The 144,179-nt window shown below is 46.5% G+C and overlaps 1 protein-coding gene across 1 annotated transcript; it reads left to right on the top strand.

Moving 5' to 3' along the window:
* Window positions 1–53,725: 53,725 nt before the first annotated feature.
* On the top strand, window positions 53,726–128,781 carry LOC138279093 (C-type lectin domain family 2 member L-like). The gene is made up of 5 exons (XM_069219372.1): window positions 53,726–53,810; window positions 67,497–67,583; window positions 100,953–101,143; window positions 119,226–119,329; window positions 128,654–128,781. The coding sequence occupies exons 1-5, from the start codon at window positions 53,726–53,728 to the stop codon at window positions 128,763–128,765; spliced, it is 579 nt and encodes a 192-aa protein (XP_069075473.1). The 3' UTR covers window positions 128,766–128,781.
* The last annotated feature ends 15,398 nt before the right edge of the window (window positions 128,782–144,179 follow it).

Genomic DNA, 144,179 nt, shown 5'->3' with positions numbered 1-144,179 from the left:
TGTTAAGTAACTTATTTATTATAGGGTTAATGACATCTGTGTGTGGCATTTCTGAGGGTAGGCTAGCCCTCCACCGCAGGTCCTGTTGAGTCCAGGAGAGATCTCAGGGGCTGGTACCACCAGCTCCTGTGAAGTTGAGCCATTTGAGTACAGAAAGTTTGCACCTGCTGGTGTAGTTTCTGGAGGTGGGCGAGACGCTCTGCATCTCTGGGAAGCTTGCACCCATGTAGGAGGCTGGCCTGGTTTGTAGTGGGTACCTTAGGTACTTACACCTTATACCAGGTGCAGTTATCCCATATTAGTGAAATGTAGAGGTGTTCTAGCAGCTTAGGCTGATAGAGGTAGCTATAGCAGAGCAGCTTAGGCTGAACATGGAGACATGCAAAGCTCCTGCAATACCACTATAGTTACACAGTACTTATACACAATAAAAGACAATACTCAGTGTTACCAAAAATAAAGGTACTTAATTTTAGTGACACAAGGCCAAAAATATCTTAGAGGCAATACTCTTTCTGGAGGTAAGTATTATACACAATATATACACTAGAGACCAAAAGCAGGTAAGTAAATAGTCACCGGATAGTGCAAACAATAGAAAATACCATAGAATGCAATAGGAAGAAATAGGCCTAGAGGCAACACAAACCATATACTAAGAAAGTGGAATGCGAATCACCAATTCCCCCCTAGGCAAGTGTAGTGTGCAGAGGGTTGCTGGGAGTGTAAGAAAACTACAAATGTGAGTAAAATACCTCACCCCAGAGCCCAGGAAAGTAGGAGTAAAGTACTGCAAGTTTCCTCGGGACACACTACAAGTCGTGATTAGAGTTATTGGAAGAACCAAGGAAGAATGCAAGCAACAAATGGTGGATTCCTGGACCTGAAGGCCTGTGAAGAGAGGAGACCAAGTCCAGAAGTCAAAGGAGATTCCAGGAAGGACAGGAGCCCCTGCCAACCTAGAAGATGGTGCAAGTCCAGTTGGAAGAAGTCTGCAGAAGAGCACCAAAGAAGATGGCTGCGGGTTCTGCACTATGCAAAGGATGTCCCACATGAAGATGTTGGATGCAGGTGAGATGCAGCGCTCGATTCGTCCAACAAGCCTTAGTTCAAGCAATGACGCGGATTGCGTCAAAATGGCACTGCCTAGACCCAGGAGGGACCTGGGGCATCAGCTCAGACCGAGGAGGCAGAGGGGGCTCCGAACACTGGAGGGAACCCACAGATAACCAGGCAGCACCCACGGAGGTCCCAGGATATGGGGACAAAGAAGGTGCAGATTGCGGTTGCTGCAGCACTACAAAAGAAGGTCCCACACCGCCGGAGAACAATTCAGTGAGTTGTGCGTCACAGGAGAGAGTGCTGGGCCAAGCTGTGGACGAAAGATTCTTGCAATAGTGCACAGAGGCCTCAGGAGGTGAAGATGACGCAGTGCACAGGGATACTGTCGCAAATGGGGAAGGCAAGCTCTTACCTCCTCCAAATTTGGACAGCTCGACCTTAGGACAATCTGTGTCGAAGGGGTCCACCACCTGTGTTCCAGGGAGCACACTCTTCACCAGGAGAGGAGTCCCAGAGAACAGGTTGTCATCTTAGAAGGTGCATGCTGGAGCAGGGAAGTGCCTCCGTCACTCCACAGGAGATTTCTTTGGTCCTTCTGGTGCAGGGTGAAGACAGGGAGTTCCCAGATGGTGCACACCTTGGAAACTGTTGCAGTTGCTGGCTGGAGCTGAGGTTGCAGAGTGACAGTAGCCTTTCTAGATACTTTGTTGCAATTACAGCAGTTCCTGGAGCAGTCTGCGGTTGATCCAATGGTCAGAGGATGAAGCAGGAGTTGCAGAGGATTCTTGGCGGAAACTTGCAAGCTAAATCTGAAGAGGAACCCACAGTAGAGATCCGAAATAGCCCTGAGAGGGGGGATTGGATACCTAACCAGGTAAGGAGCTATCAGGAGGGGTCTCTAATGTCACCTCATGGCACTGGCCACTCAGAGGCCTCCAGAGTGTCCCCACACCTTGGAAAACAAGATGGCTAACACCAGGGACACACTGGAGGAGCTCTGGGCACCTCCCCTGGGGTGGAGATGGACAGGGGAGTGGTCACTCCCCTTTCCCTTGTCTAGTTTTGCGCCAGTGTAAGGACTGGGGGTTCCTGAACTGGTGTAGACTGGTTTATGCAAGGAGGGCATCATCTGTGCTCATCAAAGCATTTCAGGAGGCTCTGGGAGGCTACCCCTTCCCAGCGTGTAACACCTATTTCCAAAGGGAGAGGGTGTAACACCCTGCTCACAGAGGAAATGCTTTGTTCTGCCTTCTTGGGACTAAGCTGCTCAGACCTCAGGAGGGCAGAACCCTGTCTGTGAGGTGGCAGCAGCTGTAGCTGGAGTGCAAGCCTCAGAGAGCTGGTTTAGCAGTACTAGGGGTCCAGGGTTGAAACCCGCAGGACGCATGGGATTGGCCCCCGAATACCAGATTTGGAATGGGGGACAATTACATGATCTTAGACGTGTTACATGGTCATATTTGAACTTAGCATTGTAAAGCTACATATAGGTATTGACCTATATGTAGAGCACATGTGTAATGATCTCCACGCACTCATGAAGTCCAGGGATTTGGCCCTGGACAGCATGGGGGCACCTTTGTTAGTGCAAGGGTGCCCTCACACTTAGTAACTTTGCATCTAACATTCAGTAAATGCAGGTTAGACATATAAGTGGCATAAGTTACTTAAGTGCAGTAAAAATGGCTGTGAAATAAAAGACTGCAGAGCCAGTCCTGTGAAAGGGTTTGTCTGAGCTCCCTATGGGTGGCAAAAGAAATGCTGCAGCCCATATGGATCCCCTGGAACCCCAATGCCTAGGTACCTATGTACGATATACTAGGGACTTATAAGAAGGGAGGGTCCAGTGTGCCAATTGTAAATGAAGTCACTAAATAGTGACTAATTTGGAAGTAGAGCCTCAGTGATACAGTTAGGCACCACACAGGGAACACATTTAGGCCAGAAACTTTGAGCACTGGGGTCCTGGCTAGCAGGATCCCAGTGAGACAGTAAAAACACCCTGACATATACTCACAAACAGGCCAAAAGTGGGGGTAACAAGGCTAGAAAGAGGCTACTTTCTCACAACCCATTAACAGATTTTTCAGTGGAGTGTGAGCCCCTCCACCAAGGCACCACTTCCATCTAAGAAGCTTGAACCCAGCCGCAGAGTTTCAAGTAGGGGCAAAGCATCCCAAACTGGCAGATTGAGACAGGGAAGCTTGCAGCTGTGTGCATAGCATCGGGAGATGGGCACTCCCAATCCCTCTGCAGGTGTCACTTGTGAGTAGGAATATTGCACCTATCCGTACATGTGTCGATACAGGTGAGCCACTCCACACCCGAGTCCAGGAAGGTGGCATCTGTGTGGGGACCTCCTGAGTGCAGGCAAGCCCGTCCAGCACTGACCCCATTGAGTCCAGGGGCTGGCAAGCCCTTCAGGAGCAGGGATGGGAAGTCTTGAGAGCAAGCCCTTCAGGAGCAGGGATGGGAAGTCTTGAAAGCAAGCCCTTCAGGGGCAGGGATGGGAAGTCTTGAGAGCTTGTACCCAGGGGTGAAGTTTCCGGGGCAGGCGAGGCCTTGCACTCACATTTGGCCCCTTGAGTCGGGAAACTTGCAGAACTTGATGGAGTTTCCAGGGTCTGCGAACCCCTCTGCAGCCGGAACATGAGTCTGAAAGTGTAAGTCCCTTCAGTATGGGAAACTTAGAATCATGGGTAGAATTTCTGGGGGAAGGTGAACAGCTGAGCCCCTTGAGTAAGAGAAGTTTGTACTCGTCTGCAATGTTTCTGGGGTAGGTAGGCCCCTCCACAGTAGGGGCCCTGGAGTCCAGGATTATTGCAACTGGCAGCAGACTGGCCCTTTCAATCCAGGAAGCTTGCATTATCATCAAGGTGACTGGGTGGTAATCGCTCTGCACTTAGACCCGTCGACAAGGAAACTTTGCATATCTGAGTGGAGCGGACGGGGGAGTAGTTTACTGATTATCATGTACCTCTCCCGGATGAGTGTGCAAGTCCGGTGATGACGGGTGCAGGTGAGCTCCTTACACATACCTGGGGGGTGTCGTTTACTGGTTCTCGTGCACACACCTCCGGGAGAGGTACAACTCCGGTGATGACGGGTGCAGGTGAGCGCCTCCTCCTACCTGAGGGGGCGGGTGTAGTTTACTGCTTCTCGTGCTCTCACCTCCGCTGGGGACAGAGATCAGCAGCTGCACTTGTACCAGAGACTCTGGGCTGAGGATGGAGGGTCCGGGGTGTCCGGAGGGCGCTGTGATGGGGCGCGTGAGAGAGCCAGACCTGGAGAGGGCCCCCCCAGACCCCAGGACTGTCGGAGAGAAGCCGCAGGATCAGGGGGGTGGGTTCATCCATCCCGTGTGTGATACTGACCGGGAGACAGGGTCCCCCCTCTACGGAGAGGACAGAGTCATAAGAGAGGAGCCGTGTGACAGCACAGACTCGGGGTACTCCGAAGGTGGGAGCAGCCGCTCCGGTACATATTCTGTAATCTCCGACGCCCCCCTAGATGGGTCTGGGAGAGAGGGTCAGATGGGCGGGGGGCTCCTGTCAGTTCAGAGAGACAGGTGGGAGAGGAGGGACTCAGGGGGGCTTCACCAAGACCCAGAGAGAGGAGAAGATGCGGAGTCAGGAGGTGAGGTGCTGGAGGGGAGGGAGAGCCCTGGCAGGAGAGAGGCGCCGAAGGAGGGGTCTGGGACAGAGGGTCAGAGGGGGGAGAGAGACAGGGGGGAGAGGAGGGACTCAGGGGGACTTCACCAAGACACACAGAGAAGGGGAGATGCGGAGTCAGGTAGTGAGATGCTGGAGGGGCTGGGGAGCCCTGGCAGGAGAGAGGCGCTGAAGGGAGGGTCTGGGACAGAGGGTCAGTGGTGGGAGGGAGACAGGAGGGAGAGGAGGGACTCAGGGGGGCTTCACCAAGACACACAGAGAGGGGGAGATGTGGAGTCAGAAGGTGAGATGCTGGAGGGGGGCCCTGGCAGGAGAGAGGCGATGAAGGGGGGGTCTGGGACAGAGCAGCAGAGCCTGATACCGAGGGCAGGACCCGACGGGTCCACACAGACATCACCCGGAGAGAAGAGCCGGAGGAGGAAGCGCCTGACCCCTACAGGTAAGAAGGTGGAAAGACACCCGGAGAGCGCGGTGGTGAAAGGCGGAGCATCGGTTTCAAACCTTCAGTGCTGGGGCCTGTGGGGGTCTTTCGGGAGGAGGTGGAAGCCACGTAAAAACAAACAGTGGAGAAGCCAATAGTTCTTGCTTGTTTTAAATAAGCATTGCCAAAGCCAAGAGATCGGACTTGTAATTGAAAACGTGTGTCGGACCTCTCAGTTTAGGCAATGCTAGTACACATTGTACACTCCTCCTCGTCTTTGCTCTGACTTGCCTTTTGTAACGCATTATTGTTTTTTATGTTATGTGTTTCAATATTATTCCAGGACGTGCTATGCTCTTCCCTACTAATAACACAGGTACAACAGCTTCTTATTTACCGATGCTTTCCCCCTATCTGCCATCTCTACTGGTTCTTCAGTTACTTATACAAACTGCACTACTTTACACCTTCACTAATACACCACGCCGTGTCACTGCACACTAGTCTACACACCAACAACTGCACTACTTTACACCTCCACTAATACACCACGCCGTGTCACTCCACACTAGCCTACGCCACTTCACTTCTCTCCACTCCACACTAGTAAACACCACTGCACACTAGTCTACACCACTCCACACTAGTCTACACCACGCCGTGTCACTTCACATTAGTCTACGCAACTTCACTTCACCCCACACCACTTCACTCCACTCCACACTTGTCTATGCCACTCTGTGTCATTCAACTCTACAAGAGTCTACACCACGCCACTTCACTCCACCCTACTCCACTCCACAAGAGTCTACACCACTGCACTATATCCCACTTCACTTCACTGTACTCCACCACTCTGTCACTACACTCAAATCTTTGCCACTCCATACAGTGGCACTGTAAACCACTCCACTATTCCCCTCTTCACTTCACTTCACTCTAGTCGACACCACTCAACTATAACCCACTTTACTCCACTCAACTCCACTCCACTATACCCCTCTTCACTTCACTCCACTCTAGTCAACACCACTCTACTATACCCCACTTCACTCCACTCAACTCTACATCACTCCATACAATGGCACTCTACACCACTCCACTATAGGCCACTTCACTTCACTCTACTACACACCACTCTATGTCATTCAACTCCACAATACTCCATACAATGGCACTTTACACCACTCCTCTATCCGCCACAGCACTTCACTCCACACTAGTCTACACCACTCTACTATATGCTACTCCACTGTACCCCACTCCACACCTCTGTCACTCCACTCCAACTAGTCTACACCACTCTACTATACGCCACTTCATTCCACTCTGCTCCACACCACTCTGTCACTTCAGTCTACTCTACACCACTCCATACAATGTCACTCTACACCACTCCACTATACGCTACTTCACTTCACTTTACTACCTCAGATTACTCCTGCAGGGGTTACCACTGCTGAGGTTCCCACTACTGTGATTACAACCGCCGAGATCACCAGTGCAGGGATTAACTCTGCTGAGATTACCACTACTGGGATTACTATCTCTGAGATTACCACTGCAGGGATTACCACTTCTGAGATGACCACTAATGTGAATACTACCACTGCGATTACCACTGCTGAAGCTACCACTACTGTGATTACTACATCTGAGAGTACCACTGCAGCAATTACCACTGCTGAGATCACCACTACTGTGCTTACTATTTCTGAGATTACCACTGCAGGGAGTACCACTGCTGAGGTTACCAGTATTGTGATTACTACCTATGAGAGTACCACTGCAGGGATTACCACTGCTGAGATTACAACTACATAATAAAACTACCCTACAAAAAACACTACACTCCTCATGGCTCTCTCAGCCACCAAGTCCACCACCCACACACACAGACCCAACAAAATACCTCCTTAACCTGCTGGAAGAGGAACACTATGTTGAAAAGCAAGACTATTGTGACCCTCAAACAGTTATCACAACTAGCAACACTCCTGCTTCAAGCTCACATTATACCACTTACCCTTCTACTAAACAAAACCACACTACCACTAACACACCTTATCTAAACTGCCAGCTCATAAATGCTCGATCACTCTCAAAAAACAAGCACCACATCTACGACCTGCTCACAGACACACAACCTGACTTACTATTCATTACGGAATCCTGGTTGGGAGTTGACATGGCACCACTGTTGCACGGAGCCCTTCCTCCGGGCTATCAAACCATCACACAAAACCGTATAGGCAAGAGAGGAGGTGGACTAGCTATTATATTCAAACACGCAATAAACCTCTGTGAAACAGACATCTCCATACAAGGTTGTGAAGCCCTCCTTACCAGATGCCACCCTACTCCAACTTCCTCCTGTAACTTTCTCCTCCTTTACAGACCTCCACCTAACAACTCCACATTCCCAGATGCTTTTCTAGACACAGTCTCAAACCTTATTACACTATACTCCAACCTATGCATTCTTGGGGATCTAAACATTTGGTTTGACAAACCCAATATGCCCCATCCAAAAGCTATCACCACTGGCCTACTCGCATTGAACCTACATCAGATTGTACACAATCCCACACACATCGCTGGTCACATCCTAGATGTCATTTTTGCTAAGCCTGAACTCGTTACTATTCATAGAATCACACCAACCACCTGGTCAGACCACCATCTGATAACTTTCCGACAGACAACTCCACAAATCAACACACCCCACAACTACTTACATACATACACCTATCGACCATGGAGCAAACTCAATTTGGATCACTTAGAAACACAACTAACAGCAAACACAGATCTAGATACAATCAATTCTGTACCAAAACTTTATGAGTGGCTACAGGAAGCTTTTGATGTCCTAATACCACTCAGAAAAACTAAACATGACAAAAGAAAACCAACACCTTGGAGGAACACAGAACTTAAAAAGATAAAGCAACAAATCAGAAAGTTGCAGCGGACCTGGCTCAAAACAAACAACAGTCAAGACAAACTGCAGCTACACAAACTTAACAGGATATACAAATCATCAATCAAAAAGCTAAAAAAAGATACTACTCCGACAGAATTCAAAATGCTCAATCTACAACCAAGGATTTTTATAAAATTCTCAATGAATTTCGAAAACCTACATGCATGGAAGGAAGTCATCCCACCACTCAAGATTTCACAAACAAATTGGCAACTCACTACACAACCAAGGCAGACACATTGGACTCCTATTTAAAACAGAAGAAAACCATCAGCACCAACCCCTTTCCTAAAATACCCTTTAAGAATAAACCATCTACAGTCCTTCAAACAAATATCCCAGGATGAATTTATGGATTTGGTCAACTCAAGCAGACCTTCTGGTTGCCCTTCTGACCCTTGCCCACCACAAATCTTCAAGAACATTCTTCTATCTACTTCTGCTGCCACACCTGTAAGGAGAATCATCAACAACTCTTTAACTTCAGGAACTTTTCTTGTAGACCTGAAAAAGGCATACATATGACCTTTATTAAAGAAAACAAACCTAGACCCGCAAGACCCCAACAACTACAGACCAATCACAAATGGACCTTTCCTGGGCAAGTTGATAGAAAGAGCAGCATTCAGCCAGATGTCACAATTCATTGAAGACAATTCTATACTTTCAGACTTCCAAACTGGATTCTGCCCAAGAAGAGGCACTGAATCAGCACTCATGGCAGTCTGGGACGATCTTAAAAACACAGTCGACCAAAATGGAGTTGCTGCACTACTTCTCTTGGACCTCTCAGCTGCCTTTGATACGGTTGACCATGACACCCTAACTCAAAGACTCCACGAAGCCGGCATACAAGGGATTGCTCTCGACTGGATTACTTCCTATCTCCAAAAAAGAGCGAATATCATCCACTCGCCCCCCTTCTCGTCCGAACCCTACCTCACAAAAGCAGGGGTCCCCCAAGGGTCAATCATCTCACCTTTGCTTTTCAACATCTACATGATATCTTTACCAGAACTGATCAATGATTTCCATCTCACATGCTACAACTATGCAGATGACACACAAATACTACTTCATTTAGAAGACCCCAAAAACATTGAAAACTCACAAATCTTCAGTTGCCTCAGAGCCGTTGATCAGTGGATGACCTGGAGCCATCTCAAAATAAATACCTCCAAAACAGAAATACTCATATGTGGTGACTGGAAAAATGATGACTCTCTGTGCGTCTGGCCTGACGATCTCGGACCACCTCCTCAATTATCCAAGGAAGTTAAAAACCTAGGAATCACCATGGATTCCAAGCTAACTATGAATGTCCAAGTGGACAAATTAGCACGCACAAGCTTCATCACCTTAAAGACTTTACGACGCATCTTCCCCCACCTCGGATTTCCACACAAGGTGCAAGCTACTATCTCGCTTGTACTATCCAAACTGGATTATACCAATAGCCTCTACCATGGATCATCTCTATCTGTTATGAAAAAACTACAACGTATCCAAAATTCCGCAGCCAGGCTACTACTACATATAAAGCCGCAAGCCCACATCTCCCCTGCCTTGAGAGCACTACACTGGTTACCCGTTGCCAGAAGATGCACTTTCAAGCTGCTTTGTATCACCCACAAAGCTATACATGGAACAGGACCACTTTTTATCACAAACAAAATAACCAAATACATCCAACAAAGAACCCTCCGCTCAAGACTGGCACCCCGCCTTAGAACACCACCATACAAGAAAAAGACTGTAGGTGGTACATCCTTCTCCGTCCAAGCAGCCAAACTATGGAATTCATTACCCCCAACTATAAGAGCCACAGATAACTTTCTTGTTTTCAGAAAACTACTCAAGAGTTGGCTCTTTCCTTCATAACCACCTTTTTCAAACAACTATGAACTGCATATGCCTATGTGGATAAATATTTTTTTTCTGATTATATGTATATTTCTATTTATAGTTTCTTTGGAAAATATGTATTGCTACGGTCATAACAATAAAATACACAAACACTTTGAAACCTGTCTGACTAAGTATTTTTTACCCATGATTCTAATTATGTATTGTATGTGCATATGTGTGTGTATTCGTGTGTGTGTGTGTGTGTGTATATATATATATGTGTATGTATGTGTATATGTTGTTTCTGTGCTTGCCATGTTCGTGGATCATTGCATGGCTCCTGGTTTTGGGTTGTTATACTAGATATCTATGAATTCCTGCTCTCGTCTTATCACACTTATCTACTCATCACTCTTATGTCATGTCTCTATCAAACTATCCTCCATTCTCACTCTGACTCATCCCAAATCCCTTCGACCACTTTCATCTCCTAGATATCTCTGCCTAAGCTCTTCCCTCCACCTCCACATCTAACTCACCAAACCTCACTCTACCTCTGTGACCTCCCACACAACCCTACTAAATTCTCCTGCATTCATCTCACCCTGCTACTATGCTCTCCCTAACCCTTCCACATACTCTTCCCTCCTCCATCCCCTTTTACTCATCCCAAACCTTTGGGCTGAGTAAATGAAGGATATACTCCCAATTAACACTTCTGGATTTCTTTCCTCCTCCACCCCTCCATTACTCCAGTCAATCTAACTAACAAACTCTCATATCCGCGGCTCAAATTAACTCATAATAATACTAAAACTCTACTCATTATTAAATGATACTAATCCATCACTAATTCTTGTTGGATTCCGGAGTAGCGTGCTACTCATCGAAAAGCGCTTCGACGCCTCGTCAGGGGTAGTAAGCGCTATATAAATACGATTACAATACAATACAATACAATACTGTCATTACTACCTCTAAGAGTACTACTTCAGGTATTACCACTGCAGGGATAACCACTGATGTGATTTCTACCACTGAGATTACCACTATTGATATTACCACTACTGTGATTACTATCTTTGAGGTTACCACTGCAGGGATTACCACTGCTGCATTACCACTCTTGTGATTACTACCTCTGAAAGTACAACTGCAGGGATTACCACTGCTGAGTTTATCATTGCTGTGATTACTACCTCTAAAATTACCCCAGCAGGTAATACCACTGCTGAGATTAACACTATTGTCGTTTCTACCTCTGAGATTACCACTGCAGGGATTGCCACTGCAGGGGTTACCACTGACGGGATTACTACCACTGAGATTAAAACTGCTGATATTACCACTACTGTGATTACTGCCTGAGATTACCACTGGAGGGATTACCACTGCTGAACTACCACCATTGTGATTACTACCTCTCAGAGTACTAATGCATGGATTACCACTGCTGAGATTACCACTACTGATATTACCACTACTGGGATTACTGACTATGGGATTACCACTGCAGGGATTACCACTGATGTGATTACTATCACTAAGATTACCACTGCTGATATTACCACTACTGTGATTAATACCTCTGAGATTACCACTGCAGGGATTACCACTGATGTGATTACTACCACTATTGCTATTACCACTACTGGGATTACTGCCTCTGAGATTAGCACAACAGGGGTTACCACAGCTGAGATTATCACTATTGTGATTACTACCTTTGAGAGTACCACTGCAGAGATTTCCACTGCTGAGATCAGCACTGCTGTGATCACTATCTCTGATTACCCCTGCAGGGATTACCGCTGCTGAATTAGCACTACTGTGATTACTACCTTAGAGACTATCATTGGGAGGATTACCACTGTTAAGATTACTACTACTGTGATTACTACCTCTGAGAATACCACTAAAGGGATCACCACGGCTGAGATTAACACTGCTGTGATTACTACTATTGAGATTACCACTGCAGGGATTACCACTGCTGAGATTACCTGTACTGTGATTACTACCTCAGATTACCACTGCAGGGATTGTGACTGCGGGGATTACCACTGATGTCATTACTACCACTTAGATTACCACCACTGATACTACCACTACTGGGATTACTACCTCTGAGATTACCACTGATGTGATTATTACCACTGCTGAGATTACCTCTACTGTGATTACTTCCTATTGGGATTACCACTGCAGGGATTACCACTAGTGAGGTTACCACTAGTGTAATTACTAACTCTGAGATTACCACTGCTGATATTACCACTACTATGATTACTAAATCTGAGATTACCCCTGCATGGGTTACCATTGCTGAGGTTCCCACCACTGTGATTACTACCTCTGGGTTTAACATTGCAGGGATTACCTCTGCTGAGATTACCACAATTGTCATTATCACTGCAGGGTTTATCACTACTGAGATTACTACCTCTGACATTACCACTGCTGAGATTACCACTGATGTGATTATTACCAATTCTGAGAGTACCAGTGCATGGATTACCACGACTGAGGTTACCACTACTGTGATTACTAACTATGAGATTACCACTGCTGATATTACCACTACTATGATTACTACGTCTGAGATTTCCCCTGCAGGGGCTACCACTGCTGATGTTGCCACTACTGTGATTGCTACCTCCGAGATTACCAGTGCAGGGATTACCTCTGCTGAGATTACCACAGTTTACATTATCACTCCAGGGATTATCACTACTGAGGTTACTTCCTCTGAGATTACCACTTCTGAGATTACCACTGATGTGATTTCTACCACTGAGATTACCACTAGTGATATTACCTCTACTGTGATTACTACCTTTGAGATTACCACTGCAGGGATTACCACAGTTGAGGTTACCACTACTGGGATTACTACCTCTGAGATTACAACTACAGGGATTACCACTGCTGAGATTACCACTGAGGTGATTACTTCCACAGATTACCACTACTGAAATTACCACTACTGTGATTTCTACGTCTGAGATTACCTCTACAAGGATTTCCACTGCTAATATTACTAATACAGTCATTACCACTGCTTTAATGACTACCTTTGACATTACCCCTGCAGGGATTACCACTGCCAAGATTAACACTACTGTGATTACTTCCTTTGAGATTCCCAGTGCAAAGATTACCTCTGCTGAGAATACCACCATTGAAATTACCACTGCTGAGATTGCCACTACTGTGATTTCTATCTCTGAGATTACCACTGCAGGGATTACCACTGCTGTGTTTACTACCTCTGAGATTACCAGTACAACAATTACCTCTGCTGAATTACGACTACTGTGATTACTGCCTCTGAGGGTACCACTGCAGGGATTACCACTTCTGAGATAACCAGTGCTATGATTACAACCTCTGAGATTACCCCTGCAGGGATTACCACTGCTGAGATTACCTCTACTGTGATTACTACCTCTGAGATTACCACTGCAGGGATTACCACTGATGAATTACAACTACTGTGATTACTACCTCTTAGAGTACCACTGCAGGGATTACCACTGCCCAGATTACCACTACTGTGATTATTTACTGAGATAACCACTGCTGATATTACCACTACTGTGATTACTACCTCTGAGATTATCCCTGCAGGGGTTACCACTGCTGAGGTTGCCACTACTGGAATTACTACCTCAGAGATTACCACTGCAAGGATTACCACTGCTGAGATTACTACCACTGAGATTACCACTACTGATTCTACCACTATTGTGGTTACTACCTCTCAGAGTACCACTGCAGGGATTATCATTGCAGGGATTACTAGTATTGTGATTACTGATTCTGAGATTATCTCTGCAGGGATTACCACTGCTGAGATTACTGCTACTGTGATTACTACCTCAGAGTTTACCATTGCAAGGATTGCCACTGCTGAATTACCACCACCACCCCCCACAATGCCCCCTCCTATGGCAGTGTCTGTCAGTCATCATCCCCCATGACACTCCCTCCTACAGCAGTGTCTGGCAGTCACAGCATCCCCCATAACACACCCTGCCATGGCAGTGTCAATCAGTCATCACACCCCCTCCATGACACCCCCTCCTATGGGAATGTCTGTCAGTTATGACACCCCATGAAACACCCCTCCTATGGCAGTGTTTGTCAGTCATCATATCCCCCCATTAGATCCCCTCTTATGGCAGTGACTGCCAGTTACAATCCACATGACACCCCCTCCTGTGGCAGTGTCTGTCAGTCACTGCATCCCCAATGACACCTCCTTCTATGGCAGTGTCTGTGTGAGCACGTCTGACCTTATTTGGTCTTTTATTAATTTATTTATAAGGGGATGCGTTAGAGGTTCGATGGACCTTTTGACTGCACTTAGAGTGATTACACCATGTACACAATATTTACTCATAATCTGACCAATAACAACATTACATAATCAACAATTGAATTTTCATGAATTTGAGTCCGTTATCTCTACGCCCCAGGACCCACGTAGCCATGAATAACCACACCTTTTAGTAAAGTTTAGAATGTTTCTTTCCCTATATTAACAATGCTAATATCACATGAATTAGTTCCAACACCAAATCAAATACGTATAAAAATGACACTGGCTGACCTTAATGACAAAAGAATCTCAATTTAGCTAGAACATTTATTATTCAGTATTCAAGAGTTATGGTGCAAATTAGTAAAATCGATAACTGAACAATAGAAATAGCATACATCTAGATTTCAACAGGTGAGCAAAATCAATTATTTGTTAATTACATTGGACAACACATTTGGGCAAACTAACTAACCTTCCAGTTAGAATAGCATGTTTGCACTTCATGCAAAACAATTAAGTCAAAAGTTAATTTGGAAAACATCTAACTAGGGCTCTATCAAAACAGCGGTTGGTACCTACAAGAAAGAACAAAAAACCTACAGCAGAGACAATAGCATTTCATTATACCTCTCCTCAATGAATCAGCAAGCTGCGATTTCTCTTCGTCAGATGGACATCGTCAGGTCAGCATCAGCAACGGGTCAATGAAGGGGGTGGTTCAGCCACGATTGGGCTCTAAGTTAACTGAACCTCTTAGAGCATCAAGCTAAAGAAACTGCATTAACACAGTTACTCTATGAGGATGGTTATGAGGAAAAAGGAACATCGGGAACTACTCCGGTCCTCGAACGGGACCACTACAGAGGTAAATAATGGAATAGAATGTGCCCCAGCTCCTAGGAGCAGTCAGGCTACGTTTAAAGTCCCTACAGAATCTTCTCACTCCATCATTGGTCAGAAAATCGTACGTTTACAGTAGGACCAATTAAAGCTAAAGTCTAAATCTAAAATATAACTAGCCAGTCTTCCACATATTGATGACTGGCTCCTCTTCTCCTGTTTTCATCATCAGGTTCGTCAGGTAATTGTTTTGTTGCAATCCTAGCTCCATTCAGTGCGGCTATTGTCTAAGCATGGGAACATCTCTGTCTCATGCATCAACTCTACACAGTAATAATTTCCAGTACAGAACATCTCCACAAACAGTTCTCATGAGAAAGTTTAAGACATTTGCAAATCGCTTAGTCAGCGCAGTGTGAACAATATTACTTCTCTGCTCTCCCAAGACATTTGCAAACATTTATTAGGCCATCAAACTTAACACAAGCCTTTGTTGACTAGGCCCAAACATCGTAATTAATCAAAAGCTCAACATTATTTAAGCAATCTGTAACATTAACATATTAGTATAACCCATTAATACATTTTATTCTGCATGTGCACATTATTTAATCATATAATGGTGAATTCATTATTAATTATTACACGTGCTATGATGGCCAATCAAGTGGGCACATTTTTCAAGATGCATTTTATTTTCTGTTAGCATAATTCATGTAAAATACTTAACCATTAATCAACACAAATTTATTAGCAATTAATTCAGCTTTCACAATTCGTCCTCTGATGACTAAATATTTCATCATACCTTACATCCTTTTGACACAAATTTTTGTTGACCTAAAATGTTGCCTTATTATAGCCCTTTGCCTTTCCTTTCTTTCTCTAATTTTCTCTAAAGTATTTCCCAATTTAATTTCTTTCCTCCTCTTCCCCTTTTTAATCACATTATACAATTTACGAATTCTCCATAATCCAATTATACAAATCACAATAATCAATATTATCTGTATTATTTTTAAAATTATACCTTTCCTTATGGTTGCTCAGCCAATTTTCCACAGAAGCAAAACCTTTGTCAACTTTTTTCCCAAACTCCAGGTTCTTCCAAAACTTTTAAGTCAGAGTTAATAATAGTCAGATTGCTAATAAAGTTTCTAATTTCTTTACTATTGTTAGTGGTAAATGTTCAACAATGTTGCGATTTCAGCATTTTACAAACTCTGCCCTCCTTCGCTGAAAGGTTGTCTCACGCAAGACGGTTCTGAAGAGTCATAGATCTTACCGCAGCCGTTTTGGTGTTCATTAGGACAATGGCTCCTGAAAAACTAGTCAGCATGTTATCCACAATAGTAGACAACGTTTGAATTTTCAAAGAATTTAGGATAACTCCCACTGAAGGATTTATTGCTTCAACTATACTTCCAATTATGCCAGAGTAAGATTCTCTCTTTAGTCTAGCAAGGTGAAATTCATTCAGTTTAGGTGTCTCATTCAAGTTCTCAAGTTGATAAATCTTAGGGAAAACTATCTCCAAGTAACATGTGCCATACCATCCTGTTGGAAGACAGTAATAAGCATTTGGTCCACAGATGTGATAAACCCCTGGAATTGCTGGGTCTTGTGCATTTAACATGAAAGTCCATTTACTCTGGAAAAGAAACACATATCTGCATTCACTCTTTACCACAAATAATGTATCAGTTCTAGATTTAGGCCTATACATACAAAGCTTCTCTATGTGTTGTGCATCTATCGCTAATTTCCCTTGTGTTTTGATTTCACTTAATGCATAGTCATTTCTAAATGTCCTTGTCACTAAGCCCTTATTTAATTTCTCCTTTAATGCCTTTCTACTTCATCAGTGTGATCTAAGAAGCTCTTTTCTATAGGTGTAAGCAAACATGTGAAGTTGTTCCTGTGAGCGTAAGGTGTACTAAATGTCAATGTGGGTTCAAGGAAACCTCACTAGTTCTATATTATTTTTCTTAGCCATTCTCGTCAGGTATTTAATAATAGGGACAAACAAAAACACTACATCATGATTTAAGTAGAAATACTGAAGATATTCTTGGTTATAGAAACTTGTTAGTAAAAAACTGCAACTAATTACATACATTAGTGTTAAGCTATGATAGGTTATCCCTTCCTCTACTGATGAAGGGATTTGTGTGCAAACATAACACTCTCTTGCAAACATTGTCTCATGCAATAAGCGATAGAGGACATTAGAAGAAAGTTCTCCTTGTGGTTTACATGTAAATATTTTCCATCCCTTCTAAACTTATCTAACTCTAAGTGTAGTAGTTTCTAAAACAGAAGTATGATTAGCCCATTTTTATGAATCAGACTCACAATCAATAGCAAACATACTATTGTGCACACAATTGCTAAGCCAATGCTTGTGCACTTACAACACCTATTCTTTCGAACTTGCTCGTTAGGTTTACTCATGATCTGTAAAGGATCAGGCAGAATAAAAAAAAGATAAAAATGATCTATGCAGCAAAACAAAAATATTCTTTTTAATTATTTACAGTGTTCAGTCTGTCTTCCAGAACTTTTGCCAAAAAACAGCTTAGCAGCATGTCAAAATCAGTTCATTCCAAAAAGTATTTTCAGGTTACTTTCAATCACTTTCAATGTCTCTTTCTTTCTTTCAGTTGCACAGAATTTTCTCAAAGTTCCATTTATTGACCTACTTCACGTGCCAAAGTATTGACCTGGAATTTCACGATCAAAACAAATGGACAAAAAATTACTCTGCCAATCACTAGTCATTGCATACACCCATTTAGAACCTGCGTATCTTCTATTTGCAACTCTTTGTCTTTTCAGCCTTTGATCTCCATTTAATTCTCCATCACTCAAATCTTCCTTTCCTGTGGTGTCTACTTCTTCTTCGATTGTTGATACTGTAACTGATTCCTTTCTCTTGGTTTGTGATTTCAGCCACTTATCAGCTGTCAGTGGACCCTTGATTAATGCTCTTTTCAACGTTGGACTTGCAGCTTTTTCAAGTTCTGCTGGATTTTGACTTGATGTACATGCGATTTCACTTGGAGGAGTCAGATCGTTTTGACTTTGATCCAACTCTACTCCCTCCACCGGGTCTGTAGTTTGCTCTGTTTGTCTTTCAGTATCATCTGCTTCTGGGAGAGCACTCCTCTGACTAGACTCTCCTATTACCTCAGTCAAGGTTGGTTCACTGTCACTCTCCTGTAGGTCCTACTTTTCGTCTCTCACAGGAGTGTCTGGATTGTCATCGATCTGCACAGGGTCTGTCTCTGATTCTCCAGCTTCCTTCTCTGTTTCTGGAATTTGTCTGGAAGTTGTTGGTACTCTCAACAACTCTTCTTCGTTGTCTAATGGGCAGTGTACTTTCCAAGTATGGCTGGAATTAATCCAGTTCAGAACTCCTGCACTCTTCACAGCACTAGTAGTAACCATTACTACTTGTTGGGGACCCTTCCACTGAGGCTTCAAACAAATCTTTCTCAAGTGTTTTCTGATCACAACATAGTCACCCAATAGCTCTCAGGTTGTGGTTTTGATCGTGGGATGGCTGCACAGTTGTGGCCTCCACCTGATGAGGAAAAGAGAGAACCACATCAGCCAGACCCTTGCAGTAGTCCAACACCATATCATCTGTTATGTTCACAAGAGCATTTGCAGAAACCGCTGGCAACCTCATTGCTCTGCCCATGAGGATTTAATGCAGCAGGAGCCCAGTCTTCCTGTCGGTGTGTTTCTCATACTCATCATAACTAGTGACAGTGCATCTGGCCATTTCAGATTCGTGGACACACACATTTTTGCAAGCCTTGACTTCAAAGTACCATTCATTTGCTCAACAAGTCCTGATGCTTCAGGGCGGTAACTACAATGCAACTTCTGTTCAATGATTGAAGCTGAGCATAGCTATTTTATTACTTCATTGTTGAAGTGACTTCCTCTACCTGATTCTAAAGAGACCAGAAAACCAAATCGAGGTATCAGTTCCTTAATGAATAGCTTCGCTACTGTATGGCTAACATTTCTTTATGTGGGATAAGCTTCAATCCAGTGACTAAAAATGCAAATAATCACCAGCACATATCTTAATCCTCCACACAGAGGCATCTCAATAAAATCCATCTGCATTCTGCTAAATGGACCTTCTGCTCTTCCAATGTGGCTCATGTTGACCACAGTCCTTTTATCCACGTTCATTTGCTGACAGATAATGCAACGGTGGCAAACTGCTTCAGCAACCTATCTAAACTTTGGATTGAACCAAAATTGTTTAAAAGTTTGAATCATAGCATCCCTCCCAACATGTGCTTGTCCGTGATAATGTGTAGCCAGTTGAGTCAGCAGGTTATTTGTCAGAACCACTTGTCCCTCCCTGACACCCAGACAACATCTTCTCGCTGGACACATTTCAATCCAACCCATGTTTTCTTTTCCTCTCTATCAACATTTTCCAGAAGAGCTTTCAGTTCTTGCCAAGTGTCAATTACAGTTAAAGCATAACATAACTCGTACACTTTTCTTCTTCAGGTAACCATTCCCATTTGTCTTTGAAAGATATACAATTCAATGCGCAAAACCTTGCAACTTGGTCTGCATATCCATTTCCCAGTGATACAAAATCTTGCAATCTGAGGTGTGAACTGCATTTCACCACAGCAATCTTTTGGAGCATTTGCAAAGCTTGTAACAAATCATGTATTCGTCAGCGGTCGATCCTTGGTATAAGTCAAAGAGGGAGATGCAGAGGAACTCTGGTGAGCTCTTGCATTCGTTATCTGAAGAATTCCTCAAAGCAGAGACCCTAAATAGCCAGAAAAGGAGGTTTGGCTACCAAGAAAGGAGGATTGGCTAACAGGAAAGGTAAGAGCCTATCAGAGGGGGTCTCTGACGTCACCTGCTGGCACTGGTCACTCAGAGAAGTCGAGTGTGCCCCCAACACCTCTGTTTCCAAGATGGCAGAAGTCTGGGACACACTGGAGGAGCTCTGGGCACCTCCCCTGGGAAGTACTGGTCAGGGGAGTGGTCACTCCCCTTTCCTTTGTCCAGTTTCGCACCAGAGCAGGGCTGGGGGATCCCTGAACCAGTGTAGACTGGCTTATGCAGAGATGGGCACCATCTGTGCCCATCAAAGCATTTCCAGAGGCTGGGGGAGGCTACTCCTCCCCAGCCTTCACACCTATTTCCAAAGGGAGAGGGTGTAACACCGTCTCTCAGAGGAAATCCTTTGTTCTGCCTTCCTGGGCCAGGGCTGCCTGGGCCCCAGGAGGGCAGAAACCTGACTGAGGGGTTGGCAGCAGCAGCAGCTGCAGTGGAGACCCCGGAAAGGCAGTTTGGCAGTACCCGGGTTCTGTGCTAGAGACCCAGGGGATCATGGAATTGTCCCCCCAGTGCCATGATCTTAGACATGTTACATGGCCATGTTTGGAGTTACTATTGTGAAGCTGTACATAGGTAGTGACCTATGTACAGTGCACACGTGTAATGGTGTCCCCGCACTCACAAAGTCCGGGGAATTTGCCCTGAACGATGTGGGGGCAGCTTGGCTAGTGCCAGGGTGCCCACACACTAAGTAACTTTGCACCTAACCTTTACTAAGTAAAGGTTAGACATATAGGTGACTTATAAGTTACTAAAGTGCAGTGAAAAATGGATGTGAAATAATGTGTGCATTATTTCACTCAGGCTGCAAGGGCAGGCCTGTGTAAGAATTGTCAGAGCTCCCTATGGGTGGCAAAAGAAATGCTGCAGCCCATAGGGATCTCCTGGAACCCCAATACCCTGGGTACCTCAGTACCATATACTAGGGAATTATAAGGGTGTTCCAGTATGCCAATGTGAATTGGTAAAATTGGTCACTAGCCTGTTAGTGACAATTTGGAAAGAAATGAGAGAGCATAACCACTGAGGTTCTGGATAGCAGAGCCTCAGTGAGACAGTTAGTCATAACACAGGTAACACATTCAGGCACACTTATGAGCACTGGGGCCCTGGCTGGCAGGGTCCCAGTGACACATACAACTAAAACAACATATATACAGTGAAAAAATGGGGGTAACATGCCAGGCAAGATGGTACTTTCCTACATACGTTGCATCTGCCAATGTAAATTTGTAAATTATAGCATAGCAATTAGTAGTGTGGGTGTAATAAATGTACTTCACCTTTTCTAAAGAATAAGCACTGACTGGCAGTCATTTATTGAGTATTGTTATTGTGTGCCAGTGATTGGTGGTTCCGAGCCCTCGCCACCTTCCTTGAGTAGGCCTTAGACTGCACCGCCTCTCTGTCCTGTGAGGACAATTGAAGAACTATTACTTGTTCTGGCCACACAACTAATAGCCCAATATCCACCACTCACACTCACTTTCATTTATTTATACTGTTAGAAATTGGGGGCCACATGTACTAAAGTTTGAAATTGCGAGTTCTTAATTGCGATTTCATGTGAATCATAGTTAGGAAATAACAATTTCAAATGTATGAATCTTTTTTTAGTTTCTTTTTGCGATTTCCAGTGGGTCACAATCGGACCTACTTAATGAATATTAATAAGGTAAATCGCAATTTGTGACCCATTAGGAATCAAAGCCATAAATGGGATGGCGGCCTGCTGGGCTCGGCAGACCTCCATGTCCGTGATTGCTCTTGAATGAAACAATTTTTTTTTTTTTTTTTGTTATACGCAGCCCATTTTCCTTAAAGGAAAATGGCATGACTTTAAAAAGAAAAAAATGAAATGTTTAAGTTTTATTTTTTAACAGTAGGCAGTGGTCTGTGAGACCACTGCCTCCTCTTAAAAAATATTTTCCCCACCATTCTCAAAAGGGAAGGAGTCCCTTAGGGACCCCTTCCCATTTGCGAATGGGTTACCACCAACTATTTATTGGTGGTAAAATGCGAATGTTTTGTGACCGCATCCTGGTTGCAAAACATTCGTACATACCTTTCCCATTCTGTATTAGGAAGGGACAACCTCAACACGCCCCGCCTAATACCGAACAGCAAATCTAAAATTCTGATTCGTAACAAGTTACTGATTCATGATTTTGGCTTTGAACATACCAAAAAGCATTTTTCTAGACGCAAACTGGCTGATTCTGCGAAACGATAAGTGAACAACAAATGGGATTCGCTGACATAAATAGAGTAGCTCAACCAGGGAATACAAACTCAGGAGTAAACCAAAATACAGAGCTTATTCATAATATTAACAAATGATATTCATCAACAACAATCATTAAATATATATCAATGTTACTGATTATGTATGTCTTAAAAAGTATTTATGTACATCAGAACAAGAGCATTTAAATTACTCTTCAGTCTAGGATGCACCAGTAGTCTCATCTAATAGGTCTGTAGAATAATTAATCATAAAATCAGTTATATCAACTATATATGATTTTATTAAGTAGAATAGCAAAGTATACAAAGACTAATATATTACAAAAAAGACTACAAAATAGACTCAATAACTCCACATTCTTACTGAAGAAAGCTACGCTTGAATATACATAGCAAAAAACCTAAACAAATACAACAAAGAACAAATCATGAACTAAAACTGACAGTTATTAAATGCATATATAGACACAGAAAAAATGTTTTATAAAAATTATTCTAGAATCTGATATTACAATAATTCTAATTAATAATACATAAGGAACCCAGAGCCTACGTGGGTTTCAGTAATCCTCTTATATAGAGGCTACCTTCATCAGGGCAGTTCTCAACGATCTAATCCAATATTGGTCTTGACCCAGAATTCGGGTGATCTGGCATCTCAATGTTTCGAATTCAAGATGTATATCACAATGATGGATGATATCTAATACAAACCGATATATACATAACCATATGAATAGTATCAATAATAATCTTGAATGTAGGGAGTCCAAGAGCCCATGACCTAGAGTGTATGAGCTGAGGTGCTGATACACCAAACACATAAGACCAATATATATATAGAAACCCACGTGGAGTTAGTATATTGGCTATTGCCTGTGGGTATAAAGATATAACACCCAAAAGTGATTGAAGTAGTAGATAAAGGTGAACAAGGGTGACTAACAAAAATAAAAAAGAATTAAAGAAAAATAAAAGTGAGAATAATAGGAAAAATAAATAGATAACAGAAAAGGAAGAATAAAGAAAAAAGAAAAAAAGAACACCTAATAAAAATACCTGCAGTGAGGTGATGATATAAAGTCTCTCCAAAGAGATGACCGTTACTCGGAAGGGAATAGAAAAAGTAACTTTCTCGGCTATTCACAATATTGAAGAGATAAAGATGTAGAAATATTATCTATCAAGGAATTCCAGGATACCGGTTAGAAAAAACGAAATAAAGAAATCCAATAACATTTATTTAAGACCTATATAGGTATTTAGAATTATTTCACCTTCGAGCTATTGAAGTGCCTCCTCTGCCCGAGTCTGTGTTTCACTCCAATGGGGAGAGTGCACCATACGCCTTGTATGTTTCACAAATCTTATGGGGAAAAGGCAGAAAAGAATAAAAGATTCTTAGAGCACAATGTCTCTATATTTGAAATTAAATGCCAGCCCAGATCAGTTTTCTTACCTGGAATAACGGCGAACGCTCACATAGTTAGTAGCACAAACGCCAATCAAAGACGCTCCATTTTATTGATGCGGTCACATGGCTACACGTCGTTTGACGCTAACCTAAATCAAAACAAGGGCTACCATGGGCGAGAAAGGCCGCCATATTAAGATGAAGTTACTCACCTTATAGACGGCTTGCCTATACCCAAATCAGTCATCTTATCTAAAATGCCGGCGAACGCTCACATTGTTAATTCCACAAAAACGCGGTGAGAAATGCTTCATGTTGTGAATGCAATCACAAGGCTATACGGAATTGAACACTAGTATGCATACAACGTAAGGACTACAACGGGCAAAGAGGGCCGCCATCTTAAGATGGACTTACTAACATAATTCATGATTTCTCTATACCCTTATTGTTGAAACATATATAAATAGTGTGTCTGCCATAAAAAATACGACTGTACCAGATAGGGTTTAGACTGCCTATAAACAAAGGAAAACAAAAATAAATGGACTATGACCAAAATATTTTTATCCATACAAGGCCCTGAGAGAGACCCTTAGGGGATAGAGGCCAAAAATAGAGATGTCTCCATTTAGTTTGCTATTAAGTAATGTTAGTGGAGAGAAAAGTTTGTGTATACCTAGATAGATATCAGCCATGATAGGTGGCTATGTCCAAATCACAAAAAGACGACACTTAGCAATTAATAGGAAAAGCCACCTTTTGCGTGATAATAGAGCATACACTGCTAGAATGTGCTCCAATACACAAATGCATATTGGATTTAACCAATAGCATTCTCCCAAGGGATACATTCATTCAAACCTTTGTTGTAAGTATCTAGGGTAAAAATCCAGTATACCTCTCGTTTTTTCCTAATCTTGTTCTCCTCTGTTCCTCCTGATTTTTTTATCTTTTCTAGAATAGTCCATGTTACTTCTATTTTATGTCCTTAATTTCTCCAATGTTGGACCAAGGGAGCTCCCTCCCTATTGTTGCGTATGTTGGACATATGTTCAAGTATTCTGAGTCTTATTTCTCGTCCAGTTTCTCCAACATAGCCCAAAGAACAAGGACAGCAAATCAAATAAACACAATTGGCTGTCCTGCAGTTTGTCATATCCTGGAGATTATATTCCTTTTGATTCCATAGTAATATATCTCCCACAATCGCTCCAGAGCAAGCCTTACGTGTACCACACTTGTGGTTGCCTTTTATTGGTTGTTCTCCCTAACATTGATCTCAGTAACATTGATATATATTTAATGATTGTTGTTGATGAATATCATTTGTTAATATTATGAAGTAGCTCTGTATTTTGGTTTACTCCTGAGTCTGTGAAACGGTCTGTTTGCGACTAGAAAAGTGCTTCGTACATGCGGTCCTGGGTCTCTGGTTGGCAGACGTTTGTACTCTATCCAAGTAGGTACCATAATCCTAGTCAGGGCAAGTAAGATACAGACTAGAAGTTTACCTGTGCCCAACCTCTGGTAGCTAGACACAGAGCAGTCAGGCTAAATTAAAGAGGCAATGTGTAAAGTATTTGTGCACACACACAGTAACAGAGTGAAAACATCACAAATGGACTCCACATCCATTTAGAAAAATGGTTAATATTCATCTGACTCAAACTACCCAAAATTACAAAAATCCAACATACACAAATCAAGTTAGGAATTCTTAAAGATTAAATCCAAATGCAGTCCTTAGAAAGTATTAGATCTGTCTGGGGCTATCTGGTCATGCTGGACAAGGGCAAATCCAAAGGTTCGGTACGACCGCAATGGAGCATGAGCCAGGTACAATAGTCACGCAGACCCTCTGACAGAGTATCTGTTGCGCCGATGCTTGGCGACGATGTGTTGATCCAGAGGAGGGGATGTGTCATGCTTGCAGACGAGGCGTTGTTTCCAGATTGGGCAACATCATTTGCGTGTTGATGCCCAGGAGGGATGAGTCCTGTTTCCAATGCAGCAGTGCTGCATTGGCCAAGTCGGGCTGTGTTGTAAGTTTGGGTTGTTGCATTGTGCAGGCAGCGAACGGTGTCCGTGGCTTTGGTGCAGGTGGCGGCAAAGCAGTGTTTCTGCAGTGGGATGCTTCGGTTCCAAGTAACGCACAGGTGTTGTTGCAACAGTTCTTGTGCTGCAGCACCACACTCACCTCCAAGGGCCTAGGACTGCATTTGGCACCATTTGGCAGAGCAGGACCCACAGCAGAGAAGCCCAGGTGCTTGTAGCAAGATGCACGTGAAGCCTTTGATATCTCTCAGACTTCAGAAACAAGAGCCAAGCTCAGTCAGACCCTTGGAGAAACTTGAGATTGCAGGATGTAGAAAGTTAGATCCAGTCCTCTCATTCCCAAGAAAGAAGTAGCAGGCAGCAGGCTAACATAGTAGAGCAAAGAGAAAAGTGGCAGTCCCTCCTGACAACACAGCAGCCCTTTTTCCTGATAGAATGTCTTCAGCCCAGAATTGTTCTGAGTATATGGTGTCAGAGGCCCAGTACTTGTACCTAAAATTGCATTTGATGTAGGGGTAACTTCAAAAGAATTATCTGAAGTGCACAAGGTTCCCTTTCAACCCAGTCCTGGCTTCAGACTACTGGTGGGGGTTAATCAGCCCTTTGTCTGAAGGCAGGACACAGCCTATTTAGATGTAAGTGTGAACTGCCTCTCCCTCTCCCTGCCCAGAATGACTATCAGTATGCAGATGTATCTCCACTCACACCCAGCCCTTCCTGTTTGTGACTGGAGAGAATGCACAAATGTAGTTGTCACGTAAACACAGACGTGTATTTAGATACAGGCTAAGGCACAGAATGGTAAAAGTAAGAAACTGCCATCTTTACCAAATAATTTATTTTTAAATTGTGAGTCAAGAGCCACCAAACTTAACTTTTCTGTCTTTTCCCAATAGGAAATTACACTTAGAAGGTTTTCCAAGGTAACCCCAACATTAGCCTATGAGAGAGATAGACCTTGCAATGGTGAAAAACAAAATTAAGGATTGTTTACTACCTGGATATGTTAATCTTAAAAGTACATGTCCAACTTTTTAAATGTTCCCTCCCTGCCCTTGGGGCTAACCAGGGCCTACCTTAGGGGTGACTTACATATAATAGCACACATTTGCAATGCAATAGGTCTCGAATTTACTTGAGTTGGAGCTATTGGTATTGTAAATGCATAACTGGACTTTTTTGCCACATTAACCCCTTCTGTGCCCAGGACGTAATGGTTACGTCCTGAGGCACAGTGCTGCTGTGCCCAGGACGTAACCATTACGTCCTGTGCACAGAGCCCAGAGGGAGCACTAGCGCTCCCTCTGTGGGGTTTCCCCCCACCCCCCCAAGTCAGGGATGGAAGTGGAAGCCCTTCCCCTCCCACCCCGACCCCCCCAACCCCCCCTGTGACGTCAGTGCGCGAGGGGGGGGAATTATTTTAGGCCATTTCTGCCCCCCTGGGGGGTAGATCAGCCTATTTTGATTAGGCTGATCTGGCACCAGGGATTTTTTGTTTTTTTTGTTTTACAGATGGGGAGTGACCCCTTGGACGAGGATCGCTCCCCTGGGGGGCAAATTGTATTTAGACCATTTCTGCCCCCCTCGGGGGCGATTGGTCGATTTTAGGTCAATCTGCCCCCAAGGGGGCAGAAACCACTAGGCACCGGGGATTTGTTTTTTGGTGCCAATGTCACCCAGGGGGAGCGACCCTGTAGGCAAGGGTCGCTCCCCGGGGGGAGGGGATCGGGTGGCAAATTAATTTTAGGCCATTTCTGCCCCCCCGGGGGCAGAAACCTGTAGGCGCCAGGGCAATTTTTTTTTAGTGTTTTTTTTTTTGTTTGTTTGGTTTTTTTTACAGATGGGGAGCGACCCATCAGGCAAGGGTCGCTCCCCTGGGGGGCAAATTGTATTTAGACCATTTCTGCCCCCCTTGGGGGCAGATTGGTCGATTTTAGGTCAATCTGCCCCCAAGGGGGCAGAAACCACTAGGCACCGGGGATTTGTTTTTTGGCGCCAATGTCACGCAGGGGGAGCGACCCCGTAGGCAAGGGTCGCTCCCTGGGGGGGGGTTGGGGGATAGGGGGGCAAATTTATTTTAGGCCATTTCTGTCCCCCCTGGGGGCAGATCGGCCTATTATTAGGCCGATCTGCCACCGGGGGGGGGGGCAGAAATCTCTAGGCGCCAGGGCAAATATTTTTTGTGTGTTTTTTTGTGTTTTTTTTTTTTTAGAGATGGGGAGCGACCCATCAGGCAATGGTCGCTCCCCTGGGGGGCAAATTGTATTTAGACCATTTCTGCCCCCCTTCGGGGCAGATTGGTTGATTTTAGGTCAATCTGCCCCCAAGGGGGCAGAAACCACTAGGCACCGGGGATTTCTTTTTTTGGCACCAATGTCACGCAGGGGGAGCGACCCCGTAGGCAAGGGTCGCTCCGGGGGGGGGGTGCGGGTTAGGGGGGCAAATTTATTTTAGGCCACAGATCGGCCTATTATTAGGCCAATCTGCCACCAGGGGCGGCAGAAACTTCTAGGCGCCAGGGCAAATTTTTTTTTGGGGTTTTTTCATGGTGTTTGTTTGTTTTTTTAGCGATGGGGAGCGACCCATCAGGCAAGGGTCGCTCCCCTGGGGGGTAAATTGTATGTAGACCATTTCTGCCCCCCTTGGGGGCAGATTGGTCGATTTTAGGTCAATCTGCCCCCAAGGGGGCAGAAACCACTAGGCACCGGGGATTTGTTTTTTGGCGCCAGTGTCACGCAGGGGGAGCGACCCCGTAGGCAAGGGTCGCTCCCGGGGGGGTGGGGGGGGGGGGTGCGGGTTGGTGGGGGCAAATTTAATTTAGGCCAGTTCTGTCCCCCCTGAGCCTATTATTAGGCTATTAGGCCGATCTGCCCCCGGGGGGGGCAGAAACCTCTAGGCGCCAGGGCAATTTTTTTTTTTGTGGGTTTTTTTTTGTTTGTTTGTTTTTTTAGAGATGGGGAGCGACCCATCAGGCAAGGTCGCTCCCCTGGGGGGCAAATTGTATTTAGACCATTTCTGCCCCCCTTTGGGGGCAGATTGGTCGATTTTAGGTCAATCTGCCCCCAAGGGGGCAGAAACCACTAGGCACCGGGGATTTGTTTTTTGGCGCCAATGTCACGCAGGGGGAGCGACCCCGTAGGCAAGGGTCGCTCCGGGGGGGGTATGGGGGTTGGAGTGGGCAAATTTATTTTAGGCCATTTCTGCCCCCCCTGGGGCCGGCTGAGCTAGAGGCCAAAATCCACAGGTAGGCACTTTGCAAAAAACACCTCTGTTTTCTGTGAAAAAATATGTTGTGTCCACATTCTGTTTTGGGCCATTTCCTTTCGTGGGCGCTAGGCCTACCCACACAAGTGAGCTACCATTTTTATCGAGAGACTTAGGGGAACGCTGGGTGGAAGGAAATGTGTGGCTCCTCTCAGATTCCAGAACTTTCTGCCACCGAAATGAGAGGAAAAAGTGTTTTTTGGCCAAATTTTGATGTTTGCAAAGGATTCTGGGTAACAGAACCTGGTCAGAGCCTCGCAAGTCACCCCATCTTGGATTCCCCTATGTCTCTAGTTTTCATAAATGCACAGGTTTGGTAGGTTTCCCTAGGTGGCGGCTGAGCTACGGGGCCAAAATCTACAGGTAGGCACTTTGCAAAAAACACCTCTGTTTTCCTTCAAAAATTTGGATGTGTCCACGTTGCGCTTTGGAGCGTTTCCTGTCACAGGCGCTAGGCCTACCCACACAAGTGAGGTATCATTTTTATCGGGAGACGTGGTGGAACGCTAGGTGGAAGGAAATTTGTGGCTCCTCTCAGATTTCAGAACTTTCTGCCACAGAAATGTGAGGAACATGTGTTTTTTTAGCCAAATTTTGAGGTTTGCAAAGAATTCTGGGTAACAGAACCTGGTCCGAGCCACACAAGTCACCCCATCTTGGATTCCCCTAGGTCTCTAGTTTTCAGAAATGCACAGGATTGGTAGGTTTCCCTAGGTGCCGGCTGAGCTAGAGGCCAAAATCTACAGGTAGGCACTTTGCTAAAAACAGCTCTGTTTTCTGTGATCTGTCCACGTTGTGTTTTGGGGCATATCCTGTCGCAGGCGCTAGGCCTACCCACACAAGTGAGGTATCATTTTTATCGGGAGACTTGGGGGAACATAGAATAGCAAAACAAGTGTTATTGCCCCTTGTCTTTCTCTACATTTTTCCCTTCCAAATGTAAGACAGTGTGTAAAAAAGACGTCTATTTGAGAAATGCCCTGTAATTCACATGCTAGTATGGGCACCCCGGAATTCAGAGATGTGCAAGTAACCACTGCTTCTCAACACCTTATCTTGTGCCCATTTTAGAAATACAATGGTTTTCTTGATAGCTATTTTTTACTCTTTATATTTCAGCAAATTAATTGCTGTATACCCGGCATAGAATCAAAACCCACTGCAGGGTGCAGGTCATTTATTGGCTGTGGGTACCTAGAGTTCTTGATGAACCTACAAGCCCTATATATCCCCGCAACCAGAAGAGTCCATCAGACGTAACGGTATATTGCTTCCGAATATCTGACATTGCAGGAAAAAGTTACAGAGTAAAACGTAGAGAAAAATTGATGTTTTTTTCACCTCAATTTCAATATATTTTTTTTTCAGTTGTTATTTTCTGTAGGAAACCCTTGTAGGATCTACACAAATTACCCCTTGCCGAATTCAAAATTATGTCTACTTTTCAGAAATGTTGCGGTTTCTGGGACCCAGCGTTGGTTTCATGCCCATTTCTGTCACTGACTGGAAGGAGGCTGAAAGCACAAATTTTTTTAAAAATGGGGTATGACCCAGTAAAATGCCAAAATTGTGTTGAAAAATTGGGTTTTCTGATTCAAGTCTGCCTGTTCCTGAAAGCTGGGAAGCTGGTGATTTTAGCACCGCAAACCCTTTGTTGATGCCCTTTTCAGGGAAAAAACCACAAGCCTTCTTCTGCAGCCCCTTTTTCCCATTTGTTTGAAAAAAACGAAATTTTCACTGTATTTTGGCTAATTTCTTGGCCTCCTTCTGGGGAACCCACAAAGTCTGGGTACCTCTAGAATCCCCTCCAAATAGCCAAAAAAAGGCTCTGCACAGGAGGGGGAAAAGGCCTGGCAGCGAAGGGGTTAATTGGTCAACCCTGCCTCATATTTTTGTCTTTTCTGCCACATAATTCCAGTAGCCCTGCATATAAATAAAGAGCTAGCAGGCTTACAGGAATATTTTTTCAAACAAGGACCTTTTAAACACAAACTACTCCCAGGTGCAAAACAAAAATTCCACCCACAAAAGAGCTTTTAAAATACTCTGAATGGTGGGATTGGTTATTATTTTGGAGTCTCCACTAACCTAGTGTGGGGACCCAGAGATGCTCTAGACAGAAAGAATACATTGTGGTGAATGTTTTGAAGGTGGTCCTATTGTCCCAGGACCACCACAGTCTGAGTTATGAGCAAAAATGTTTTCTAAAAAGAATGCCACACAAAGCATTATGGGGCGAGTTATGCAGTGAATATTATACTATGTTTATTGTAATGCTCAAAACAGCCTCCAGAGAACTCCACAATAAATTTCTAAGACACATGGGGGGTCATTACAACCCTGGCGGTCGGTGTTAAACCGGCGGTAAGACCGCCAACAGGCTGGCGGTCTTACTTTGGGGAATTATGACCATGTCGCTTACCGCCATGGTCATCCGCCGGTTTTCCGTTACGCCCGCTGGGCTGGAGACCTGGGTCTCCAGCCCGGTGGCCGTCACTATACCGCCGGCGGTATTTGGACCCGGCTTACCGCCGTGGATTTCCAGCGGTTTGAACCGCCATGAAATCCACGGCGGTAAGCACTATCAGTGCAGGGAATTCCTTCCCTGGCACTGATAGGGGTCTCCCCCACCTCCCACCCCAACCCTGACTCCCTCCTCTACACCCCCCGCCACCCCCCAAAGGTGGCAGGGCCCCCCTCCCCACCCCGAACCCCAACCACACATAACCCATACCCACACGACACGCATGCAGGCACCACCTACACCCTTACACGCACACACGCCGACATACATGCCAACATCCACACACACAGTCAGACACGCACACCCACATTCAAACATACACGCACACATCCATACAGACATACCCACAGACATACATGCACTCATTCCCATACACACAACACCCCAGTAAGCATACACGCACTCACACACCCCCTTCACATACACAGACGCACACCCCCATGCACCCACACAACACACAACACCCCCTCACCCCCCTCTTCTAACGGACGATCGACTTACCTGTTCCGTCGATCCTCCGGGAGGGGACGGGAGCCATCGGGGCAGCTTTGCCGACACCACACCGCCAACAGAACACCGCCACGGCGAATCACAGGACGTGATTCGCTGGGCGGTGTTCTGTTGGCGTGGCGGTGGAGGTGGAGCAACCTCCACTTCCCCGCCTCCCGCCTGTATGGCTGTTGGCGGCTCACCGTCGGTAAAAGGACGGAGAGCTGCCAACGGTCATAATAGGCCGAGCGGAAAACCGCCACCACTGGCGGTCTTCCACACGGCGGTACCTCGGCGGTCTTCAAAAAAGACCACAGAGGTTGTAATGACCCTCATGGTCATGTAGCCATATAGTTAGCCCCTAGAGGACATAACCATATGATAACAAATTGGCAGAAAGAAATGCAATGCAACCATATATTTAGTCCCTGGACAGCATAGTACATTACATATTTTGAGGCCTAGCAAGTCCACTTCAATGATATTACAAACAAGGCCCTTAAAACACATACTACTGCCAGCTGCAAAACAAAAGTTCCAACCATGAGAGAACTTAATCAGACATTAAATGGTGGGAGAGATTATTATTTTGGGATCCTATAGGAAAGTAGCCTCTTTCTAGCTTGGTTACCCCCACTTTGGCCTGTTTGTCAGTGTGTTTGACTGTATCTACTGGGATCCTGCTAATCTCCCTTAAATTTAGCTGTTGGTAACTGTTATCACAGTATTTCACCCCCAATTGGCACACTGGTGCCCCATTTTTTTAGCTAGGTACCCAGGGCATTGTGGTTCCAGGGAATCCCTATAGGCTGCAGCAGTTATTCTGCCACCCATAGTGAGCCCATGCAAAGGGTTCAGCAGGACTGCTGTTGCAGCCTGCTTGAAAAGATGAAAGCACCCTTTCACTGCCATTTTTCACTGCATCAGGTCACATATAAGTCACCCCTATGGCAGGCTTTCTAGCCCAGAGGGCAGGGTGCAAAGTACCTGTGTGTGAGGGCACCCCTGCCCTGGCAGAGGTGTCCCCACGAACTCCAGGTCCATTTGCCCTGATTTTGTGAGTGCGGGAATGATATTTTACGGGTGTGCTGGACATAGGTCAATACCTGTGTCCAGCTTCATAATGGTAACTCTGAACATAGGCATGTTTGGTATCAAACATGTAGGAATCATACCCCAATGCTTTTGCAAGCATTGGTTGTATGATCCCATGCACTCAGGGGGCTCCTTAGATGACCCCCAGTACTGCCATTACAGCCTTCTGAGGGTTTCCAGTCAGCCCAAGCTGCTTCCACTTCCTAGATAGGATTCCTGCACCTCAAGCAGTTCGAGCCCTGGAAGGCAGAACAAATGATTTTCTTCGGGAGAGGTGTGTTACACCCTCTCCCTTTGGAAATATGTGTAGCAGGCTTTCCCAAAGCCACTGGCTATGTTTTGAAGGGCACACTTGGTGCCCTCCTTGCATAAACTAGTCTACACCAGTTCAGGGAACCCCAGACCCTTCTTTGATGCATAACTGGACAAAGGAAAGGGGAGTGACTACTCCCCTGTCCATCACCACCCCAGGAGTGATGCTCAGAGCTCCTCCAGAGGGTCCCTGGGTTTTGCTATCTTGGATTTCAGTTTGGCAGGGAACTCTTGGGGCATCTGAGTGGCCAGTGCCAGCAGGTGATGTCAGAGCCCCTTCCTGATAGGTGGCAACCCAGCTGGGTGACCAATCCCCCTTCCAGAGCTATTTAGGGTCTCTCTCTCTTGGGTGGTTCCTCAGATTCGGATGGCAAGACTCCAGCAGGAACCCTCTGCATCATCCACTTCAACTTCTTACTGGAGAAAATGCGACTAGACTCTTCAAGACCCTACAAGCTGCAACAAAGAAGGAAGACGCCTTCTGCAACATTGTATCTCCGGCTACTTCCATCAACTGCAACATTTCCCCAGTTGTGCATCTTCTGAAGACAGTCCATCTTCAGCCTGCATCAGAAGGAAGAAGGAATCTCCCTTGGGGTGAAGGAGTCACTCCCCTGCTTCTGCAGGCACCAACTGCAACAATGACCGGCTGCATGGATCCCCTCTCCTGTTGAGCTCCGTGGCTCCTGCAACACGGGTTTTGGACTGAAGTGGTCCCAACGGACCTCTCTTCCAGCTGTCCATCTCGGGCGGAGGTAAGCGTTTGCCTGCCCACACAGGACAGTACCCCCGTGCACCGCATCCTTTCCAGCTGCCAAGGCTTGTTGGCATCCTTTCCACAATATCTTCAGGCATTCTGAAGGTCCAGCCCCCAGCACTCCTTACTGTAACACACAGCTCCCTGAGTGGTTCTCCAGCGGCATGCATGCCTTCTTTGTAGTGCTGTGTGGGACTCCTATGGGTGCTGCCTGGGCTTCTGTGGGCTCCCTGTGTCACTGAGGGCCCCCTCTGACTCCCACTCCTGGGTAGAGTCCACCTGGTCCTTCTTGGTCCCCAGCAGCTCCACTTTCCGCAAACCGCGAGGTTTGCGTGTGCCAAGGCTTGTTAACGGAACGCGAAGACGCAAACCCAACTGCAATTCTCCTTCCAGCGTGGGACATCACCTGCATCCACCAGGAACTCAACTTCATCTTCTTGGGTGCAGTGCTGTAGGAGGCTAGCCTGGTTTGTAGTAGATACCTAAGGTACTTACGCCTTATACTATGTCCAGTTATCCCTTATTAGTGAAATGTTGGACAGTGTCTAGAAGCCAGGCACTCTAGGGGTAGTGTGGATGTGCAGCCAAGGCCTACCTAGGAGACATAAAAAGCTCATGCAATACCACTGTAGTCACATAGTACTCACACACATGAAAGAAAATACTCAGTGTTAAAAAATAAAGGTACTTTATTTTGGTGAAGCAAATGCCAAAAACAGCATAGAGACTGTTCTCCCTAAGGAGGTAAGTAATACACAAATTATATACACTAGCATGCATAAATAGCTGTAAAAACAGTGCAAATAGTGAAAATCACGATAGTTAGAAATGGACCTAGGGGAAACACAAACCATATACTAAGAAAATAGAATGCGAAAGTTGGTTTCCCACCTAGGCAAGTATAGGTACCCACCACACACCAGGCTAGCCTTCTACAGATCCCAACTAACCTAGTGTGGGGACCCAGAGATGATCTAGACAAAAAGAGCACATTGTGGGGAATGGTTTGAATGGAGTCCCACTGTCCTAGTACCACCACTGGCTGAATTATGAGCAAAAGTGTTTTGTAAAAAGAATGCCCTGCAAAGCATTATGGGGTGAGTTTCCGAGTGCTGCAAATATTGTAGTATGCTGACTGTAATGCCCTAGAGGACACCTGAATAAAAATATCATTTGTAAAAAACATGGTCATGTAACCATATAGTTAGCCCCTACAGGGCATAACTACATGAAAACAGAATGGCAGAAAGTAATAAAGTGCAACGCTATATTTAGCTCCCAGAGAGCATAATTAATTACACATTTTCAGGACTATCAGGCCTACTGCAATAATATTATGAAGAAGGCCCTCAAAACACAAACTACCCTCAGTTGTAAAAGAAACATTCCAACCATGAGAGAGCTTAAGAAGACACTGAATGGTGGAAGGAGTTATTATTTTGGGGTCCCCACTAACCTAGTGTGGGGACCCAGACATTACCTAGACAGAAAGAGTGTGTCGTGCTGAACGTTTTGGTGGTGGTCCCATTGTCCTAGAATCACCACACGTGGAGTTATAGGAAAAATGTATTGAAAAAGAATGCTTGCAAAGCATTATGGAGCGAGTTTCCCGAGTGCAGTGAATATTGAAGTATCGGCTCTCCCTCTGTACCAAGAGCACCATTTTAATGATTTCTGTGCTTTTATTTAGGTAAAGCATTTACCAATTACAAGGACTTTTTGAAAGCCATGGAGCAGGAAGGGGAGAGGAAAAAGCAAAATTGAAATGACTCCGATTAGGTAACAGTGTGAACAATGTGATTAGCGCTCCTGTGCTGCCAATCGCGTTTGCATCCTTCACACTCAAAACACCATGGCCGCCATGGAGTGCGATGGGGAGAGACAAAAGAAAGAAGTAGTTTGCCCTCCCACAAGTTTATGCGCAATCGTGCAATAATCCATGTAATAGGCTCAGTCTGCAAGCTGTAAAAAGTGCCTCAATGTGGGATAAATGTAAAGCATTTACCAATGACATTGAGGGATTGTTAAAAGGCAAGCTGAGGAACAAATGAAAGTGATGGGCATGAGATGGGTGTGTTTAAAGCCCAAAGAATAGATTACAACATGTTGAAAAGCAGTGCTTGCACGCTGCTATGCTCAACGTAAAAGGGAGGTTTGGGCGTGGCAAGTGGGTACTCTTGCCAGGTCAAAATAGCAGGTTAAACTCCACTCATTTAAAATGCTACTGTAGTGGGTGCCACACTCTATGCTGCAGGCCCACTAGTAGCATTTGACTTATAGGCCCCGGGCACACATAGTGCACTTTATTAGGGACGTACTAGAAAATCAAGTATGCCAATCATGGAGAAGCCAATGTTGCCATGTTTTAGACACAGAGCACATGCACTTTAGCACTAGATAGCATGGTAAAGTGCGACAGAGTCCTAAAGCCAGAAAAAATAAAGTTCAGCACACAGTCAAAACAAGAGGCCAGAAAGCAAAAGTCAGGGCAACCATTCCAAAAGATGGCAGGTCTAACATATAGACTCTTTCATTCTCACTGATTCCCACTCAGTTTCTCTCTCATTAACACTCTCAAACATGCTCACGCACACTTCCAACTCCATTTCATTTATTCTCAATCACTGACAGTCTGTCAAGACTTCAGTCATGCGTGGGCGTAATTTGCGCAATGTACGCAAGATGTCCTATAAAACTGCCAATGTTTCTTTAGCATCATACATGTGGTGTGGTAAAAGCCATTTACACAAAAGATCAGGCCATTGGTGGTATCATTGCAATAAACATTCCTATAGCATAATATAAAAAAGAGTCTAAAAAGAATCAGGAAATCAGAAGAACTACAATTCCCAGCCTTCTCTAGAAACTAATTAGTCTTGGGTGTGGCCATAATTAGTCTTGGGTGTGGCCATACTATAAATACCTGCCACACCCTTGCTACAAACGCCTTCTATTCAGAGCATTTTGCATGGAGTTCGTTTCGGGGCTTGCTGTTGAGATTCCAAGACTTCTTCGTTTGGTCAAAAGCGAGTGGCCAGCTCACCGTGGTGAGCTTTTCATTTTATGTCAGTTTCATGAAACTCTGTTCTTGGAGTTTATTTGTAAATCAATTAAGTTGCTGTGAAACCTTGCATTCTTTGTTCATTGTGGAAACAATTTAAACCTTGCTGGTTTGAATTATTGATTTTCTGTCAGTTTCATGAAACTCCTCTCTTGGAGTTTATTTACAAAGCAATTATCTTGAGTGTTTCTGGTAAAACCTTGCATTCTTTTGTTTATAGTGGAATCCTATAAACCTTGTAGTCCTGAGTTATTGATTTTGTTTAAAGGAATTGCTAGTGGAAATAATTGAAGCTTTTGTCAATGAACAGCCAACTTGTTCTTTCCAGGAACTATGATAAATAGATGTTCTGTTTTCTGAGTGTTACTAGAGATTATATCTGCGTGTTTCTTTAAAAGGAAAGTGTTTTAAGATAAATCCTGTTTATTCATGAAAGATAATGATTCTTTTAATATTTAAGAAAAAGACTACTCCATTATATTTTATCTTTTAATAACAAAACAATTCAAAGGATTTATGTTGTTTTAGTGGTTCAGGATAATGAGACAATTTTCTTGTGAAATATTTTTTGTGTAGAATTTAACTGGAGAAATCAACCGTAAGAGAATCCCGTCATTCCAAAAAGGGAAAAGATATTAGTGAGATTGTTTTTTGAGTAATGTGTTATTTATGTAAAAGTTATTATTGGATTAGGTATTAACTTTTTCCTTTTCAGATCTCCTTCCTGGCAGTCCCTTTCCATAAACCCCTTCCCCCGGCTGGGCCCCTCCTTAGTTCAGCGCTATAACAGCATCTGACTTTGGTGTTGCCTGGAAGTGGGACCCTTACTCAGCATCGTGCAGATCCCGAGAATTTGGACCTCCTGACAGATCTGACACAGTCTTACAAACACCTGCTCACACATAGACAGAGAAACCACAATTTTTTACTTTCTTTGCTTCTTTTTCTGGCAACTCAGAGGGTCCCTTGTAGCAGCAGAGCAAAGACTGTGAACTGGACATTGAAAACAGCAAGCCATCATCCCAACTAAGACTCATCAAAGCAATAGGAACACATTTGAAAAGAGGAAGCCCCATCTATATTCTTCTCCAATCTTCCTGATAAGATTCAAAGCACAGCCTTATAAGAAGCTGTGACAGTGCTGAGATCCAGCAGATCTGTGTGGCTCCTCATCGGCATCAGGGATGCACTGTGTGCCCCCGATAGCCACATTTTTCCAGATATTCTGTGCTACCTCAAGCACAAACAGTATGGTGGTCATTATGACAATGTCAGTGACTTTTAAAGTGGCGGTAATACCGCCAACAGGCTGGCGGTAATTACCGCCAAATCAAGACCATGGCGGTGATAACGCCCATAGACAGCCAATATACCACACCATCCACCAGGGTGTTAACACCACTCACCATAGCGGTACCCAACGTCAGCCAGGCGGAACACAAGGTACCGCCCACCATATCATGACACGCCGGCATGGAAACGTAACTTCAAGTCATCCAGATGCTCCTCTACGATATGCTTCACCTGGAACACCAGTGCCGACGAAGGCTACGACGGTGAGTACAGCCACCTAGTACACAAGGGAGGGAGGGAGGAAAAGGAGAGTGACACACACATGCACAACACACACCATTCACACACACACACCATACACACACACACACACACACCATACACACAACCAGCTGCAGACATAAACCAATGCCACAGGACACACAGCATAATAATACAAGGATTACAGGTCGGCAGTACTGATATTGTAATTGCATGGCAACATCCACCATATGTACCAATTTGAGAACAAATATATATAAACAATTGTCCAAAAAGGGTCAATGCCTAGTCCAAAGTACAAAAGGCCAACACGGCCACAGGGCAGAGTCCAACCCCCAACTTGATCCTGACTAACTCCGCACAATCTGTGCTGGGGCAACATGTCGGAAGTGGGCAGGAACCTTAGGAGGATTGAGGGTGGGGGGCACCTCAGCTGAAGTTGGGAACTTTCCCACTGATCCTGGAGGGGGCTCCATGCTCATTACCCATTGCTGGGGAGTGCAAGGTCACAGTCGCTGAGTTGGGGAACTTGCCCACTGATCCATTTCCCAATGCTGGGGAGTGCAAGGTCACAGTCTCTGAGGTGGGAAACTTGCCCACTGATCCTGGAGGGGCTCCATGACCATTTCCCAATCATGGGGAGTGCAGGGTCATAGGGGGTCATTACGACCCTGTTGGTCGGAGACCGCCAGGGGTAATGTAGCATCCGTACCGCCAACAGGCTGGCGGTACGGAGGCCCTTACTACGACCACGGCGGTAGCGCTGCGGTCACACCGCCGGGCCGGCGGTTTCCCGCCGTTTTAGCCCCAGCGGTGATAATCCACCAGGGCAGCGCTGCAAGCAGCGCTGCCCTGGGGATTATGACACCCCTACCGCCAGCCGGTTTCTGGCAGTTTGCACCGCCAGGAAGAGGCTGGCGGTAAGGGGTGTCCTGGGGCCACTGGCATGGGCAGTGCAGGGGCCCCCTAACAGGCCCCGGCCAGCTTTTCACTGTCTGCATAGCAGACAGTGAAAAACGCGACGGGTGCAACTGCACCTGTCGTACGGCCGCAACACCGCCGGCTCCTATGTTGCGGCCTCATCCCCGCTGGGCCGGCGGGCACAAACTTGGTTTGCGCCCGCCGGCCCAGCGGGAATGTCGTAATGGGGCTGCGGGAGTGCGGCCGCATAGCGGTTACCACTTGGCGGGCGGCAGTAGCCGCCCGCCAATGTCGTAATGACCCCCAGTGTCTCAAAGGTGGGGAACTTGCCCACTGATCCTGGAGGGAGCTTCATGCCCTTTTCCCAATGCTGGGGAGTGCAAGGTCACAGTCTCTGAGGTGGGGAACTTGCCCATTGATCCTGGAGGGGGCTCCTTGTTCATCAGTCCCTGAATGGTGGCCTACATGTCCTCTGCAGGAGGTGAGAGCTGCATTGTCTCTGCTGGGGGAGGTGTCTCCTGGGCAGCCCCTGCAGGAGGTGTGGGCTGCTGTGTCTCAGCTGGGAAAGCTGTCTCCTGGGCAGCCTCTGAAGGATGTGAGGGCTGCATTGTCTCTGCTGGGGAAGGTGTCTTCTGGGTAACCCCTGCAGTAGGTGAGGGCTGCATTTTCTCTTCTGGCAAAGGTGCCTCCTGGGCAGCCTCTGCTGGAGGCAAGGGCTGCTGTGTCTCAGCAGGGGATGAAGGCCCTGTGCTCACTGGTGGTGGTGGTGGTACCCTCTGCAGGGCTGGTTCTTTTGGACCCTGCTCTTACTGGCAGGATGGGGGGAGGGGGAGGGAAGTGGTCAAGTTGGGCAAGAAAAAGCTTCTTAGGGACGCTGGGGTGGGATGTGGGAGGAGGGATGGGAGTGGAGGTTGAGAGAGTGGTAGTTGGAGGAGTACGTCTGCTGGACTTGGGTGCAGGTGCATGGGGAGTGTGCTGATGTGAGGTGGATGGCTGAGGGTGTCTGAGTGCCTGCGTTTGTGTCCCTTAGAAGGCAGTGACAGACAGGTTGGGAGAGGACACAGGAGACGCGTGGATGGTTGTTGTGGAGGTGTCTGCTAGTGAGGTGTGTGTGCTGCTTGGGGTGGTGATGGTGGTGCTGGCTGTTGAAGTAGTGCATGCAGGTGTGGGTGTGGAAGTGACTGCGGGGGAGATGGAGGAGGAGGAGGGGGAGACAGTGGATGCAGTGGATGTGGTTGTGTGTGCAACTGTCTGGTGTTTGTGTGAGTGCTTGTGGACTGAAGTGTGCTGTCTGTGTTTGACTGTGCCACTCTTGTGTGTTGTTTTGTGTGCATTTTCGTCTGTATGTGTGCATGGGATGGGTTGGAGTGGAGGAGATTGGGACTGGGAAGTGGTAGTTGGAGGGAGGACGGTAGGAACAGGGACAATGGCTGCCATCAGAGAGGAGGCCAGAGCCTGAATTGATCTCTGTTGGGCCGCCAATCCACCCTGGATACCCTCCAGGAATGCATTGCATTGCTGCATCTGGGATTCCAGCCCCTGGATGGCATTCACAATGATTGACTGCCCTACAGAGATGGATCTCAGGAGGTCAATAGCCTCCTCACTCAGGGCAGCAAGGCTCCCTGGGGCAGGGCCTAAGGTGCCAGTGGCGAAGGAGGTGCCCACCCTCCTGTGTGAGCGGGCATGGGCAACTCGGTGAGGGGCTATTGGGAGGGCGGTGCTGGTACAGGGCGTGCGGCTGTACCTGGAGCTGTGGTGCTCCCAGGGGTGTCTGCCACCACCAGGGAGCTACCATTGGAGGAGGAATCAGAGTCATTGTTGTCATCTCCTGTCTCTGCCACAGTGCTCCCCTCGCCCTCCGTCCCACTGGTTCCCTCGGGGTCGGTGGACTCTGCCTCCTGGGTCCTGTGGGATGCAGCTCCTTCTGTCGCCAGTGCCCCTGCTTGTCTGCCAGATGATGCTAATGCACACATCAACTGGATGACAGAAGAAGAAAGGGGGGAGAGAAAGGGAGCACTGGGTCAATTACAGCACCAACACCACAGTTGGCATACACAATACCATCACACTCAGGGATCAGGATTGAGCACTATGCATTGCACTGGCATTCAATTGGCTAGATGCCACAGCAAGATGAGGGCCAACCACCGCCAACTGCACCCCTCCTGGACCCACTAAGCCCTGTCTGACATGGAATGCAACCAAGCTAGGTTACCTGAATTTGCTGTACACCCATTACCCGTGAGCTGGATCACGCTGCAATGTCTGAGCTGGCATTAAGGGGCACCCACTAACTTACACCCACCACCCGGATCCCATGCCACCTACCAATTATTGTAGTAATGCCCACTGTACTCACCCCCTTGTGGCTTCTGTGATGCCCTCAACCGCACATCCAGCTCTGGGTAGGCCACCGCCAGTATGCAGGCCATCAGGGGGGTCAGGTTCCAACGGGCACCCCTTCCTCGTTGGGAGGCCATCCCCAACTGGGCCATTGCTGTCTTCTGTGCCCAGCGTCTCAGGTCCTCCCACCTTGACCTATAGTGGGTGCTCCGCCTGCTTTAGACCACCAGTGTCTGCACTTCCTTGGCGATGGCACGCCACAGTCCCTTCTTTGGATGGGTGCTGACCAGCAGAGGTAATACAGACAGGAGGACAGCATTGCACATACAATCCAGCCTGTCACACATATGGCCCACAAATCCCGTTTCCATCTCTATTGGCACACACATCGCCCGGCGCCAACCATGTACACTACCACCACACATCCCCCCCCAAATGACATGATGCTTGCACACACATCTCCATGCAACCTTCCCACATGCATTGTGCCCAAGGTGTACTCACCTGTTGGTCTGGAGGCCCATACAGCAATCCATACTGGGGTAGGACCCCATCCACCAAGCTCTCTAACTCCATCGAAGTGAAAGCAGGAGCCCTTTGCCTGGTCACACAGGCCATGGTAGGTTCCGGACACAGGTCACAGCAGCACTTGCAGTGTAGGTGTTGTCCTGTGGAGAGTCAGGAATCTAGTGAGGATTTAGATACAAAATGGTGGTCACGTTTGGGGGGGTGTACACCGTCACCGCCGCCGCTGATCCCCGTTGGCCACTGTACTCCACAGAGCCCCATATTAGCCAATGAGGAATTGCACGGCTGTGCAAGACCACCTTCAGCCATGACACCTAATGTCAGCTGAGTTACCTCACTTCCACCTGTCCCTAGATACATGAACAGGCAGTCACCATTTCATGGTGGTGGACAACAATCAGATTATCCATAACTGCGTCATTGTCAAAAATTGCACATCCATTTCCATTCCCACTGTCCCATCACATTTATACTGTATGTATAGTGAGGTGGTGGTTCCATTGTTCAAATTGTGACAGTCTATTCACTTTTGTGTCTCTTAGATTCCTACCACTGTGGATGAATAGGAGGAGGAGACAACCCCCCGTGTTCAGACCTCTGTGGACTTAGCTACACTGGAGGACAGGCACATTATACTCACCTGTAGACTGGACAGGGCCACAATCACAGAGCTGTGTGCCCAATTGGAGCCTGACCTGATATTAGCTATCCATCATCCCACTGGGATCCCCCCTCTTGTGCAAGTTCTATCCGTGCTTCATTTCCTGGCAACTGGTTATTTCCAAGTGACCGTGGGCTTGGCAGCAGGAATGTCACAGCCAATGTTCTCAATCGTGCTGGCAAGGGTTTTGTCTGCCTTGGTCAAACACATGTGCAGCTACATTGCTTCCCCCAGGTGGAAGATTTGCCCACTGTGAAGGCCGGATTCTATGCAATGGGACATATACCCAATAATATTGGGGCGATTGACTGTACACATATTGTGTTTCTACCCCCCCACCAGAATGGACAGGTGTTGAGGAATCGGAAGAGTTTTCACTCAATGAATGTGCAAATGGTGTGCCTGGCGGACTAGTACATCTCCCACTTCACTGCCAAGTATCCTGGGTCGGTGCATTACGCCTTTGTTATGAGGAATAGCAACATCCCAAATGTGATTGCATGACTACAGAGGCACAGGGTGTGGCTAATAGGTGAGCCTGAGTCCCCACCCAATGTATGTCAGTGTGTGCCTTCAGGAGTTAACCGCATACCATTGTCCAAGGTCAATGTTTGTCACTCAATACTTGCAGGTGACTCTGGCTACCCAAACCTATTGTGGCTCCTGACCCCTGTGAGGAATGCCAGGAGAGGGGCTGAGAACTGTTATACTGTTGCACATGGGTGAACCAGGAAAATAATCAGAAGGTCCTTCGGCCTCCTGAAGGCTTCCATCTGATAGGTGGATCCCTGTGCTACTCACCTGGGTAGGTCTGCCAGATAGTAGTGGCATGCTGCATCGTTCACAACCTGGCCTTCAGACGGCATGTGCCTTTTCTGCAGGAGGAGGAGACTGGAGATGCCCCTGTGGCAGCAGTGGACCCTGAGGACAGTGAGGACGAGGAGGCAGAGGATGAGGATGTGGACAGCAGAACATCAGTTATACGTCAATACTTCCAATGGCACACAGGTGAGAGACAGTGTAACTGACCATTTCTCTGTCTATTGATTTGATCTGTGTGACTGTAGCAGGATGGCATTCAGTTCCTTTGCATCTCAACTTACTGTCACCTATGGCTTGTCATTTTTCAGAAGTTGGTGATATGACAACAGTGTCCTGATTTGATTACTAAATACAGCTACAGGTCATTAATTGTAAGCTATCACAGTGTTCAGATCATTTGCACTAGATGTAAATGTTCCCATATATGCACAATTTCAGCACATAAAACACTGCCACTCAAGTTGTGTTCAAAGGTGTTTATTGTACTGCAAATAATTGACGAAAAAGTGTAATGAAATGGGGTGATGGTAGAGGTAAGTCCAGGGTATTGTTCCAGTCTGTTTGTAGCACAAGTCCAGTGTCCAAGGGACCATAGGAAGGGGAGCAAATGCAGTTCAAAATGGACAAGGGGACAGGGTGGGACACAAGGGGGACAATCAGGAGAGTCTCATTTCCTGGCGGTGGTCTTGGTCTTGGCAAGTGTCTCTGGCTTCTGTCTGGGTCGCAGAGAATGTTTGTGGGGTAGTTCACCTTCTGCAGGGGGAGGTGTGCTGGTGGCCTGTGGGTCCTGTGGCAGGGCCTCCTGCCCACTAGCTGCAGCAGAAGTGAAGGGCTGTTCAATAGACTGGCTAGTGGTAGGGGCCCACTGGTGTGCTGTCAATTCCCTCATGATGTTGGCCATGTCTGCCAGCACCTCTGCTATGCAGATCATGGTAGTGTTGAGGGCCTGGAAGTCCTTCCTGATCTCCTGATGGTGTTCCTCCTGCAGCCACTTGTTCTCCTGCATGTTGGTAAGGATCTGGGCCATCTTGTCCTGGGATAGTTGGTAGGCCCCCAGGATATTGGTGAGTGCCTCCTAGAGAGTCGGTTCCCTGGGCCTGTCTACCACCTGGCGCACAGCAGTCCTCCCAGTGTCCCTGTTCCCCTGGGCCTCTGACCCCTGAACGGTGTACCCACTGCCACTGACCCCGGGTCCCTGATTGTCTTGGGGGCGAGGTGTGGACTGGGCCCCTGTACAGGTGGGCACACTGCTGATTTACGTGTCCTGGGGACAGAGGTGTGGGGACGCTGGTTGGGTCCTGTGGTGTTGGATACTGATGGGGGAGGCTCTGTGGTGGACTGTGAGTGGGCTGGGGTGGCCGACTTACCATTGGTCTCTGATGGGCCAGGTAGTTCACCCAGATCCTGAAGTCCAGAGTTACTGGGATCACTGCATCTTCTGATGGCGGCCTTGATAGTTGTGGCACCTCCTCTCCGCTGACATTGGCTGGGGCACCTGTGGGGATGCAAGTGATATATTATGCTTCATGTCTGTGACATATTGTACATTGTTAGCTTCCCATCTATTGTTGCTGTTGCCCTGCCACCTTTGTTTGTGTTTGGGAATTATTGTGTGATTGTTAGTTCCCCTGTGCTGTGCATGTTTTTATGATGGGTATACATGCAGGGCTGGGATGGCTGTCCATGCATTGGGATAGCATGCAGGTCCTGGCATTAGGGTTAGTCAGATGTGTAGGTGCAGTGTGTGGGATGCACTGGAGTGATGGGAGTGAGGGTAAGGGGGTGAGATGTCATGCAGGTATGGGGGATGATAAGTAGTAAATCTTGACTCACCAGTGTCCAGTCCTCTGGCTACTCCAGTGACTCCCTCAGGATGCAGGATTGCCAAGACTTGCTCCTCCCATGCCCTGAGCTGTGGGGAGGAGGTGGGGGTCAACCGCCAGTCCTATGGATGGCGAGCTGGTGCCTCGCTGCCACGGAACACACCTTTCCCTCGTAGGTCGTTCTACCATGACCACAACTCCTCATCAGTGATACGGGGGTGCTTTAATGGGGACATGGGTGTTGTGTGGTGTGTGTTGGTGAGAGGGTGTTGAGTAATGTGGTGGGGTGTGTGATGTGGGGTGTGTGACGGGTGTATGGGTGCATGTGGTGTATGTGTTTATAGTTGTCTCGTTGGTCTTGGTGTCAGTCTTGTGGCAATAATTGGTGTTTGAAAAGGGTTGTGGGTAATGTGGGTGTGTGCTTTATAGTGCTATGGGTGGGTGGGTGTGGTGTGTGTATTAGTGTCTGGTGTGTGTTTTTGGTATTTGCCAATGTTGTGTAGTTTAATATTTGGGTGTCCATTCTGAGCGCCGGTGTGTACCGCCAATGGTTTAGCGCAATTGAATGTCCGCCATGGTGATTGATGGGTCATGATGTGGTGGTCATTGTTTTGTTGGCGTAATGGTATGGGTGTTGGTACCGACACTTACACAAATCCGCCAGCCCAAAGGTCAGTGTTTATGTGGCAGTATTCTGTCCAATTGGTGTGTATGTGTCATTATACGGAGAACGGATATTCGCCACCGCAGCGTTATGTTGGCGGTCATCACTGCGGCGGTAAGCAGTATTTACCGCCATTGGCGTAATGACCACATGTGTCTGTTACATACAATGGACTGTGCCTGTATAAGTGGATCATAGCTGACCCGTGCCCCTCATGTGCACATCTCTGGCATCCACCTACACAGTGCCTTTTTTAAACTAACTTCAGTAGCCAGAACATCGCTCAGTCCCCTCAGCCTCTCGTCCCATAACCAGGAAACTGGAGATGAGGCCAAGAGGGCTGACCCATGCACAGGCAGTGTTCATGTGCATTGTCTAGGCTGGACTATTGTGATGTTTGTTAACAAGGCATTCAACAGCATTCTCTAAGTAAATTCCAGCTCCTCAAAAAAATATGACAATATTAGTCAGTCCCTCAGGCCTTAGTGGAGCTTCACTGGCTCCCAGTAAAGTAATGAGTGGCCTTTTAAGTCCATCTGTACAGCACATAATTCACTTCACAGGATAGGCCCTGAATATCTGAGAGAAAAGTTCACCTGGGATATGCCAAGAAGAAATGTGAGTTCAGTTGTATTGAAAATAGTCTCTATATAAAGATGTAATAAAGCACCCTAGGATGGTAGGAGTTTTGTTTATTCCACATGTAACTTGTGAAATAAATTCCCTTGGGAGCTTAAGAACAAACAGTGTCTTACTCGTTTAAAAAATTGCTCAAGTCCTGACTTTTTTTGTTTCCTGCTTACATTTTTGGGTGCTTTATATCTGATACATGTCAGTGCCAAGAGGCCTTCAGGCATTTGTGTGCTAATAAATATTATCAGTATTAAAAGTTGTGTTCTTATGAATAATATTTAGTTAAATAATGTGCAGTTGTGGGAAGGGGCCTCACAGGAGGAAGGGCTGTGCCTAAAGCCCTTGATAAGAAGCCACCACTGCAGGAGCCATTCAAACCCACTAGCTCCTGCCAGGCTTAAATGTGGTGCCTCTAGGTGCTCACTTCAGAACACTGCTGAACCTGAGGACGAATGGAAGAGGACTGAGTTTGCTGTCCATGATCTGAGATGAGCCCGGAAGGGCTGGACCGGCTCCCTCTTGTACCCAGACATGGACTACAAGGGTCACAGGGCTGGTGTCTTGTTCATTCTACAAGGATACAACAAGCTACAAGAGGGCTTTACTGCAACTGTCCAGCAACCAGTGTCAACTAGACCTGAATGGGTCCAGCACTTGACCTCTGCCTGACACCCTGTGAGTCTTTAAGTGCCTCCCTTGTTGGGTGCTCCTGCGGTGGATTAGGATCTAAAAGACTAAAGTTAGAAGGTAAAATCTTTTTACCAGGACTAACTTGATTAGCATATCTGACCCATGCCCCATTGCAGTCAATGTCAAATTGCACCTATGTGCTAGTCTGCTGCGACCATTTACTATCATCGCTACTGTTTGGTTTTTGGCATTATTTCTACTAAAACATAGAAATATTCTTATCTAAATTTGCCCTTCTTAGATTTTGTCATTTTGGTGTCAAGTTGATTATTTTTAAAATTTGGTTTGGGATTCCTACTGTTTTGCATTTCTGCTTTATTACTGTTTTGGTGCAGCATAAATACTTTACGCATTGCCTCTTAGTTAATTGGGTCTGCTCTGCGCCATAGCTACCAGGGGGTTGAACTTGGGTTTATTTAGGGACTTTAGTGGTTCATCCTGACAGGATTGTGAATAGTACTTGATGTGGATACTCACTCCTCTCCCCTCTCTGCTAGCATCCCAATTTCTTACACAAAAAAGTACTTTTCCTTTCATTTTCATTCCAGATTTTAGTATTGTGAACTAATCATTGACCTTAAGAGAGCTGTTTTTGTTTTTCTGGTGTCACCATAGCGTTCTTTGGACTTTAGATGTTCCTGTGAAGACTTTAATATAAGCATGGCTTTGTCATTGGTGGACAAACATTTATGCCATCCAATTTCTTCTTGAGCCACTAAGGACAAACTTGTGACACTGATGTAACCTTGAGTGGCACAAACTGAGATTTTCCACTTATAGCGCAAGGTGTTATCTGATAATCCCAAAGCCTGTTCCTGATGGTTTTCACTAAACCTTGGCATTTGCTTAGACATAATTTCATCTTCATTTATCAGTTAAACTGTTCCACTTGTCATTACATTGGGGATTGTACAACGCTGTGGTGATGTGCTATTTTTTTCAAGAAATCTCATAACCTCTGGCATAAATTTTTAAACAAAACACATTTATCAGCACTCAGAACCAAACCATTTTATGTCAAAGCCTACCGGTCAGGTCAGCTGTCTGGCAGCTTTGACTGCTTGGGGGCATTCTGGAAGATTCCCTGGGAATGCATTTCACCAATTGCCTACTACTGAATTTGCGGTATGTAACTCCCAGTTGCTTGCTTTCTATTTGCTGACTTTATTTGTTTTAAACCTTCCAGGTTGAGTTTGTCCCTCCCGTGAGCATTCCATGTTTACTGTATCATTATGAGTAGTCGCTTTCTGTAAACAGGCATTTCAATCATGTTCTTATTTTTCCACATTTGCTGTGCATTTAAATGTCCGCCTCTGTCTTCCGAGGGAGCTTAGTGTTTATTTTTCTTTCTCTGACTTTAAAGTGAGAGGATTTATGTGGCAATCCTGCTGAGTACCCATGTGAGAGGAGACGGTATAGTAAGTTAATCCTTATAGCACACAGCATAAATGAACTGTTCTTGTTTTACACTAGATCAGTATTATTAAAGTAAAAATGAGGCACATTTTATTTTGTAATTCTAAAGTGTGGTGAAAACAAATATTTGAATGCGATCAAAATTAATCAATGCACTGGGTGATGACATTTCCGCCCATTATCTTTTGTGTGCAGTAAAATTGTAATGTGATGCAAATGTAATGGTCATTTCAATTGAAATTGTGTTATCTGTAATGACAGCGCGCTACCACACCACGCATACTCCACACTACGTCACTTCACCTTACACCACCCCACCCTACAATACTCTATGCCCTTCCACTCTATGCCACTCCACTCTGACACCCCACTCTATGACATGCCACTCCACTCTACACCCCTCCACTCTATGACATGCCACTCTGCTCTACTCCACTCACTCCATGACACAACACACCACTCTACTCCATATCTGCCCACTCTATGCCTCTCCACTCCACACCACTTGCCCCACTCCACTGCAGTCTACTCCAATACACTTCACTCTACTTCACTACAATCTGCCACACTCGTCTACAATCTACCCCACTCCACCAATCTACTCCACTGTAATCTACCCCACTCCACTCCAGTCTACCCCACGCAACTCACTCTACCCCACTCAATTTACCTCAGCCTACCCCACTCCATTCCAATCTAACCCACTCTCCTCCAGTCCAATCAAACCTAATCTACCTCATCCATCCCACTATAATCTACCCCACCCAATTACACCCCAACCCAGTCAGCCCCACTCCAATCTACCTCAAACCACACCGCTCCACCTCACACAATCTACCTCACTCGACTCCAATCTACCCCACTTCAATCAAATCTACCCCAAACAACCATATTTTACTCTACCCCAATCTACCACACTCCCCTCAACACCAGTCTATCCCACTCCACTCTACCATAATCCATTCCAATATGATTCATTCTACCCCATTCCACTCCACTACAATCTACCCCAATCCACTGCAATATACCCCAATCTATCCCGCCATAATCTATCCCATTCCACTACAGTCTACCCCTCTCCACTCCAATTTACTCATTTCTAATTTATCCCAAATAACTCCTTTGCAAGCTACCTCACTCTGCTCAGTCTAACCCAATCACCCCACCACACGCCACTCCAATCTACCCTACTCTACTCCAATGTACCCCACTCCACTCTACCCCAATCTACCACATTCCAATCTACCCCAGCCAACCCACTCCACCCAAATCTATATCTAACTCCACTCCAATCCACCTGAGTCCACTCCAATGTAGCCCACATCACCCAGTATACCCCAATCAACAGAAATCTACCCCAGTCTAATTTACCTCACTGCATTCCAATTTACACCCCTCCAATCTCCACTCCACTACAATCTAACCCACTTCATTCCAATCTACTTCAGTCTACCATAATCTACACTTCAGTCTACCCCACTCCAATTTTCACTCCACTCTACCCAAATATACCTCACACCAATCTACCAAAATCTCCCCCACTCAAATCTACCACAATTTACCCATCTCCAATCTACAGCAAACTACCCGAGTCTACTCAAAATCTACCACACCCCACTCCAATCTACCCCACTCTGTTTCAATCCAATCTACGCTCCACTTCAATCCAATCGAGCCCACTCCAGTCTACTCAATCTACATCACTTCATTTCAATCTACCCCACCTCATTCTACTCAAAATCTGCCACACCCCACTCCACTCCACCCCAATTCACTCCACATCCCCAGTCCAATCAACCACCTCCAATCTACGACACTCCACTCAAATCTATGTGACTTCACTACAATTTAATCCACTCCACCGTACTCCACCCCACCCCTCTCCATTCTGCCCCACTTCATCCCAATCTTCCTTGCTCCAATCTACCCCACTCCAATATGCCTCAATCTGCTTTAATCTACTCCACTCTAATCTACCCCACTCCATTCACTCCAATCAACACCACCCAATCTAACCCCTCCAAGCTTCCACAATCTATCCACTCCAGTCTACCACAACCTACCCCAATCTATCCTACCCGTATCCATCCACTCCACCCTAATCTGCCCTCCTCCAGTCCACCAAATCTACCCTGCCCTGCCCCACTCTACCACATTTCAATCCATTCAAACCCAATCTACCCCACTCCACTTTACTACAAGCTACCACACTGCACTCAAATCTACCCCACTCCAGTCCAATCCAACCCAACTCAATCCGACCCACTCCAACCTATCCCACCCCAATCTACCCTACTCCAATCTCCCCACTCCAGTCAACCCTAATCTACTCCACTACCATCTACACCACTAAAATCTACTCCACTCGGTCTACCCCACTCTATCTCACTCTTCTCTAATCTACCCCGCCCCACTTCAATCTGTTTCACCACTTTCCAATCTCTCCCACACCACACTACCCCGCTCCACTTTACCCTACTGCAATATACTCAACTGTGCTCCAATCTACTCCACTCCACTCCAACCATTCCACTCTACCCCACTCCATTCAAATTTAGCCTACTCTAATAAACCCAAGTTACCCCACTCCACTTCACCCTAATCCACCGCATTCCAATCCACTCCAATCTACACCACTCCACTAAAATCTATCACACTTCACTCCAATCTACCCCAACCCATCCCACTCCACTCTTCCCCATCTACCCACTTTACGCAATCTACTCCAATATACCCCACTCCAACCTACCCCACTTCACTCCAGTCTATCCACTTCCACCCCAGTCTACCGCAATCCACCCCCATCTACTCCAGTTCAATCTACCCCTCTCCAATCTATCCTACTAACCTACCCCACTCCAATCTACCCAATCCTATATACTCCATTCCAATGTACCTCAATCCACCTCACTCCTTTTCAATCTACCTTGTTTAACTCCAATCTACTAAACTTTAATCTGATCCAGTCCACTACACTCCAGCTCCACTACAATCTATCCCACTCCAGGCTACCTCACACTAACCCAATCTACCCTACTACAATATAACCATTGTACCCCAATCTACCCCATTCCACTCTACCCACATCTACCCCACTCCACTCTACCCCAATCTACCCTATTCCAGCCTACCCCAATCTGCCCCAGTCTACACCACTAACTTTTAGCCATGCCGAATAGCCACCACACTGTTATGAATCATGGCTACAAGTCATTGCCAAAGCCAATAGCTCTCTCATAGGTGTGACCTATTTGCTTTGCCAATGCAAGTAAATGTTTCTCTGATCACCTCCAAGTGATCTTCTTCATTCTACATGAAAAACAAAATATTGGCATGGAAAACATGTATGCAAAAGTGTAACTGCACCAAGAGATGATATATTGGTGTCTGCGAAATTGACATATATGGAATGTAAAATAAATGGAGTAATAAATGCAGGAATGAATTACAATTCATGGAGATTAGCTCATTTATGTTGTACAGAGAATAGGTTTTGATTACAATATTATTGGTCGATGCCCCAAGATCAACACAGAAGGAGAGCTTACCATCTTTTTTACTTTGTTACAGTGATTGGAGATGGCCATTCTGCAGCCTACACCTCTTCAGTAATGTTTTATTGATCTTATCTTCTAGAATGTCTTGTAATTATTTCCTTCTCCTATTGGAAACACCTCTAAGGTTATGTTTTACTGGAATGTTATTTTTGTTATAACCCAGACAATCTAATTAGGCAATACTTTGGGAAAAGTTTTAACAATGTGTTGACATAAATCTTCCCTGGATTTAGGAAGAACTTGCTCTCGTACACATCAATTTAAAATGATTCCAATCTTCACAGATCCTTCCTCCAAAGCACATCGGCATTTCTAGCTACAAGCACCTTCTACCAAGCAGAACTCCTTTGACAAAATACATTGGCCCTCATTACAACCTCTGCGGTCTTCCCAGAAGCCCGCCGAGGCTGCGGGCGCCAGAATACCGACATTGCTGGCGGGATGTCTGGCCTCCTATTTCGACTTTTCCGCTCGGCCATTGCAGCCGGCTCGTAATTGAGCCAGCGGCAATGCTGATGTGCAGCAGGTGCAGTAGCAATGCGCGATGGGTCTATGCCTGGGGGCCCCTGCACTGCCCATGCCACGTGCAGGGGCCCCCAGAGGCACCCGAGTCCCCTTACTGCCAAGGGAGTCGAAATCTCCAGGGCAGCACTGCCCTGGCGGATTACGGCTGCCGGGACCGCCATGGCGGTATACCGGCAACGCCACGGTCAAAATGTGGAGGCTATTACCGCCAGCCTGTTGGCGGTAAGAACGCCACTATAGCAGGGTTATAATGAGGGCCAATGTTCTATTTCATTGCAATCAAGTGAAACTTTTCTAATGTCTGTTGCTTGCATCCATGGCCGGACTGGCCAGTGGGGCAAGCGGGCAATCACCTGAGAGGCCGGAGACCAAGGAGGCTGGTTTTGTCACACTGAGGACAGGTACAGCCTCCAGGAGTGATGGTGCAAGTTACATGACCGTGGCAGCAACTTGAAAGAGTTGCTTGCTTTCTTTTGATTTTTCAGAGCTGGTTTTAGCCTGTATTAGCACATCTGCACATGTGCACTAATAACAGCTTTAAGTTTCCAAACCAGCCCTGCTTGCAACTATTTAATCAAATCACCAAGTACCTGGTCAAAATAAACTTTGGAAATGATGGTGTAAAGAGAACTACACACAAGCTAAATCTCCAAATTTTCAAAAATAACCATAACCTCCTATTAGGATTCAATTTGAAAACCGGGCCTGAATCCTGCCTGGGTAACAGCCAGCAAATAGTTTTTAACCATAATCCCCAAATCTTTGTTTATTGTGTGTATGATGCACAGGAATTAACCAAAATCATCATCATCCCACACACTGCTCATACTCCTCACACCTAACACCACATCCTTGAAGGGCATCTTTAGATGACACATTGCCAGTGCACTACATCATGTGTGACACAAGCTCTAGCTAGAGTAAGGCAGTTTTCAGGGGTGTTCTTGCATACATACTGGCTATCTTAATCAAGTATTGCTTTAACAATAAGGAACTAGAAGACAGTTGTGACAGATGTGTAAGGATCCCTGATTGTATTTTTTTTAATGTTTTATAGTAAAGCATCAGCAAAACACATAGAAATGTGCCCAGTTAGTCAGTGTCTGTGCACACTCACAGGCGGCCATCATGGTATGGTGTCAAATCTGTATAAAGATGGCCGCACGCTGATGGTGCAGAAGGCACATGAGGGGGGGATGGGTTCTATAGGGGGCAGCAGCCTCTAGGTGGGGGGTGGATTAAAGGGGACAATTAAGAATGAAGATTGGAGAGGCGGGGGAGCAAAAAGAGGGAGGAAGAGGAGAACAACCAGCCCCTCATAAGCTTTGCAGAGGTTCCCTTGGTCAATGCTTGTTGGCTGCCAGTATGGGTTTTGCCAATACTTTTTCACTGGAACAGATTGACTTTGCCAATGCTTGTTGGCTGCCAGTAATGGTGTTGTCAATGGTTGTTGACTGCAGTATTGACTTTGTCAGTGCTTGCAAGAGAGAGGCACGCACATTGGTAAGGACAATGCCTCTACACAGCTGTTCCCCTTCTGCATGTTTCCTAGGGTAGGACTAGGTCTCTGTAAAGTGTTCCACTGATTGTCAGAGCTGTGTCTGTGGTAAATCAGCAGCACTAAAACTTTGTGAATGTGGAATCTACCTTTAGCTTTGGCTAACAACAGTGTACTTACCTTAGTGACCTCAAAACAGAATGAAGCATGAGACAAAACCAGTAAAAAAAAAATGGATTTACTTACTTTTATCTGATCATCAACCTGAGCAGTGCTTAATTTGTGCTTGTTGTTTCCGGTGCAGAGCCCTGGTGTAGGAAAGTACCATCTTGCCTGGCATGTTACCCCCATTTTTCACTGTATATATGTTGTTTTAGTTGTATGTGTCACTGGGACCCTGGTAACCCAGGGCCCCAGTGCTCATAAGTGTGCCTGAATGTGTTACCTGGGTAGTGACTAACTGTCTCACTGAGGCTCTGCTAACCAGAACCTCAGTGGTTATGCTCTCTCATTTCTTTCCAAATTGTCACTGACAGGCTAGTGACCATTTTTACCAATTTACATTGGCTTACTGGAACACCCTTATAATTCCCTAGTATATGGTACTGAGGTACCCAGGGTATTGGGGTTCCAGGAGATCCCTATGGGCTGCAGCATTTCTTTTGCCACCCATAGGGAGCTCTGACAATTCTTACACAGGCCTGCCACTGCAGCCTGAGTGAAATAACGTCCACGTTATTTCACAGCCATTTTACACTGCACTTAAGTAACTTATAAGTCACCTATATGTCTAACCTTTACCTGGTAAAGGTTAGGTGCCAAGTTACTTAGTGTGAGGGCACCCTGGCACTAGCCCAGGTGCCCCCACATTGTTCAGAGCCAATTCACTGAACTTTGTGAGTGCGGGGACACCATTACACGCGTGCACTACATATAGGTCACTACCTATATGTAGCTTCACAATGGTAACTCCGAATATGGCCATGTAACATGTCTATGATCATGGAATTGCCCCCTCTATGCCATCCTGGCATAGTTGGCACAATCCCATGATCCCAGTGGTCTGTAGCACAGACCCTGGTACTGCCAAACTGCCCTTCCTGGGGTTTCACTGCAGCTGCTGCTGCTGCCAACCCCTCAGACAGGCATCTGCCCTCCTGGGGTCCAGCCAGGCCTGGCCCAGGATGGCAGAACAAAGAACTTCCTCTGAGAGAGGGTGTGACACCCTCTCCCTTTGGAAAATGGTGTGAAGGCAGGGGAGGAGTAGCCTCCCCCAGCCTCTGGAAATGCTTTCTTGGGCACAGATGTGCCCAATTCTGCATAAGCCAGTCTACACCGGTTCAGGGACCCCTTAGCCCCTGCTCTGGCGCGAAACTGGACAAAGGAAAGGGGAGTGACCACTCCCCTGACCTGCACCTCCCCTGGGAGGTGTCCAGAGCTCCTCCAGTGTGCTCCAGACCTCTGCCATCTTGGAAACAGAGGTGCTGCTGGCACACTGGACTGCTCTGAGTGGACAGTGCCACCAGGTGATGTCAGAGACTCCTGCTGATAGGCTCCTTCAGGTGTTAGTAGCCTATCCTCTCTCCTAAGTAGCCAAACCCTCTTTTCTGGCTATTCGTTATCTAAAGTTTCCCCAGAGACAGAGACCCTAAGTCTCTGTCTCTGGGGAAACTTTAGATAACGAATGCAAGAGCTCATCCGAGTTCCTCTGCATCTCTCTCTTCACCTTCTGATAAGGAATCGACTGCTGACCGCGCTGGAAGCCTGCAAACCTGCACCATAGTAGCAAAGACGACTACTGCAACTCTGTAACGCTGATCCTGCCGCCTTCTCGACTGTGGGGGTAGCCTGCCTCCTCTCTGCACCAGAAGCTCCGAAGAAATCTCCCGTGGGTCGACGGAATCTTCCCCCTGCAACCGCAGGCACCAAAAAGCTGCATTACCGGTCCCTTGGGTCTCCTCTCAGCACGACGAGCGAGGCCCCTCGAATCCAGCCACTCTGTCCAAGTGACCCCCACAGTCCAGTGACTATTCAGCCCAAGTTTGGTGGAGGTAAGTCCTTGCCTCACCTCGCTGGGCTGCATTGCTGGGAACCGCGACTTTGCAGCTACTCCAGCCCCTGTGCACTTCCGGCAGAAATCCTTTGTGCACAGCCAAGCCTGGGTCCACGGCACTCTAACCTGCATTGCACGACTTTCTAAGTTGGTCTCCGGCGACGTAGGACTCCTTTGTGCAACTTCGGCGAGCACTGTTTCACGCATCCTTGTAGTGCCTGTTTCTGGCACTTGTCTGGGTGCTACCTGCTTCAGTGAGGGCTCTTTCTCTTGCTCGATGTCCCCTCTCTGTTCAGGTCCAACTTGCGACCTTCTGGTCCCTCCTGGGCCCCAGCAGCATCCAAAAACGCCAAATGCACGATTTGCAGCTAGCAAAGCTTGTTGGCGTTCTTTCGGCGGGAAAACACTTCTGCACGACTCTCCACGACAAGAGGGATCCGTCCACCAAAGGGGAAGTCTCTAGCCCTTTTCGTTCCTGCAGAAACCTCAGCTTCTTCTGTCCAGTAGAAGCTTCTTTGCTCCCGCAGCTGGCATTTCCTGGGCATCTGCCCATCTCCGACTTGCTTGTGACTTTTGGACTTGGTCCCCTTGTTCCACAGGTACCCTAGATTGGAAATCCACAGTTGTTGCATTGCTGGTTTGTGTCTTTCCTGCATTATTCCTCTAACACGACTACTTTGTCCTTAGGGGAACTTTAGTGCACTTTGCACTCACTTTTCAGGGTCTTGGGGAGGGTTATTTTTCTAACTCTCACTATTTTCTAATAGTCCCAGCGACCCTCTACAAGGTCACATAGGTTTGGGGTCCATTCGTGGTTCGCATTCCACTTTTGGAGTATATGGTTTGTGTTGCCCCTATCCCTATGTTTCCCCATTGCATCCCATTGTAACTATACATTGTTTGCACTGTTTTCTAAGACTATACTGCATATTTTTGCTATTGTGTATATATATCTTGTGTATATTTCCTATCCTCTCACTGAGGGTACACTCTAAGATACTTTGGCATATTGTCATAAAAATAAAGTACCTTTATTTTTAGTATAACTGTGTATTGTGTTTTCTTATGATATTGTGCATATGACACTAAGTGGTACTGTAGTAGCTTCACACGTCTCCTAGTTCAGCCTAAGCTGCTCTGCTAAGCTACCATTATCTATCAGCCTAAGCTGCTAGACACCCTATACACTAATAAGGGATAACTGGGCCTGGTGCAAGGTGCAAGTAACCCTTGGTACTCACTACAAGCCAGTCCAGCCTCCTACATTGGTTGTGCAGTGGTGGGATAAGTGCTTGAGACTACTTACCACTCTTGTCATTGTACTTTTCATAAGAGAAAAATATACAAAACAAGGTCAGTGTATATAAACATAGCCAAAAAGTTTTGCATTTCCTCTTTTCACTCTTTTCTAAGTGCTGAAAAGTACCTCTAAACTTTCAAAAAGTTCTTCAAAGTTTTTAAAGTTTTTTCTGTCTTTCCCAAAAAAAGTTCTGAAAACTTTTTTCTCTTTTTCTATCACTTTAACTCTCTCTAAAAAATGTCTGGCACAGGCCAAAGTGTTGATCTGTCCAAACTTGCATATGACAACCTTAGCTGGAAAAGAGCAAGGAGTCTCTGTATAGAGAGAGGTTTGAGTGTAGGGAAGAATCCTTCCTTGGAACTGTTACTTAACATGCTTAGAGAACAGGATAAGGCCATAGGTGCCTCATCTGTTGAAAAAGTACCTAATAGTTCTCAATCTGATTCAGGGACTCCCCCAGGAAAAGATTCAGGAAAGAAACTTCCTAGCCTGCCCATTACTAGACAATCTAGCATAGATGGTAATGATGATGAGCCACACAATATAAATAGTGTTGTCTCACACCATAGCAAAAGCATTTATTCTCACCATACTGGTAGTAATGTTTCTGTAAACCAAGCTGTTAGGGTGGCTTCTGTAAGGGACAGGTCTCCTTCTGTTCATTCCCATCATAGCTCTGTTTCTAGAAATGTCCCTCCCACCAACCCTGATGACAGAATGTTAGAGAGGGAACTCAATAAGTTGAGGGTGGAACAAACCAGACTGAAGCTTAAAAAGCAACAGCTGGATTTGGATAGACAGTCTTTTGAATTAGAGAAGGAAAGACAGAAGTTGGGTTTGGATACCCATGGTGGCAGCAGCAGTATTCCCCATAGTCATCCTGTAAATGAGCATGATTCCACGAATCTGCACAAGATAGTTCCCCCTTATAAGGAGGGGGATGACATTAACAAGTGGTTTGCTGCACTTGAGAGGGCCTGTGTTGTACAGGATGTCCCTCAAAGGCAGTGGGCTGCTATCCTATGGCTATCATTTAGTGGAAAAGGTAGGGATAGGCTCCTTACTGTGAAAGAAAATGATGCTAATAATTTCCAAGTTCTTAAGAATGCACTCCTGGATGGTTATGGCTTAACCACTGAACAGTACAGGATAAAGTTCAGAGAGACCAAAAAGGAGTCTTCACAAGACTGGGTTGATTTCATTGACCATTCAGTGAAGGCCTTGGAGGGGTGGTTACATGGCAGTAAAGTTACTGATTATGACATCCTGTATAACTTAATCCTGAGAGAGCATATTCTTAATAATTGTGTGTCTGATTTGTTGCACCAGTACTTGGTGGACTCTGATCTGACCTCTCCCCAAGAATTGGGAAAGAAGGCAGACAAATGGGTCAGAACAAGAGTGAACAGAAAAGTTCATACAGGGGGTGACAAAGATGGCAACAAAAAGAAGGATGGTAAGTCTTCTGACAAGGGTGGGGACAAATCTAAAAATGAGTCTTCATCAGGCCCACAAAAACACTCTGGTGGGGGTGGTGGGTCCAAATCCTCCTTTAATCAGAACAAGGAAAAGAAACCATGGTGCTATTTATGTAAAATAAAAGGCCATTGGACAACAGATCCCAGTTGTCCAAAGAAAGGCACCACAGCTCCTACCACTACAACGCCTACTGCTACACCTAGTGTCCCTACTAATAGCAGTGGTGGTGGGAGCAAACCTACTAATAGCCAATCCAAGGGAGTAGCTGGGCTCACTTTTGGTAATTTAGTTGGGGTTGGTCTGATTAGGGAGACCACAGAGGCTACTTTAGTCTCTGAAGGGGCTATTGATTTAGCCACTTTGGTTGTTTGCCCCCATAACTTGGAGAAGTACAAGCAACTAACCCTAATAAATGGTGTTGAGGTCCAGGCCTACAGGGACACAGGTGCCAGTGTCACAATGGTGATTGAGAAACTGGTGCACCCTGAACAACACATACTTGGACACCAGTACCAAGTAACCGATGCTCACAACATAACACAAAGCCACCCCATGGCTGTTGTAAATCTCAACTGGGGGGGGGTAACTGGTCCAAAGAAAGTTGTGGTAGCTTCAGATTTACCTGTAGACTGTCTATTAGGGAATGATTTGGAGACATCAGCTTGGTCAGATGTGGAGTTGGAGGTCCATGCAGCAATGCTGGGCATCCCAGGGCATATTTTTGCTTTGACAAGGGCTCAGGCCAAAAAGCAAAAAGGACAGGGAAGCTTGGATCCTGGAACAATGGACCAAGTGCTCCCTAAAGCTAGGGCTAGTAGAAGCAAACCACTTCCTACTATCCCTCCCTCTACAGTGGATTCTACTTCTGAGGAAGAAGAATTCCCTCCCTGTGCAGAACCTACACCAGAGGAGCTGGAAGCAGACACTGCTGAGCTTTTGGGTGAAGGGGGGCCTGCCAGAGAGGAGCTGAGTGTGGCACAGCAAACCTGTCCCACATTAGAGGGTCTCAGACAGCAAGCTGTCAAACAGGCTAATGGGGATGTCAGTGACTCTCACAGAGTTTACTGGGAGGACAACCTCTTGTACACTGAGCATAGGGATCCTAAACCTGGAGCTGCCAGGAGATTAGTGATTCCTCAGGAGTACAGAAAGTTCCTCCTAACACTGGCACATGACATTCCCTTAGCTGGGCATCTAGGACAAATGAAAACTTGGGACAGGCTTGTTCCCCTGTTTCATTGGCCTAGGATGTCTGAGGACACAAAATAATTTTGTAAGTCCTGTGAAACCTGTCAAGCCAGTGGCAAGACAGGTGGCACCCCAAAGGCACCCCTTATCCCACTGCCTGTGGTTGGGGTTCCCTTTGAAAGGGTAGGGGTTGACATAGTTGGCCCCCTTGACCCTCCTACTGCTTCAGGCAATAGGTTTATCTTAGTGGTAGTGGACCATGCCACAAGATATCCTGAAGCTATTCCTTTAAGGACCACTACAGCACCTGCAGTGGCAAAGGCCCTCCTGGGAATATTTTCCAGGGTGGGCTTCCCAAAGGAAATAGTATCAGACAGAGGAAGCAATTTCATGTCTGCATACTTAAAGGCCATGTGGAAGGAGTGTGGTGTAACGTACAAGTTCACAACACCCTATCATCCACAAACAAATGGACTGGTGGAGAGATTTAATAAAACTCTCAAAGGCATGATTATGGGTCTCCCTGAAAAACTCCGCAGGAGATGGGATATCCTTCTACCATGCCTCCTTTTTGCCTACAGGGAGGTACCCCAGAAAGGAGTGGGCTTCAGCCCCTTTGAACTTCTTTTTGGACACCCTGTTAGGGGTCCACTCACACTTGTAAAGGAGGGTTGGGAACAACCTTTAAAAGCTCCTAAGCAGGATATTGTGGATTATGTACTTGGCCTCAGATCAAGGATGGCTGAGTACATGAAAAAGGCCAGTAAAAACCTTCAGGCCAGCCAAGAGCTCCAGAAGCAATGGCATGATCAGAAGGCTGTTTTGGTTCAGTACCAACCAGGGCAGAAAGTGTGGGTCTTGGAGCCTGTGGCCCCAAGGGCACTCCAAGATAAATGGAGTGGACCCCACACAATTGTTGAAAAGAAGGGTGAAGTCACCTACTTGGTTGACTTAGGCACTGCCAGGAGTCCCCTTAGGGTGCTCCATGTCAACCGCCTGAAACCCTACTATGACAGGGCTGATCTCACCCTGCTCATGGCAACTGATGAGGGACAGGAAGAAGACAGTGATCCTCTACCTGATCTCTTCTCTTCCACAGAACAAGATGCTCTTGTGGAAGGTGTAGTTTTGGCTGATTGTCTTACTGCTGAGCAGAAAGATAATTGCATAAATCTCCTAGGACAATTTTCAGAACTCTTCTCCACTGTGCCAGGCACCACTTCTTGGTGTGAGCACACTATAGATACTGGAGACAGTTTACCTGTCAAAAGTAAGATCTATAGGCAGCCTGACCATGTCAGGGACTGCATAAAGCAAGAAGTTCAGAAAATGTTGGAACTAGGAGTGGTTGAGCACTCTGACAGTCCATGGGCTTCTCCTGTGGTACTGGTACCAAAACCCAATTCTAAAGATGGAAAGAAGGAAATGCGGTTTTGTGTAGACTATAGAGGTCTCAACTTGGTAACCAAAACTGATGCTCACCCTATACCCAGGGCAGATGAGCTCATAGATACACTGGCATCTGCCAAGTATCTAAGCACTTTTGATTTGACTGCAGGGTATTGGCAGATCAAATTGTCAGAAGATGCTAAACCTAAGACTGCATTTTCTACCATTGGAGGACATTACCAGTTTACTGTAATGCCTTTTGGTTTGAAAAATGCACCTGCCACTTTTCAGAGGTTGGTGAACACAGTCCTGCAAGGGCTGGAAGCTTTCAGTGCAGCATATTTGGACGATATAGCTGTCTCTAGCTCCAGCTGGGAAGATCACCTGGTCCACCTATGGAAAGTTTTGGAGGCTCTGCAAAAGGCAGGCCTCACTATCAAGGCTTCAAAGTGCCAGATAGGGCAGGGTAAGGTGGTTTATCTGGGACACCTTGTTGGTGGGGAACAGATTGCACCACTTCAGGGGAAAATCCAAACTATCATTGATTGGGTTCCCCCTACCACTCAGACTCAGGTGAGAGCCTTCCTAGGCCTCACTGGGTATTACAGGAGGTTCATTAAGAACTATGGCTCAATTGCAGCCCCTCTTAATGACCTCACATCCAAGAAAATGCCTAAAAAGGTATTATGGACAGCAAGCTGTCAGAAAGCTTTTGAGGAGCTGAAGCAGGCCATGTGCTCTGCACCTGTCCTGAAAAGCCCTTGTTACTCTAAAAAATTATATGTCCAAACTGATGCATCTGAATTAGGAGTAGGGGCAGTCCTATCACAACTTAATTCTGAGGGCCAGGATCAACCTGTTGCTTTTATTAGTAGAAGGTTGACCCCTAGAGAAAAGCGTTGGTCTGCCATTGAGAGGGAGGCCTTTGCTGTGGTCTGGGCTCTGAAGAAGTTGAGGCCATACCTGTTTGGCACTCACTTCATTGTTCAGACAGACCACAAACCTCTACTTTGGCTAAAACAAATGAAAGGTGAAAATCCTAAATTGTTGAGGTGGTCCATATCCCTACAGGGAATGGACTATACAGTGGAACATAGACCTGGGAGTACCCACTCCAATGCAGATGGACTCTCCAGATATTTCCACTTAGACAATGAAGACTCATCAGGTCATGGCTAGTCTTATTGTCCTTCGTTTGGGGGGGGGGGTTGTGTAGGAAAGTACCATCTTGCCTGGCATGTTACCCCCATTTTTCACTGTATATATGTTGTTTTAGTTGTATGTGTCACTGGGACCCTGGTAACCCAGGGCCCCAGTGCTCATAAGTGTGCCTGAATGTGTTACCTGGGTAGTGACTAACTGTCTCACTGAGGCTCTGCTAACCAGAACCTCAGTGGTTATGCTCTCTCATTTCTTTCCAAATTGTCACTGACAGGCTAGTGACCATTTTTACCAATTTACATTGGCTTACTGGAACACCCTTATAATTCCCTAGTATATGGTACTGAGGTACCCAGGGTATTGGGGTTCCAGGAGATCCCTATGGGCTGCAGCATTTCTTCTGCCACCCATAGGGAGCTCTGACAATTCTTACACAGGCCTGCCACTGCAGCCTGAGTGAAATAACGTCCACGTTATTTCACAGCCATTTTACACTGCACTTAAGTAACTTATAAGTCACCTATATGTCTAACCTTTACCTGGTAAAGGTTAGGTGCCAAGTTACTTAGTGTGAGGGCACCCTGGCACTAGCCCAGGTGCCCCCACATTGTTCAGAGCCAATTCCCTGAACTTTGTGAGTGCGGGGACACCATTACACGCGTGCACTACATATAGGTCACTACCTATATGTAGCTTCACAATGGTAACTCCGAATATGGCCATGTAACATGTCTATGATCATGGAATTGCCCCCTCTATGCCATCCTGGCATAGTTGGAACAATCCCATGATCCCAGTGGTCTGTAGCACAGACCCTGGTACTGCCAAACTGCCCTTCCTGGGGTTTCACTGCAGCTGCTGCTGCTGCCAACCCCTCAGACAGGCATCTGCCCTCCTGGGGTCCAGCCAGGCCTGGCCCAGGATGGCAGAACAAAGAACTTCCTCTGAGAGAGGGTGTGACACCCTCTCCCTTTGGAAAATGGTGTGAAGGCAGGGGAGGAGTAGCCTCCCCCAGCCTCTGGAAATGCTTTCTTGGGCACAGATGTGCCCAATTCTGCATAAGCCAGTCTACACCGGTTCAGGGACCCCTTAGCCCCTGCTCTGGTGCGAAACTGGACAAAGGAAAGGGGAGTGACCACTCCCCTGACCTGCACCTCCCCTGGGAGGTGTCCAGAGCTCCTCCAGTGTGCTCCAGACCTCTGCCATCTTGGAAACAGAGGTGCTGCTGGCACACTGGACTGCTCTGAGTGGCCAGTGCCACCAGGTGACGTCAGAGACTCCTGCTGATAGGCTCCTTCAGGTGTTAGTAGCCTATCCTCTCTCCTAAGTAGCCAAACCCTCTTTTCTGGCTATTTAGGGTCTCTGTCTCTGGGGAAACTTTAGATAACGAATGCAAGAGCTCATCCGAGTTCCTCTGCATCTCTCTCTTCACCTTCTGATAAGGAATCGACTGCTGACCGCGCTGGAAGTCTGCAAACCTGCAACATAGTAGCAAAGACGACTACTGCAACTCTAAAACGCTGATCCTGCCGCCTTCTCGACTGTTTTCCTGCTTGTGCATGCTGTGGGAGTAGCCAGCCTCCTCTCTGCACCAGAAGCTCCGAAGAAATCTCCCGTGGGTCGACGGAATCTTCCCCCTGCAACCGCAGGCACCAAAAAGCTGCATTACCGGTCCCTTGGGTCTCCTCTCAGCACGACGAGCGAGGTCCCTCGAATCCAGCGACTCTGTCCAAGTGACCCCCACAGTCCAGTGACTCTTCAGCCCAAGTTTGGTGGAGGTAAGTCCTTGCCTCACCTCGCTGGGCTGCATTGCTGGGAACCGCGACTTTGCCACTACTCCGGCCCCTGTGCACTTTTGGCGGAAATCCTTTGTGCACATCCAAGCCTGGGTCCACGGCACTCTAACCTGCTTTGCACGACTTTCTAAGTTGGTCTCCGGCGACGTGGGACTCCTTTGTGCAACTTCGGCAAGCACCGTTTCACGCATCCTCGTAGTGCCTGTTTCTGGCACTTCTCCGGGTGCTACCTGCTTTAGTGAGGGCTCTTTGTCTTGCTCGACGTCCCCTCTCTCTTCAGGTCCAATTTGCGACCTCCTGGTCATTCCTGGGCCCCAGCAGCTTCCAAAAACGCCAAACAAACGATTTGCAGCTAGCAAGGCTTGTTGGCGTTCTTTCAGCAAGAAAACACTTCTTCACAACTCTCCACGGCGAGAGGGATCCGTCCACCAAAGGGGAAGTCTCTAGCCCTCTTTGTTCCTGCAGAAACCTCAGCTTCTTCTGTCCAGTAGAAGCTTCTTTGCATCCGCAGCTGGCATTTCCTGGGCATCTGCCCATCTCCGACTTGCTTGTGACTTTTGGACTTGGTCCCCTTGTTCCACAGGTACCCTAGATTGGAAATCCACAGTTGTTGCATTGCTGGTTTGTGTCTTTCCTGCATTATTCCTCTAACACGACTACTTTGTCCTTAGGGGAACTTTAGTGCACTTTGCACTCACTTTTCAGGGTCTTGGGGAGGGTTATTTTTCTAACTCTCACTATTTTCTAATAGTCCCAGCGACCCTCTACAAGGTCACATAGGTTTGGGGTCCATTCGTGGTTCGCATTCCACTTTTGGAGTATATGGTTTGTGTTGCCCCTATCCCTATGTTTCCCCATTGCATCCTATTGTAACTATACATTGTTTGCACTGTTTTCTAAGACTATACTGCATATTTTTGCTATTGTGTATATATATCTTGTGTATATTTCCTATCCTCTCACTGAGGGTACACTCTAAGATACTTTGGCATATTGTCATAAAAATAAAGTACCTTTATTTTTAGTATAACTGTGTATTGTGTTTTCTTATGAAATTTTGGATAATGCACTAAGTGGTACTGTAGTAGCTTCACACGTCTCCTAGTTCAGCCTAAGCTGCTCTGCTAAGCTACCATTATCTATCAGCCTAAGCTGCTAGACACCCTATACACTAATAAGGGATAACTGGGCCTGGTGCAAGGTACAAGTACCCCTTGGTACTCACTACAAGCCAGTCCAGCCTCCTACACCTGGTACTTATTTTGGAGGGCCGGGGCTTAGTTTTCTGCATCAGACATTTGCTGCGAGCAAAAGACACATATGGGACAGACGGAGGAAGAGAAAAACAAAAAAGTGTTGAAAGGGAGAGAGCAGAAAGCTGCAGGAGTGATCCGAAGAGGCAGGGAGTGGCTGTGAATGGATTAAAGAGGCCCGAGATGGCTTCAGGATTATGCTGCCTCAGTATTCCGCGTTCATCCATTTAATTGCAGCAGCCGTGTGTTTCATAGGAGAGTTTTGGGCACCGGCACGTTGTTGTGCACAAATTAAGTACTGAACCTGAGGAACAGAAGTGAGCACCTGCTGACAAGTCTGCATTAATGTCATACCAGCATGTGTGTTACTATTGAGGGGTCATTTTATGAGGAGAAACTACATCTAATTTGGAGCCTGGCTTTTAAATTCAGTGAAAATGTGTTTTTAAAAGAGTTCATTTTATGGCCTCTTCAGCAGAAAAGGTGCTAATTTCTTATGAACCTTTAGTGATTCCTACAATGATAAAGCCCCCAACATGCTTCAGGCAGAAAACCCTATGTCAGTATCCTTCTCCCTAGTGCCAAGAAGCCCCAGAGTTGAGTCCACCTGTGACGTCAGTTCTTAGAGGTTCCAGGATGACTCCCTCCCAGTCTCTCTGAGTAAGGGATAAAAACTCTAAATCTGGACCCTGCCCTATCCTGTAGAGTCCTATTCCGTATGCTACTGAAAGCCCATCTTCTGGGCATCTAGAAGTCTACAGGTTTCTGAGTTCACATATGATGTCAGACATTATATAGGTCAGTTTCTTAGGATGGATTCTTCCCAGGCCCTGCTAGTAAGAGATCCCCAGCTGACCCCCCTATCTGCCCCACCTATACAGATCCCCCCTCCCCATCCTGTACAGTACCTCTCCCTGCACCTTGTGAGCAGTCACTCCTCTGACCCCTTGTTCTGTCTCCTCTCTTACAGTGACGTTATCCTCCCGAGTGCTGCTCGTGCTCTGTGCTCTCTGTGCACTTTTACTCCTGCTGGTGGTGATCTTGGCTGCATTGACTGGTAAGTCTCCTACTCTGATAAAGTGCATGAGGTCAGGAATTGCTCTTAGAGCCAGTGACAGAGGTCTTGAGTGCTGTCACACACATGTAGAGCCAGTGCAGAGGAGTCTGGGGATGTCACACACATGTAGAGCCAGTGCCTGAGGTCAAAGGTTCCTCTTAAAGTCAGAACCAGATGTGTCAGGTGCTGTCACAAGTACACACACCTAGAACCAGTGCCAGAGGTGTCTAGTGTTGTCACATGCAAACACATGTTGAGAAACAGTGCCAGAGGTGTATGGTGCTGTCACTTGTACACACACCTAGAACTAGTGCCAGAGGTGTCTAGTGCTGTCACATGTACACATACCTGAACCAGTGCCAGAGGTGTCTAGTGCTGTCAAATGTACACATACCCCTAGAACCAGTGCGAGATGTGGCTTGTGCTGTCACATGTACACACGCCTAGAACCAGTGCCAGAAGTGTATGTTGCTGTCACATGTAAACACACCTAAAACTGGTGTCAAAGTTGTCTAGTGCTGTCACATGTACACACTCCTAGAACCAGTGCCAGAGGTGTATGGTGCTGTCTCATGTACACACACCTAGAACCAGTACCAGAAGTATATGTTGCTGTCACATGTACACACACCTAGAACCAGTACCAGAAGTATATGTTGCTGTCACATGCACCCATGCCTAAAACCAGTGTCAAAGGTGTCTAGTGCTGTCAAATGTACACCCACTCCTAGAACCAGTGCGAGATGTGGCTAGTGCTGTCACATGTACACACACCTAGACACACCTAGAGCTAGTGCCAGATGGGGCTGGTGTCGTCACACACATGTAAAGCCAGGGCTGTAGATGTCAGGTGCTGTCACACACACATGTAGAGGCAGTGCGAGTGGTGTCAGGTGCTGTCACACACACACACAAGTAGAGTCAGTGCAAAAGACGTCATGTGCTGTCACACACACACACACACACACGTAGAGACAGTGCTGGAGGTGTCAAGTGCTGTCATACACATATATGGCCAGTGTCAATCCGGTGCAATAAGCCACATACGTAAAATCAATGTCAGAGGGGCAGGTGTGGTCACACACCCACACATGTAGAGCCGGTGCCAAAGGTGTCAGATGTGTCACACACACACAACAGACCAGTGCTAGAAGTGTCAGGTGTTGTCTCACACAGAAACAGCCAGTGTGAGAGGTTTCAGGCACAGTCTCACACGCACACACACACACACACACACAGTCAGTGCCAAAGGTGTCATGTGCTGTCACACAGGCACGTATGCATGCAAGTGTAGAGTCAGTGTCAGAGGTGTAAGATGCAGTCACTCACAAAGAAGAAGAGCCAGTGCCAGAGGTGTCAGGTGCTATCACACACACACACACATGTGTAAAACCAATGCCTGAGGGTCTCTCTCTCTCTCACACATGTATAATCAGTGTGAGAGATGTAGGTGCTGTCATACAGACAAAGACACACATGCAATGCCAGTGTGAGAGGTGCAAGTGCTGTCACACACACACAGTTAGAGATGGTGTCAGGTGCTGTTGCACGTGTATGTTTAGCCAGTGTTAGGTGCTGTCACATATGTATCTGGAGCTAGTGCCAGGTGCTGTCACACAAGTTTGTAGAACCAGTGTTAGGTGCTGTCACATATGTATCTGTAGCTAGTGCCAGGTGCTGTCACACATGTATGTAGAGCCAGGGGGTGTATGTGAGGTTTTGGGTGCCTCAGGCACATCTCACTTCTTCCACTCCTTCAGCAGCAGTCCCTCCCTCCTCAGGTATCAGGTGAGGTACAAGCTCCTATGTGTACCTGGTGTCAGGTGAGGTGTGCTTGGAGTGTGGCACTCTCACCTTTTTCTCCCTCCTTTAGCAGAGGCTAGAGCCTCTCATTAGGAAAGACAGCCCCTGTGTGTGCACTGTCTGTAGGGGGCACCACCCCCACCGTCTCCCCCTCATGGTTCTGTCCCACCACTTTGTGCCCACTGTAGGAAAGTACCATCTTGCCTGGCATGTTACCCCCATTTTTCACTGTATATATGTTGTTTTAGTTGTATGTGTCACTGGGACCCTGGTAACCCAGGGCCCCAGTGCTCATAAGTGTGCCTGAATGTGTTACCTGTGTAGTGACTAACTGTCTCACTGAGGCTCTGCTAATCAGAACCTCAGTGGTTATGCTCTCTCATTTCTTTCCAAATTGTCACTGACAGGCTAGTGACCATTTTTACCAATTTACATTGGCTTACTGGAACACCCTTATAATTCCCTAGTATATGGTACTGAGGTACCCAGGGTATTGGGGTTCCAGGAGATCCCTATGGGCTGCAGCATTTCTTTTGCCACCCATAGGGAGCTCTGACAATTCTTACACAGGCCTGCCACTGCAGCCTGAGTGAAATAACGTCCACGTTATTTCACAGCCATTTTACACTGCACTTAAGTAACTTATAAGTCACCTATATGTCTAACCTTTACCTGGTAAAGGTTAGGTGCAAAGTTACTTAGTGTGAGGGCACCCTGGCACTAGCCAAGGTGCCCCCACATTGTTCAGAGCCAATTCACTGAACTTTGTGAGTGCGGGGACACCATTACACGCGTGCACTACATATAGGTCACTACCTATATGTAGCTTCACCATGGTAACTCCGAATATGGCCATGTAACATGTCTATGATCATGGAATTGCCCCCTCTATGCCATCCTGGCATTGTTGGTACAATTCCATGATCCCAGTGGTCTGTAGCACAGACCCTGGTACTGCCAGACTGCCCTTCCTGGGGTTTCTCTGCAGCTGCTGCTGCTGCCAACCCCTCAGACAGGCAGCTGCCCTCCTGGGGTCCAGCCAGGCCTGGCCCAGGATGGCAGAACAAAGAACTTCCTCTGAGAGAGGGTGTGACACCCTCTCCCTTTGGAAAATGGTGTGAAGGCAGGGGAGGAGTAGCCTCCCCCAGCCTCTGGAAATGCTTTGTTGGGCACAGATGTGCCCAATTCTGCATAAGCCAGTCTACACCGGTTCAGGGACCCCTTAGCCCCTGCTCTGGCGCGAAACTGGACAAAGGAAAGGGGAGTGACCACTCCCCTGACCTGCACCTCCCCTGGGAGGTGTCCAGAGCTCCTCCAGTGTGCTCCAGACCTCTGCCATCTTGGAAACAGAGGTGCTGCTGGCACACTGGACTGCTCTGAGTGGCCAGTGCCACCAGGTGACGTCAGAGACTCCTTGTGATAGGCTCCTTCAGGTGTTAGTAGCCTTTCCTCTCTCCTAGGTAGCCAAACCCTCTTTTCTGGCTATTTAGGGTCTCTGTCTCTGGGGAAACTTCAGATAACGAATGCATGAGCTCAGCCGAGTTCCTCTGCATCTCCCTCTTCACCTTCTGATAAGGAATCGACCGCTGACCGCGCTGGAAGCCTGCAAACCTGCAACATAGTAGCAAAGACGACTACTGCAACTCTGTAACGCTGATCCTGCCGCCTTCTCGACTGTTTTCCTGCTTGTGCATGCTGTGGGGGTAGTCTGCCTCCTCTCTGCACCAGAAGCTCCGAAGAAATCTCCCGTGGGTCGACGGAATCTTCCCCCTGCAACCGCAGGCACCAAAAAGCTGCATCTCCGGTCCCTTGGGTCTCCTCTCAGCACGACGAGCGAGGTCCCTCGAATCCAGCGACACCGTCCAAGTGACCCCCACAGTCCAGTGACTCTTCAGCCCAAGTTTGGTGGAGGTAAGTCCTTGCCTCACCTCGCTGGGCTGCATTGCTGGGAACCGCGACTTTGCAAGCTACTCCGGCCCCTGTGCACTTCCGGCGGAAATCCTTCGTGCACAGCCAAGCCTGGGTCCACGGCACTCTAACCTGCATTGCACGACTTTCTAAGTTGGTCTCCGGCGACGTGGGACTCCTTTGTGCAACTTCGGCGAGCACCATTTCACGCATCCTCGTAGTGCCTGTTTCTGGCACTTCTCCGGGAGCTACCTGCTTCAGTGAGGGCTCTTTGTCTTGCTCGACGTCCCCTCTCTCTGCAGGTCCAATTTGCGACCTCCTGGTCCCTCCTGGGCCCCAGCAGCGTCCAAAAACGCCAAACGCACGATTTGCGTGTAGCAAGGCTTGTTGGCGTCCATCCGGCGGGAAAACACTTCTGCACGACTCTCCAAGGCGTGGGGGATCCATCCTCCAAAGGTGAAGTCTCTACCCTTGTCGTTCCTGCAGTATTCACAGTTCTTCAGCCTAGTAAGAGCTTCTTTGCACCAACCGCTGGCATTTCTTGGGCATCTGCCCATCTCCGAGCTGCTTGTGACTTTTGGACTTGGTCCCCTTGTTCCACAGGTACCCTCAGACAGGAATCCATCGTTGTTGCATTGCTGATTTGTGTTTTCCTTGCATTCTCCCTCTAACACGACTATTTTGTCCTTAGGGGAACTTTAGTGCATTTTGCACTCACTTTTCAGGGTCTTGGGGAGGGTTATTTTTCTAACTCTCACTATTTTCTAATAGTCCCAGCGACCCTCTACAAGGTCACATAGGTTTGGGGTCCATTCGTGGTTCGCATTCCACTTCTGGAGTATATGGTTTGTGTTGCCCCTATCCCTATGTTTCCCCATTGCATCCTATTGTAACTATACATTATTTGCACTGTTTTCTAAGACTATACTGCATATTTTTGCTATTGTGTATATATATCTTGTGTATATTTCCTATCCTCTCACTGAGGGTACACTCTAAGATACTTTGGCATATTGTCATAAAAATAAAGTACCTTTATTTTTAGTATAACTGTGTATTGTGTTTTCTTATGATATTGTGCATATGACACTAAGTGGTACTGTAGTAGCTTCACACGTCTCCTAGTTCAGCCTGAGCTGCTTTGCTAAGCTACCATTATCTATCAGTGTAGGAAGTTGGCTCTGTATGTGCTATTTCAAAGTGAGGAATAGCATGCACAGAGTCCAAGGGTTCCCCTTAGAGGTAAAATAGTGGTAAAAATAGATAATACTAATGCTCTATTTTGTGGTAGTGTGGTCGAGCAGTAGGCTTATCCAAGGAGTAGTGTTAAGCACTTGTTGTACGTACACATAGACAATAAATGAGGTACACACACTCAGAGACAAATCCAGCCAATAGGTTTTTATATAGAAAAATATATTTTCTTAGTTTATTTTAAGAACCACAGGTTCAAATTCTACATGTAATATCTCACTCGAAAGGTATTGCAGGTAAGTACTTTAGGAACTTCAAATCATCAAAATTGCATGTATACTTTTCAAGTTATTCACAAATAGCTGTTTTAAAAGTGGACACAGTGCAATTTTCACAGTTCCTAGGGGAGGTAAGTATTTGTTAGGTTAACCAGGTAAGTAAGACACTTACAGGGCTTAGTTCTTGGTCCAAGGTAGCCCACCGTTGGGGGTTCAGAGCAACCCCAAAGTCACCACACCAGCAGCTCAGGGCCGGTCAGGTGCAGAGTTCAAAGTGGTGCCCAAAACACATAGGCTAGAATGGAGAGAAGGGGGTGCCCCGGTTCCGGTCTGCTTGCAGGTAAGTACCCGCGTCTTCGGAGGGCAGACCAGGGGGGTTTTGTAGGGCACCGGGGGGGACACAAGTCCACACAGAAATTTCACCCTCAGCGGCGCGGGGGCGGCCGGGTGCAGTGTAGAAACAAGCGTCGGGTTCGCAATGTTAGTCTATGAGGGATCTCGGGATCTCTTCAGCGCTGCAGGCAGGCAAGGGGGGGATTCCTCGGGGAAACCTCCACTTGGGCAAGGGAGAGGGACTCCTGGGGGTCACTTCTCCAGTGAAAGTCCGGTCCTTCAGGTCCTGGGGGCTGCGGGTGCAGGGTCTCTCCCGGGCGTCGGGACTTTAGGTTCAAAGAGTCGCGGTCAGGGGAAGCCTCGGGTTTCCCTCTGCAGGCGGCGCTGTGGGGGCTCAGGGGGGACAGGTTTTGGTACTCACAGTCGGAGAGTAGTCCGGGGGTCCCTCCTGAGGTGTTGGATCGCCACCAGCCGAGTCGGGGTCGCCGGGTGCAGTGTTGCAAGTCTCACGCTTCTTGCGGGGAGCTTGCAGGGATCTTTAAAGTTGCTGGAAACAAAGTTGCAGCTTTTCTTGGAGCAGGTCCGCTGTCCTCGGGAGTTTCTTGTCTTTTCGAAGCAGGGGCAGTCCTCAGAGGATGTCGAGGTCGCTGGTCCCTTCGGAAGGCGTCGCTGGAGCAGGATCTTTGGAAGGCAGGAGACAGGCCGGTGAGTTTCTGGAGCCAAGGCAGTTGTCGTCTTCTGGTCTTCCGCTGCAGGGGTTTTCAGCTGGGCAGTCCTTCTTCTTGTTGCAGGAATCTAACTTTCTAGGGTTCAGGGTAGCCCTTAAATACTAAATTTAAGGGCGTGTTTAGGTCTGGGGGGTTAGTAGCCAATGGCTACTAGCCCTGAGGGTGGGTACACCCTCTTTGTGCCTCCTCCCAAGGGGAGGGGGTCACAATCCTAACCCTATTGGGGGAATCCTCCATCTGCAAGATGGAGGATTTCTAAAAGTTAGAGTCACTTCAGCTCAGGACACCTTAGGGGCTGTCCTGACTGGCCAGTGACTCCTCCTTGTTGCTTTCTTTGTTCCCTCCAGCCTTGCCGCCAAAAGTGGGGGCCGTGGCCGGAGGGGGCGGGCAACTCCACTAAGCTGGAGTGCCCTGCTGGGCTGTGACAAAGGGGTGAGCCTTTGAGGCTCACCGCCAGGTGTTACAGTTCCTGCCTGGGGGAGGTGTTAGCATCTCCACCCAGTGCAGGCTTTGTTACTGGCCTCCGAGTGACAAAGGCACTCTCCCCATGGGGCCAGCAACATGTCTCTGGTGTGGCAGGCTGCTGGAACTAGTCAGCCTACACAGACAGTCGGTTAAGTTTCAGGGGGCACCTCTAAGGTGCCCTCTGTGGTGTATTTTACAATAAAATGTACACTGGCATCAGTGTGCATTTATTGTGCTGAGAAGTTTGATACCAAACTTCCCAGTTTTCAGTGTAGCCATTATGGTGCTGTGGAGTTCGTGTTTGACAGACTCCCAGACCATATACTCTTATGGCTACCCTGCACTTACAATGTCTAAGGTTTTGTTTAGACACTGTAGGGGTACCATGCTCATGCACTGGTACCCTCACCTATGGTATAGTGCACCCTGCCTTAGGGCTGTAAGGCCTGCTAGAGGGGTGTCTTACCTATACTGCATAGGCAGTGAGAGGCTGGCATGGCACCCTGAGGGGAGTGCCATGTCGACTTACTCATTTTGTTCTCACTAGCACACACAGGCTTGTAAGCAGTGGGTCTGTGCTGAGTGAGGGGTCTCTAGGGTGGCATAAGACATGCTGCAGCCCTTAGAGACCTTCCTTGGCATCAGGGCCCTTGGTACTAGAAGTACCAGTTACAAGGGACTTATCTGAATGCCAGGGTGTGCCAATTGTGGATACAATGGTACATTTTAGGTGAAGGAACACTGGTGCTGGGGCCTGGTTAGCAGGGTCCCAGCACTCTTCTCAGTCAAGTCAGCATCAGTATCAGGCAAAAAGTGGGGGGTAACTGCAACAGGGAGCCATTTCTTTACACAAGCCCCCCCCAGCCCACAGGCCAGGAGACTCAGCCCAAGCTGGGAGAGTCTTCCTAGTCTGTCAGGCGAGGAAGAGTAGGAGAAATAGGCTGGTTAGTTGCAGGGCCTACTCTGCCTTACATCCTTCTGTTCAGGTCATTCCCTTTGGGGAACTGACCTACTTCCACAGTGATAGGACCTAGTCTGAATTGCCTCTTGTCTGCCTCTTCAATGTCTCCACCCATTCTTTCTATTTTGGTCTTAGAGGTATCCACCTCTGCTAACCTTATCTTGGCCAGGGTTACCCCTAGCTTACCCAGAGAGGTTACCCAGAGCTGGAGTAACCCCACCATGACCAATAGGGTCAGGGGGCCTAACTTGCTATTTGGCATGGGGTCAGACCACCATGCTAAGGATAGTGCAGCCATAAAGGCTAACACCCAGCAGAGGCCACTGACAGTTGTCAGTGCCCAGAACCACACCTTTAGCTCTTCACCTAAAAGGGAAGGGGCTAAGTTACAGGCCTCTTTGGGTTCAGGTTGCCTGTCTGCTGTATTAGAGTGGGGGGTTACCACATCTTGTAGTAAACACCCTTCTTCCACTCTTTCTTCTGTTAGCTGAGGAGCCACCCACTCAGGTTTAACAGTTGCCTGACTAGCCAGGACTTCTTGTGGGTCAGGTTGGACTTTATCAGGGCCATTTTTGGAGTTCTCCCCTACTGGAGCAGAATCTCCTTGGCTTGCTGTAACCTTGGCTAAAGGTTGTCCACCCTTCCTACTCTGTTTTCTTTTCTTCTTCTTCTGGGGCCTGCTTGCATTTACTGCAGAGGCAGGACTTCCAGAATCCTTGGGAGAGGACTGGCACTGGACCAGTTTCTCTCTTGGGCTCTGACTAACCTCTGGGTAGCCATTTCCAAGGAGACAATCAAGGGGGAGGTCTGCACTGACTACTACCCTTCTCCAGCTAAGAGTGCCACCCACTTCTATGGGTACTAAAGCCACAGGCCTCTTAGTGACCCTGTCTAGGCTAACTCTTACCCTGGCAGTCTCACCTGGGATGTACTGGTTTGAGAGCACCAGCCTGTCATGCACAATAGTGTGACTGGCACAAGTGTCTCTCAGGGCAGTGGTTGGGATTCCATTCACCAGTAGGTGGTGGAAGTGTCTACTTCCCTCTGGAATCTCCAACTCACCTGTTGGGCCCTGTTTCCAGTTGAAGGCTATGAAGACCTCCTCATCTGAGGAGTCATCTCCCATGGCTACACTGGTTACCCCTGGAATTTTGTTCTGGGGTTTGTTTTTGGGACAAGAAGTGTCCTTGGTGTGGTGCCCAGACTGTTTACAGTTGTGGCACCATGCCTTAGTGGCATCCCAGTTCTTACCCTGGTACCCACCTTTGTTTTGGGTTGTGTCTTGGGGCCCACCCACCTGTTCTGGTTTTTGGGGGCCTACAGAGGACTCTTTTTCTTTGTTTCTAGTGTCACCCACTTTCTCCTGGGGAGTTTTTGTAACCCCTTTCTTTTGGTCACCCCCAGTGGAAGTTTTGGTTACCCTAGTCTTGACCCAGTGGTCTGCCTTCTTTCCCAATTCTTGGGGAGAAATTGGACCTAGGTCTACCAGATACTGATGCAACTTTTCATTGAAGCAGTTACTTAAAATGTGTTCTTTCATAAACAAATTATAAAGCCCAACATAGTCACACACTTCATTTCCAGTTAACCAACCATCTAGTGTTTTTACTGAGTAGTCTACAAAATCAACCCAGGTCTGGCTCGAGGATTTTTGAGCCCCCCTGAATCTAATTCTATACTCCTCAGTGGAGAATCCAAAGCCCTCAATCAGGGTACCCTTCATGAGGTCATAAGATTCTGCATCTTTTCCAGAGAGTGTGAGGAGTCTATCCCTACACTTTCCTGTGAACATTTCCCAAAGGAGAGCACCCCAGTGAGATTTGTTCACTTTTCTGGTTACACAAGCCCTCTCAAAAGCTGTGAACCATTTGGTGATGTCATCACCATCTTCATATTTAGTTACAATCCCTTTAGGGATTTTCAACATGTCAGGAGAATCTCTGACCCTATTTATGTTGCTGCCACCATTGATGGGTCCTAGGCCCATCTCTTGTCTTTCCCTTTCTATGGCTAGGATCTGTTTTTCCAAAGCCAATCTTTTGGCCATCCTGGCTAACTGGATGTCCTCTTCACTGGAGTTACCTTCAGTGATTTCAGAGAGGCTGGACCCTCCTGTGAGGGAGCCAGCATTTCTGACTACTATTTTTGGAGTCAGGGCTTGAGAAGCCCTGCTCTCCCTAAGTAGGACTGGAGGGGGGGAATTTCCCTCCAAGTCACTATCTTCATCCTCTGAGTTGCCATCCTCAGAGGGGTTGACCTTTGCAAACTCTGCCAACAGCTCCTGGAGCTGTAGTTTGGAAGGTCTGGGGCCCATTGTTATTTTCTTTATTTTACAGAGTGACCTTAGCTCCCTCATCTTAAGATGGAGGTAAGGTGTGGTGTCGAGTTCCACCACATTCACATCTGTACTAGACATTATGCTTCTAAAAGTTGGAATACTTTTTAAGAAACTAAAACTGGTTCTAGAATCTAATTCAAACTTTTAACAAACTTTTAAACTCTAAAAGAAATGCTAAACAGGATCTAACACAAGGCCCTAGCAGGTCTTTTAAGAATTTAGAAAACTTTCAAATTGCAAAAATCAATTTCTAATGACAATTTTGGAATTTGTCGTGTGATCAGGTATTGGCTGAGTAGTCCAGCAAATGCAAAGTCTTGTACCCCACCGCTGATCCACCAATGTAGGAAGTTGGCTCTGTATGTGCTATTTCAAAGTGAGGAATAGCATGCACAGAGTCCAAGGGTTCCCCTTAGAGGTAAAATAGTGGTAAAAATAGATAATACTAATGCTCTATTTTGTGGTAGTGTGGTCGAGCAGTAGGCTTATCCAAGGAGTAGTGTTAAGCACTTGTTGTACGTACACATAGACAATAAATGAGGTACACACACTCAGAGACAAATCCAGCCAATAGGTTTTTATATAGAAAAATATATTTTCTTAGTTTATTTTAAGAACCACAGGTTCAAATTCTACATGTAATATCTCACTCGAAAGGTATTGCAGGTAAGTACTTTAGGAACTTCAAATCATCAAAATTGCATGTATACTTTTCAAGTTATTCACAAATAGCTGTTTTAAAAGTGGACACAGTGCAATTTTCACAGTTCCTAGGGGAGGTAAGTATTTGTTAGGTTAACCAGGTAAGTAAGACACTTACAGGGCTTAGTTCTTGGTCCAAGGTAGCCCACCGTTGGGGGTTCAGAGCAACCCCAAAGTCACCACACCAGCAGCTCAGGGCCGGTCAGGTGCAGAGTTCAAAGTGGTGCCCAAAACACATAGGCTAGAATGGAGAGAAGGGGGTGCCCCGGTTCCGGTCTGCTTGCAGGTAAGTACCCGCGTCTTCGGAGGGCAGACCAGGGGGGTTTTGTAGGGCACCGGGGGGGACACAAGTCCACACAGAAATTTCACCCTCAGCGGCGCGGGGGCGGCCGGGTGCAGTGTAGAAACAAGCGTCGGGTTCGCAATGTTAGTCTATGAGGGATCTCGGGATCTCTTCAGCGCTGCAGGCAGGCAAGGGGGGGATTCCTCGGGGAAACCTCCACTTGGGCAAGGGAGAGGGACTCCTGGGGGTCACTTCTCCAGTGAAAGTCCGGTCCTTCAGGTCCTGGGGGCTGCGGGTGCAGGGTCTCTCCCGGGCGTCGGGACTTTAGGTTCAAAGAGTCGCGGTCAGGGGAAGCCTCGGGTTTCCCTCTGCAGGCGGCGCTGTGGGGGCTCAGGGGGGACAGGTTTTGGTACTCACAGTCGGAGAGTAGTCCGGGGGTCCCTCCTGAGGTGTTGGATCGCCACCAGCCGAGTCGGGGTCGCCGGGTGCAGTGTTGCAAGTCTCACGCTTCTTGCGGGGAGCTTGCAGGGATCTTTAAAGTTGCTGGAAACAAAGTTGCAGCTTTTCTTGGAGCAGGTCCGCTGTCCTCGGGAGTTTCTTGTCTTTTCGAAGCAGGGGCAGTCCTCAGAGGATGTCGAGGTCGCTGGTCCCTTCGGAAGGCGTCGCTGGAGCAGGATCTTTGGAAGGCAGGAGACAGGCCGGTGAGTTTCTGGAGCCAAGGCAGTTGTCGTCTTCTGGTCTTCCGCTGCAGGGGTTTTCAGCTGGGCAGTCCTTCTTCTTGTTGCAGGAATCTAACTTTCTAGGGTTCAGGGTAGCCCTTAAATACTAAATTTAAGGGCGTGTTTAGGTCTGGGGGGTTAGTAGCCAATGGCTACTAGCCCTGAGGGTGGGTACACCCTCTTTGTGCCTCCTCCCAAGGGGAGGGGGTCACAATCCTAACCCTATTGGGGGAATCCTCCATCTGCAAGATGGAGGATTTCTAAAAGTTAGAGTCACTTCAGCTCAGGACACCTTAGGGGCTGTCCTGACTGGCCAGTGACTCCTCCTTGTTGCTTTCTTTGTTCCCTCCAGCCTTGCCGCCAAAAGTGGGGGCCGTGGCCGGAGGGGGCGGGCAACTCCACTAAGCTGGAGTGCCCTGCTGGGCTGTGACAAAGGGGTGAGCCTTTGAGGCTCACCGCCAGGTGTTACAGTTCCTGCCTGGGGGAGGTGTTAGCATCTCCACCCAGTGCAGGCTTTGTTACTGGCCTCCGAGTGACAAAGGCACTCTCCCCATGGGGCCAGCAACATGTCTCTGGTGTGGCAGGCTGCTGGAACTAGTCAGCCTACACAGACAGTCGGTTAAGTTTCAGGGGGCACCTCTAAGGTGCCCTCTGTGGTGTATTTTACAATAAAATGTACACTGGCATCAGTGTGCATTTATTGTGCTGAGAAGTTTGATACCAAACTTCCCAGTTTTCAGTGTAGCCATTATGGTGCTGTGGAGTTCGTGTTTGACAGACTCCCAGACCATATACTCTTATGGCTACCCTGCACTTACAATGTCTAAGGTTTTGTTTAGACACTGTAGGGGTACCATGCTCATGCACTGGTACCCTCACCTATGGTATAGTGCACCCTGCCTTAGGGCTGTAAGGCCTGCTAGAGGGGTGTCTTACCTATACTGCATAGGCAGTGAGAGGCTGGCATGGCACCCTGAGGGGAGTGCCATGTCGACTTACTCATTTTGTTCTCACTAGCACACACAGGCTTGTAAGCAGTGGGTCTGTGCTGAGTGAGGGGTCTCTAGGGTGGCATAAGACATGCTGCAGCCCTTAGAGACCTTCCTTGGCATCAGGGCCCTTGGTACTAGAAGTACCAGTTACAAGGGACTTATCTGAATGCCAGGGTGTGCCAATTGTGGATACAATGGTACATTTTAGGTGAAGGAACACTGGTGCTGGGGCCTGGTTAGCAGGGTCCCAGCACTCTTCTCAGTCAAGTCAGCATCAGTATCAGGCAAAAAGTGGGGGGTAACTGCAACAGGGAGCCATTTCTTTACAATCAGCCTAAGCTGCTAGACACCCTATACACTAATAAGGGATAACTGGGCCTGGTGCAAGGTGCAAGTACCCCTTGGTACTCACTACAAGCCAGTCCAGCCTCCTACATTGGTTGTGCAGCGGTGGGATAAGTGCTTTGAGACTACTTACCACTCTTGTCATTGTACTTTTCATAAGAGAAAAATATACAAAACAAGGTCAGTGTATATACACATAGCCAAAAAGTTTTGCATTTCCTCTTTTCACTCTTTTCTAAGTGCTGAAAAGTACTTCTAAACTTTCAAAAAGTTCTTAAAAGTTTAAAAAGCTTTTTTTCTGTCTTTTTAAAAAGTTCTGAAAACTTTTTTCTCTTTGTCTATCACTTTAACTCTCTCTAAAAATGTCTGGCACAGGCCAAAAAGTTGAACTGTCCAAACTTGCATATGATCACCTTAGCTGGAAAGGAGTAAGGAGTCTCTGCATAGAGAGAGGTTTGAGTGTAGGGAAGAATCCTTCCTTAGAACTGTTAATTAATATGCTTAGAGTACAGGATAAGGCCATAAGTGCCCAATCTGTAGAAAAAGTAGCTAATGGTTCTCAATCTGATCCAGGGACTCCCCCAGGAAAAGGTTCAGGAAAGAAACTTCTCAGCCTGCCCATTACTAGACAGTCTAGCATAGTTGGTACAGAGGTTGAATCACATCATACTGATGATGTGCTCTCACATTATACTGGTAGCCAAGCTGTTAGGGTGCCCTCTGTAAGGGACAGGTCTCCTTCTGTTCATTCCCATCATACCTCTGTATCTAGAAATGTCCCTCCCACCCACCCTGATGACAGATTGTTAGAAAGGGAGCTCAATAGATTGAGAGTGGAACAAACCAGACTGAAGCTCAAGAAGCAACAGCTGGATTTGGATAGACAGTCCTTAGAAATAGAGAGGGAAAGACAGAAGATGGGTTTAGATACCCATGGTGGCAGCAGCAGTATTCCCCATAGTCATCCTGCAAAAGAGCATGATTCCAGGAATCTGCATAAGATAGTTCCCCCTTACAAGGAGGGGGATGACATTAACAAGTGGTTTGCTGCACTTGAGAGGGCCTGTGCTGTACAGGATGTCCCTCAAAAGCAGTGGGCTGCTATCCTATGGCTATCATTCACTGGAAAAGGTAGGGATAGGCTCCTTACTGTAAAAGAAAATGATGCTAACAATTTCCAAGTTCTTAAGAATGCACTCCTGGATGGTTATGGCTTAACCACTGAACAATACAGGATAAAGTTCAGAGATACCAAAAAGGAGTCTTCACAAGACTGGGTTGATTTCATTGACCAGGCAGTGAAGGCCTTGGAGGGGTGGTTACATGGCAGTAAAGTTACTGATTATGACAGCCTGTATAACTTGATCCTGAGAGAGCATATTCTTAATAATTGTGTGTCTGATTTGTTGCACCAGTACTTGGTGGACTCTGATCTGACCTCTCCCCAAGAATTGGGAAAGAAGGCAGACAAATGGGTCAGAACAAGAGTGAACAGAAAAGTTCATACAGGGGGTGACAAAGATGGCAACAAAAAGAAGGATGGTAAGTCTTCTGACAAGGGTGGGGACAAATCTAAAAATGAGTCTTCATCAGGCCCACAAAAACACTCTGGTGGGGGTGGTGGGCCCAAATCCTCCTTTAATCAGAACAAGGAAAAGAAACCATGGTGCTATTTATGTAAGATAAAAGGCCATTGGACAACAGATCCCAGTTGTCCAAAGAAAGGCACCACAGCTCCTACCACTACAACCCCTACTGCTACACCTAGTGTCCCTACTAATAGCAGTGGTGGTGGGAGCAAACCTACTAATAGCCAATCCAAGGGAGTAGCTGGGCTCACTTTTGGTAATTTAGTTGGGGTTGGTCTGATTAGGGAGACCACAGAGGCTACTTTAGTCTCTGAAGGGGCTATTGACTTAGCCACTTTGGTTGCTTGCCCCCATAACTTGGAGAAGTACAAGCAACTAACCCTAATAAATGGTGTTGAGGTCCAGGCCTACAGGGACACAGGTGCCAGTGTCACAATGGTGATTGAGAAACTGGTGCACCCTGAACAACACATACTTGGACACCAGTACCAAGTAACCGATGCTCACAACATAACACAAAGCCACCCCATGGCTGTTGTAAATCTCAACTGGGGGGGGGTATCTGGTCCAAAGAAAGTTGTGGTAGCTTCAGATTTACCTGTAGACTGTCTATTAGGGAATGATTTGGAGACATCAGCTTGGTCAGATGTGGAGTTGGAGGCCCATGCAGCAATGCTGGGCATCCCAGGGCATATTTTTGCTTTGACAAGGGCTCAGGCCAAAAAGCAAAAAGGACAGGGAAGCTTGGATCCTGGAACAATGGACCAAGTGCTCCCTAAAGCTAGGGCTAGTAGAAGCAAACCACTTCCTACTATCCCTCCCTCTACAGTGGATTCTACTTCTGAGGAAGAAGAATTCCCTCCCTGTGCAGAACCTACACCAGAGGAGCTGGAAGCAGACACTGCTGAGCTTTTGGGTGAAGGGGGGCCTGCCAGAGAGGAGCTGAGTGTGGCACAGCAAACCTGTCCCACATTAGAGGGTCTCAGACAGCAAGCTGTCAAACAGGCTAATGGGGATGTCAGTGACTCACACAGAGTTTACTGGGAGGACAACCTCTTGTACACTGAGCATAGGGATCCTAAACCTGGAGCTGCCAGGAGATTAGTGATTCCTCAGGAGTACAGAAAGTTCCTCCTAACACTGGCACATGACATTCCCTTAGCTGGGCACCTGGGTCAAATGAAAACTTGGGACAGATTGGTACCACTGTTTCATTGGCCTAGGATGTCTGAGGACACAAAAGAATTTTGTAAGTCCTGTGAAACCTGTCAAGCCAGTGGCAAGACAGGTGGCACTCCAAAGGCACCCCTTATCCCACTGCCTGTGGTTGGGGTTCCCTTTGAAAGGGTAGGGGTTGACATAGTTGGCCCCCTTGACCCTCCTACTGCTTCAGGCAATAGGTTTATCTTGGTGGTAGTGGACCATGCCACAAGATATCCTGAAGCTATTCCTTTAAGGACCACTACAGCTCCTGCAGTGGCAAAGGCCCTCCTGGGAATATTTTCCAGGGTGGGCTTCCCAAAGGAAGTAGTATCAGACAGAGGAAGCAATTTCATGTCTGCATACTTAAAGGCCATGTGGAAGGAGTGTGGTGTAACTTACAAGTTCACAACACCCTATCATCCACAAACAAATGGACTGGTGGAGAGATTTAATAAAACTCTCAAAGGCATGATTATGGGACTCCCTGAAAAACTCCGCAGGAGATGGGATATCCTTCTACCATGCCTCCTTTTTGCCTACAGGGAGGTACCCCAGAAAGGAGTGGGCTTCAGCCCCTTTGAACTTCTTTTTGGACACCCTGTTAGGGGTCCACTCACACTTGTAAAGGAGGGTTGGGAACAACCTTTAAAAGCTCCTAGCAGGATATTGTGGATTATGTACTTGGCCTCAGATCAAGGATGGCTGAGTACATGAAAAAGGCCAGTAAAAACCTTCAGGCCAGCCAAGAGCTCCAGAAGCAATGGCATGATCAGAAGGCTGTTTTGGTTCAGTACCAACCAGGGCAGAAAGTGTGGGTCTTGGAGCCTGTGGCCCCAAGAGCACTCCAAGATAAATGGAGTGGACCCCACACAATTGTTGAAAAGAAGGGTGAAGTCACCTACTTGGTTGACTTAGGCACTGCCAGGAGTCCCCTTAGGGTGCTCCATGTCAACCGCCTGAAACCCTACTATGACAGGGCTGATCTCACCCTGCTCATGGCAACAGATGAGGGACAGGAAGAAGACAGTGATCCTCTACCTGATCTCTTCTCTTCCACAGAACAAGATGCTCTTGTGGAAGGTGTAGTTTTGGCTGATTGTCTTACTGCTGAGCAGAAAGATAATTGCATAAATCTCCTAGGACAATTTTCAGAACTCTTCTCCATTGTGCCAGGCACCACTTCTTGGTGTGAGCACACTATAGATACTGGAGACAGTTTACCTGTCAAAAGTAAGATCTATAGGCAGCCTGACCATGTCAGGGACTGCATAAAGCAAGAAGTTCAGAAGATGTTGGAACTAGGAGTGGTTGAGCACTCTGACAGTCCATGGGCTTCTCCTGTGGTACTGGTACCAAAACCCAATTCTAAAGATTGAAAGAAGGAAATGAGGTTTTGTGTAGACTATAGAGGTCTCAACTTGGTAACCAAAACTGATGCTCACCCTATACCCAGGGCAGATGAGCTCATAGATACACTGGCATCTGCCAAGTATCTAAGCACTTTTGATTTGACTGCAGGGTATTGGCAGATCAAATTGTCAGAAGATGCTAAATCTAAGACTGCATTTTCTACCATTGGAGGACATTACCAGTTTACTGTAATGCCTTTTGGTTTGAAAAATGCACCTGCCACTTTTCAGAGGTTGGTGAACACAGTCCTGCAAGGGCTGGAAGCTTTCAGTGCAGCATATTTGGATGATATAGCTGTATTTAGCTCCAGCTGGGATGATCACCTGGTCCACCTATGGAAAGTTTTGGAGGCCCTGCAAAAGGCAGGCCTCACTATCAAGGCTTTAAAGTGCCAGATAGGGCAGGGTAAGGTGGTTTATCTGGGACACCTTGTTGGTGGGGAACAGATTGCACCACTTCAGGGGAAAATCCAAACTATTATTGATTGGGTTCCCCCTACCACTCAGACTCAGGTGAGAGCCTTCCTAGGCCTCACTGGGTATTACAGGAGGTTCATTAAGAACTATGGCTCCATTGCAGCCCCTCTTAATGACCTCACATCCAAGAAAATGCATAAAAAGGTATTATGGACAGCAAACTGTCAGAAAGCTTTTGAGGAGCTGAAGCAGGCCATGTGCTCTGCACCTGTCCTGAAAAGCCCTTGTTACTCTAAAAAATTCTATGTCCAAACTGATGCATCTGAATTAGGAGTAGGGGCAGTCCTATCACAACTTAATTCTGAGGGCCAGGATCAACCTGTTGCTTTTATTAGTAGAAGGTTGACCCCTAGAGAAAAGCGTTGGTCTGCCATTGAGAGGGAGGCCTTTGCTGTGGTCTGGGCTCTGAAGAAGTTGAGGCCATACCTGTTTGGCACTCACTTCATTGTTCAGACAGACCACAAACCTCTACTTTGGCTAAAACAAATGAAAGGTGAAAATCCTAAATTGTTGAGGTGGTCCATATCCCTACAGGGAATGGACTATACAGTGGAACATAGACCTGGGAGTAGCCACTCCAATGCAGATGGACTCTCCAGATATTTCCACTTAGACAATGAAGACTCATCAGGTAATGGCTAGTCTTATTGTCCTTCGTTTGGGGGGGGGTTGTGTAGGAAAGTACCATCTTGCCTGGCATGTTACCCCCATTTTTCACTGTATATATGTTGTTTTAGTTGTATGTGTCACTGGGACCCTGGTAACCCAGGGCCCCAGTGCTCATAAGTGTGCCTGAATGTGTTACCTGTGTAGTGACTAACTGTCTCACTGAGGCTCTGCTAATCAGAACCTCAGTGGTTATGCTCTCTCATTTCTTTCCAAATTGTCACTGACAGGCTAGTGACCATTTTTACCAATTTACATTGGCTTACTGGAACACCCTTATAATTCCCTAGTATATGGTACTGAGGTACCCAGGGTATTGGGGTTCCAGGAGATCCCTATGGGCTGCAGCATTTCTTTTGCCACCCATAGGGAGCTCTGACAATTCTTACACAGGCCTGCCACTGCAGCCTGAGTGAAATAACGTCCACGTTATTTCACAGCCATTTTACACTGCACTTAAGTAACTTATAAGTCACCTATATGTCTAACCTTTACCTGGTAAAGGTTAGGTGCAAAGTTACTTAGTTTGAGGGCACCCTGGCACTAGCCAAGGTGCCCCCACATTGTTCAGAGCCAATTCACTGAACTTTGTGAGTGCGGGGACACCATTACACGCGTGCACTACATATAGGTCACTACCTATATGTAGCTTCACCATGGTAACTCCGAATATGGCCATGTAACATGTCTATGATCATGGAATTGCCCCCTCTATGCCATCCTGGCATTGTTGGTACAATTCCATGATCCCAGTGGTCTGTAGCACAGACCCTGGTACTGCCAGACTGCCCTTCCTGGGGTTTCTCTGCAGCTGCTGCTGCTGCCAACCCCTCAGACAGGCAGCTGCCCTCCTGGGGTCCAGCCAGGCCTGGCCCAGGATGGCAGAACAAAGAACTTCCTCTGAGAGAGGGTGTGACACCCTCTCCCTTTGGAAAATGGTGTGAAGGCAGGGGAGGAGTAGCCTCCCCCAGCCTCTGGAAATGCTTTGTTGGGCACAGATGTGCCCAATTCTGCATAAGCCAGTCTACACCGGTTCAGGGACCCCTTAGCCCCTGCTCTGGCGCGAAACTGGACAAAGGAAAGGGGAGTGACCACTCCCCTGACCTGCACCTCCCCTGGGAGGTGTCCAGAGCTCCTCCAGTGTGCTCCAGACCTCTGCCATCTTGGAAACAGAGGTGCTGCTGGCACACTGGACTGCTCTGAGTGGCCAGTGCCACCAGGTGACGTCAGAGACTCCTTGTGATAGGCTCCTTCAGGTGTTAGTAGCCTTTCCTCTCTCCTAGGTAGCCAAACCCTCTTTTCTGGCTATTTAGGGTCTCTGTCTCTGGGGAAACTTCAGATAACGAATGCATGAGCTCAGCCGAGTTCCTCTGCATCTCCCTCTTCACCTTCTGATAAGGAATCGACCGCTGACCGCGCTGGAAGCCTGCAAACCTGCAACATAGTAGCAAAGACGACTACTGCAACTCTGTAACGCTGATCCTGCCGCCTTCTCGACTGTTTTCCTGCTTGTGCATGCTGTGGGGGTAGTCTGCCTCCTCTCTGCACCAGAAGCTCCGAAGAAATCTCCCGTGGGTCGACGGAATCTTCCCCCTGCAACCGCAGGCACCAAAAAGCTGTATCTCCGGTCCCTTGGGTCTCCTCTCAGCACGACGAGCGAAGTCCCTCGAATCCAGCGACACCGTCCAAGTGACCCGCACAGTCCAGTGACTCTTCAGCCCAAGTTTGGTGGAGGTAAGTCCTTGCCTCACCTCGCTGGGCTGCATTGCTGGGAACCGCGACTTTGCAAGCTACTCCGGCCCCTGTGCACTTCCGGCGGAAATCCTTCGTGCACAGCCAAGCCTGGGTCCACGGCACTCTAACCTGCATTGCACGACTTTCTAAGTTGGTCTCCGGCGACGTGGGACTCCTTTGTGCAACTTCGGCGAGCACCGTTTCACGCATCCTCGTAGTGCCTGTTTCTGGCACTTCTCCGGGGGCTACCTGCTTCAGTGAGGGCTCTTTGTCTTGCTCGACGTCCCCTCTCTCTGCAGGTCCAATTTGCGACCTCCTGGTCCCTCTTGGGCCCCAGCAGCGTCCAAAAACGCCAAACGCACGATTTGCGTGTAGCAAGGCTTGTTGGCGTCCATCCGGCGGGAAAACACTTCTGCACGACTCTCCAAGGCGTGGGGGATCCATCCTCCAAAGGGGAAGTCTCTAGCCCTTGTCTTTCCTGCAGTATTCACAGTTCTTCAGCCTAGTAAGAGCTTCTTTGCACCAACCGCTGGCATTTCTTGGGCATCTGCCCATCTCCGAGCTGCTTGTGACTTTTGGACTTGGTCCCCTTGTTCCACAGGTACCCTCAGACAGGAATCCATCGTTGTTGCATTGCTGATTTGTGTTTTCCTTGCATTCTCCCTCTAACACGACTATTTTGTCCTTAGGGGAACTTTAGTGCATTTTGCACTCACTTTTCAGGGTCTTGGGGAGGGTTATTTTTCTAACTCTCACTATTTTCTAATAGTCCCAGCGACCCTCTACAAGGTCACATAGGTTTGGGGTCCATTCGTGGTTCGCATTCCACTTCTGGAGTATATGGTTTGTGTTGCCCCTATCCCTATGTTTCCCCATTGCATCCTATTGTAACTATACATTGTTTGCACTGTTTTCTAAGACTATACTGCATATTTTTGCTATTGTGTATATATATCTTGTGTATATTTCCTATCCTCTCACTGAGGGTACACTCTAAGATACTTTGGCATATTGTCATAAAAATAAAGTACCTTTATTTTTAGTATAACTGTGTATTGTGTTTTCGTATGATATTGTGCATATGACACTAAGTGGTACTGTAGTAGCTTCACACGTCTCCTAGTTCAGCCTGAGCTGCTTTGCTAAGCTACCATTATCTATCAGCCTAAGCTGCTAGACACCCTATACACTAATAAGGGATAACTGGGCCTGGTGCAAGGTGCAAGTACCCCTTGGTACTCACTACAAGCCAGTCCAGCCTCCTACACCCACCCTGTGATGCAGTGAGGGCGGCCTGTCTCCAGGTGCAGGTTATCCACAGGTCTACCCGTCATAGCTCTGGAATGACAGATCTTTGTTTACCTTGATTACTGGCTACTATTATTGTGTACTATTATTATTATTATTATTTTAATACATTTAAACTGTGCCTTCTTTTTCATGGCGCTCATCACTTCAGATTGAGGGCACGTTCACTACTGATGTCATCGCAGAAGGGATGTCTCTAGATATGTTTATAGTCCACACTCCCCAAAGCCCAGTCCAATGAGTGCTTTATGTTAGAGGAGGACCCTATACCAGCATAAACACCTCTGTGCAGGGTGTGTGTCTGTCTGTAGGGAAGGGCAGACTTAAATCGATTAAGCAGAGCCACGTTGGTCCAGTGGTCCTCCGGGTAGTGCTGTAAGTGGGATTGAAATGATGGGGTGTGGTCTCTAAAAGGAGGGAGGACAAGGAAGCATAACCAGGAATCCTATCCAGGAGGTGAGGCCCAAGTTATTAATGGTGTGCCTTAAAACATGTAAACTACACTCCTGTGCTCCACTCAGTGTGCCACTGGACCAGTGCTTGGGTGCATGGCTGTGAGTTTTCTGTCACTGCTTCCAGGCATCTCACTCAGCAACCAACACACTTACTTAAAACAAGCCAGGCCTATTGGCTTTGCCAGTGCTTTCTAGCTGTATCAGCTAAATGAATAACAAGAAAGATTTTGTTATGAATATTTGGTATTGAAAATGTTCCAATTCTGAAAATACAAGCCTGTTAGTTAAACATTAATAAGTTCTGTCGAAGAGATGTAGCTTTGAAAGTGTCGCGAGCACTCCCATTCTGCCCTGAACACCACTTTCTCCAGGGTCCATCACTGTGTTAGACTTACAACCTTTGTGGTTTATCACTGTGTGGCACAATGGTTAGAGCACCAAACCCTGATGCAGTAGATCTGGCCTGGGACCAGGGTTCAATTCCCACCTTAGCAGGTCTTGGGCTCAATTCCCTTGGACCAGATAATTCTCACCTCAGTGCCTAATCTAATTAATGGGTCCCACTCTGTAACTCTGGGCAATAGCTTGCTTAATCTTCACAGTGCTTGGATGCCTGGCTTCACCCTGGGGCTGTCCAGGAGTGGGTGCCTCACAGGGAAAAGCCAGGAGGGGTTCCACAGCGGTATGTGTACAGCACCTTGAGACCCTAACGGGTGAGTAGTGCGCTATACAAGTGCAAAGTTTTTACAGTTTACTGTGGTAGACTTACTACCTTTATCTCCCCACGTCTTTCTGAATTCTTCTTTCTGCATATCTCACACTTTTCCACAATTACAACTGCCACATATGTGACCATTGCTCTGTACTCTCCGCAATAGGTGCAAAGGACTGGATGTGCACATACTTTTCACACCTGTATTGCTAACTGACAGAAAATGTGAGAAACTTGCACTGTCCTCAGTCTCAGCTTCAGATCTTTCATTCATGCGCTGTCACAAACACCCACCTGCGGCTTGAGTTTACTTAAACCCTGGAGGCCACCCAGGTTAAAATACGCAAGAGTCACATGTTTCATTAAAGAAACTATAGAAAGACAACGGGGCATCTTTAAGAGCCCCTGGCGCCTCCTTGTGCCACATCAGCGTCATATTTCATGCTAATGCACTCACATGGTGGTGGTGGGGGGGGAAGGGGCCACAAGAAGAGTCGCACTACATGTAGTGTGGCACCACTTTTTTTAAAATCTGGCCCAAGATCTTTAAAAACAAGCAATTATTTTTAGGGAATGCAAGATGAAGTAAACCATTTGAAATGTAAACACCTTGGGGCAAGTTTAAGAAAAGTGGAGCTGCACTCCGCACTGGCTCCCCATAGAGCAACGGATAAAATTAAAATCTTTGTTACATCCGTAAAGCCCTGTCTGACAAAGGACCGCCACTTCTGAGAACCCCAACCTCCTTCTACAAACCCACAAGATATCTTAGATCATCCTCCACGGCCCTTGCAGCCTCTCCCCCAATTAAAAAAGCTAAATGGGGAGGAAGATTGATATCTTACCTTGGAGCCAGATTGTTGAATTCACTACCACTGAATCTACGACAAACCAGCCACAAACTTTCATTTTGGAGGCTATTGAAAACCTGGTTGTTTTAGCTGTCTGTCCCCAAGGTTGTGTTTTTGAAGATTTGGTATAGCGCTGGGAGGCCTTCAGTTAGCTATGCGCTCTATACATTTTCATAACATAACATAACACCTAGTGCAGATCTACTTTCCTTGCACCCCTTAGCGCCCCACTTCCGCCACCATGTGTGCAAACCCTTATCATTAGCTCCATACACTGTTTATCTTTCAATCTAACACCCAGCATTTCTATCCATAGCAGTCCCCCAAAACTTTTCTCTCAACCTCCACTTGCTAGCAGATTTCCCCCAATGCCCTTCACGAGATAAGTGTACCAATCTACTCCTGACTTTGTGAGGTGAAATTAGCTTTGCGTTGCAAAATAACAGAATCTTGTGCAAAGAAATCTCACTCTAAACTTTACTGTGAGTTTGAAAGTGAATGGACAGCACACTTTCACGTGGCCTACTGTTCAACACCTACTGTATGACCTTGGTAGGTTCCCAAACTTTGGACAACTCATTTTTCCACTCACTCTCACTTATATGCCTATTTGACATCCAGGACGCACCTGCAACAAGCCATTCAATCTACTCATAATTTAACTCATGGAACACAAAGAATGTGCATTACTAGGAAGGCAGAAAAACGGTCTACCTTCTTGTTTATACCTCCAGGTAAATGTTCTACTTGAAAATTATTTTCCAAAAGTTTCTCACTTAATCACACCAATCTCACAGTAATCCTAGTTGAACCAACACTGCTTCTGTTTAGAATTGGCACTGAAGGCTTATGATGCATCTGCAGAAGGAATTCTGTTCCCAAATAAATGGTCCAACCTTTTCAGCATCCCATGTACAGGCAAAAATGTCTTTTTCAGTATTCTTTTTCATCTAACTCATGGAACACAAAGAATATTAATTACTAGGAAGGCGATAACAATAGTCTGCTTTCTTGTTTCCACCTCCAGGCAGATGTTCAATTTGAAAATGATTTTCCAAAAGTTTCTAACTTAATCGCACCAATCTCTCAGTAGCCTTAGTTGAACTAACATTGCTACTGTTCAGAATTGGCACTGAAGGCTTATGATGCATCTGCAGAAAGAATTCTGTTCCCAGATATATGGTCTAACCTTTTCAGCAGCCCATGTACAGGCCAGCATTTCTTTTGCAATTACAGAATACTGGTGTTCATGCAGTTTCAAGGTGCTAGATGCAAAAGCAATTGTTTAGTCATGGGTATCTCTCTCCTGTGACAGAGCACCCCCAAACCCCCCACATTACTGGCATCAACAGTGACAGAGACTCCCAGGAATGTAGGGGGCTCAGAAATGGGGCGAAAAGGATTTGATGAAAGCAAAAGCAAGTTGCTGCTCCTTGTTGCTCACAAACTGGACATTTCAATGTAACCTGTACTTGGACTAAGCAACAGCTGCAAAATTCTCAATGAACTTAGAGTAAAATTCACACATTCCCTGAATGCTGACAATTGCTAATGATCTGTGGGAACAGACACCTTCTCCGTTGCTTCCAAGAGACCAGGTCTTGGTTTAATCCCTCTCCACAGGAATCACATGAACAACAAACCCAATAACATTGACTACAAAAACACACTTATCCTTCCTGAGTCTAATGCCTCTAACTTTGAAATTATTCAGAACTTCACTTAATCTCTCCAAATGCTCTTGTTCATTCTTCCCAAGAATCAAAACATCATCTTGAAATGCTAACACCCCACTTATACGATGTAAAACTTGCCCCATCAATCACTGGGAAACAGCTGCAGCTGATACAAGGACAAATGGCATTCTGCAAAATTGAAACACACTACCCGGGGTAGAGCAAGCAGTCAAACAGCGAGAGTTTTCTGCGAGTTCTACCTGGTGATAAGTGAAGTGCAAATCCAGCTTGGAAAACCATTTTGCATCTCCCAAATTGGGGACCATGTCATTAATTTTGGGCAAAGAATGCTCATTCACACAAATAGCTTTATTGAGATTGTATAAGTCAAAGCACTTTCTGGAAACTTTGTTCTTTTTCCTCACAACTACGATAGATAGACAAAAGACACAAAACGATTCAGTGGGCTCTATTAGACCCCCCCGTGCATAACATCAGCAAAGGTCCTGACAGTTCACCCCGTACCCTAAAAGGAGCAGAACTCAGTTTATGTTTAACTGGCTCAAAACCTTCTTTCACACTGATGACATGCTTAAACCTTTTTTTCTCTCCTTTCCCCTCTTGAACAACTTCAGAAAAGGAGGCTGATAAATTGGAAAGCTTTTCTCAAATGTAACATTCTGAACACCCTCCAACCACAAAACGTGTCATGAACATTAGGGTTTCAGAATGATACACCAAAACCCTTGGTGATGCCATCCAAGAATGTCATGTTCAATGACTCATACACTTTCCCATACACAACCCAGCCTTTCAACTCAATCACAGTTTAAAAACAAAAACCTTCTAGGTCAATCCTAGCACCATGGTGTCCTCCAGGATTTATACCACGAGGGCTGAGACAAGTCACATCAATAGTAGCATGTCATTTCTTATGATTCTTAGATTTATTATTCATATACATAAATCGTATGGCTAACATACGTCTGTCATCGTGTTTTCGTTAGACCATAGTTGTTCAGGGCACAATTCATTTACAGCTTAGTCCAATACACAAACACCAATTATAGTTAAACATTGCATTAGAGTTACTCCATCAATATATGGAAACACCACATCCACGTAGTGCTGGGCTGCTGCACTAAAGTTTCTCTGGGAAGGCCGGAGGGGTGCTTCAAATTTACCAATACAGTGCAGTCATGCTTATCTGTTTTAGTGTTTTCACAGAGATTGACTTTTACCTCTGGGAGTTTAGCTGTGGATTTCCTTGGTACTGGTTCCACCCTAGGAGAGGTATCTCACATCACAGGAATAGTATCCCTAGTGGTAGGGTGGGGAAGGGATACTTTGATACCCTTTTTACCTGTGGGGCGAGGAGGATCCTGAGGCTTCAGGGCTCCTTCTCTTCTTTGCTTTTTCATTTCCTCAGGAATACCCAGCACGGATGCATGGGTCCTAAACTCTACCTCAGCCCAACCTGAAGACTCTAGGTCATTACCTAAGAGACAATCTGCAGGCACGCTAGGTGATACCACCACCTGCTTTGGGCCAGTAACTCCACCCGAACTAAGTTGCACCACAGCTAAGGGGAGAGACTGCGTGGAGTTGTTGACATCAGTAACCTGCACTTCTGTCCAAGGAGGTGCTGTGCAGGTGACACCAGGTTTTCAGTCACCAAGGTGATACTGGCACCTGTGTCCCTGTAGGCCTGGGCATCAACACCATTTATTTCAATTGTCTGCTTGTAGTTATCCATGTTAAGGGCACAAGCAGCCAAGGTGGCAAGGCCAATGCTACAAGGTGAGACAGAAACTGTCTTGGGAGTTTCTACACCTACCCCAATTTCTATGATGGACCCAAAAGTGAACCCAACTACACCGTTAGTTTGACTATTGCCAGTAGTCCCACCACTAATACCACTACTACTAGGGGCACTAGAAGTTGAAGTGAATTTATTAGTGGTGGTAGGCTCAGGGGCTTTACGTGGACAGGACTTATCCCCTGGACTATGGCCTTTACCACTGTTCACAAAGCACCAAGGCTTTTTATTGTGTGTAGAAGAGGAAGAAGAAGATGTTTTATCCCCACCCCCGGAAGAGTGTTGTGGACCTGGAGAGGAATCTTTATGTTTATTTGTGTCCCCATGCTTGTCCTGAGATTTTTCACCATCTTTCTTTTTTTATTTGTAACCCCTGTATGAGCTTTTCTGCTCACTCTTGTTCTGACCCATTTGTCTGCCTTCTTTCCCAATTCTTGGGGAGAGGTCCGATCTGAGTCTATCAAATACTGGTGTAACAAATCAGACACAGAACTATTAAAAATATACTCTCTGGAAATCAGATTATGTAGACCCTCATAGTCAAACACTTTGCTGCCATGTTACCAACCTTCTAAAGCATTGACAGAATAGTCCACAAAGCCAACCCAATCTTGTGAAGATTCTTTCTTGATTTCCCTGAACTTAATCCTGTATTGCTCTGTGCTGAGCCCACAGCCATCAATGAGTGTATTTTTCAGAATGCCAACATTTTCTGAGTTCTCCTCCCTAACAGTGAGGAGTCTGTCCCTCCCTTTATCAGAGAAGGACAACCAATCAATAGCAGCCCACTGCCTATGAGGGACCCTTTGAACTTTGCAGGCCCTGTCAAGTGCAGCAAACCACTTTTGGATATCATCTCCCACCTTGCAAGGGGGAACAATTTTGTGTGAGTTATTGAATCAATAGTGTCCTCTCTGACCCCATAACTTCTGAAACTACTGTTGCTGCTGCCACCATGGGGAACTAAACCGAACACCTGCCTTTCCCTTTCCACAGCTAAGGCTTCCCTATCTAGGGCCAACTGTTGCAGCCTCAGTCTAGCCTCCTCCAATCACCGCTTTCTGAGTTCCCTGTCTAGGGAGTTATCCTCAGGATTGGATGTGTGGGACACCTCAGAGACTGAAGTGACATGGGAATGAGCAGAGGCAGATCGTTCCCTAGCTTTTGTAACCCTAGTAACCTGGCCTCTAGGTGTGAAGGGAGCTCTACCTGTGTGTGAACTCCTCCCACTGCCAGCTACACTAGATGGTTTGCTAGGGGGGAGATTTTGTGAAGGACCCTCCCCTAAATCCTCAGGCTGCTCCCCTGATTCTAATGGGTTAGAATCCCCCTCTCTCTCCCCCTCCTGGTTACCAGACTGCCCCTGGTCACCCTGGAGAAGGAGATTTAAAAGGAATTCCTTGTTAGGGTTCTTCCCTACCTCTAGGCTTCTCTCTGAGCAAACCCCCTCAAAACTTCAAAGGCTAGGTTCTCGTAAGAGGTATTTATGACCATAGGGGTGGCCTCAGGGGAAGACATATTGATAGAAAGTTAGAGTAAAGTGAAAGGAAAGAGAAATACCTACTTTATCTAACTTTTAGACTTTTAGAAAGCAAGTGAAATGCCTAGGTATACTTTTGTATAGCTCTAGGTATGGAGTACACTGTCCTGTGGAAAGCACCGGTAACAGAGTGACAAGGCAATTGCAGGTACTTAGCTCACCTCTGCGCCACCAAAGTAGGAGGCTGGCCTGGTTTGCAGTGGGTACCAAAGATACGTACACCTTATGCTAGGTCCAGTTATCCCTTATTAGTGAAATGTAGTCAGTGTCTAGAAGCCAGGCTTTCTAGAGGTAGCTGTAGGTAGAGCAGCCAAGGCTGAACTAGGAGACATGCAAAGCTCTTGCAATACCACTGTAGTCACACAGTACTCACACACATGAAAGACATTACTCAGTGTTACAAAAATAAAGGTACTTTATTCTAGTGACACAAAGCCAAAAATACATTAGAGAATATACTCCCTTATGAGGCAGGTATTATACACAATATATACACTAGTAACCAGAAATAGGCAAGAAAATAGTAAGAAAACAGTGCAAACAATGACAATCACAATAGGTTGCAATGGGCCTAGGGGGAACACAAACCATATACTAAAATAGTGGAATTCGAAAGTCGGTTTCACACCTAGGCAGGTGTAGTGTGTAGAGGGGCACTGGGAGTGGAAGAAAACACCAAAGGTAAGTACTAGACCCCAACCTAGAGCCCAGGAAAACAAGAGTAAATCACAGTAAGTTTCCTAAAACACACAAGAAGTCATGATAGAAGATTATGAAAGAAGAACTAGAGACCAACTATGGAATCCAGGACCTGAAGACCTGAAGACCTGTGTAAGAAGGAGACCAAGTCCAGGAAGCACTGAATAGTCCAGGGAGAACAGGAGCCCCTTCTAATCTGGATGAAGGTGCAAAAGAAGAACCACTGGTGAGAAGACAAAGCCAGTATTGCACCAAAGAAGACAGATGCAGATTCCAGGTTGGTGCAGAAGATGTCCTGGGCCGGATGGATGAATGTAGTCTGGTTTGCATCGCTGGATTCCGCCAACAAGTCTTGGCACACCCTAAACTCACTGTTAGTGGAAAATGGTGCTGCCCGGGACCAGGATGGACCTATGGCCTCTACCCAGAAGGGGGAGAAATAGGGGGCTCTCAGCAACTTGGAGAGCCCTCAGAAAACCAGGCAGCATGCAGAGGAGTCTCAGCATGACGCAAAGGATTCCCACACCGCCAGAGGACCACTCAGGAAGCTGTGCATCACAGGATGGAGTGCTGGGGGCATAAGCTGTGCTGTGCATGAAGAACTTCTTCGAAGGGCGCACACAAGCCTTGGCAACTGCAAGTCCTGCGGAATATTGGGGTACTGTCTTGCGTGGGGACGCAAGCTCTTAGCTCCACCAAAGTTGGACAGCTGGACATTGGGACTGACGGAGTCACTTTAGTTCACCACCTGTGTTGCTGGATCCACGCCTGTTGTCTGGAGCAGGGACACCAGCCACCGGGTGTTGCTGCGGAGAGGTGCCTGCTGAAGCAGGGAAGTGACTCCATCACTCCACGAGAGATTCCTGCAGGCTGAAGACAGGCAGTCCTCAGAGGAAACATGACCTGGAAACTGTTGCAGTTGCTGGCCAGAGCTGAAGTTACAATGTTGCAGACGTCGTCTTTTCTTCTTTGTTGTAGTTTTGTAGAATTCCTGGAGCGGTCAGCGGTTGTTCTGTTGGTAGAAGATGAAGTAAAGGATGCAGAGGATTCCTGCTGTAGTCTTGCAATCTGAATCTGAAGAAACACCCAGAGGAGAGACCCTAAATAGCCCTGAAAGGGGGATTGGTCACCTAACCAGGTAAGCACCTATCAGGAGGGGTCTCTAACGTCACCTTCTGACCCTGGCCAGTAAGATGCTCCCAGAGAGCACCACCACCTTGAAATCCAAGATTGCAAAACCCAGCGACACTCTGGAGGAGCTCTGGGCACCACCCCTGTGGTGGGGATGGACAGGGAGTAGTCGCTCCCCTTTCCTTCTTCCAGTTTCACGTCAAATGAGGGACTGGGGTCCCTGAAGTGGTGTTGACTGGATTATACAAGGAGGGCACCATCTGTGTCCTTCCAATACTGGAATCAGTATTGGTGTACAATTCCCAGTTGTTGGACACCTTACAGGGCAATATTCGGAGTTACCATTGTGAAGCTGGACATAGGTATTGAACTATGTCCAGTGCACGCGTAAAATGGCGTCCTGCAATCTGGAAGTCTGGGGAAATTGGCCTGGACGACGTGGGGGCACCTCTGCTAGTGCAGGGGTGCCCTCACACACAGGTACTTTGCACCCAGCCTTCAGGGTTGGAAGACCTGATATATAGGTGACTTATAAGTGACCTGGTGCAGTGAAAATGGCTGTGAAATAGTGCATGCACTATTTCACACAGGCTGTAATGGCAGTCCAGTAGAAGCCTTTGCATGGGCTCCCTTTGGGAGGCAAAAGAAATGCTGCAGCCCATAGGGATCCCCTGGAGCCCCAATGCCCTGGGTACCTAGGTACCATACACTAGGGACTTATAAGGGGTGACCAGTATGCCAATTTGAAGTTCAATACTGGGTTACCAGTATGTAAGGAAAAATGTGGAACCAGAGAGAGCATGGGCACTGTGGTCCTAGTTAGCAGGACTCCAGTGACACAGTCAAGCACACTGACAAGTAGGCCACAAACTATAAGTACTGGGGTCCTGACTTGCAGGATCCCAGTGACACATTCAAAACACACTTACAAACAGGCCACAAACTGGGGGAACCCTGTTAGAAAGAGGCTACTTTCTCACAATTAGGAACTGGATAAGCATGTAAAAAAGCTACAATCCAATTGAAGTGAAACATAACAAAGTTCAACATCTGTATTACCCAAATAATAAATACATATCTCAAAGAAAAACATCCAATCCATACTAGAGAGCATTCAATACATAAAGTTCCAGTGTGGGCTATGACAATTTAAGCAAGTAACAAACACCACAAAAGTCATGACACCCACTGTGCATTGCTACCACACGAAAAGAAACATCCTAAATAACACCTGGTGAAAACATAAAATAAAATCATGCAAGTACCCTCATGCAGTTATCAGTACCTTTTCACGTAGAAGACTCTCAGATATTATATTCCTCAAACAACTTCAATTATTGCATCACATCCATGATAGGACTACACATAACTGTCAATGAAAAAACAAATCTATTCAAACATAAACAGCACACCAACCTCCTCAAATCAATCCTTCATACTAGAACCTCACTGTCTCACACTCTTGGCATCTCTGCACAACAAACACAGGAAAGGAAAGCAGAAACCCCTTCCCTTGGTTTAAATTAGCCAATTAACCAATTAGAATGGACATAACTTCCCTCCCATTCAGCACTACCCTCAACATCTAGACTGTCATCCCACTTCAGACCACAAAGAGCGAACATAACTGACATAAATATTTACAATTTACAACAGTAGGCCCACATCACTCCTTATGTTCCAAATAAAAATCTCTGATCAAAATGTATTGGCTAACGCTAAAACAAAAGCAGCACTATGCAAATAAATAAAAATATCACACTGTTCAATTCAGACCTAGGAATACTCACAAAGTGGAGACTCGAACCCCCTTGGCACGTCTCTAGTGTTCCATCACATTAGCATTTGTTGCTATAGGTCAGTTTATCTCTCAGTGCTATATCTCTCTTAACACAAAACTCTAATCACTCACCTCATTTAATATATCTCTTTCTTATCAGGCATGTAAAGGTGAACAAAACAATGACATAAATGACATAAACAGATAAATGAATAAACAATTTAAACATAAGAAAACAAAGAATAACATTGCTACTGCTTGCCTTTGCACCTGTGTCTATAACGCAGCACAGGCACAGAGGAGAACATTCCCTCACATTCATGGAGTCATTCCTCAATGCAAGTGAGAAACTGTCCATTTAGGTTTGAATCAGTTCTGCATGTGCACAGGTGCAATCTGTATTATAGAAAGAATCATACAAGTCTGAATACCAAAGTGCCACAGTGAGTCAAAAAGCAAGCTCATGCACTTGTTGCGCGGCTTGAGCACTTTGATAATGCCGTCTCTGATGTCTATCCATCCTGACCTACCTTCAGCAGGTATTTTCACCCCCTTTCCCAGCCCTTTCCTAGATATCAGATGTTCTATCCCCTCGGGTGTTCCTCATCTGGTCCCTTCTCTTCTCTCACCACACATTTAAACATATATGGCATCCCACCAGACCATCCCTGTCCATCATCAACATCCTGCAGACAGTTCTTGGAATCAGCTCTATCACCGCACAAGCTTTTCGATCATTGCAGAGATCTTATGCCTCATCAACGCTTGATCCAGGAATCCACTGCTTCCCTGGGTCAGTTCATGGCTCTCCTCCGGTTTGTGGAAACCCCTTGGATGCAGGAGGCAGGGACTGTGGGTATAGACTGACTACCATTCCTCTATCATCTGCTGTATCCTGCCCTGGGAGGCGGGCGGAGGCAGGGAGAGTGGGTACAGACTGACTACCATTCCTCTATCATCTGCTGTATCCTGCCCTGGGAGGCGGGAGGAGGCAGGGAGAGTGGGTGCTGTAGAGCTCAGCAGTGTTGTGGCATCACAAGAGTGAGTAACTATAACACATTTATCTGTTTATACTAATAGTTTACACACTGCAGGCATTGATTTGCACTGTCATTACTTGTCCATCATTTCATGGGTGTGTGTCTTACTGCTGCTGATTATTTAACATTTTCTGCTTTTAGGACACTATTCATCACAGGACGCCCCCGTTCCCCCTCCTTCATGGGTGTGTGTCTTACTGCTGCTGATTATTTCACATTTTCTGCTTTTAGGACACTATTCATCACAGGACGCCCCCGTTCCTCCTCGCTTGAGAACCTGCCCCATGGACTGGCTCTACAGTAGAAACAAATGTTATTACTTCTCAGTGATGTATCAAAAGGAAGGGGACTGGGACGAGAGCCAGAGGTTCTGCTCCTCACACAACGGGTCCCTCGCGCTCTTCGACACCCAGGAGGAACTGGTAAGAACATGAAACTAGCAAACAATACATTTAAGACCACTCACCTGCATTCAAAACCGTGTAGGATTTCTGGCCCTGTAGGCAGTAACAATTTGTTGCCCCAACCACTCTCACCTTGCTCATACATTCTCCCACTCTACCGGCAATTGGGTAAAATGCTTCTTTATTATGAACAAGTGGGTGTTCCTCCTGCTAGTGACCTCCTAGTCAGGGTTTTAAGCAGGTTTATAGAATGAAAAAACACCCTTTGAGCAATGCTATTCCCTAAAACATCATCTTAAAAGATATACTGCTTTGCTTTTTGCTTACACTTTCTACCAGTGGCCTTGTGATATATTTACTGCTTTACAAATAAAAATTTATGTTGCATATGAAGTTTAGTTTATTGACTTAGGAACTCCAGGTGTGAACTATGTGAGGAGAGAAGAACTTGCAGTATTGTCAGAATAGTCTTTACAAGTTAATTGTATGTATGTACCAACCCGGGTCATGTTAACTCCAAAAAAAAAAGATAGGAGCCACCCTTGGATTGGAAACACTTCAATAATATCTATAGGAAATCAAACCATGGGCACTATTTTCAGGCTAAGATGTTCTTTCCCATACCTCATGTCCTCTACCCTGTTCATGTTGTTGTGATTCTACTGGCTTTTGGACCCCATGTGTGATTCTTCAACCAGACACTACTGTGTCCAGGCACCTTGCCACAACCAATGATGTTTGAGGGACCCTTTAGAAGCACCCCTATACTGAACAATGGCTGCACGCTATAGGAGGGGGCAAACCCGAGGCACACGGTGAGTCTTGAGCGTATCTCTCAAGACACCTCTGGGTTTGGAAGGAACCAACTCTGGAAAAAGGGCACAAGGTGGAATGCATGCACACAAGAAGCGAATTTCCAGGAATGGCCAGTAGTTCCAGAGCCATTCTTTGCTGAAGGAATGAGTCAAGTATACGCTCCCCTCATACTCTGGCATCCCCCATAATCAGCGAAGAAAGAGGAGAATCACATAGTGAGGGATTTAGGAGAGAAACATGGAAAACCAGAGGCAAAACTGTGCAGGAAGAGCAAGATGTAGAGCTACAGAACTGAGCATCAGGAACCATCAAAGCCACCAGAACTCACCCTGCTTAATGAGGACACATCTATATGACGGGACTTGTTTTTACAAACAAATGTTGATAAAAGAGAGTCTATTTCCTTAAAATACTAAACAGGGATGTGAATGGGAATCATTGCAATAACATACTATATCAAAGGAGTTAGCATCATTTGAGTCAATTCTGCCCCACCAAAAATGAAAATGGGGGTGCCATCGGGAAATATTATTTTTTTGTGTTTTGCTACTGTAATCAAAATTCAGTTTGAAAGTCTCTTTAATTGTTTGTGAAAACCACAATCACAGATACTTGATTTTGATGGGTTTCCAAGCAAATCCTATGTGATCAAAAAGTTGTTTATTACATACAACATTTAAAGGTGATAACTTGCATCTTTCAGTGTTAGGCCAATTTTAATTTGGTGAGATCCAGCTTCAAATCCTGACATATGTATATTGTATTGAATTTTGGTTACATAGGGTTTAAGTGCAACAATAAACAACAGAGGTGATAAGGGACAACCTTGACATACCCCCACTAAACAAATTAAAATAGTCTGTGAGCATACCGTTAAAAAAAAGTGAGCCTTTAGGGCATGTGTATAGCAAGGAGATTAAAGCAATCAGTTTGGGTGGAAAACCAATCAATTTTAATGCCTGAAACATGCAATCCCAACCTTTCCTATCAAAAACCTTTTTTGGTATCCAAAGCAATGACCGATAATGGATGATCGAATGTAGAGGTCTGCTTAGGACATAGAAAAAAAAACTTGAGGATTCTCAGGGCCAATCTACCCTTAACAAAACCGGTCTGCTCTGGAACTACAAGATCAGATAAAATAGGATTAAAGCACAATGCCTAAATCTTCTTTTCAAATATTTTGTAGTTAATGTTAACTAAAGAAATGGAATGGTAATTATTGCACTGTGAGAGATCGTTATTTTCATTAGTAATTAAAAAAATCATAGTATCTTGGAAATAGCCCTGAGAATTGCCCTTATTGATAAATGAGTTAAATAAAGTAAAAAGTTAGTAAGGAAAGGTTTTGCAAAGTGACTATAAAATTCAATAGTACAGCCATCAGGCACAGGAGCTTTCCCTCTACATAATATTGAAACTGCATGAGTAATTTACTAAGAGTGAAGTATCTGCTCCTAGTGAGTGAAAATCAATATTATGTGAATAAGGGGAAAGAATGGTTTGAAAGTATTTGAATAAGTCTGATTGTGATGGTTGTGTCTCAGGAAATTATAAATTTGTAGAAAGGTTAAGGAATACAGTTAAGATATCCTTATCCTTAAAAAAAAAAATTATACCAGTACTTTTTTGTAGAGAATGTATCCTGGTTCTGTCTCTCCTGATCTTGCAAGCAATTTCCCCATTTTATTTTGGCCTCCATAATAGTGTGCACAAATAGGACGTTTTAGGGAAGAGTGGCTTTTCAAGTGATAATAGGTGTACTCCAATTTTATCATTTTATTTTATTGGTTTGATTGTGTTCCCACAGTTCATTGAAGTGTTAATATAAGAAATTCATTATCAAATCTTTCAAATTGGGAGGCACATTTAGTATCTAAAAGTAATGTGTTGTTGAAGAGCAATCTATCTGCTTTCGGTGAAAAGGTGATAAGTTCAAGGTCTGGGTGTACTGGTGCATGGTCTGAGACAACAGTAATCCTCCCCCAAAAGCAATGTGGCCAGATCGTAAACAGTTATTATAACCTCAGCAAAATTCTGCAGTGTCATAATGTCATAAGAACTGAGTGGTATGAGAGAGCATTTGTAGGGGCATGTGTAGGGTCTCCAGCTTTTGCCAGCTGCAGGGAGAACCAGGTAGTAGTAGGTGACAACGCTGACCATAGTAGGTGGCACAGGGCTGGGCCCAGCACTAATACCCATGATGAGAGTATACCCAAGGGATCATGTGTTTGCTCACCTGGTAGGAAAGATGGTGGGCACCCATACCAGTTCTGGAGCACCGTGCACATGTAGAACACAGCTAGGTGCAGCAGCGCAACAAAGAGAGGGTGGAGGTGTCAGAGAAGAAACACTAATCCTTAAACACTGGGGGCTGACATCGTATTGTAGAGACAGAGGGGATGATCATGCATGTGTGAGGGAAGGGAAGAAATAAAGAGAAGGGGAGGGTGTGCGTAAGTATGGAAGACAAGGAGAGGTATAGAGAGAAGGGGCATAGATCGAGAGAAGGGAAGGAGAAAAAGAGGAATGGAAGTAGGAAGGAAGAACCAGAAAGAAGGAGGAATAGAGAGAAATAGTATATGTATGAGGAGGTGTAGGAGGCTGGACTGGCTTGTAGTGAGTACCAAGGGGTACTTACACCTTGCACCAGGCCCAGGTATCCCTTATTAGTGTAGAGGGGTGTCTAGCAGCTTAGGCTGATAGAAAAGGTAGCTTAGCAGAGCAGCTTAGGCTGAACTAGGAGACGAGTGAAGCTCCTACAGTACCACTAGTGTCACTTGCACCATATCATAAGAAAACACAATACACAGATATACTAAAAATAAAGGTACTTTATTTTTATGACAATATGCCAAAGTATCTCAGTGAGTACCCTCAGTATGAGGATAGCAAATATACACAAGATATATGTACACAATACCAAAAATATGCAGTATAGTCTTAGAAAACAGTGCAAACAATGTATAGTTATAATGGGATGCAATGGGGACACATAGGGATAGGGGCAACACAAACCATATACTCCAAAAGTGGAATGTGAACCACGAATGGACCCCAAACCTATGTGACCTTGTAGAGGGTCGCTGGGACTATTAGAAAATAGTAAGGGTTAGAAAAATAGCCCACCCCAAGACCCTGAAAAGTGAGTGCAAAGTGCACTAAAGTTCCCCAAAGGACATAGAAGTCGTGATAGGGGAATTCTGCAGGAAAGACACAAACCAGCAATGCAACAACGATGGATTTCCAGTTGAGGGTACCTGTGGAACAAGGGGACCAAGTCCAAAAGTCACAAGCAAGTCGGAGATGGGCAGATGCCCAGGAAATGCCAGCTGTGGGTGCAAAGAAGCTGCTACTGGACAGTAGAAGCTGAAGGTTCTGCAGGAACGACAAGGGCTAGAGACTTCCCTTTTGGAGGATGGATCCCCCACGCCGTGGAGAGTCATGCAGAAGTGTTTTTCTGAAGAAAGACCGCCAACAAGCCTTGCTAGCTGCAAATCGTGTGGTAAGGGTTTTTGGATGCTGCTGTGGCCCAGGAGGGACCAGGATGTCGCCAATTGCGTCTGGGGACAGAGGGGGCATCGAGCAAGACAAGGAGCCCTCTCAGCAGCAGGCAGCACCCGCAGAAGTGCCTGAAACAGGCACTACAAAGATGCATGAAACAGTGCTCACCCGAAGTCGCACGAAGGAGTCCCACGTCGCCGGAGGACAACTTAGGAGGTCGTGCAATGCAGGTTAGAGTCCCGTGGATCCAGACTGGACTGTGCACAAAGGATTTCCACCGGAAGTGCACGGAGGCCGGATTAGCTGCAAAAGTCGCGGTTCCCAGCAATGCAGTCTGGCGTGGGGAGGCAAGGACTTACCTCCACCAAACTTGGACTGAAGAGTCACTGGACTGTGGGAGTCACTTGGACAGAGTTGCTGGATTCAAGGGACCTCGCTCGTCGTGCTGAGAGGAGACCCAGGGGACCGGTGATGCAGTTCTTTGGTGCCTGCAGTTGCAGGGGGACGATTCTGTCGACCCACGGGAGATTTCTTCGGAGCTTCTAGTGCAGAGAGGAGGCAGACTACCCCCACAGCATGCACCACCAGGAAAACAGTCGAGAAGGCGGCAGGATCAGCGTTACAGAGTTGCAGTAGTCGTCTTTGCTACTTTGTTGCAGTTTTGCAGGCTTCCAGCGCGGTCAGCAGTCGATTCCTTGGCAGAAGGTGAAGAGAGAGATGCAGAGGAACTCGGATGAGCTCTTGCATTCGTTATCTAAGGAATCCCCAGAGACAGAGACCCTAAATAGCCAGAAAAGAGGGTTTGGCTACTTACGAGAGAAGATAGGCTAGCAACACCTGAAGGAGCCTATCAGAAGGAGTCTCTGACGTCACCTGATGGCACTGGCCACTCAGAGCAGTCCAGTGTGCCAGCAGCACCTCTGTTTCCAAGATGGCAGAGGTCTGGAGCACACTGGAGGAGCTCTGGGCACCTCCCAGGGGAGGTACAGGTCAGGGGAGTGGTCACTCCCCTTTCCTTTGTCCAGTTTCGCGCCAGAGCAGGGCTAAGGGGTCCCTGAACCGGTGTAGACTGGCTTATGCAGAAATGGGCACCATGTGTGCCCATGAAAGCATTTCCAGAGGCTGGGGGAGGCTACTCCTCCCCTGCCTTCACACCATTTTCCAAAGGGAGAGGGTGTAACACCCTCTCTCAGAGGAAGTCCTTTGTTCTGCCATCCTGGGCCAAGCCTGGCTGGACCCCAGGAGGGCAGAAACCTGTCTGAGGGGTTGGCAGCAGCAGCAGCTGCAGTGAAACCCCGGGAAAGGCAGTTTGGCAGTACCAGGGTCTGTGCTACAGACCACTGGGATCATGGGATTGTGCCAACTATGCCAGGATGGCATAGAGGGGGCAATTCCATGATCATAGACATGTTACATGGCCATATTCGGAGTTACTATTGTGAAGCTACATATAGGTAGTGACCTATATGTAGTGCACACGTGTAATGGTGTCCCCGCACTCACAAAGTCCGGGCAATTGGCCCTGAACAATGTGGGGGCACCTTGGCTAGTGCCAGGGTGCCCACACACTAAGTAACTTAGCACCCAACCTTTACCAGGTAAAGGTTAGACATATAGGTGACTTATAAGTTACTTAAGTGCAGTGTAAAATGGCTGTGAAATAACGTGGACGTTATTTCACTCAGGCTGCAGTGGTGGGCCTGTGTAAGAATTGTCAGAGCTCCCTATGGGTGGCAAAAGAAATGCTGCAGCCCATAGGGATCTCCTGGAACCCCAATTCCCTGGGTACCCAGGTACCATATACTAGGAAATAGAATAGGAATAGAGAAGGAGGTGGGGAGAAGAAAAGACATAGAGGTCAGAATTTTGAGAAAAAACAACGCTAGAGACCTAGACTTAAAGCTAAATGTATCTTGACTATTTAGTAAATCCGAACTAGGATTTAAATGCATTGGGACTTGGATGCTGTAATTAACAAGTAACACAATGCAGCAAGGTACTCATCTGTCCGCTGATAATGGGGTGAGATTTCTGCAGCTCAATCAAGTCTTTCAGGCAGTAAATGCTCCGTGCCATCCCCATGATGTCAGGTGGGGACAGAAAACAGTTTCAAGGGGGAGTGAGATTTGTCCCTGTCTGACAACTGAGTATGGTGCGCCACCATCTGCCGTATTTGATCTCTCTCACCAGGGACCCTCACTAGTTTCTCTGGATCCCTGCCTCTGAGGTGAAGATCATTATTGTGACCGGGTTCTATTTCCAAGGTGGCTGGAGGAGGTGGCATGCCCTGAGCGCCAACAGTCTGTCCTGAAAGTCTGGTCATAAGAGTCATATCCATTACTTGTGGGGACAGGGTGTCCAGAAAGAGCCGTAAGTCCTCTGGTTCGTAGAAGTCCCTGGAAGTTCGGTCTTCGGTGATCCACATCCGCATCGGGTTGAACAGACCATATTTGACATCCAGTTGGCGTAGTCGGGATCTAAGTGACAGGAATCCTTTTCAACAGTTGTTGGTCTCCTTCAAGAAGTCCGCTGTGATGCGGACCTCGTAGTCTCCTGTTTGGAATGGTCCATGAGATCGGGCCATGAGGAGCATTTGACGGACCTGCCCGTGGTGCATGAGACAGGCAATGATTGGAGGGGTTCTGGATGCTTCATCCGGTATTTGTGGGCCCAGTCGGTGTGCCCTCTGAAACTCCAATGGAGGGTCAAAAGTTAAGCCCGTCAGTGTGGGGAGGGTTGTCTGCAAGAAGGTCTAGATATTACTCCCTTCTATTTGTTCGGGGAATCTGAAAAAATGGACGTTGTCTGTGCGGCTCCTATCCTCCAAATCAATGCACTTACTGTGGAGATACAAAAGCTCTTAGTCGCGGTCAGGAGTGGTGTTGAGATGGTCCTCCACTGTCACTACCCGCTGTTCCAGTCCTGACACTCTAGTCTGGAAACCTGCAATGTCCAATCGTATGGATTTCATCTCCGTGGCCAATGAGGATGTATCCGAGTCCTTGCCCTCAAGTCTGTGCCCACCGCTGTAATTAATGTAGTAAGTATGCAGTCCATTGTTGCTTCCTGCGCCGGATTGGCTGTGGCGTGGGGCAGGTCTGTTGGTTGCAGTCCCTTGGCAGAGGGCGTGGGGCATGTATGGTGGAGGGCTTCAGAGAAGGGGGGTTGTCTTGAGGGTTTGCCAGAGGATTTACCTGCCTCTTTGCCGCTGGGCATCTCTTTGACAGATTCCCCGTATTAGTACCGTAGAGTCGGGTCCCTAAGGGCTCGCCCTTGGCTTGCCTGCTTAGTCTGTAGTCCAAAGGAGATTTGTCAAGATGAAGGGATGGTGCAGAGGGCCACACTGATCACAGTGTGACTGCCGGCATTGTAGGGGAAGCAGAGTATAGATGAGATAGAGTGTGCAGGCATTGTGGGGTATCCGTAGACCCCATGTCACAGAGAGCCCCCACCTACGAGCTTCACCCCCTTCAGATCCCCTCTGTCAAGGTACCCTCACCCCATCTCCGAGCCTCGCTGATGTTGTTGTATGGGGAGGAAGATAGCCGGTGAACAGTGGTATCGCTGAGCGATCACGGAGCCCAGGGTTCTCGTGATAGTAATTTGGTGCAATAGCCCACATAGTGTAGGCAATGAGTGTGCACCCTCAAAAGGATGGGCAGAAGGAGGACACTGAAGGCTACTCTTAATGAGGCGGGGCGAGGCACTTCACAGTAGGGTACTTCACTGACCACTGCTCCAAGCTTGGTGGGGAGGGGGCTGATACCACTGAGGGGGGATGCCTAACGATCGCTCCCCGCCCACACCTTCCTAGTTGATGGCAATCCTGTGATTTCCATTTTCTTAAGTGGGGGCAGCCAGGGGGGGAGGGAGGAGGCAGTCCCCCGGGTATCCCTGGAACAGCACTAACAAGTCACCTTCACAGATGTGGGGGGGGCACAGCAGCATCACACCCCCATCGTTCCCCCATCTCCGGTCATATCTTCCCCATGTGGTTGCAGGCCAAAGCAGACTGCTGCAGATGGAGCACTGGCAGTGGGAGAGGAGTGTAGGTAGAAAGGGCCTCTGGATGAACGATGGAGGGAGGGACCCTCACTAGAGCTGCTTTGCTGGCAGTGGCAGCAGATTTCTTATACTGCCGCTCATCTGAAGTACTCCTGGAGCTCTGCTTCCTGGGTACGCGAGGCCACTGCTGCAGGCTGCCCTCTAGGCCACACCCACCCCGTCTGGTAGGGAGCTGCATATGGTGCCAAGAGTGTCCAGCTCGCGTCCTCAGTCAGGGCTTGGCACTCCAAGAGTCTCCTGAGGAACAACAGAGGAGCCATGTGGCCCTCCAGGCACCCCCATCCACATATAGTTCCTGCTGCCTCTTGGAGCTCTGGGATCAGGTGGGCATTTCTGCGGGTGGCCAGACCAATCCCCCCGTTTGTAACTTTTTAACCTCTAGTTCAGAAAGGTGCGATTCTTGGAGTAGGGCAATATTTGTTTCTTTAGTTTAACTATGTGGAATAATACCCTATGCTGTTTAATAGGTGTTGAGGGGGAGATGTATCAGTTCTGACCAACACATAGATGGCTATAAGTGGACTGTGCGTTTGAGCATTTTATTCCCACTCCCAAGGACCCAGGAGTGGAATGACTCCTCTTGGCACTCCAAGACTTGCAGCAAGTAAAGTCTAGGTGCTGTTGCAGGATGAAGTGAAGTCTTTGATTGTCTCTGAGTTTTCAGAACAGGAGGCAAGCCAGCAAACCCTTGTACTCACTTTGGTTCTGGAGATGTATAGATGCAGGTGCAGTCCCTTTCACTCCCAGGCAAGGAGGACAGCAGGCAGCAGGCCAGTTACAGCAGAGCAGGAGTACAGCAAAGTCCAGCAGACTCCAGCAGAGTGACAGTCCCTTCTGCAGCACAGCAGTCCACTTTCCTGGCAGAATGTCCTCAGGCCCAGACATGTACTGATTTTGTGGGGTCAGAAGTCTGGCTCTTATGGTGCCTTTGAAGTGGGGGAAACTTCAAAGAGAGGCCCTTGTAATGCACAGGGGCCCTTCCCTTCATGCACTGGCTCCAGACACACTACAGGGGGGTATGCAGCCCTTTGTATGGGACCAGGACCCAGCCCATACAGGTGTGTCAGCTCTTCCCTCCCATTCTGCCCAGGATGGTCCATCAGGATGGTGATGGTCCATCAGTCATACCTAATCTGCTTTTGTATGTGGCTGTCTGGAGGGAATGTACAAGAGACCAGCTGTTACCCACCAATACATGTATTCAGAGACAGGCATAAGCTACTAGATTTAAGGTAAGAACATTTTCAGAAATATAATATTAAATCTGACTTAACCATCAGATGCGATTTTAAATTGTGACTCCAGAGACACCAAACTTGGGGGTCCCATCCCTTCCCACATGGGAATGACACTTATAAAATGTAATATGGCAATCCCAATTTAAACTATTGGAGAGATAGGCCCTGCAGTAGTGAAAGGCAGATTTAAGAGTTTTTCACCACCTGGACATGTAAAACTTTAAAGGTCATGTACAACTTTTAAAATATACTGCACCCTGCCTGTGGGTCTGTCCAGTGCCTACCTTAGGGGTGACTTATATTTATTAAAAAGAGGGTTAACTTGCCAGTTCGACATGGCAGTTTAAAACTGCACACACAGGCTCTGCAGAAGCAAGCCTGAGCTATGTTTACTGAAATGGACGACACAATCAGTGTTGCAGGCCCACTAGTTGCATTTAATTCACATGCCCTGGGCACAGGTAGTGCACTGTACTAGGCATTAATAGGAAAATGAAATATGCCTATTGTGGTTAGCCAATGTTACCATGTTTTAAGCAGAGCGCACCTGCATTTTAGCATTGGTTAGCAGTGGTAAAGTACCCAGAGTCCTAAGGCCAGGAAAAACAAAGCTAGTAAAAAAGGAGGTCAGAAGGCAAAAAGTTAGGGGAAGTCATGTCTAGGATGCTAGGTCTCATAACTTTGATGACCAGTGACCTCATCACCGCCACAGGTGCTTGATGGAGGTCCCTGAGTCAGCAGACAGTGGTTGCATCGAGGCAGAACCTCCAAACCCACAATGTTCTGCCCAGTCCCAGGCCTCATTAGGATTAGTGAAAAAGTATGTTGTACAACCCGCCAGGACCTGGAGTCGTGCAAGAAAGAAGAAAGAATTTATAATGTTGGATTCCTGAAGTCCACGTTTCACAGCAAGAAAATAACTCCACTGATGCTGCATGGTTAGCATGCAGCTTGGAAAGATCATCACTCGCACATTGTCCACTACTTGGTTGTCAATCTTTCGACTTTCTCTCAGGATGAGGTTGCATTCCTTGTAGTATAGAAGACGGAATGCCAAGCAGCCCCCGCATGGCACTGAAGGGGGGGCCTCCTCCCTGGTAATCTGTGTACCCACTCAACAGAGAAGTAGGAGGGGACAAAGTTACTGAACATGTCTCTTAGTAGGTTACTGCATTCTGACCCTCTGCGTTCTCAGGTAGCCCCATGTTGTTTCGGTGGGAGTGGCCCTCATTATCTTTCGCCCTCTTTTCCTGTCTTGTAAATGGACCTTGGCATGCAGTGTTCCCAGCTGAGTTTGTACATCTTGAGTTTGTGAGTAGAGAGTAGCCAGTGATTCTTCAGCAGTAAGTAATGGTTGCAAGAAGGAAACACCATTATAACCATTTGTGGACCTTACTGACGTTGAAAGTGAGGTTCTCTTCTGCACCATCTGCTGTCCACTGGAATCTGCTTAATTTACAACATCTTTGAGGTCCTGTGACATGCTGGCTTTAGGGTCATCACAGACCGAGTTTGAGGTCATGTGACCTCTTTTGCAATAACGATTTGTTTTGTTTCTCCTTCAGGTGTTCAGCACCATTTTCAATCTTCTGAATTGTACCTGGTTTTCACTACCTTTAGCGTTCCTCTGTATCTGGCTATTTCTCTTCTTGCACGTGGTTGTCGCTGCCTTCAGTGTTTCACTGTACCTGATTGTCGTTTCCTTTAGCATTATTGTTCCATATGGCTTATGGCTCTGTGGTGCACTGTGGCACAGTATCTCTTTCATGGTCTCACTAGTGGGGTTTTGACTAATAAGACACACATTTCTCTGTAAGTCGTTTGTCTTCTTCGAAAGCTTTGCACTGGTTAGGTGGATGCTGTGACTCCACATATGTTGATCTTCGCTTTGACTATGGCCCATGTGGCACACACGAGCAGTTTGCTGGACCACCGCAAATCTCTGGAGAGCACTGTCAGTTCTTCTGTTTACATACCTCTATCTCGTCACCAGTTGGAGTGTCCTACCCAACCCCTGTACTTGTAAATGTTTTTGCTACACACAGAGATTTGTATAGCATGTCTTTATTCCTCAGAATTTAACCGCGAACCCAACAATATAAACCATGAATTCTGTTCACCACACCCGAACACATGTCACATTTCTGCGGAGTCGGGCAGGAACCAAAAGGGTCCCATCATCTCTTACTAATGAGACACTACATCTCCCAGCTCAGAGGCCCACAGTGATCCCCTCGCCTCCCCTGAGCAGTCATGCTCACCAGTCCCACAGGGTTTGAGCTGTTCCCACAGGATTCGGGGCTCCAGGGCCTGCTGAGGTGAAGCAAAAAGGAGCCGGTACTCCAGCTAAAACACCAGCTCCTGAAGGACACTTCCAGGGCTGCCAAAGCTTCTACCCAGCAAAGGGAGCAGTGTCCCCCATGCCTATTGAGTTCTGGGTCTCCCTCGTAACTAGGCACCAGGGCGACACATCGCGGGACAAGCAACGAAGTGGGTGAGAAAGCCCACTGCAGCTGCCCAAGATGCCATAATTTCTTCTCCAGGGCCACCATATCCCAGCTAGCAGTGTCTGGATGGGCAAGTGGGCTAATGGTAGCCAGATTCAAAGGGATTTAACTGGAGAATGGGGGTTCAATGCGGAGCAAAGCATGACTAACATTTCTTAAAGGAAGTGCCTGTCTCTGATGTTGAGCTGTGCTCACCTAAACTTTGAAGACCAGCTTGCTTCATTAGAATGGTTGCACTTTATTATTACTATTTGAAGAGTGTCTCACTTGTTCTCATAAGATCAGACTACACACTTGTATACATTAGTGCTTTGCCAGTGTTCGAGAAGTTTGCTCCATTTCCCATGTTAAGACAATGCCTGGTCGGTTGCTTCTGTGATTCATAGACTATTGATTTTTTATTAATAAACTCTTTCCAGCGTCCATTGTCTTTTATGAAAATCTCTGACACTAGATTCTTCAATGGATTTTCTCTGAAGACAGGATGCTTCAAGTTGAGAATCTGCTGTTGGTTTTGCTAGACCTCTTTAAGGTTCTTTATTTTAGTGACAATGTGCCAAAAATATCTCAAAGGATATACTCCCTTAGGAGGTAAGTAAAATACACAAAATATACACACAAACCAAAACCAGGTAAGTAAACAGTTAGAAAAGTAGTGCAAACACTTTAGAATACAATAGGATGCAATAGGCCTAGGGGCAAGACAAACCATATACTAAGAAAGTAGTCTGTGAACCAGTTCGGAACCCCAGGCCTAGTGTATTGTGTATAGGGTCGCTGGGAGTGTACGAAAACACTAAGGGTGTCCAAGATACCCCACCCCAAGACCCTGAAAAGTAGGAGTAAAGTCACCCTACTTCCCCAGAAAAAACACTAAAGTCGTGATAGGAGATACTGCAAAGACCACAACTGACTGCAAAGCACTGAAGACATATTCCTGGACCTGAGGACCTGTAAAGGAAGGGGACCAAGTCCAAGAGTCACGAAAGTGCCCGGGGGGTGGGGCAGGAGCCCACTAAACCCCGGATGAAGGTGCAAAATGGCTGCCTCCAGATGGAAGAAGCTTAAGATTCTGCAACAACGGAAGATGGCAAGAACTTCTCCTTTGCACAGAAGATGTCCCACGTTGTGCTGGAGGATGGAGAGCACTATATGACTTTTTACTTAATTTGTCAAAGAATGATTGTAGCACTTCCTAGTTCACAGGTGCCCCAGGGGGGGGGGTGAGAGGGGGAGTTTGCACATCTGTACGGGCCCTTCACATGTGTGCAGTGCGGTGGGGGAATCCCTGAGGAGCCCTCCATGCTTGGGAGGATAGAAGTCCCAAGGGTTATCTTCCCTTCAAGTATACAATAAATAAAACCAGAATATGATGAGAAAGTGATATCTTTGCAACCATGTTCTGTGCCTGTGGACAGCTGCAAACACACTACACAAAAACTAACTGCAATGGGAAAGTGGAGAGTAGCATTATGTTGAGACATTAAATCCTCACCAAAGCTCAAAATTCCCTAAATAGATGTTTATTTATCTGTGTGTGTATGTGTGTGTGTGTGTGTGTGTGTGAGGGTGGCAGTGCGTGTGTGTATTTCCTATGGGCGTGGTTCTAGAAAGAGAAGAGTTCAGTTCAGATAAATACTTCAGAGTCTATCTCAAGTGCTTCTAATCTGACACTGCCCCCAGCATACCCGACTGAGGTTACCTGGACCCAAGTACCTCACGGAAAGTGAATTTATTGAAGGATGTAATATGCTACACCCCATGCCCACTCCATCGTAACCACCACGTCATAGCCATGCTCCTGATTAAACGCAAGTGCAGAGCAAGAGAACCAAATGTGTCTAACTGATGGAAAGTTCTACCAGCATTGTTTTAGAATAATTCCACTGTTAAATGTGATTTTAAGAGTACATGCTAATGTTGTATAGCACTGGTTCCTAACCTGTGGTCCAGGGATCCCTGGGGGTCCACGAAGCCTCCTCAGGGAGTCTGCAACTGCTTCAAAAATTAAATAATATTGACAGATTAGCTCCCCAGCTTTCAGTAATGACTCAGTGGGGGGCCCCAGATTCCAATAATGAATCAATGGGGGGGGGGGGGGTCCTTGGTTTCCAGTAATGATAAAGTGGGGGTCCCCAGAAGTCAAAAGGTTGGGAACCACTGTTGTATAGTTTTAATGTGTTAAACGTATGTGTGTAGGTGGTATGACCCTTCTTTAAATAAATGTAAGCTAGTTTAAATAAACAAATATCTACCTAGTGTGATACATTTTGAGGTGACTTATCACAGAGGCCTCACTCATCCCTGACAGAATGTGTATGATCCATGACTACAACACTAGATGACTTCCCCCACTATTCACGATCATTCCCTTGTGGGTTTCTCCATTGCACATTCGCATATTTTCTCTTCCTGCACAGCGCCCCCTCCTGCTGCAATGCCACAGTAGTTTACTGTAGGAGGCTGGCCTGGCTCATAGTGGGTACCTGATGGTACTTACACCTTGTGTCAGGTCCAGTTATCCCTTATTAGTAGATTAGTAGTGTTCTAGCAGCTTAGGCTGATAGAGGTAGCTATAGCAGAGCAGCTTAGGCTGAACTAGGAGACATGCAAAGCTCCTACTCTACCACTTATATTACATAGCACTATATCATAAGAATCACAATGCTCAGAGTTACTAAAAATAAAGGTTCTTTATTTTAGTGACAATGTGCCAAAAATATCTCAGAGGATATACTCCCTTAGGAGGTAAGTAAAATACACAAAATATACACACAAACCAAAACCAGGTAAGTAAACAGTTAGAAAAGTAGTGCAAACACTTTAGAATACAATAGGATGCAATAGGCCTAGGGGCAAGACAAACCATATACTAAGAAAGTAGTCTGTGAACCAGTTAGGAACCCCAGGCCTAGTGTATTGTGTATAGGGTTGCTGGGAGTGTACGAAAACACTAAGGGTGTCCAAGATACCCCACCCCAAGACCCTGAAAAGTAGGAGTAAAGTCACCCTACTTCCCCAGAAAAAACACTAAAGTCGTGATAGGAGATACTGCAAAGACCACAACTGACTGCAAAGCACTGAAGACAGATTCCTGGACCTGAGGACCTGTAAAGGAAGGGGACCAAGTCCAAGAGTCACGAAAGTGCCCGGGGGGTGGGGCAGGAGCCCACTAAACCCCGGATGAAGGTGCAAAATGGCTGCCTCCAGATGGAAGAAGCTTAAGATTCTGCAACAACGGAAGATGGCAAGAACTTCTCCTTTGCACAGAAGATGTCCCACGTTGTGCTGGAGGATGGAGAGCTGTTTTCACGCAGAAAGAACGCAAACAAGTCTTGCTAGCTGCAAAGGTTGCAGTTGAAGAAAATGGGTGCTGCCCGGGCCCAGGAAGGACCAGGAGGTTGCCCCTTAGAGGAGGAGACAGAGGGGCACTCAGCAACACAGAGAGCCCACACAGAAGCAGGCAGCACCCGCAGAAGCACTTGAACAGGGGTTCAAGAAAACTGAGCACAGTGGTTGTCTCAACACTACAAAGGAGGGTGCGACAAAGCCAGTGGTCAACTCAGCAAGTTGAGCAATGCAGGACGGAGTGCTGGGCACCTGGGTTGTGCTGTGCACAAAGGATTTCTTGCAAAAGTCCACAGAAGCCCTAGCAGCTGCAGCTGCAGCTCACGCAGTACACAGGATTACTGTGTGGTGTGGGGAGGCAAGGACTTACCTCCACCAAATTTGGACAGATGGACCACTGGATTGTCGGGTCACTTGGATCCAGCTCCTGTTTCCAGGGACCACGCTCGTCAAGATGAGAGGGGACCCAGAGGACCGGTGAAGCAGAAGTTTGGTGCCTGCGGTAGCAGGGGGAAGATTCTGTCGACCTACAGAAGAATTCTTCTTGGCTTCCAGTGCAGGGTGAAGACAGACAGCCCCCAGAGCATGCACCACCAGAATGTGTATGATCCATGACTACAACACTAGATGTCTTCCCCCACTATTCACGACCATTCCCTTGTGGGTTTCTCCATTGCACATTCGCATATTTTCTCTTCCTGCACAGCGCCACCTCCTGCTGCAATGCCACAGTAGTTTACTGTAGGAGGATGGCCAGGCTCATAGTGGGTACCTGATGGTACTTACACCTTGTGTCAGGTCCAGTTATCCCTTATTAGTAGATTTGTAGTGACCAGGAAACCGTCAAGAAAGCTGGCAGGATTAGGCACTACAATGTTGCTGGTAGTCTTCTTGCTACTTTGTTGCAGTTTTGCAGGCGTCTTGGAGCAGTCAGCAGTCGGCGCTTGACAGAAGTTGAAGAGAGAGATGTAGAGGAACACTGGTGAGCTCTTGCATTTGTTATTTGAAGAGGAGCCCACAGGAGAGACCCTAAATAGCCCTCAGAGGAGGATTGGCCATCTAGTCAGGTAAGCACCTATCAGGAGGGGTCTCTGATGTCACCTTCTGGCACTGGCCACTCAGAGGCCTCCATTGTGCCCTCACACCTCTGCATTCAAGATGGCAGAGGTCCGGGACACACTGGAGGAGCTCTGGGCACCACCCCTTGGGTGGTGATGGACAGGGGAGTGGTCACTCCCCTTTCATTTGTCCAGTTTCGCGCCTGAGCAGGGGCTGGGGGATCCCTGAACCGATGTAGACTGGTGTATGCAAGGAGGGCACCATCTGTGCCTTCAAAGCATTTCCAGAGGCTGGGGGAGGCTACTCCTCCCCAGCCCTTAACACCTATTTCCAAAGGGAGAGGGTGTAACACCCTCTCTCTTCTTGAAGGAAATCCTTTGTTCTGCCTTCCTGGGACTCGTCTGCCCAGATCCCAGGAGGGCAGAAGCCTGTCTGTGGGTTGGCAGCAGCGGTAGCTGCAGTGAAAACCCCAGAGAGCTAGGCTGGCAATACCTGGGGTCCATGCTGGAGCCCCGGGGATGCATGGGATTGGCACCCCAATACCAGATTTGGTATGAGGGGAACAATTCCATTATCTTAGACATGTTACATGGCTATATTCGGAGTTACCATTGTGAAGCTACATATAGGTATTGACCTATATGTAGTGCACACATGTAACGGTGTCCCGCACTCAAAGTCTGGGGAAATTGCCCTGAACTATGTGGGGGCACCTTGGCTAGTGCCAGGGTGCCCTCACACTTAGTAACTTTGCACCTAACCTTCACTAAGTGAGGGTTAGACATATAGGTGACTTATAAGTGACTTAAGTGCAGTGTAAACTGGCTTTGAAATAACGTCCACGTTATTTCACTCAGGCTGCAGTGGCAGTCCTCTGTAAGACATTGTCTGAGCTCCCTATTGGTGGCAAAAGAGATGCTGCAGCCCATAGGGATCTCCTGGAGCCCCAATACCCTGGGTACCTAGGTACCATATACTAGGGAATTATAAGGGTGTTCCAGTGTGCCAATCAGAGTTGGTAAAAATGGTCACTAGCCTGCAGTGACAATTTTAAAGACTGAGAGAGCATAAGCACTGAGGTTCTGGTTAGCAGAGCCTCAGTGACAAAGTTAGGCACCACACGGGGAACACATTCAGGTCACACCCTATGAGCACCGGGGCCCTGGCTAGCAGGATCCCAGTGAGACTGTAAAAACACCCTGACATATACTCACAAACCGGCCAAAAGTGGGAGTAACAAGGCTAGCAAGAGGCTACCTTCCTACATTTACAGACTCTGCGACTTCCTGGTTGTTTGAGTCATCAAGTAGTTTAACCAAGCATTAGTAAAGCCAATAGTTCTCACATTTGAAACAACTTGTGGCACAAAAATGATAAGACTAAATTATAAACTAAATAATGCCCAACCCACTGACGACAAAACTAGGAATCAAGTATTGTTTTAAAATGTGTTTATGAGCGAGGACATATGGTTGATATAAATATGGATTGTTTAGTTCACTCCATCTAAACTTGTTGAAATCTATAAAAAATACATGGCTGAATTATTTTTCCTTTGTGCAGAATTTCTTGATGGACATTTCCCATGAGCACCAAGTGTGGGTCGGTCTACGGAAGAGAGAGGATGGAATCCACTGGGCGAACGGGACCGCCTGCAGCAGCAGCTTGTAAGAGTCTGTCACCTTTTTATAGGGACCATGTGTTTGTACCCAGGATGGCTGAAATCCATGATTTAGATATATGAGCGTGTAATGCACACCAGGATAGGGTCAGCCAGCTCCCTTTGGAAGCAGTGAGCACCGACCGTGGACAAGACACACTGGTCCATTTCACACAAAGTGAGCCCTGCAAGTGTTGTTTTAAGACCTGTCCTACAGCACACGTTTGGGCTGACAGGTGTCAGTGGGGGCTGGTGGATTTTAAAGTGGTAGTGGAAGTTCTAGGCCTGCATATAATACACGAGCGAGCCTGAACTGAAAGACTGAAAGAGGTGGGTGTTGGGGAGGGGGAGAGGTTCTCCTCAGCAAGAACATTTTGAAAAATATGTATTCAAATGGTTCTTTTTTTTACAACACACATTTACTACAATTTTTAAAAAAGTGTCTAAATTGGATATTTTACAGCACAAATATCAGAAACAAATCTACAGCAAGTTAAAAAATATCCCAGGCATTATACCTAGAAGGTCTGTTTGTAAAATGTCCTACAGCCCTCCAGCCAAGCGCACACACACTCATCAACCTAAAAAAATAAGCACCCTAAGAGTTTCCTACCTCATACACATTTCTACCTTTGCTGCGTCGGTTGATCAAAGCCATGAGAAGTATCTCCCGCTCCTGCCTAGAGGAGCTTTAGATCATAATTAATAGTGGTGACAGGTACCCAGTGGGACGATGCACACTTGATAAAGTTTACTATGTCACACCAAAACAATGTGCCCCCACAGACCTCTTCTCATTAGATGATCAGTGAAAATCTTGCTCTTCTCACATGGAAAGAAAAGAGCCAGCTGAGAGGTCTCACTAGTACATCATTGACAAGCAGTCAATCCATGGACCTAGAAACATACAGAAAAAGGGTCCTCACATCAGCAGCAGCCTCTTTCCCATAACCCAGGGCTCATCATCAATGGATGTGACCATGGAAAAAGAAAACAAAACAATTGGATAGCTCCTGGAAGCCTTCAGTGCCAAAGTCACTATGTTAAAGTATAGTGGACTGTTTCAGAGGATGTGCACTCCTGAAGTGCTGTATGTGACCAAACAAAATACCTACTTTGTAGAATGGAAGTAAAGTTTTTCTACAAGGGATATGAAGCACTAAACCACCTATAAAGCACTTTATGGCTCACAAGGGAAAGCATTGTTTATAAATACTAATACAATAGACAACAGAGAAGACTATGCAGTTTGTTTTTTGTGTCAGTGCCCTGGACAAAAACTTACTTTTTCTGTTTAAAGAGCACTGTTTTGTCTGTGCAGTGCACTATTTTTCAATGTGTTGTATAATTAATAAAAGTGTGCTTAGGAAACAAAAATGCACTGATGTCAAGTTGTGTAGTGCATTATCAGTGTAATAACAAGCCCTCTCCTCTATAAATGCAGTTCATACCTGCTGGATTAATAATGTCTTTCTGTTAGTGAGCTATGATGCTGTTGTGGTCTGCCAAGACTGGATCCGATCTGCGGTATTCTCAGGCTTAACACCTCTGCCCCTCTGGCTGGTATGTCTGACATGCTGGCACTGGTGGAGTGGGCACAGTGCTGTGTGAAGTGGCATAAGTTGTTGTGGTTAGTCAGCCAGGTTTGTTTCCTGGGGGCTGGTTCATGCCTCACACTGACACTTTACTGTTGTCGGACCATGATTAAGGCATTCTGCCCCCTGGGTCTCAAACACCCCCAGACATGATAGCTCTGACAGGCACCTCACACTATGGGCACTAGGGCCCTTATTAAGATGTGACCCTCTGGAGTGCAGTTTACATGCTTCCCCTGTGGTGTGGTCTTGGCCTGTGAATGGTCTGAAGGGTACGGGGCACTGGTGGCAAGGCTTGGCCACAGCACGTGGGCACCTGTGGGGCAGAGCAGCAGGCAGCGACTGCTCCTCACAGGGCTCCGGGAGAGCCCAGTCTCTGCAGTGCCAGTCCTTGTAATTGCTGCAGCCTGTGGTCACTTCTAACAAGGTCCTCTACTGTCCTGATATGTTGTCCTTCTGGGTGTGGTGACTGGCCTTGGGTAAGTCAGGGCTCCATGCAGAGTGGCCAGTCACATGGCTAACATCGCCCTGCCCACACAGAGGAACTCTAAGACGTCAATCATCCCACATTTTGGTTCCCCATCACGTTTAACTCTCAAATGTCAAGTAGCTCTCACTCTTTGAGCCCTGTGTGAGCTGTAGAGGAGGTAGTTGTAGGTGGCTTGAGGGAGGAGCTGCGGCACAGGTGGGGTCCTGCACCATGCAGGTTCAGGGGGAGGATTAACTTTAGAGCTGGAAACCTAGCCCACCTGCTGATAAACATCCCTGAATATGTAAATGACAACCCTGCTGGGGACCCGCCATGCATGCATTGTTACATGTCTTAGGGCTGTTCCCCAAGTCTACAGGTTTAGACCCCCTAACACAAGGAATGCGCTATGTATGAGAAAGGTGGATCTGGTTTACTGTAGACCTGCACTCTGCCCTGTTTCATGAGGGGAGAAGTTCACGCAGGTAAATGAAACCGTCCATCTCCCAGGGACGCAGTGGTATTCAGCAAGCACACCTTTCATGCTTAGAATGCCACACTCAAGCATCTGTACTAAGAATAACACAGTGTATTTTTAAAAACACTTATTGCAGTATTCTATGAATTAGTCCGTGAGCTATGGCCACGGAACATATGAAGCAGGTCACTGTTATAAGGGTGAACACAACAAATGTTTATATTGTGGTACTCGGCACCCAGGGTCTGATTTAGAGTTTGGTGAATGGGATACTCCGTCACAAATGTAACAGATATACCCCGCTGTACTAGAAGTGCCGTTAAATATAATGCACTTGTACTTAGGCACACGGCATAGCCCCCCAAATTCCATCAGCCAAACTCTAAATCAGGCCCTCAATTCCTTATTTCCTACACCCACTCTTATCACTCACTACTCTGAGAGCTTGAAAGATAGGTTAATATTAACTGCTACTGAATTGGTGGCGGGTTATGCCTTACCAATGCACCTGTCCCTGACTACCATGAAATTATGAGAGTCTATACGCTGTTTTATAGCCTAATATCTATGGCTAATGCCTGTGCACAAATCACAGCACCTGCCATCAAAAGGGCAAACCCAACGGGATTAAATACAAAAGATCTAGAGAGAGTGCACCACTGCGCAGAGTCAATAGATTCCAGTAACACAACGTTGTCTTGTAACCGTCTTCATTTTTTTATTATTGCTTTTTCTTGCATCAGCAAACAGTCAACCAACGTGTTTTGTCCTAACCAAAAGGACTTCATCAGGGCTGAAATGACAGAAAGGATATATATATATCACATGAAGAAAGATAAAATACAATAAATACATAAACAATGGACATATACAATATATACAAGGATATACATGAGCCATCTCTAATACACATACTTATAATCTTAAGAAGCTTGTAAACATAAAAGACAAGTGACAAAAAAAGTATTAAAAAAAATATTACACATCTTCTCAATAGAAACATATATATTGATGTACCATTCAACACATATTGTCAATATTTACAAAAACTATAGAGAAAAACTATACAGAAAAACTATACAGAAAAAATATACTGAAAAACTACACAGAAAAAATATACAGAAAAACTATACAGAAAAACCATACAGGAAAAGAGGGTACAGACATTGAATACAAACACAAATTTAAAAAGAAATATGGATGATATCTCCATAATTCTATACTTACTGAAAATGTGTATATTTCATACAGAAACATTAAAAGGTGTTTATAGTATTAAACAGATCATACCTTATATTTGTATAGTCTTTGAATTAATTGTCTTTTCATATTATTGAACTAGTAAATATCCAATACTAGCCCATTATAACTAAAAAGAAAATAAATAATGACACCATATAATAACCCACAAGTTGAAAAGTGATTATCAGCCATGATTATAACTTGCCCACGCGTATATTTGATATATTCAAGATATTTTTTGTTGTAAAGAATTTAAAAAGAAATTATCAAGCCACCTAAGAAATTGCCAAAATTGCCACAAAAACGAAACAATGACAACCACAGTGTAATTTCCAGTAAACACAAAAGTGTACTCTTTGAGAATGTTAACCAAAGCTGAAATAATTAAATGCATAAGTGTTGATGTTTTTGTTTTGAGAAGAAATACAACTCTTAAGCCATAAACACCTATGAATACAAGTGCTTAAACCGTAACATATGTGATGAATATAAAATTCAGCACATCACATATACTAATATTGCTAATCTTCACTGCAAGGCAGTCCAAGTGAAGAGAGACATTAACAAGCATATAATATAAGAAACGTTCCGCAGAATGGCATTTGTACAAGCGAAGCACTTATAATATATTTTAATGCTTAGCCCTCCATAGTGTTAACCAAAACATCCTTAAACAAGTAAGGCTAAATGCAAATAGTGACCGCTTACCCCATAACATATGAGCCATGTCCGTCCCAATCAAAAATCGAAGTAAACCGTGTCCGACCTCGCGTCCGCTTATAAAGCATAGAAATCTTGGTAAAACGCTTATTCGAAACAGGTGGCCTGCACGTTACTATGGCGACCGTTATATAACAAGAATGGTCGCCATGTTTAGTAAATACGTCAGCCATTTTTAAACAGTGTCATCCATTTCATAATGCAAATATATAAGAAAAAAGATCTATAGAGCATTGGCAAGGCTTCAAAAGGATTTCAATAAAGCCCTAAACTCAAAAGGGAATAATACCCTGTACTAAATTAAGCACCGAAGACATGTGCGTTGCTGTATCGACTGTTTTGTAATGGGAATGATCGTCATGCCAAGTAAATGCGTCGGCCATTTTAGAATGGTGTTGACTTAATCATAATACGAATATCTAAAAGCCATAGAACATTGATATGGATAAAAGGAGATTTGAATGAAACCCTACAGAATAAAAAGAGAGAATAATAACCTGTACTATGTTATAAATTGTAACATAGGAAGAGGAACCACATTATGGTAATTCAAAAAGAAGAGTATCATCTTGACAAGATGTAATCAATAAAGTTGGTGGTAACAAAGGAAAAATATATATATATGGAAACAAATCATTTTATGTGACTCCCAAGTTTATATAACCATTGTACCACACCACCAATTAAAGGTGAGTGTCCAATTCATAAACCTTAATGCTGTGGCATTATAGATTGAATATAGCCAAAAGGGGAAAAGAGAAAGACCTAAAAAGAGGTGCCTATCTAAAGAAAATAGTGGAATTCGTCATCAGTATTGTGGCCCATATTCACGGCGCGTAAGCAGCACATCCATGCTGCCTCTCTACGCCGCAGGGGCAGTTCTCTATCACCCTCTCTTTTGTTTGATGGTACCACATCAATCCCATGGAACTAGATCTTATTATCATCTGCATGTTGTTCCAACATATGAAGTGACAGAAGGTATCTCATGTCTTTGTTCTTAATTGCACGGACATGTTCTTGTATACGGAGTTTGCGAGGCCTTATCGTGCTACCAAAATAAATTTTGCCACATCCACATCCTATAATGTAAACAACATATCTCGTTTTACAGTTGATAAACTGTTTGATTTCATAGCTTTTAGAAGAATTATAACACTTTTTTTTATCTTAGCAATACCCAAACTGCAAATGTTACATTCATGGTATCTAAAAAAACCTAGTGGACCCATAGGTAACCATGTAGGTAATTTATTCGTGGTGATATAACTAGGCCACAAGTGATCCCTAAGTGTTCTACCCCTTCCATAAATTATCTTTTTTTTTTTTTTAAATACAACTACGAATATTAGGTATTTCCAATCATAAATGCCAATGTTTTCTAATGATCTTATATATATCGTTACTTAATGTTGAAAATTGAGTAACAAATCTTACAGTGGTCCGCTCCTTTCTTCTTTTGTCCAAATAAAAAATTAGAGATGCTGCAGACATCCCCGGACAAGATATCAATGTAAAAAGCTAAGCCATGGGATTTCATCGTTCAGTCCGAATAGATGGGTCTTTAACCTAAAGACCCATATCAGATGTAAAAGATCCGCTACAAAACTGACCAACCACTATATAGAAAAACAACACACCCCAGACGATATCGAGTGGGTCGTTTTGGAAACTCTCAGAGATAATAAAGATTGCACAAACAGACTCTTTGAAAAAGAACAATGATGGGTCTTTAGGTCTTTAGTCTTCTGTACCAACCAGTGAAACACCACAGCCATCTATGGATCACATACTTCAGGAGCACCAAAGAGGTCTTGCCAGTGGTATAACATAGGCCCCAGCAGCTCCCATGGTATGGGGGTCCCGAGCTCGAGCGGTCCCCCTCAGCACAGTACCCTAACCTAAAAGCTCCTGACTGTAGTTTGCAGGGAGTTTGAACACACTTTCGCGACAAACTAATGGTGAGACATTTTACACCGAGCCTCTTCTTGCAGTACGGCTTTCAAGCAAATGTTGCTTAAAATTGCATACTATTGGTATTATGCACTGTCCATAATTGCCTAATGGAAGAGGGGCAGTGACAGTTCTTGCTGGTGGCATTTTGGCCAGTTTGGTACTCTCACCCAACTCCTATTGCACTCCTATGGCCCACCCCGCTGTCCCGGAGACCACCACCCCCTGGGGCAACACTATATTTGGATTGGGGGGGCAGGACCCCCCCCACTGCCCAGAAGACCACCACCTCACCGGGGCAATCTCATAATTATTGTGTGGGGCTCTGTGGCTCCCCCCCTGCTGCCCCAGGGATCATTCCTCTCCGGGACAACATGTTATTTGGAGCAGGTTGTTGCTCAGCCCTCTCCGCTGCCCCAGGGACCACCACCACCGGGAACACAATATTTGTATTGGAAGGGCTATGTTCTCGTTGGGGGGGCCCCCTCGTGGAGCCACAGATGGAACTCGGGACCACCACCACCCAGGGCTGGCTCCCGCTATGTCTCAATGGTGCCCAACCCTGGGACAAAGCTGCTTGCTGTGGCAGCCAAGCCACAGCAAACACTTCGGGTTTTGACTGCAGGACCATAAAAGGAGGTCCCGCTGTCAAAATCCAAAGTTTAATTTCTGTCATGCGTGCAGGGGACAGAGATGAAATTATTCAGCTAGCACAGAGCTGCTGTCAAAGCATTGGCACTGCGGGGGAAGCCTTAATGCTTCCCCCACAGTGCCAGGTAGCCCCTAAGAGCATTTTAATAAAAAATTAAAAAATCATTTTAAAAAGTAGGGACTGTGGGAGGTAAGCCCTTGAGTTCTCCCTTGCGGTCCCACATAGCCCATAAAGGGTTTTGAAATAAAAATATAAATGTTTAAAAAAAACAGAAACAAAACAAAATTAGGGACTGTTGGGCAACCCATGAGGGCTCCCTCGCGGTCCAACATAGCCCACAAAGGGCTAAAAAAAAAAGTTACAAAAACCTCCATAGCTCAGTGTTAATGTTGCACCCTTCATACTGAGCTATGGGGGTTCCGGTCTAGCTGGACTCATTTCCTTTTTTGTTAAATCCAACAAAAATATCTCATTCTAATTATATGAGATATTAAAGCCTGAAAAACTCTTTTTGTCTCTCTTTCAACCAATTTCTCCCACTCCCACACCCACTTAGAAGCTTACACACCCACTCACAGACCCACTCAGACACTCACACACCCACTCACAGACCCACTCAGACACTCACACACCCACTCACACACCCACTCACACCCTTATGCAGCCACTCACAGACCCGCGCCCACACTGACACACCCACTAAAACACTGATGTATGCACTCTCACACCCTAAGTTAACTATAACTCACACCCTCACTATGCACTGCTAATTAACCCACAAATTATGGCACTCAAGACAGCTTTGATAACACCGTTGATAATATCAATGTAATATTTGCAGTAAAGCTTTTGGTGAAATAACTGTGCATGGTGGGTGTGTGAGTAATAGTTACCTTAGGTCACGAGTTATAGTTACTTGAGGTAGCTCTAACTATACCTGGTGAATTTCAATGGTTTTGTACATTTAAAATGTGAGCCTAATTATAACCTCCCGGTAACATTTGGGGGCATATTTATACTTCCTTTGCACTGAATTAACATAATTTGTTTTTACGTCAATTCAGCACAAACTTAACTCCGTTCTTTATTTTCATGCTAGACCTGTCTAACGCCAACATATTGGAGTTAAAGTCATTTTTGGATGTGTGAAACCACCTTGCGTCAATGAGATGCAAGTTAGGCGTCCCCATCAAAAAAATGACTTTAAGGCCCTAGTGCCTTATTGATCCTCCTGTGCAAAAAAAACGGTGCACGGGGGAGGCGGGCCTAAATAATGGCACTAAGCCTGCTTTGTGCCATTAGCTAACACCTGGGTCTGGGCAGGCGTAAGGGGACCTGTGGACCCATTTCCATAATAAAACACCATGGAAAGAGCCATCAGATGCCCACCCCAAGCCCCAGGAACACCCACACCCACACCCACACCAGAGGATGGGGGGGACCCCATCCCAGGTAAGTTGGGTAAGGAGAAGTATTTTAAATATTTATTTAAAGTGCCATAGGGGACCCTGAAAAGGGGCCCCCCTACATGGCACTGAGTGCAATGGCCATGCCCAGGTATGGATGGTTTAGCGTCAGGAAATTACACTAGGTTGGTTAGAGGCATTGTTTTTTTGCCTCTAACCAGCCTAACGTCATTTTTTGGTGCAAAATCCCCTTCCACCATACCGCCACCCCCACCCACTAATGTAATTTTCCCAGACGTTAGCCCACTTTTTGTGCCGGCTTGCGGGGTTCCATAAATTTGGCACCCGCCTCGCGCTCTGGAATGACGCAAGCCGGCGCTATACTTTTTGGCTCAAAACTGCGTTTGCGCAGGTTTGCATCAAAAAGTATAAATATGGGCCTTGGTTTTTTAAGGGAATGGGCCTGTAGAAGGTGTTATGCTGGAACGCGTTGGCCGTTACTAGGTTCAAGTTTAAGCCTAAATAAAAGATTTATTTTCTAAATTATTTTTGGATCCATGCCGTACAATGTGTCCATGGTGGTGCAGCTGATCGTTGGTAGCGAAGAAATATATATAAATATACATAATATATATTTTTTTTCAGACTGAATGCTGAGTTCTTCCCACTATATTGATTACGCCCTCGTCATGACCAGCACTGGTTGCTGTTCCATTGTGTCCACGTTCTATAGAGTCTCCATGTCTCACCCCAGCTGCATTGAATCCCCGCCTCCGCCTCTCACTGTCTAACTGTGGAAAATGTCTGTCTTTCCAGGTGTTCGATAACAGACTTCGGGGAGTGCATGTTTATTGGACTCCGAGCTCTGTGGCTGTCTGCATGTCACCTCCCCAGACCTTACATATGTTCTAAGGAGCCAAATGTGTGAACACCAAGGGGGTCGCAGAAGGCCTGTCTTTGACACTAGGTGGCGCTGCTGCATTTGTACTAAGAAGCCGTATGTGTGAACACACTGGAAGACACTGTGGACACTGAGCAGAACCTGTGTCTGTCACTGGGTGGCGCTGCTGCATCATATTCAATGACAGCAATATCCTCATTTAACCTCCCTCCAGTTCACACTCCTCATCTGATAGTAACGAGGGCGGGAACAGATCTCCTTGTGGACCCGGCGGTGGCAGAGTCCAGCTCAGTGAGGATGAGAGTAAGAGCTGCTGTTGGCCCTCCTGATGCTCCAGGGCTAATGACACAAAACTCAGCAGCCGCCCTCTGCAGAGCGTTGTCATTGCACCGCCTCACAGTACAGCACCCCGAGGTGTCAGCTGCTTTCATGTGAACCTATAGACAGATGGATGCTCGGCCTGTGGGGTGAGGTCACAGCTCTATCCCGCCTGTCTGCAAATCAGAAGTCCAAACCCTGGAAGGGCTCGCGGGGGGTCCATCCTTCTGAGTTCGGTAAATCAGTGCCATTATGTCAGGTAACAGTGAAATCCGTGATTCATTGAGAAACAGCAGAAGCGAAGAATGAAGTGTGATAAAAAGTGCAAGTGGATTAGACCAATTTATGAAGTTTCTGTCTCTGCATTTGCCGGGGGAAATGACGTCAAACACAAAACTCGTGGCCACAGTTGTAAAAAGCAATCCTGAAGATACTTTAAAGCCAAACCACGAGCCAAGCTGGAAAAACATATGCAAATCTTCTCCCATGTTCTTTCACTCCTCACTCTCTGTTTCTCCATACTTAAGTGCTCCTATTGCAACCTATTGTAATTCTACACTGTTTGCATTACTTTTCTTGCTATTACTTACCTAATTTTGGTTTGCGTACATATATATTGTGTATTTAACTTATCCTCATACTGAGGGTACTCACTGAGATACTTTTGGCATATTGTCTTAAAAATAAAGGACCTTTATTTTTAGTACTTCTGTGTATTGTGTTTTCTTATGATATTGTGCATATGACACCAGTGGTATAGTAGGAGCTTTACATGTCTCCTAGTTCAGCCTAAGCTGCTCTGCCATAGCTACCTTCTATCAGCCTAAGCTGCTAGAAACACCTCTTCTACACTAATAAGGGATAACTGGACCTGGCACAAGGTGTAAGTACCTCTGGTACCACTACAAGCCAGGCCAGCCTCCTACAAAATCCCTGTTTAATGACGCCTCTGGGTTGTCCATAATTAGATCCATAATAGTAAGGGGGTAACCTGATGCTGTCCTCAAGGTAAGGTAGGCCTAACTCACCATTGCAGATGTAGTGAGAGCTGGATGGAGGCAAATTCAGCAGTCGCATGTAAATGCGGTTCTCCTCTATCTGTAAGGATTTAAGGTTCACGAACCCCGATACTCCTGCACAACAATGGGTGACAGAGGCACATTGAGACCTGTAGATAAAAGTGAGTGGTGACCGGGCCTTGTGATTTGTTGGCCAAGTGCAACTCAGGAGCACTCCGGCCGCCAAGGAATGTTAGCAACACATGAGACAAGGTAGCCCCAGGCTCCTGACCCATCAAACCTTATACCCAGGTATGAGACGCTACCTACACACTCCCCATATACTACAGATGAGACCCTACACTTGTTGTGGACACAAGTCATAGTATGGGACTTACTAAAATTAGTATTCAGCTCCAGTGTACCCATAACATCTACAAATGATTCCACCAACCTAGGGAGAACCAAAACTGCATCTTCTGCGTACAATAGTGGCGCAAAAAGCCACATTGGCTATCTTGGGACATCCTCAGTGCTGCTCAATAAAGTGTACCAGGGTCACACCCAGGCCCAAACATAGCTGCATTCACCATAGTTTAGTGCTGTTCACACTGTCAAAAGCAGTGGACAGGTCCATGAAGGCTAGGTACAGCAGGAAGTGCTGGTATTCAGTCCTCAGGACCTGTCACTTAGTAATGTACACTCTGGCACTCAGTCTTCAGGACCGTTTAGTTGGAATACACACTCTGGTGTTCAGTCATCAGGGTCTGTTACTTGGTAATGTAAACTCAGCTATTCAATCCTCAGGGCCTATTACTGAGTGATGCACATTCCGGTATTTAGTCCTCAGAGTCTGTAACTTGGTGATGTATACTCTATTCAGTCTTCAAGGCCTGTTACTTAGTGAAGCAAACTCAGGTATTCAGTTCTCAGTGCCTGTTGCTTGGTAATGTACATTCTAGTGTTCAGTCCTTGGGGCCTAATGTGTATTATTGTATTCAGTCCTCACGGCCTGTTGCTTAGTAATGTGCACTATGGTATTCGCTCCTCAGAGCCTGTACTTGGTAATGTACACTCTGGTATTAAGTTCTCTGAGCTTGTTACGTAGAAATACACATTCTGGTACTCAGTCCTCAGAGCCTGTTACTCGGTAATGTACACTCTGGTACTCATGCCTCCAGGATTATTCCTTAGTAATGTACACTCTGGTACTCATTCCTTGGAGCCTGTTACTTAGTGATGCACACACTGGTATTCAGTCCTCAGGGCCTATTGCTTAGTGATGTACTCTGATATTCCCACCTCTGGGAATGTTCCTTGATACGGTACATTCCGGTATTCAGTTCTCAGGACCTGTTGCTTCATAAGGTACACTCTGGTATTCAGTCTACAGGGCCTAATGTGTATCATGGTATTCAGTCCTCAGGGCCTGTTGCTTAGTAATGTGCACTTTGTTATTCACACCTCAGTGCCTGTACTTAGTAATGCACACTCTGGCAGCTCTCTGGGCCGGTTACTTAGTAATGGATACTCTGGTATTCAGTCCTTGAGGCCTGTTACTTAGTAATGTGCACTCTGGTATTCAATCATCAAAACCTGTTATTTAGTAATGCACACTCTGGTATTCAGTCCTCAGGGTCTGTTACTTAGTAATGCACACTCTGGTATTCAGTCCTCAGGGTCTGTTACTTAGTAATGCACACTCTGGCAGCTCTCTGGGCCTGTTACTTAGTAATGGATACTCTGGTATTCAATCATCAAAACCTGTTATTTAGTAATGCACACTCTGGTAGTCCTAAGGTGTAGGAAAGTACCATCTTGTCTGGCATGTTACCCCCATATTTCACTGTATATATGTTGTTTTAGTTGTATGTGTCACTGGGACCCTGCCAGCCAAGGCCCCAGTGCTCAGAAGTGTGCCTGACTGTGTTACCTGTGTAGTGACTAACTGTCTCACTGAGGCTCTGCTATCCAGAACCTCAGTGGTTATGCTCTCTCATTTCTTTCAAATTGTCACTAACAGGCTAGTGACCAATTTTACCAATTTACATTGGCTTACTGGAACACCCTTATAATTCCCTAGTATATTGTACTGAGATACCCAGGGTATTGGGGTTCCAGGAGATCCCTATGGGCTGCAGCATTTCTTTTGCCACCCATAGGGAGCTCTGACAATTCTTACACAGGCCTGCCACTGCAGCCTGAGTGAAATAACGTCCACGTTATTTCACAGCCATTTACCACTGCACTTAAGTAACTTATAAGTCACCTATATGTCTAACCTTTACCTGGTAAAGGTTGGGTGCTAAGTTACTTAGTGTGTAGGCACCCTGGCACTAGCCAAGGTGCCCCCACATTGTTCAGGGCAAATTCCCCGGACTTTGTGAGTGCAGGGACACCATTACACGCGTGCACTATACATAGGTCACTACCTATGTATAGCTTCACAAAGGTAACTCCGAATATGGCCATGTAACATGTCTATGATCATGCAATTGCCCACTCTATGCCATCCTGGCATTGTTGGCACAATCCCATGATCCCACGGGTCTCTAGCACAGACCCGGGTACTGCCAAACTGCCTTTTCAGGGGTTTCACTGCAGCTGCTGCTGCTGCCAACCACTCAGACAGGTTTCTGCCCTCCTGGGGTCCAGCCAGGCTTGGCCCAGGAAGGCAGAACAAAGGACTTCCTCAGAGAGAGGGTGTTACACCCTCTCCCGTTGGAAAAAGGTGTTAAGGAAGGGGAGGAGTAGCCTCCCCCAGCCTCTGGAAATGCTTTCATGGGCACAGATGGTGCCCATTTCTGCATAAGCCAGTCTACACCGGTTCAGGGACCCCTCAGCCCAGCGACTCTTGTACTTGGTCCCCTTGTTTCACAGGTACCCAGGTCCGGAAATCCACTGTTGTTGCATTGCTGGTGTTGGTCTTCCTTGCAGAATTCCCCTATCACGACTTCTGTGCTCTCTGGGGAATATAGGTGCACTTTACACGTACTTTTCAGGGTCTTGGGGTGGGCTCTTTTTCTAACCCTCACTGTTTTCTTACAGTCCCAGCGACCCTCTACAAGCTCACATAGGTTTGGGGTCCATTCGTGGTTCGCATTCCACTTTTGGAGTACATGGTTTGTGTTGCCCCTATACCTATGTGCTCCTATTGGAATCTACTGTAACTTTACACTGCTTGCATTACTTCCTTTTGCTATTACTGCATATTTTTGGTATTGTGTACATATATCTTGTGTATATTTGGCATCCTCATACTGAGGGTACTCACTGAGACACTTTTGGCATATTGTCATAAAAATAAAGTACCTTTATTTTTAGTATATCTGTGTATTGTGTTTTCTTATGATATTGTGCATATGACACCAGTGGTATAGTAGGAGCTTTCCATGTCTCCTAGTTCAGCCTAAGCTGCTCTGCTACAGCTACCTTCTATAAGCCTAAGCTGCTAGAAACACCTCTTCTACATTAATAAGGGATAACTGGACCTGGTACAGAGTGTAAGTACCCCTTGGTACCCACTACAAGCCAGGCCAGCCTCCTACACTGGTGCAAGAAGGAGGCAGGCTGCCCCCAGAGCATGCACCACCTGGAAACAGTTGAGAAAGCCGGCAGGATGAAGCGATACAAGGTTGCTAGTAGTCATCTGGCTACTTTGTTGCGGTTTTGCTGGCGTCCTGAGCAGTCAGTGGTCGATCCTTTGGCAGAAGGTGAAGAGAGAGATGCAGAGGAACTCTGGTGAGCTCTTGCATTCGTTATCTCCAGAATTCCCCAAAGCAGAGACCCTAAATAGCCCGAAAAGGAGTTTTGGCTACCTAGGAAGGAGGATTGGCTACTAACAGAAGTAAGAGCCTATCAGAAGGAGTCTCTGACGTCACCTGCTGGCCCTGGCCACTCAGAGCAGTCCAGTGTACCAGCAACACCTCTGAATCCAAGATGGCAGAGGTCTGGGGCACACTGGAGGAGCTCTGGGCACCTCCCCTGGGAGGTGCAGGTCAGGGGAGTGGTCACTCCCCTTTCCTTTGTCCAGTTTCGAGCCAGAGCAGGGCTGGGGGATTCCTGAACCGGTGTAGGCTGGCTTATGCAGAGATGGGCACCATCTGTGCCCATCAAAGCATTTCCAGAAGCTGGGGGAGGCTACTCCTCCCCAGCCCTGACACCTATTTCCAAATAGAGAGGGTGTAACACCCTCTCTCAGAGGAAGTCCCAGGAGGGCAGAAACCTGTCTGAGGGGTTGGCAGCAGCAGCAGCTGCAGTGGAAACTCCGGAAAGGCAGTTTGGCAGTACCCGGGTTCTGTGCTAGAGACCCGGGGGATAATGGAATTGTCCCCCCAATACCAGAATGGTATTGGGGTGACAATTCCATGATCTTAGACATGTTACATGGCCATGTTCGGAGTTACCACTGTGACGCTGTAAATAGGTAGTGACCTATGTACAGTGCACGCGTGTAATGGTGTCCCCGCACTCACAAAGTCCGGGGAATTTGTCCTGAACAATGAGGGGGCACCTTGGCTAGTGCCAGGGTGCCCACACACTAAGTAATCTTGCACCCAACCTTCACCAGGTGAAGGTTAGACATATAGGTGACTTATAAGTTACTTAAGTGCAGTGGTAAATGGCTGTGAAACGTGGACGTTATTTAACTCAGGCTGCACTGGCAGGCCTGTGTAAGAATAGTCAGATCTCCCTATGGGTGGCAAAAGAAATGCTGTAGCCCATAGGGATCCCCTGGAATCCCAATATCCTGGGTACCTTAGTACCATATACTAGGGAATTATATGGGTGTACCAGTATGCCAGTGTGAATTGGTGACATTGGTCACTAGCCTGTTAGGGACAATTTGGAAAGCAGAGAGAGCATAACCACTGAGGTTCTGGTTAGCAGAGCCTCAGTGAGACAGTTAGTCACCACAGGGAACATATACAGGGCACACTTATGAGCACTGGTGCCCTGGCTGCCAGGGTCCCAGTGACACATACACTAAAACAACATATATACAGTGAAAAATGGGGGTAACATGCCAGGCAAGATGGTACTTTCCTACAGGCTGTAACAGGGAGAAGCTGTCTGTAACGCAGAAGGAACCTGTATATCGCGTCGAGGGTGTCACACCACCCCCCCACCCCCACTGGTTCACCTTCTTCTTCTCCTGCGCTGAATCTTTCCCTAACCGGAGATAGGGGGTACCCCGACTGCGGCAGCTCCTACAGGATTGTGACTGTTCAGTGACACCCCCAGAGCCCTCTCCCATGAAATCGCACATCACTGCAACACCAGACACGGAAGCGAGGGGTTATCAATGATTTCACCCACCCGAAGAAGAGATGACAGTCTCAGCGTCCTTCCTGTGTCTACAAAGGCTTCTGTCCTCAATTCTAAAGTTCTTAGAAAAAAAAAGTTGGTGGCTCTGATTGTGCTCTGGATACGGTTATGAAAATTTCCAAACTCGCTTGTGAGCAGCGATCTGGAAAAGGCCTTGTTCCGGGTGATGTAGGGGAAATCAATGGTGATGCAAGGCCAAGTTTGGGGAACACCCAGAAAGGGGTCACTTGTCAGGATTTCTCCCCGCAGGCTGGTAAACCACAAAGTAAGGAGCATATTATGAACGTTTCCCATATGGAGAGTCCCATGGAGTCTATAACACCTACCTTTAATACCTCTTACATCTGGAAGCATCTGGATGGAGACAGACAGGGGGGTGGTCACAGCCTGTTTCTGATATTTAAATCAGGGCCTAGATCGGTAGCAAGTATGGGTGAGTTGGTTGCTGTTGCAAAGTGCAATGTTGAATATCCAAATGCACGCTGAGAACAGAAGTTGTAGTCCAAGTCTCTACTTTTATTGAAGAATACTTAAGTTCCATGAGGGGAAAAGCATCCTAACCTCTGTCTCTCACCGCAACCGTCCTCTCAGTCCCCACATTCTCCTGGACTCCACCCAACAATCCATCCACCAGCATTCTTACACCACGTACTACCACTCTAAGAGAGACACATGGATATAACTGTTGCCCCACAGGTTGAGGAGGGGAACAGGAAGGAAAAGCAGGAGAAGAAGAGAGGGAAGGAGTAAACCCCTCCGTAGACTCACCACAGGGTTGTAGGAAGCTTCGCGTTAGAGCGGGTACGGTTGTTACTCAGACTGTAGATGGTGTAACACGATCTCTGCAAGCACCCCTTCCAGCGCTAGATTCCGCTCATGGGTCTGCTAACGGAGGGTGGAGGGCGGGGGAAGAACATGGGCACCTTTGTCTCTGGTGCCCTCCTCCTTGGAGCCTTTGGCTGTTCCCTTCACAGAGATGGGAATGAAAAGGGGCCTCACACCGCGTGAAGATCCCGACCCTGTATGGTGCTCTGTGGATTCTCCCAGGTTAGATTTCATCTCCCTGTTCAATGCAGATTTAACCCTGAATAGAAACTCCTTGCTCCAATGTTTATCTGAGATCGTAAATCTAAAACACATTCAAGGTAGTGACTTCGACTTGGTTCCACTAATATAATTTGAAGACGGTTTTAAATCAAGGGTTACTTTTCACTCCAAACTTACAGCAAACACTTTTTAAAGTTTAAAGGTTTTCTGAATGCTTGCAAAGGAGGGGATTGATGTAATACCGTATTAGAAGTGGATAGGTTGCAAGCTACAAACAATAGTTTTCACCAGGCACAGCCCGCGCTCCTGCCGGGAGGTGGGGGCACGATCTAAGGGGCCTGAACATCCATCTAGATAAGCGGGATAGATAGGTATCCATTATTGAACCGCCTGCATCCCCCACACATGGCAGGCTGAAAGAGGATCCCCCTAAATGGAATTGGTTGCCCGGCGCACTGTCCAATGTTACTCAGTGTAGCTTTTTGCAACGGCCTTCCTATTCACAATGAGTTAAGAATCATATCCTGGAATGCTGCTGGCATAAAGAATAGTTGGGAGAAGCTGCATTAATTCTGCTCTTTGGAGGCCGACGTAGTTTGTCTCCAAGATACATGGTGTACTGAGGATCTGGTCTGTGAGGACTTTATCGTTCTAGATTGCAAAGCATCCCTGTCAAGGAGGGGTTATGCGAAGGGAGGGGTGGCATGTCTTTTGTCCAATGAAATTCAGTGGAACTTTGAGACCCTGGTAATATTTTCATGGCAGTAACTTTGCTTAGATACGATGGTAATCTGACAATCCGGACATTACTGTTGATAAATGCTTACATAACACCGGAGACCCCTTATTATGTCCTTTTAGGGAAGGTATTCTCTTATATAAAGAAAGAGACAGATACAGTACTTTCCCCATATATAATTATGATGGGGAATTTGAATTGTAAGGTATCTAATTTTGTGTTTGACCAGTTGCAGGACCCTGATAAAGAAGATGCTTTGCAGATACTGCCAGGTACTTTGTCCCAAAAATAAAAACAAATAAGAGAGTTAAAAATCTGATGACCTTGTTAGAAGAGGTAGAGTGTTTGATAGTGAACGGGAGGCTCCCCTCTGATTCCCCCACCTCATATACCCATAAAGCACCCAGGGGAGGAGGGGCATCAATTTTGTACTACGCAGTGGTGGGCTGTGCCTCCTCTTTATTGAGTGACCTAAAGGTTCTCAAACCCTCTCTCAGTGACCACAATCCCCTCATTCTTTGTGTGAATGTTGCCTGTTGATTCTAGGAGGCTTGATGGGGAGACCGAGAGGTTCAGTAGGAAAACAGGAAGGACGTGTTGGGACCTCAAGGCAATTCCAGGCCTGGGGGACATCTTAGGGGCTACCCTTGACAAACTCCCTGATTGGGTAGGGAAAGAAATAAAGGGCCATATTTATACTTTTTGACGCCAAAAATTTTAACGCCGGCTAACGCCATTCCAATGCGCCATGCGGGCGCCTTATTTATGGAATGATGTTGGCCGGCGCAGCTGACTGGTGTGCGTAAAAAAAAAATGACTCACACCAGGCAGCGCCGGCATAGGGGAAAATGGAGCTTGGGCGTCAAAAAATGGGGCAAGTCAGGTCTGAGGCAAAATTTTGGCCTCAACCCGATTTGCGCCATTTTTTTAGACGCCCAACCCCCATTGAAATGACTCCTGTCTTAGCAAAGACAGGAGTCATGCCCCCTTGCCGAATGGCCATGCCCAGGGGACTTATGTCCCCTGGGCATGGTCATTGGGCATAGTGGCATGTAGGGGGGCACAAATCAGGCCCCCCTATGCCACAAAAAAAACCTAAAAAAAATACTTACCTGAACTTACCTTAAGTTCCCTGGGATGGGTCCCTCCATCCTTGGGTGTCCTCCTGGGGTGGGCAAGGGTGGCAGGGGGTGTCCCTGGGGGCATGGGAGGGCACATCTGGGCTCCTTCCGAGCCCACAGGTCCCTTAACGCCTTCCCTGACCAGGCGTTAAAAAATGACGCAAACGCGGCTGGACGTCATTTTTTAAGGCCCGCCTACTCCCGTGCGTCATTTTTGCACGGGAGTTTAAATAAGGCGCACATGCCTTAGAGTCATTTTTTAGAAGGGAACGCCTACCTTGCATATAATTAACGCAAGGTAGGTGTCCACGCTAAAAAATGACGCAAACTCCAAGATCTTTGGCGCTAGGCGGGTCTAACGTCAAAGTATAAATCTGGAGTTAGCTTTGCGTCAGATTTGCGTAAAAAAAAATGACGCTAATCCGGCGCAAACAGAGTATAAATATGCCCCAAAATGTTTTACTACTCTTATGCAGTTGTTAACTAAAACTGCTAAGCAAATTCTCCTCAGTTGTGAAACCGAAGGGGATCCCCAGATCCCTCTTCCATTTAAATCAGGAAATAAAAAGGAGGAGGAGCCGGTTGAACGCATGTCTAAAAAGTACTGAGAAGGATGGATTTTGGATAAAACCTAGAGAGGCAGTTTTTAAAGGCCAGACGAGGTCCTTTTGGTCACTTGTCATGGAGGGATGGGGTACAAGGGCTAGATCCGGTTGCCATTGATGGATTGATGGTTCATTCAGGGGCTCTATGCGGCAAATCAGAGTGTCGCTAAGAATGTTAGCATAGCGGAGGACATTTCTCTGTGGGGCCAGCCAACTCAAAAAGAGATAGAGCTAGACATTAAGGGAATGCGCCATCCGGCTGCTATGGGCCCTAATGAAATCCCAGCCACTGTTATAAAATCAAATGGTCCCCTCTGGAGTAAAATTCTTTGTCCTTTGATTAGAAAGTACTTTGAGACCAAAAATGTTCCTCCTTCCTGTAAGGGGGGGCGTTATAGTACCACTTTCCAAGAAGGTGATCAGAATCCACCAAAAAATTATCATCAGATCACTCTCCTGGACTTAGTGGGTAAAGTCTTTGAGAAATGTTTGCTTACTCAGATTAACCACTGGACGGAAGATCATAAAATTATTCCATTGCAGCAAATGGGTTTCAGTAGAAAGCATGGAAGGATGGACAATATGACTGCCCTCCAAATAATAAAAGAAAGTTTGGGGGGAATGGTATGCATGGTGTTCACAGACTTTTCCACAGCGTTTGATAAGGTAGATCAGATCACTCCATGGAATAAGCTTGCTAGGTGGGGTAAGTCAGCCCCCCTTTTAAGTTAGTTTGTGACCTCCAGACTGATACTTGGTGCAGAATCCTCTTGGGTGGGGACAAGGGTTTATCCCAAATAATACTGACCCCTAATGGGCTGAAACAAGGGTGTTTGCCTGCTCCCCTCATCTTCTCCCTGTATATTTCTGTCCTTCTGGATTTTTTGTCCTGGAACAAGGGTATTGCTCCTTTGGTCGGGGGAAAACAGGCCGTCTGCCTGTTGTATGCTGACAACATAGTTATTTTTGGACTTACGCCGAAAGCCCTAAGCAGTCACCTGCAAGCTAAGCAATAAAACTCACATGAAAATTAACATGCCCAAAGCCATATCCCAGGTTAAAGGCTTGGGCTCACTTTACAGGGCCACAGGGAGGAGGCATTTTGCATCTTTATTGGCGGTCTTTTGAGCTAAGATACCCGCTCCTCTTTTGTGTGGTAATAAACTGATTGAAATCTCAAATTGGGGTTGTTTAAACAGGTTGGAAGGTTCAGCCCTCTGAATCTTGGCCTCTGTTACCTCAGCACGTTCAGCGACAGCTTCAAGATTAGAATCGGGGTAAGAAGCGCTTATGTTCAGGGTCTTTCATGGGTGGTGCTTTGGATTTTGTGCCTCGTAAAGGGTGAACACGACACATTAAGGTACTGGCTAAGAAAATAAATTCCAGATGATCCAAAAAAGAAATCAACAATTTATAGAAACTTTATTGCTGCTGTAGATCTGTTGCAATTAGATCCCTCCTTGATGTCTACCTTATCCAGTCAGCATCTAAAGGTTTGTTTAAAACAAGCGACCTGGGCCTTGAGTTTCCACTCAGATAGGGAGGCTTGCTCCCTAAACAAGGGCTTCCACTCGGCTATCGATTCCTCTACAATCAATAAAGCACAGTCTTGGATTTCCTGGGATCTGCCTCATGGGATGCATCGTTTGTGGATGCTGTTAAGGCACCGCATGCTCCCTTTGAACTCTCTTGTGGCTAAATGGTACCAATCCTTGTGTAATAACAGCCTGCAGGATCTCAAGCATGTTTTCTTTGTCTTGCCTGCGCTCTCGCAGCACCGGAGAATTTGGTTGAGGCCGATCTGTAAACAGTTGTACATTTATTCCGCCTCTGCTTCATTAAAGTCACTATATGCACCTCCAAATGAAATTTTGTTATAAAAGTTTTAATTTTTTTCAAGGGTTTTGTAAAGCTTTATTATAGTATATGATATTTGTAGTATGTTCACAATGGATGTAAGAAATTCCCAAATTAATCATTGCTTAGGCATCTTTTCCTTTCAAGCACAGATTAAAGCCACAAACGTGACGGATTTCCCGTCCGCCTCATTACAGGTTCCAATGTATCCTATGGCACTTGTAATACGACAAACTCGTAATGAAGCCCCAAGTCACTTCCTATGTTCAAATAAGATATTTAGGGGCATATTTGTAATGCCCTAGCGCCACCTTGCGCCACATTGTGCCAGGCATAATGTATGCAAAGGGAGCATTCCCCTGTTAGGGGGGCGAAAAAATGCCGCAAGGAGATCTCCTTACGTCATTTTTTACAACACTTAACGCCTGCTAAAAGCAGGCGTTAAAAGGGGGCTTCCATTCTTTAGAGTGGGGCCCTATGTACTCTAATATTTTACATGAAAAATTACGCTATTGCCCCGTAACCCTGCGCCATGGTGCGCCGTATTTTAAATACAGTGCACACATAGTGGTGGCAGGAAAGGGCGCAAGAAAAGTGGCCCTGCACACAGTGCAGCACCTCTTTTTTAAATATGCCCCTTAGTGCGTGTAACTCTTTCAGAGTTTATAGGTCTCACTTTTTGGGTATTGATTCATTTGGTTTTGATTCATTTGGTATTGAGACCATTTGTTCCACTCTAATTCGCATTGGAATCTAACGGAGATTATATTTCTTCATATTGAGGATATTCTGCATGACTGTTTGGTTGTTTTATGATGGGATGACTTGTCTTCTACGTATTTTCCACTGATGAAATTCAAAGGAAACTTGTTTTAAAGAATTATTGTTTTTATGTTCTTAGACATTACTGGGCGGGTTGGGCAGTTTTAGTGTGCAATCATTTTATGATATTTATTTGTATGAATCTGGAGTCTAAGGGGGTCATTCCAACCCTGGCGGTCGGTGTTAAAGCGGCGGCCAACCCGCCAACAGGCAGGCGGTAAAAAAAATGGAATTCTGACCCTGGCGGAAACCGCCAACACAGACTGCCACTTTAACACTCCGACCACCACGTTGGGACAAACAAAAAGCGCGGCGGTCACCGCCAACAGACAGGTGGGAGACAATGTACCGCCCACCCTATCACAACTCACCAATCTGCCACCTTTTCTGGGGCGGGAGCCCCGCCGATAAAAACACGGCGGAAACAGACGGCGAACGGGAAAACGCTCACCTCTACACACTCCACGAGGAATCTGGACAGCATGGAACCAGAACTACACATCCTACCAGCTATTGTCTACCTGCTCCTCTACCAGGAGCACGAACGCCGGCACAGAAGACAACGGTGAGTACTGCACCTACGACACAGGGGAGGAGAAAAGATTACGGGCACACACATACGCGACACACCCACCCTCACCCACAACTACCTACACATCAATGCAGAGCAACAACTCAGAGTGACACCTCCCAAACCCCCCGGAAGAATGCAAAGACAAAATAATATGATCATGAAATGCAAATATATTGTAAGGCTAAGTAAATTATTCGAACATCCATAACTATATACACATATGTAAATTGTCCAGTCAAAATTGGGTTTCAGTCATTGTACGTGGCCAATGGTCCTCAACACATGGGCAAAGCCCACACAGGAGACCCGAATCCATTGGAGAGAACACTGCAGGGGCATCAGATAGCAAAACTACAGGCACCTCAGGGGGAATGGAAGGGGGGGCACCTCAGCCACATTAGTCCATGGCGCCAGATCCACGAGGGGCCTCCATGGCCACTGTTCAATCCTGGGGAGTGCAAAGCCACAGTCTCTCAAGTCTCTACAGTGGGTGGCTTGCCCACTGTGCCATCCTGGGGAGTGCAAAGTGTAGGAGGCTGGACTGGCTTGTAGTGAGTACCAAGGGGTACTTGCACCTTGCACCAGGCGCAGTTATCCCTTATTAGTGTATAGGGTGTCTAGCAGCTTAGGCTGATAGATAATGGTAGCTTAGCAGAGCAGCTTAGGCTGAACTAGGAGACGTGTGAAGCTACTAAAGTACCACAAGTGCCACTTGCACAATATCATAAGAAAACACAATACACAGTTATACTAAAAATAAAGGTACTTTATTTTTATGACAATATGCCAAAGTATCTTAGAGTGTACCCTCAGTGAGAGGATAGGAAATATACACAAGATATATGTACACAATACCAAAAATATGCAGTATAGTCTTAGAAAACAGTGCAAACAATGTATAGTTACAATAGGATGCAATGGGGACACATAGGGATAGGGGCAACACAAACCATATACTCCAAAAGTGGAATGCGAACCACGAATGGACCCCAAACCTATGTGACCTTGTAGAGGGTCGCTGGGACTATTAGAAAATAGTGAGAGTTAGAAAAATAACCCTCCCCAAGACCCTGAAAAGTGAGTGCAAAGTGCACTGAAGTTCCCCAAAAGACAAAGAAGTCGTGGTAGAGGAATAATGCAGGAAAGACACAAGCCAACAATGCAACAACTGTGGATTTTCAATCTAGGGTACCTGTGGAACAAGGGGACCAAGTCCAAAAGTCACAAGCAAGTCGGAGATGGGCATATGCCCAGGAAATGCCAGCTGTGGGTGCAAAGAAGCTTCTACTGGACAGAAGAAGCTGAGGTTTCTGCAGGAACAAAAAAGGCTAGAGACTTCCCCTTTGGTGGATGGATCTCTCTCGCCGTGGAGAGTTGTGCAGAAGTGTTTTCCCGCCGAAAGAACGCCAACAAGCCTTGCTAGCTGCAAATCGTGCAGTTAGCGTTTTTGGATGCTGCTGTAGCCCAGGAGGGACCAGGAGGTCGCAAATTGGAGCAGGAGGTAGAGGGGACATCGAGCAAGACAAAGAGCCCTCTCAGCAGCAGGTAGCACCCGGAGAAGTGCCAGAAACAGGCACTACAAGGATGCGTGAAACGGTGCTCACCCGAAGTTACACAAAGGAGTCCCACGTCGCCGGAGACCAACTTAGAAAGTCGTGCAATGCAGGTTAGAGTGCCGTGGACCCAGGCTTGGCTGTGCACAAAGGATTTCTGCCGGAAGTGCACAGAGGCCGGAGTAGCTGCAAAAGTCGCGGTTCCCAGCAATGCAGTCTAGCGAGGTGAGGCAAGGACTTACCTCCACCAAACTTGGACTGAAGAGTCACTGGACTGTGGGGGTCACTTGGACAGAGTTGCTGGATTCGAGGGACCTCGCTCGTCGTGCTGAGAGGAGACCCAAGGGACCGGTAATGCAGCTTTTTGGTGCCTGCGGTTGCAGGGGGAAGATTCCGTCGACCCACGGGAGATTTCTTCGGAGCTTCTGGTGCAGAGAGGAGGCAGACTACCCCCACAGCATGCACAAGCAGGAAAACAG

This window comes from Pleurodeles waltl, chromosome 2_2 (assembly GCF_031143425.1).
Source record: "Pleurodeles waltl isolate 20211129_DDA chromosome 2_2, aPleWal1.hap1.20221129, whole genome shotgun sequence".
NCBI classification, from domain to species: Eukaryota; Metazoa; Chordata; class Amphibia; order Caudata; family Salamandridae; genus Pleurodeles; species Pleurodeles waltl.
Note: the sequence above shows the minus strand (reverse complement) of the source record. Positions and strands in the feature narration are given on the sequence as shown.

What these genes read in the sequence shown, in the direction of transcription:
- LOC138279093 (XM_069219372.1), top strand. Translation starts at nt 53,726, where the DNA reads ATGGCCGGACTGGCCAGTGGGGCAAGCGGGCAATCACCTGAGAGGCCG. An exon ending in TTTTGTCACACTGAGGACAG is followed by an intron (nt 53,811 to 67,496) that starts GTACAGCCTCCA and finishes CCTCTCTTACAG; the next exon opens with TGACGTTATCCTCCCGAGTG. An exon ending in ACCGCCTGCAGCAGCAGCTT is followed by an intron (nt 119,330 to 128,653) that starts GTAAGAGTCTGT and finishes CTGTCTTTCCAG; the next exon opens with GTGTTCGATAACAGACTTCG.